Below are 144,179 nucleotides of genomic sequence, written 5' to 3' on the forward strand. Positions count from 1 at the left end.
TTAAGAATAAATCTTGCATCTATTAATTTAAGAAATTAAGATGATTGATTTCCTTTAAAATTTCTAGCATTTTGGATAAAAGTCCTTCATAAAAGGTGCATGGCTTACTTTCAAAGACTAAATTTATGTGATGTGATTTTTGTCACCTAGACAGAAAAACGGTTGTAGTTATTACTGGATAGATTTTGAAATGCTTTCCATGTGGTATTTAACAGTACAAGCATCTTAGTCATGATGAGTCAGATACTGAATTTAGAGAGAAAAAATAAAATTATTTAACTAATTCCAAATCTGTCTTTTATTATTGTGTAGGGATTCCACAGTGCAACCTCTCTTCTCCAAAAATGGTAAAATTCCATTTCTCAAAACTATGTAACTAACAAAAAATAGCTTGAGGATAGTTCAGAGTAAGCACAGATGGCCCAGCAGATTAATGATTTAATTTTTTTTAAAGGATGATGATTACAGCCATGTTAAGTAGTCAGGAACTGATCATATGGGTGAATATTTGCAATTTCGTCATTTATAATACAGCTAATGCATAATCACATCTTTTAGAATCAATAGTAGATTGGCAGACTCAGATATCTAATGCAAGATGTCGACTTGGCCCACAAATCAAAGGAAAATATTTTGAAAGGACAGAGAAACTCTATAAAAGAACAAGGTAAATGATCAGCAAAGCTTGTGGGGCAAGCACAGGGGCAGACTCTGCAGCCTGTGCTCTGTGTTGTGTAGATGTAACGTGGTGCTGTGTACACAACAAACCAAAGTGCAGCACGTCATGGGGTCATCTAAAAGAGTGGGAACTAAACAGAGCCTGAGGAGAAAGCACAGGAGCAAAGACAGCATCTCTTCTGGAAGAACAGAAGAATTGTTTGTGACACTTGGGTTTCAGAGACACATTTGGTGCTATTAGTCAGCCAGTGGTAGAACAACATTAAAGCTTCTAATGATTATTTGCTAACACAAATAATATTGACTTCACTCTCGGATAACTCTTTTAATCCCCTTATGGTGTTGCCATGGAACCAACACATGATATTGGCAAGCTCCTATTACATATGGGCAAACATAACACTTGCAACCAGTAATATAATTATTTTATCTGCTTAGTACATCAGGAACTTTCCAAAGATGAGAGGAAAAAAGTAAGAAAAACTCTAAAAATCCCCACCGAGATGGTAATGACATTTTTTTAAGGATGTATTTATTGTGGTCGACAAATCACTGCTAATGCTCCTGGCAGATAACACAAAAATGTTGGCAAATACTGGAAATAGGAGTGATAAATTACAAAGATGAGCTAATCATACAGAGCAATCTGAAATGTTTGGGAAGCAGAAAACAAAAGAGGCTTAAATGCAGTTAAAAGTCCATGAATGCACCAGGAACAAGGGGCTGAGGTCCTTTCTACAGAACCAGGGCTGTATCTGCAGGGCAGTGATTCAGAATAGAAATTACAGATTGCTGTAGGTTGGCAGGAGTGAAGTCCAGAGTTAACCACTATTTTCTATGTCAAGGAAATGATTGCTATAGCATTTGGATTAAAATGTCCCTAAAATTGGCTTGGCTCTCTATAAGGAAGTAAGTGGACATGGCAATCAAAACCACAAGGCAGCTTTTACCTACAGCCAGACCTCTGACAGCAAGAAGACAGGAGTGGATACAAATGTCTTCAACTGCACACTCCATTTACTTCTGCAAAATAATCATGCTTTTCACCTCTGAATCTGTGTGCTGTTTTCCTCTCTAATGATTAAATGATCTGTAACAAAGAGCATAAAATAAGAAGGTGATTTTACATCTCTTCATAGAATTGCTGAAACTGAGCCTAGAATACTGCTTTCCTGTGTCTGCATTTTAATAAGTAGGTTAAAAGTTTGGAGACAATTCAGGGGTGAAAAAAAAAGTTCACGGTTCAGAAAAATCTTCAAAGGGTAAATTTACTTAGAGTAAATCTTTTTAACTGACTGAGAAGGAGATTTTGAGGAGAATTGTGATGAGCAGGAATTAAATATTGAGCACACCATAAGGAGAAGTAATGAATTTTCCCTCTTTTCATCCATCTGCTCTAGTTGAACCCTGTTCAGAGGCTGATTGAGTCTAACACTAATTTCTGGGCTAAAACCAGACATAGACTGGTGAAAGGAACATTTTTTTTAAAAAAGTTGATTTAGTTCTTTGGTTTTTCTGTAATAATATTGACCCAGACAGCAGTTCCAGAATTTTACCAATAAATACCTATTTGAAGAATCAGTCCAAACAGCCATGGATACACAGCATGGAACAAATGACCCTGCCCTTGCTCATATCTACATAGCAGGTGAACTTGGACTTGCAGATGCAGCTGCATTTCCTTGAATATTACCTTACATTTATTTCTAATCAAGTTTAAGCCGCAATATGGTGTGAGTTTTGCTTTGTTTTGATTTGAGAAGTGCTTTGAATGCTCCCAGTGGGACATGAAAAACCCATTAAGGGTGAATGGAAGCAAAATGAGCTTTCAGTCACTTCATGCTGACTAGATATGGAAGAGAAACTGTTCTAGCTTCATGATGTGACTTATGCTTCCTTTACCTGACAGCACTGAACTCCTGCGGAGTTTATGCCTCTGACTGTAATAAACTGCAGGTTTTCTGACTCTAGGCTCCTATCAGTGAAGGAAACTTAAGGATTAGAAGAGGTTTTATTCATTACTAAATCCAGTTCCTTGTTATTGAAAGCAATCTCACATTTTTTTACAAGTGGACAAAGCTTTAAGTCAGAAATAGTGCAGATTTTTACTAAAATGTTAATTTTAAAAGCTTGTTCAAAATGGTAAATACTTTGATTGTGCTTTTTATTCTTTTGGGGGGAGTATATATTCATCAATACATTTATTACTATATATATATGTATGTATAAAATCCAGCACATACCTATGTGAGTCTAAACTAGTCTATAGCCTCTTTTTTCATGCCAACATTGTAATTTTTAATTTAAATTTCTTTCCCTTGGCTGTTTCAAAAAGGTAAAATATATATATTGTGCTATAATACAGCATTTAGCTGGGGTGTTATTGTTACTGAGTTGATGCAATGAAAATATGGGCTGGAAGTATGTGGAACCAAAAATACCCCTTCTTTTTTAGTTCCAAAAAAAAATGCAAATAAGTAAAAAGTATAAGTTATGAATAGAAATGAAATGTCGGTCAGCAATATTTTAAGTTGAATCCAGATCCAAGACTGATTGAGCTGGATTTCTAAAGTTATAACACAATTCTTGCTATCCTTTAGCTTACCAAATATAAGACACTGAAAAAATCACCCAATAAATAAACTTAATGTACATAATTATGATAGCATTATGTTTCTTTTATACCATGATCCAGATATTTTAACTTTTGAATCTTTCTTTTTGTCTTCCGTAATTGGCTTTTGAGTATAAATTGCTGGATTTCATCCGTGGCATGTGTGTACACAAAGTTCTCTTAAAAGTCAGTGGTCATTCTTGGAACCATACTAAAGTGGGCTTTGGGCTTCAATCTGACCAATTCTTAGGTAATATCTTGAATATAAGTATGTAAGTAGTCATATTAACTGAGAGAATAACTTCCTATTTTCTGTTTAGTTCAAGCTTCATTTGGCTGAAGGATGTTTTGAAAAGAAAGTATCACCTATTCAAGATGCTGTAAGATAAATTTAGACTTAAAGGCATGGTGCCAATTTTGCATTTACAGTTAAAGAGTGCTTTAAAATCCATTAGAAAATTCTGAGGGAACCTTCCTAGAGAAACAGTTCCAACTTTAGAAACTCCCATCTTTGACAATTCAAATGACTTCTATTAGCTTGAATATCCCAACAATTTTATCTGGAAAATCTCAGAGGTAACAGTGTGCACATAAAACCCTCCTTGGGCATTCAGGGTACCAGATACTTAATGGGTCATCCTGGAGCTGCAAAATGGTGTTAAAACTATGCTGAAAAGCAATAAACTGAGCAAAATTCCATAAATCTTCTTAACTTTTACACTGAGGGGTTAGGCACCACCAAATGTAAGTTTGAAAGAAGTCTGGTTTTTATTACTGCTTTTGTGTGTGTGTGTATCTGTCCATTGCCAGTATGAGAAAGTTTTCTATTTACATTATTTCTATTTCTAGATAGCTCACACCTAGACTAGGTCCCTTAGGGTTACTGAGGAGGTCCTAAGAATGGCTGAGGACAGTCCCTCCAGCACTTTCTCATTTTGTCTGGCATGAAAACCATCTAGAGGTCTTTCAATCACTCGCTGGTGCAAAGTACCACAGAGTTGCTTTGGTAGTTTTATATCTAGTATGCTTCAAACTATTACTTTTATACTCCCATCAGATCAATGCATGCATCTCTCAGCCTTCTCATCAGTTTGCAAGAGCTGCCTACTTCAGACTGAATTTCCTTTGGTATAAATAGATTTTGCTGTGGTGGCTACTCTGACCTTCCTTTGTGATGTAGATACCTCAGAACTGAGCAGTAATTTCTGCAAAAAAGGATCAAAGCTGTTTCTACCCCTCCCCTGCCTTTTCAGCAAATATAATTGTGTATGTTGTTTCTGATGATTCATCTGCTCAAACTGGAAGAAAGAACTTGACAGTCCACAGTATGAGACAAATTATGTACTATATCTCCTCCTTAGGTTTACTTCAAATGCAGCAGATTAAAAAGAAAACATATTGCCCAAGTAGGAGTGGAAGCTTCAGGTCTTCTAAATCTTAATTTCTATAAACTACAAAAATATAGTTATTTTTCCTTACAATCTTCCAATGTTTAGTATGTCTGCAGATAAAGTTAGAAATGCTTGAAATGCAGCTTCTTGACAGTGGGTGAGTCATTTCTCAGGTAGCTCAGGAACTAACCTTCACCTCAGGCTTGGATTGGTGGCTGAATCTCTGGTTGTTCCCGTTTTTCCTCTTTGACTGGGCCATCTGGTCTCCCTAGTTCTTGGAGTGGGTTTGCTCTGGTGACAGCATTTCTCTCTTCATTACAAATCCAGTGAAGGTCTAACACTCAGTTCCTAACAGCCTGGCTCCAATAACATTGCCATTTATTGTGTGGGTCTTTTATATAAGATGATGAAAGTTGGGATCCTCTTCTATTCCAGTATTCCTATAGGCAGCTCTAAGAGAATTTGGTTTCCCTGGGGTCAGGTTTGCACATGCCAGACAGTTATCTGTTCTTGCCAGCTGGGTTTGTTATAATAAAAGATATTTTGTCTACTTATAAACTTGCCTTCAGTTACACTGAAGTTCAGTCTGGACCAGTTCCTGAGCAGAGAACAGCACTAGCCTAGTTCTAGCCAAAATTAGAACTAGGCTTGAACTAGACGCCTAATTCTCTGTCAAATTCATCTTGGAAACTAGGGATGCTTTCATCACTTTCAGCACCTGAAGAAGAAAAGGAGATTGAGGGCAAATGGGAATAGGCGAAGAAAAAAACCCCAGACAAGTAATAATATCAGACAGAATCAAGTGCTGTGCAGAAAACAGCTGTGAAGTAGGACAGCTTTTCCCAAGAAGCAGCTCAAAGGCTGTGCTCCCTGCTCCTTCAAGTCTGCATTTAATGGTATCCTTTTCCTGCAGCCTCAGTGAACACTTAAAGTCTCCCTCCCTGAGCAGTGGGCTTCAAGAGGAGAGAGCATGGGAACACTTCTGGCCTGTCACTCCCATGGCATGATGGTGCCTGCAAATATCTTCTCTGTATCTTCACAGGTATCAAAAGAACAAGGGTGGAACTGTGGCCATACTGAAGCTGCAGGACCTTCTGCATCCATTCAGGACTACAGGAAATACATCACTCACAGATTACTTTTTCTAACTCTAAAAATTCATAAATACTTTACCATCTGATTTTAACCAAGAAAATTGGGCCAGAGGCTAGGGAATTAATATAATCGGAATTATAATTGGCATTGACAACATCTATAATGTATCAATAGTTGTAAATAAGCAGAAAATGATGATCCTTATTTTTGAAACTTCTTTAGACTAGAGATACATACTTGGTTTGAAAAGTTTCATTTGCTAAATTTGCTAAACCATAATCTATAATTTATAGTGTGTCCTAGATTAATAGTCTTCTGTGTGTATTTAGACAATTGATCTACTTGCAAACTCAGAAAAAAAGATGATTTCCCCTGCATGTAGAGGGAAGAGGGAATAATGGGGGGTTGTACCTTCTCACCACAGCATTTGGGCAAAAACCAGAGAAGGCAGAAATCACTCAATGACAAAAACCTGCTCCGGGAAATTGGAATACAAGTTATGACTGAAGTTTTAAGTACAGTCTTATAAACCGGAAATTCTGATGCATTTCCATTGCTGAGTTTGAGGAGGATCAACTGGAGCCGAACAGCCCCGGCTCCCTCCTGCCCTGACGGGTTCAGTGGCAGTGGTGGCTGTCCTGCTCCCCTGCCCACACCCGTCTAAGGGCTCCGTGGGCTGCTCATTGTGACTCTTGCAAGTGACCCCCGGGTCCAGACTGCTCTGCCCACTCCCCTCACTGGGGAGCTCCTTGTAGGGCCCCGGTTTGCAGCTCTCCCCATTCCCATCTCTGCCTCCTGCCTTGCTTTCTCTCCGGGAGCCTCCTGTCCCATCGCTCAGTGTCCCTCCTCCCACGTCCCCCAGGACACACAGGGGCTCTCTGTCCCTGCCAGTCCCCACACGGGCACAAACAGCTGGCCTGTTTCCGACAGGATGAGAGGACAGTCTTAAGGTGCGCCACGGGAAGTTCAGGTTGGACATTAGGAGGAAATTCTTCACTGAAAAGAGCGATTAGATGTTGGGATGGGCTGCCCAGGGAGGCGGGAGAGTCACCGTTCCTGGGAGTGTTTAAGGAAAGAGGACGTGGTACTTAGTGCCACGGTCTAGCTGACGCGGGGGCGCTCGGTCGTATGCTGGACTCGATGATCCCAGGGGCCTTTCCTGCCCGAAAAATTCAGTGATTCCGTGACCCCGGCGTTCCCGGTAAACCAGCCCCGCCCCTCCCCGCCCCAGCCCCGCCCCACCACGCCCCCTGTCAGCCCTGGCCCCGCCCCCTCACGGCCCCCGCCCCCTCCCGCCTTTAGCCCCGCCCCCCTCCCGCATTTAGCCCCGCCCCTGGGCGTGACCGCGCACGCCCTTCTGTTAAGGCTAAGCCACGCCCCCAGCGATCTGACCCCGCCCCCGCCGCCCCGCCGGGGTCGCTGCGCGGTGACGCAGCAGGAGGAGCTGAGGCGGCGCTTCCCGCCCTTCCTCCTCCTCCTCCTCCGCGCCCGCCGGACGGGGACAGAGCGGCGGAGCCGGGGCCCCTCAGCCGCTGCCGGGGCCCGGAGGAGCAGCCGAGCTGCCTCCGGCCATGGTGGCCCGCTCGTCGCCGGCGGGGCAGGAGCAGGCGCGGCGGCGGCGGCCGCCATTGCTCGCGGGGGCCGCGGTACTATGAAGGATGGAAGCGGACGAGGTTTCGATCCGGGAGCAGAACTTCCACAGCCAAGTGCGGGAGTACACGGTAGGTGCCGCCGTGCCCCGCGGGCCCTCGCTGACCTGTCACTGCTCGGTGCTCCAGCCCTGTCCCCGGGCACCGGCGGGCTGTCCCGCTCTGTCCCGCTGTCCTTGCCTGCCCCTCTCCCCAGTGTCCGCAGGGACTCGGGGGCCTGTCTCGGGTGGGCAGCGGGGTGAGTGCCCCTTCTCTGAGGGGCCGCGAGAGCCGGAGGATCCCAGCGCTGATCCCCTGGAGGGTTTCCATCTCCTCGTGCCTTCAGGAAAGATGGAGATGCTGTGCATGCACGCAGGACATGGGTGTGCTCCTCGGGAGTGCTCTCTCGGAACAGGTACCGGTGCAGCAGCCTCGTGGGCAGTGCTCAGATTCGATAAGAGATGACTGCGAGCGGACATCGTTTATGTGTACAAGTATCTAAAGGGGAGGTGCCAGGAGGATGGAGCAGACTCTTCTCGGTGGTGCCAACCACCAAGAGATGAGGCAATGGGCAGAAACTGATGCACAGGAAGCTCCACCTGAACATGAGGAAGAACTTCTTTACTGAGCAGGTGACCGTGCACTGGAACAGATTGCTCAGAGAAGCTGTGGATTCTCCCTTCCCGGAGATATTCAGGAACGTCTGGATTCAATCCTGTGCTTTGGGATTACCCTGTTTGAATCAGGGAGGCTGGACCAGATGACCCACTATGTTCCCTTCCAGCTGTGACCCATTCTGGGATTCTGTGAACACCTCAGCCCTCAGATGCAGCCTTGTTCCCATCCCGTGTGCATGGGCTTCATGATCTCGCTTGTCAGGCTGGGATTGTCCCGCCGTGCTGGGCTGTTTGCCGTGCTGTGTGTAACTCTGGTGTTTTCCCTGGCCCCTCATGCCCCTGCTCTCCCAGTGGAGCACACAACAGTGCATCTCTCTCAGCCCTCCCTAGGCAGGTTCAGCACTACACCTTACGTGCAGACACAGCAGCTGCAGTTTCCTCTCTGACAGCCTCGTAATTGTTCTCAGGACTATTCAAAGCTGATGGAGGTGTTTTGATGGGGCTCATGTCTCTCCTGCTTCAATTCCAGGAAGGAAGTACAGGCTGCACAAGGGAGGCACGCGGAGCTGTGTCCTGTGAATGTGCTGTCCTGGCTCAGCAAGGCAATCGTGTTTTCTTTGCTGTCCCTGTTGTCTGGGAGGAAAACCGGATTCCTTGAATTAAAATAAGATTCCATGATTTAGCTTTAAGTGTTTTTTAGCCTTGTTGGGAGACTCTAAAATACCATGGTTAACTGATTTATGTAGTGCTATGGCTAGGTCTTGATAGCAAGCTTGCTTGGAATGTGTTAATTACTCTTCTCTGGTGTATGAATCCATGTTTAGACCTTTCTTGTGAAATATTCTGTTTCTGGGATTTTTTTTTTTCTGCAGAGTGCAAAATAAGCCTGTATGACAGCTACTTTATGGGATTTTTTGGAATCTCTCTTCTTTGGGCCTGGATGTAGTGTATGTCCTGGAAGTCATGACTAGTGAAGGGCCACAAAAAGTAAAATACTTCGTTGTGAAGAAGGCTTTAAGTATTATCTTAATGACATTTGTGGTATGAAAACATGAATGTATGTACAAATCTTCTTTCTTTTCCCTCATGTCTGTTTTTCCATTTGTATTCCATTGTGTGCTAATTATCTCCTACTTACTTTTACCACAGTCTTGCTCTGATAAATTGGATGTTACATATTGTGGTTTCATTTAGTAGGAAACACGGATTTTTGAGTCTGAAGGAATGACTGTGTGCAGCCTCTCGGGGTACGGTTAGAAATAGTGAAATCTATTAAATTCTTAAAGAACTTGTTCATCTGTACTGCAGGTACTCCTTTAAAGTTAGAGGGACTTTTTCAGCCCCTCCAGAGTAATTGGTAAATATTCCAACTGGTGTAGTCATGTGAGAAATCACACAGGACATCAGTAACTCATACTTTGGGGATGCAGTGTTGTTTTGTTTGGACAGTGGACTCAGAATATTCTTGCTCTTGAGACTTGACTTTGATCTTAAAGTTGATCACAGGCCACCTTTGTTATGGTTTAATAAGTGGGAGTAATAATAACAATGTTGCCTTTTAAATCATACACTGGTACAGTTGTGATCTTGTCTTTATTTATTTTGGAACGCCACAAGATTTTATGAGTGCATAAAGTGCTGCCACCCCCAGCTGAGCTGCAGCCTCCTGTGTTTCCCACAGGGCTGCAGGAGAATATTGCAAATAGGAGTGCATTTGTGGTTAGTCTGAGCATGCTGGAGCACACAGAGTGTGTTGCTTACATGTGCAATTATGTTAACATCCTCTCCTTACCAAAGCTGCCCTTGCTGCTCATGAAATTATGTGGTGAATAGAATTTCTTAAAATATGCAAATAGTTGTGTGGGTAGTGGGTGTAATCATCAGCCCCTCAGCTGGAGCAGGGAACATATTCCACTGTGACACATGCATTAAACCTTGATTCTAGCTGCAGGTGGGCTGGGAGCAGCAGAGCACTTAAAAGAAGCATTTGACATTACAAGATGTAGTGGCTTTAAATTAGGATAGGTTTGGGTTAGCTATTGGGAAGAAATTCTCTGCTATGAGGGTGATGAGGCACTGGCACAGGTTGCCCAGAGAAGTTGTGGATGTCCATTCCCTGGCAGGGTTCCAGGCCAGTTTGGATGGGCTTTGAGGCACCTGGTCTAGTGGAAGGTGCCCATGGCTGGGGTTGGAAAGAGATGATATTTAAGGTCTCTTCCAACCAAAACCATTCTATTCCAGTTTGTTGTGGAGGAGGCCTCTCTGTGCCTGTTAGGAGCAAGAAAAATTTATGTTGTCTGTTGGAAGTGTCTTTGAAGAGCTTGTTGTGTAGCACAGTCTTTACTGGAAGCTAAAATGATCCATTCATGAGAGAAGAGAAATCAAAGTAAGCTAATGTCGTTGAAAAGAAAATCCTTTTTGCTTTTCTCTTACAAATTTTCTTGGAATACATACAGAATTCCCGTATTGTGCTTTCTGATGGAATCATAAGGGCATACTGAGTTTACACTTCAGTGTAATGCTTTACTTCTGTTTCATGTATTCTCTGAACTGGCAAGCTACAAAGTTTTCCATACAGTTGTGTAACAAAAAAAAAATCCAAGGCTTGTTATCCTTTTGCTGGTGGTGCCTGTCTCTTTCTGCAGGTGCCAACTTCTGCTAATTCAACCTTCTAGAAACAAATATTTCAATATTTCTGACACATGTTTATAGGTTGAGCAAGGGTAGTAAAAGATTATTTTTTTAAAAATATGTTCTTTCTCTGCTTTCGAGGTGACTTAGGGATTTAATGCTTAATTTAACTCAGACCTGTTTGCTCTTGACCTCATTTGGAGTGTCTGTGTGGCACCTGTTTTTTAAGAGGGTGCCTCTTTGGAACAAAATAATCTGCCTTGGATTTTGTTGCTTCATGAGGATGATCTGTGCTGTTAGAAGGTGGTTAACTCCCTAGTCAGGCATGGCTCTGATTTTGGCATGGCCCTTCAAACATGAATCTGCTCCACAGAGGATCTGTTGTTTTGAACAGTTGTTGAAAACACCAAGAGTCAGACTTGGTCTGAGTCTGAACTTTAAAATTCAGATACAGTGAAGTAAGTGTGGAGACTGAATTGGTGACCCAGAGTAAGAGATGTGGCACAGCTGGGCGTTTTCCTGGAGTCAGGGAGATCCTTGACTTCAACAAAGCCAGTCATCCTCAGTTCTGGCTGAAAGGGACATCCTTCTGAAAAGCAGCTTTAATTGGTTGCAAATACAGAAAAGGGTTTGTGTTCTGTACTTGGTCAGGATTGGTATGAAAGAGTTGTAAAGGCAGGACAATATTCTGTTAGTTTACCCTTCTTGGTCCTTTAGATTAATTTATAATTTGCTGAGCTCTTGTACATCCATGGAAAATATTTGAGCTTCTAGGGAACTGCTTTTCCCTTGGGTCCTGTTATTATACTTGTTTATAAAGTGTTCCATGTTCTGCTGGTATTGTTGTGAACTGTTTATTTCAAATGTAAATGGAGCAAGTGCAGTGGTTGAGCCTCTTTGTGGTCCTCTGGGTTTACTTTTTAGAATATTAACTTCCTTTTTTTCTAATTTGAGTCTTCCATTCTGCAGTATAAATTTGTATTTTCAAAAATACAAGCTATTTTTTGTTCTTTTTCTGCTTAAAAAATGTAGGATTTTGAGTATGTAAAAATATACATGTACACCTGGTTATGAGGGTTCCTTGACAAAATAAATATACTGTGCTTGCATTTGTAGTGTGGGGAAAAGTGTGGAAGAACACAGCACAACTACTAGGGTCTATTATTAGCACCATAGAACTATTAGTTAGCAAGCTTAAGAATAAACATAGTATATTTGGAAATAAGTTTATTATATTAAATATGTAATGAAAAAAAATCAGTCCTGGTAGAATAAGTTTAAATTTAAAAGTGCTATTATAACTTTTAAGTGTGTCATGCAAGTTCAGGCAGATACTGAAACTGCTGCAATGTGGAGTTTTATGTTAAATGTGATATACTTCCATTTGAAGGGCTAAATGTTTTCAGGGGTACAGGCTTCAGATGCTAAATATTCTGAGAAACTTAGTTTCTTCATTTCTTCTTTTAATTCAGCGTGGCTACTGCTGGCATTTGTCCTCTGTAAGGCTGTAAAATGAGGGAGCTGGTTTGAGCATTCTGTTGGTAGTGGGCTCTTGTTTGTGACCAGATGTGCATCCTTGAAATACTGACATTTTCACAGACCCTTTCTTCTGCCAGCAGTGATGATAGTCTGGTAGTGGGCCAGGAAGAAAGTGCTGATTAGAAGCGTGGGTGATTTTTAAGAACAAACTTATTACAAATAGTGAAATGTTTTTGTTTGAATGCTTATGCAAGTTTATATTTTATTAAAAAAATGATACCTTTCAATTTTTTTTACCTGCACACTGAAAACTTTAGGACTATTACTTTTTACTTAAGTGGTTTCTTATATTTCAGAAAATAACTTGGCCTAGATATCTCAGTATTGCTTTTTTTTTTCCTTAAATATTTTGGGAAATATTTAAGACTGAATAAAGGAGTGTTTCTAGCAGTAATGTGAGGCATAAAGCTGAAAGATTGGTGCACATTTAACATGATGAAATATATAAAATGTTGGCATAATTGTCATGTTAAAAGTATAGCTTTACTTGTAAACATGGGTGCTGTACTGAACTTTGAGAAGTGATGAATCATCTTCTGGCTGTTGGTCCTGGGGATCAGCCCTGTGGAGCCATCTGGAATCAATAGGCATCTCAAAATACTTGGCATAGACAGTGGACAGAGACACTTATTCCCAAAATAGAAACAGCTTTTGGAGAGTTCCACTATTTCTGTTTACGTAAAATAAGCATGAAGGGCTTATTTTATTTACATGAAGTGTAAAAATTGGCAATTAGTTACAGTTCAAAATGATTTGAGTTCCTGGTGTGTTTCTTTGGAGGAGCAGTTGACCAGAAGGGCAGCACACTTCATGGAGGGTACAGGCATATCTTTATTTTGTAATAAGGTGTAACTAGACTTGAGAAAATCTAATGAGAAAGTGAAGAACTGACAGCAAACAAAACCAGCTTTTCATAATGTCACCAAGACCAAGCAATTTGTTTGTTTGAGTGGCTGGGCACAGAGGAGAGGGACAGGTAAGATGGCAGGGTGTAACTGGGAGATGGGAGGGTTTTAATAACAGCTCAGGCTTTGCTGTGAGGAGGTTGCTGAGTGTTCCTGAGTTTATTAGCACAAGACGCTGTGGCAATAGGTGTTTTCAGGGTGGTTAAAGAGGGCTGAGATGGATGAACAGGTGACCAGAGTAGCAGAGGAGATGGTGGTAAAGTCAGAATGGAGAGAGGATCTGAAGCATGTTACCAGTGACCTTATTAAGAAATTCAGAGCTCAGTTCTGAATAGATGAAATTTTGGCTTAAGGAAGACTAAAGAAAACATTCCATTCAGTATAAGTTTACTGGTTGTATTTGAAGATTATGCAAGTGTTTTTTTCTTTTCTTTCTTCTAAACTGAAGTGCTTTCTCCTTTCCTGTCTTTCAGCCTTTCCTATTTAATTTGGTCTTTATCCTCATTTAGGAGGGCAGTGAAAAAGTCTTTAACTTCTGCATCACTCCACTCCCATGCTCTCCTCCCTACTTTGAAACCACTGACTCTTTCATGTACCCTGTGCTGGCAAAGGACTTGGGGCACTGCCTTGTTAGGAACAATCACATTGAAGAATTTATACTTCTTCTAACATAGGAAGAGGAGAGACTTTGAAAGTTGTGACTGGAGTTTGTTTTTATGGATCCAATGACAAACAGCCTTGGTGGTTGCATCACTCGGGAGGGTGAGCACAGAGCCAGGCAGAGGTGACCTGCACAAGCTGCTGCTCTAACCCTGGATTAGGCATTCATGTGACAGGTGAGATTGCTTCAGGCTTTCAGCACCTCTGACCTGTGCTCCCTGGGACCCAGCTGACTCTCAGAAAGATGCTTTCAAAAGTCATGCTGCCGTTTTAGCAGCCAGGTGTTGGATATTCAGAGATAAGTGTTGCTCCCCACACAGGGGTTTCTGGTTTTTTCATTAGCTGCATATGTTAAAAGTTGTTTCTAACTACCATCAACATGATTTCAAGAGAGAACCCTGTGCTTTCTACTGTTTTAATATTTGAACACTTGGATAATTTTTGAAATTTTTGATTAACTGGAAAATACTCTACAGAACTACCTTTCAGTTTCTCTATTTCCAAATCATGTGTGCTCCTACAGCAGGTAGTATGTGTATTGATGGCATCAAAGTCTGCCTTTGGCTGGGTTATTGTACAGAGGAGAGAAGAGGATATATGTGTGTGGTATTTTTCCCCCCTTTACCTTCTTGTGTTGTTTCCAGCATAGGCTTCACAATTGTCATCAAAACATGGTGCTTCAGTTTTACTGTTGATTTTAAGTGCCTGTTTAGGCCTTGATTATCCATTTTTTCCATTATCTATCTGTAATTTCTATTTTCAATGTATTTTTGGGAAGAATGGATGCTGATGTTGAATTTTGGTTGAATTTGACAATAGAAACAAACCTAAAATATTTGCTGAGTTTCAGACCATGTTAACTCATATCCAGTAGAGTCTCCATAATTGGTGAGAATTACAAAAACATACAACTATTGCAGCTTAAATACCTTTGTGTTTTGGGAGTGGGGATGCCACTTAAAAATCCTCCAGGATATATGCGTGAGAAGACAAGGAAGTCTATTTTTGTGTTAGGCTGAGAAAGTTTATTAGCTCTGTCTTGTAAGATCTTCATCTTGCCCTGAAAATTAATATTAGTCAAAGAAGCTGTCTTAAATAAATAGTTTACCAAGTCTGTATTAATGAGGTTTTTGAGGTTATTTTTTCAGAAATGAATTTTTAATGGTATGACTTGGGAGTTTTAATATAACCAATTATTACAGCCTGGCTTTCCAGTGTTGAATAATTCCTCATTCAGGGATAGAATGTTAGAATGATCTAGGTTGGTGCTACTGTATTAATGCTAGAGTGATCTTAAATACTGCACCTATGCTGAAAATCATTTTTGACTGAAGGGCTGTAGAAGCTGGTCTTTATCCTCAGCAGAATTTCTAGCACACAGAATATATTTTTGAGTGTTTCTTACTTTCTGTTGGATCCTGGATGTTTTTTTCTAGATGAGCACATCTAGGCACTTGCCTCTGAACCATTTATAATTTCTTCATGACTTAGGAATCAAAAAAAGTGGGTCAACTGCTTGCAGATGTTTTAAGTGAGGGAGCAGTCCTGAGAAGGGACTGTGTATAGAGGGTAATCATAGTTATGGAGGGCAGTGTTAATGAGCAAAATTAGTCTGTAGTCATAGACAGTCATAGGACATATTTGATATTTTCTCATCAGATTAAATTTAGTGTGTCATGCCAAGTGTATAAGGCTGGCTGGTTTAGAGTGAACTTAATCTAACCACAGCAGAGTTGATGTCTCATTTGAAAAAAATGAGACTTCCAGAGCAGATGATACAATGAATTCCAGGGTCAAACTGAGAGCATAGATAAAATTTTCAGTTTTCTTTAGTGTGTTTTGTTGGTTGTAGGTCACTTAACTGCTAACACATCCAAAACAGCGGAATGCCTTGTTTGCCTTTCAGATGTCAGTGGGATAATTGAGTTATTAGAAATATTCCAAGTAGAGCTGCTTGCTCCACCTCTATTTTCTTACTGTTTATTCCTGCTGTCTTTTCTATGAGTAAACAAAAGCAGTTGCCAAATGGGACAGTGGGAGGAAGCTTTTTAGTTGCCATGTGGTATTTTAATGCACATTAAAATACTTCAGCAGCATTAGAGCAGTAAGGGATGGATGTATAATGATGTGCTTGTTGTTTTCTATTACAGAAATTAAAACCAAGAAGTGCAATGCTATTATTTTCTGTAGATAGTAATCACAGGCAAAATACTGAGTGTTTAATTTTAGACACTTAAACATGTGTTTACATATGTATGTATGTGTAAATATGTATGTAAATATATACGTATGTGTAAATATACATATTCTACATGGTGATATTACCCAGTGATCTCTGCCTTTTCTCTGTGCTGTTTTTTCTGTTTAGGGAAAAGGACACATTCTGTAAAGTAACAGCTGGAAGTGGAGATGTTCTTTGTTACATCTGAAGCCTTGTTTTGTGTATCATTTGCATAGAAATGCTTGTGGATGTAATAGCAGCAGCTTTATTTTAATACTGACACAGCTGCTTTATTTTAAAGTTATTTCCTCTCTTCTCTTACTCTTTGGAGCTACTTTGTGGAGCTTCTTGATCTTTCTTTTCACACATGGCATGGTAAAAGAGTTTGCTGCTTGCCTTGCTCCTCCAGAGCAAACAGATTTTCCCTGTTCTACATGCTAGTATGCAGTCGAGTTGGAGGAAACAATCATTTGCTTTGATGCTTTTCAAGTGGGAGTGAACCTGTGTTGAATCTGTATTTCATGCTTGGAAGCGTGCTAGATTAAAGAACATTACTAAGGCGTGGGACTTCTCTCTGTGAAGGAGTTCTGTGGGGGTTCCTTGATGTTAAAAGCTGTGGTTCAGCAGCATGTCTGGCTCTTTCACAGTGGGAGGACATCCCTGACACGGTCCTGCAGGAGCCTGTGCTCACACTTAATAAACACATTCATACATGACCTGGAGAAGGGTATAAATTATGAAGTGACTAAGTTTGTAATTGCACTTATATAGTCAGGGAAGTAGAAAATAAGGCTGAGTGGACTCCAGGCTCCTGCTCAGGGAGGCTCAGCTATAGTATCAGACTACTTAGGGCTTAAAAATCTCCAGGAATGGAGCTTGTGCAGCCTTGCTGGGCAAGGTTCCACTGCTTGGCTCTCCTCATGGAAGGGATTTCTTCTTACCTCCAGTCTCATCCTCCCACTGACACCACAGTCAAGAGCTCAGCTCTGTGTTTTTAAGGACCTCCTCACAGGTACTGGCAAGCTGCTGGCAGGTCCTGCTGAAGCCTTGTTTGTGAGAGGAGAAAAAAGGGAATCTTAGACATTTTGAGCATCGTCTTTCTTAGCATGAAAGTGTAGCTCTTACAGAAGTCGATGCTTCCTCAATCTGAAGCATGAATTTCAGTGCCAGAGTTTTAAGGGTCATCCACATGGACAAATGAGTGTCAGCTGATCTTTACTAATTGTCAGTGGGATAACTACAACGTAATTTGACCTAGTTCAGACTGTTACTGCTCGTGTTTAGTGCTGTGCCCTTCAGTGCTGGCCCCTTAGAGGCACACAGTATACAGGTAATGTCCAGCTCCATTCTCACAGGAGCTGGGAGGTGCAGATCCAAAAGTATGATGTGGATCATACTTGGATGACTTTGGATGAGAGATCCAGACTGTGGAAGAGTTGATTACAAGAGACAGAAGAATGTAGTGCAGTGTGTCTCCAGAAGCAGCCTCTCCTGGCGTGTCTGGTGTGTAATCTAAGCAGGAGCAGAATTCTTTCCTGAATAAAGATTAAGGGCTTCAAGGGAAGACAGGTTGCTTTTTGCTTGTCCTATCAGAGGTTGTATTTAGTCCGTGGGAAGAGATGTAAATGAATTATATGCTTGAGGTTTGAAGATTTCTTAATGTTCCATCTATTAACAAGGAGCCCTGGGATGTGACACAGAATCCGTGTGTCATGTTTTCAGTTACTGAGTGGTGTGGAGGGGACATGCACAAAAAGACATTAAAAATTATTAAGAATTGCTTTGGTTGACTATGTGGCTATAACCATAGACAAGTCTCGTGCTCCTCGTAATTTCCTTTATATTTTGATCAACCTGGTCAAATATGGACTGAGTGTATTTCCCCTGTAAGGTCAGAATTATGTTTAGTTTTGTCTAGTTATGTTTGTGTAGTTATGTTTAAAGTAGCTTTCCAGTCTAATTATGGCAACAGATCCCCAACTACTTTGTCCCTCAAATTTGGAATGAATTTAAGGAAATAATCTTTAAAATTGAAAGGTATTATTTCTTGTGAAGTGGGAGATGTCAGAAATCCTTATTCATCTCAGTTGGGTACATTCTCTGCACAGTGTCTTGACTGTCTCCCCAAGTAAAACCTAGAAAAGCTTCGTTTGAGCTCCAATGAAAACTTACAGAGAACTTGGGGATCTGAGGAATGCAGCTTGTCCTAGATTTGCTCTATTTGCAACATCCTTTGTCAGCTGTTATTGTAGAGATGGGTGATGGCATAAATCTCTGCTTTTTGGTTGGAAACAACTTGCAATATAGTTTGGATTTAACGTTGTATTCCAGTGTTGCCTCCAATACTGACACAATAGTTTCTGAAGGAAAGATGGAATTTAGAGAATATAGGCTCTTTTAGATTTTTGTTTCTACTGAAGGTATCAGTGTACGTTTGTGTATGGTGTCCTTTTGTGAGTATTGCCCTGTTTCAGTATGACTACCTGTGCTTTTTGGTAAGTGATTAGAAATGGAATTGACAGATGATTGTATGTAGTGTGGTTAAAAAAAAAAGCAAAGACATGATAAACTTGAACCCTAAAATCAAGTTTCTGCTGAAACTTTGGAGCTCCTCTGCTGTAAGCAATTGTGGAGGACAGTGCTGATGGATCCAGTGACAGGAGGTTAATCTGAGTTACCAGCGTGGTTCTCAGGTGAATGTGGAGAGGCGTTTTCAGTGCAGCAAGAAGGGCTTAGTGCTGTTCCCTACAGCTGTCAAACCTTACCTGGAGTGCTGCATACAAGCCCAGCCTCTCATAACTGAGAAACATGAATTTAAACTACAGCAAATACAAACAAGGCTGGATGGTTTCTTTCCCTAATACAAAAATATCCTGAAACAAACAGCAGTATGAGGAATAAGAACTCAGGGTTGCAGTGTTGACAGGACAGTGGAGCCTATTCTTCAGCTATCATAGGCAACACATTCCTTTTCCCAGCTTAACTGAGTTCCACTCTAAAAATAGTTGGGATGCTGACTTGAGCTGTTTCCTTCAGAAAGCTATTCAGAATGTATGGTTAGAAACAGTTCAGGATCAGAGGTTTCACTGAGTGTGAATTGAGACTGCAGTAATATTTCTAAATTTGCTGTTTAACTTCTTTTGGTCAGTATGGAGGACTTTTAATTTGACTTATTTTTTAAGATCATAAAGCTTTCGCTTACTATTATTTATATTCCTGGCAATAATTTCAAAATTTTGTGAATTTTCAGTAATAAACAGCTTTATCAAATATTTACGAAGTTGTTCTCAAATCTGACAGAAGTAGAGGGAGAATTACAACAGGATGTAGTTACCCCTTATTGCTGGGTTGCAGAGTATCTTTTATCTAAAACCAGAAATCCAGCATGTGACAATTTGTATTACTGTATTACTGTGTTTGTATTTTGTCTGCTCTGCCCTCAAGATAACTCATGTATCTCAGTAATACCTTGTAAGTCACAAATAGAATAAAGGTCATCTGTTCTATTTGAAGGCGTAAACAAGATTGCAGTGTTTTTTATTAGTTTTAAATAAAATTAAACAAAAAATGAGCTTAAGTATATTTTTCTATTACATAGGTTCCACTGCTTTATTTGCATCCGACAGATTTTTAAAGAATTCACCTACCCTTTATATGATACCTGATTTTCAAAAGTGGGTGCCTAAAATTAGATGTCTCTAGCTGTAGCCTTGGTCTAGTTTTCAGAGGAACTGGAAGCTTAGAGAAGGATTCTCTTTCAGCACTGGCATTGCCTTTTCCAATCCTGACAGGATGAACTGTGTTAGAGTACTCTGAAAAACCAAGGCTGTTCTCAGTTTTTGTTCTTCCTGTTTCAAAAATACACCAACTTTTAAAAATTAAATCTTAATAACATTCTTTAAAATTACCTATTTAAAGGACTGAATTCTTTATCAAAACCTTTTTCTTCTTTGAGGCATCCTTAAGAAAGTTGGAGTGGTAAGCTCTGTTCAAATTAAAGATTGGAATTCAGAGGTCTAGTTATGAAATCTCATTTGCAGTGCCTGTATTTTGGGTGTTGCTGCTTTGTGTTTCCTGCACAGACAATGAGCTGGGTTGCCACTTTCAGACTTAGAGCACTGTTGTGCTTCTGGGAGGCACCAGGAAGTCACCCAAATGCCATACTCACACACTTGGTTATACTTGTTTCTTTTAAATCTAAAATGTCTGACTACACCAGAAAAATAACCCTTTCAGTTTATATTTATCAGTATTTCTTAGGAAGTCTGTCTTTCACGAATAACACATTATTCTCCACTGTGATTTGCTGATTTGGATGCAGTATTGTTATTTAGATGCAGATTTATCAGGTCTATCATCACTAGTTTAACTTTCACTTTTCCCTTTCTCTTAGGGTAGCCTTTCTACTCTTGATTAAGACAGTGAGTCTTAAAGGCAACAAATCTACAAATGATAGTTTAAAGAAATAGGTCAGCTATTGTCCAGTGAAATCAGTTTCCAAAGCAGAATGGTGTGCTTGCTTCTTGTTGCATTTCTGACTGACTCACGTTTTTAATAGGCGTAGGCACCCAGGGTTAAGGAAGCAGTGTTGAGCCACTGTGCCTCATTCAGGAGCAAATAAAATGTGTGGTTGTTTTTTTTGTTTTGTTTTGCCTTTTTTTTTGTTTTTTTTTCTTTTTTACCCTGCAGAGCCTTGGAGGGTTAAAACTTTCCTGCTGTTCCATTCCTTTCCTGTAAGATTTCCAGCATTTTTGTAGGTGTTTTGGTCTTACCATATTGCATTGTAGTTGTAGTGCTAAATCTTATGAACAGCTCGATCCAAGGCACTGTGGGCTGAAGGTGCATCTGAGCTAAATAAACCACCAACCTTATGAGCAGGGAAGTTGTGCCCTTGGCTTCTGACTGTGAGGGAAACATTGTGTGTGATGAGCTCAGGCTGGGACATTCACTGTAGACATGAGTCTCTCCTGTGTGTGTTGTCACCTGGAATTTGTTTAATTCAAGACAGGATGCAAATAGTAAACATGTTTGTTGCTCTCCACATGTGTTGACAGCATAGTCCAAAATAGATCCTCAAGAACCCATTATATAAAATACAATTACCCTTAGGGTATGTGTGAAGGGGAAAGAAAGCCTGCTAACTTTGACAAATCAAGTGGATTCAGCCTTCAAAAAACACTCCACTCACCCCTCCCTCAAACACAAAATCACACTGTGAATAAGACTTTTCTCTTAATTTTAGAGTAAAACTTGGTGACTGTATAGTTGATGCAATACCTGTTACTCTAATCAAGCTATTTTAATGGATTTAACTTTCTGTTAATAAGATATAAAGGATAACAGTCTTGAAATTTACATAAAATATGCTCCTGTTGATCTGAATTCAATTTTAAATTGTGGAGACTATATTTACTGCTTATTATAATCCAGGCATTTCTTAATGACCTAATAAATACTATTTTTTTCCAGATCTGTTTTCTCCTGTTTGCTGTTCTCTACATAGTTTCCTACTTTATAATCACAAGATACAAAAGGAAAGCAGGTAAGCATATAACTTTTAATATGTAAAAAAAGCCTAAAGTTTTTCAAATAAATAGATGATTCTTTTCCTGTCCATCTGCATGGAGAAAGTGGAAAAAACAAAATTGTTTGTTAGGCTACAGGTCTGTGGCAGCCTGGATTGACCTGACTGTGTGTGGCAGCCTGTGTTAACTGTGTTTAGAGGGAAGAAAGGGATTAATGTCAAAGTAGGTGCTTCTGCCTCCCTTGCCTTGAGATCCTGTATTCTCCTTTCACATCATCTTTTTCAGCTGTGTTTTAGCAGCAAAATCAGATTTTGAGCTTTGCTAGTAAAGCGAAAGGTTGCTAGTGCTACAGAAGAGAAGTAGCATTATTTCTTCAAAAAGTCCTGCTCTGGTTGGGTACAGTTATTACTTCAGTTGTCTTAACTTGTTTCTTATGACTTCACCACTGAAATTTAAAAAATACCTTGAGATAATACTCTGGTTTTTTTTCCTTTGGAAACACTGTGTAGTTTCCAATCTAAAACTAGTCTGTAGGAAGCCCTGTCATTTTCTTTGATATTTTTTCTAAAGACAAATAACATAAAAATTGGTATAAAAGTGCAGAATCTTTGACTCCTGACAGCTTATCTGGGACCTTGGTGCTTGATAATAGTTAGGCTGTAGAGACATTATTGTGTATGGTGATCTTGGTGCTTTGAACTTTATTGGAAACTGTTTATTGTGTGACCTGTGTTACGACAGAGCTGCTTTCATGAATGGATTCATGTTTTAAAAAGTAAACTTTTTGTGGAATTTAATTCCTTGAAAGAAAGGCACATCTCTATAAACATAGGAAGTAAGACAGGTACCATCTTCTGATCCTGATATGTATTTTGGACATTACAAAGCTGCTAGCATTTGGAGATGGAGAAGAACAGGAAGGGGAAGCTGGTTTGGCAAACACTGTTGGATGCAAAGACACTTTTATTACCTTTTGTTGGCAGTTATCTCCTCAGCTAGGAAGAGGAACTGCTCTGCATCTGTCCTGACCTTATGAAAGCTTTGTGAGCTCTTAGGCACATCGTAGTCTGCTAGGATCTTCCTGATGAGAAAAATATGAAGAGCTAACACATCTGGAACTCTTTCAGGACAAATTGTTCACTGTTTTTCCAAGAAACTTTTTAGCCAAAATGATTCATAAGAGACCTTGACTTAGTCTTTCAAAACACCATGACGTATCCATCAGAAACCAAACAGCTCCAGGTTCTTCCACAGAAGAATTTCAAAATAGCATGAGGTTATTTGCTGTATGTTTATTTCTGTGTGCGTGACTCTTAAGAACTTAAATTTATTTTAAAATTTAAGAATTAATAAAGTCAGGTGTTCTATCTCCTACAGAAAATAGGAAAAACTTTGGAACACTGAGTGTAAAATTATTTCAAATTTAGAAATTTTTATTTTAAAATGCCTACATTATTTAAAATTTAGAAATGCTTGCATTTGTGTATTGATGTGCATAGAGAAGGGTGTAAAGAATAAATGAAGGATGTGTTAATGATTCATCTAAGTTAAATGTTGATGTTATTTCACAAAGATAGTTTTAGTGAAGTATTAAATGAGAAGTGAATAAAAGTGGTCTAAAATGTGAAATATCAAAAGGAAGTAACAATATCTTAAATCCAAAACAAATAACAAGAATATAACCACCTCTCCTTCCACCCCTTCTCCAAATCCCCAGGAGCTGGGAAGAGGGATAAATAAAGGGAAGCAACTGAGTACTCGTCACTGTTGTTCTGGGTGTGCTTTCTTGTTTAAAAAAGCCATTTATACTGCAAATGATTTCCAGCAGTAGTTACTGTGGTCTGTTAGACCTTCCTGCAGCTTGCCTGCTCTGTGTGGTTTCCGAGATGCCCAAAGGGGCAGTTCCTAGCAGAAGCTGTGGCTGTAGTAGTTTGAAAGCATTTTTGCCATAGAGCCCTCTGGAAGAGGTCTCCAAGAAGTTTTGATCTGCATATTTAAGTAAAGTGAAATAACTTTGTTGTTACATTGATTGAAGAGAGTTTGACTAACAGAAAGACAGGGTGAGAGTATTCATTTTTTAAAGGAACCTTCTTAAAATATTGATGCTTGTAAATTGTATGAGTATGTCTGAATTTTAACTGTAAATCAAAATTATTCCTATCTATATACATTTTAGCCTGAAGAAAGACAAGTGAGTATTGAATATAACCTGATGTAATTTAATTTTCAGATGAGCAAGAGGATGAGGATGCCATCGTTAACAGAATATCGTATGTATAGCTCTTCTTGGCAGAACTTCTTTTCCTGAATGTATTGTTATGATAGGAATCTTCTGTGCTTCCAAAGAAATAAGAATATATTTGAAATATTTAAATGTATTCTAAATAGATTGCTAGAGGGTCAGGGAAAAAGATTTGGTCTAGTGGCACCTTGAGTTAGGTAAAGGGTTATGAAAGTTTGGTCTATGCTTTTTTTTCACCTGATTCAAAGATTTCATTGGCTGAACCATGCTCAGTGACACATTGGCTCTTTTTGTTACAGTGGTTTTGGCTCTTCCCTGGTGGTGCTGGCATTTCCATGGAAGGAGAGCTTGGAGAAAAGTGTTGTTATAAATATAAAATGTTCTTTTTTCGTTCAGCCTAAGCTTCTTTAAATGTGTGTGGTATTTTCCTAAAAGCAATAGCTCTCAAACATATGTAAATATAGATTTTTCTTCACATTGCATAATTGTTAGTACTGAAGGTGTGGAGGGATGAGAAAAGCCAGAGTGCTGTAGCACTTTGCTGTAGTTTGTTAGATTTCCCAGTTCTGGCTTAGAATGCTTAAACATCCTTAAATAAAAGAAAAAAATCTCAGAAGCCAACAACAATAACATAAGAATAATGTTAAAGTTAAAATTAGTCACTCATACCTTCCTTTTTAAGTATTGTATAAATGAAAATGGATTTGTAGACTATTTAGGAAAAGTAAGATTTCTGTAAGCAGCTTACAAATGCTTCTATTGTAGGGATGTTCTATTTATTTTGTCATGCAATTTTGAATTGAGAATTATTTCTAATTTTATTATAGCATTAGATTAGTTCTGTAAGAATGTTTTGTTGATCTTATATTTTTTAAGGACAGTTCTTTTTAGTGCCACAAGATGGCATTTTGTATAAGTCGTATTTGAGATCTAAAAAGAATAAGCTTAAATATTTGAAACATTTCTGACAATTTCTGTATATTGACTTTACATCTATGAGATGATAACTTGAATAACTCCTTTGTGGAAAAAAAACCCAATGTTTTTCCAGTTTGGTGTTCAAATATTTATGTGTAATTGTACTGTTTAGTTGTTAGAATGCTGCTCTGCTTTTAAAAATTGTACTAAGAATATAGAAATGGAATATGTGTCTGTGGGAGATTAAAACTGACAGAGGAGACTTGTGAAAAGATATTTAATGAACTCTAGTAGTTTAAATTTTGTATTACAGTGGAATCAAATGCATGCATGTGCCAAGAGAGTAATCATTGTAGTTGGTAGAAACTAATTATTTATAGTGGGTTCTGTAAACTGTTTTAAATTTGCTTTTTGAAAGCCAAATGTTTTGGAAATCCCAGTTTCTCTTGCCCATTTACAACGTAAGAATGTGTTACCTTTAGACACTGATTAACAGGTAGTTTAATTACTTTTTTCCCTGCTGTTCAGAGCATGTTGGTGGTAACAGTGGTGCATTTCTTTAAATTTCAGGCTGTTCTTGAGCACCTTCACTCTAGCAGTTTCAGCTGGTGCAGTCCTGCTTCTACCTTTCTCAATAATCAGCAATGAGATCCTGCTTTCTTTTCCACAAAACTACTATATTCAGTGGTTAAATGGCTCACTAATTCATGGTTAGTACTCAGCATAATGTAATTAAAATGGATGTCTTCATTATACGTGCACAGATACGTTCTTATTTTCAAGCTGATAACTCATTTTCATTTAATATGCTAATTGTTAATGTGCTGATGGCTAGTTGGTTTTGCTGCTGTGTGATGTATCACAAAAGGCTGTCTTAACTGTTCTGTTCTTTTTTTAAGAATTATGCAGACTTGATGGAATTAAACCAAATTCACTGCTTCAAATATTAATGTAAATAAGAGCTACTAGAAGCTAACTTGAAACGTGCTGTTCACACTTATTAATGTTAATGCAAGATTCATATGCCTTTCTCCTTATGATGTTACCTATAAATTTATTCTCAAAATAAAAACATGCTTTAAGATGCTAGCTGTGGGCAGCTTGGACTAGACAGTTTAATTCAGCTGTTAGTGATTTATGTGCAAACAAGGAAAATTGTGGAACATAAGTGTTGTGATAAAGATGTGCAATAAAGCAACTGGTGGAAACAGGACATTCTTTTCTAGGTCTGTCTGCAGAAAGTATGTTCACTATGTGAAACCATTTGTTTAATCTGGTATAAATAATTTACAGGTTAACTGTGGAGTCCTCTTTAGTGTTGTGAAGAGAGAGCAATTTGGCTTTGGAGGATTTTTCTCTGAAAAGTGCATGCTTTTTGCTAAATGTCTAATAATATTCACATGTAGAAAATTCATGAGTTTCCAGATCCCTGACTTGCAAGGATTTTTTTTTTTTTTTTGTAAAGTGAGAAGTGATGTTTGTAGCACATAAAGGAATAGTTCTTCACAGCAGAGATGGTTGAACAATAAAAAAGGTTGTCTGAAGACACTGAGAGATCTTGAAAGTTTTCCAAAAACTCCGATGGCCGAAGCCATGAGCAGCCCTGTGGCACCTGCAGTTTGTGTTTCCGAGGGCAGATAAGAATTCACAGACTCTTTCTAGTTGAGTTACTTTATGGTGTGTTTTGTGACACATCATGGGGAATTGCTAATTTGGTGTCTCTCCTACCTGGGAGGAAAAAACCCAAGCCAAATCAATTTTTCACATGGATTTAGCTGCTCAGACATTTGTATTCTTTACTCCCAAACGTGAGAAAAAAAAAATTATTGGAAGACAGTCCTTCCTTGTGTGTCTGAATTCTCTTTGGAAAAAGGGCAATAAAATCCATAAGAGCCTGAAAATTACATAATAACTGCAGAAATTTTTACTGTCACTTACAGCTTTAGAAAACTTGGCTTAGTAAGAATTCTGCTGGAATAGTTGCTATTAAATAGGAAACCCTTTGAATTTGCCAGTGACCATCTTTTGATGTGTTGATGTTTAAAAACACCACTTTATGGATACACGGTATAAATTACATTTCGTAAGGGTAACAAGGAGGGGAATTGAGCGTCCCTGTGTTTCCAGGTGATGTGTTGATGTTTGAAAATACCACTTTATGGATACACGGTATAAATTACATTTCGTAAGGCTAACAAGGAGGGGAATTGAGCGTCCCTGTGTTTCCAGGTGATGTGTTGATGTTTGAAAATACCACTTTATGGATACACGGTATAAATTACATTTCGTAAGGCTAACAAGGAGGGGAATTGAGCGTCCCTGTGTTTCCAGGTGATGTGTTGATGTTTGAAAATACCACTTTATGGATACACGGTATAAATTACATTTCGTAAGGCTAACAAGGAGGGGAATTGAGCGTCCCTGTGTTTCCAGGTGTGTGTTTAAGGTGCGATCGCGGTGGTTCAGGCGGGTTTTGGGTGCCGGAGCCGCTCCCCGGGCCGGGCGCGCCCCCGCGTGGCGCTGCCCGGGATCGCCGCTCTCGGGCGCTCCCTGCCAGCACCCGAGGTCAGACACGCTCCCGTCCCTGTGATACTCTACACTGTCCTAGTTTAGGACAAATTAGGGGAAAAAAATCTCCAAAGGAGCCCCTTAAAGGAAACAAATCTCCACAACTCCTCCCCCCCGCCCCCGCCCCACCACCGGGTTCGGGAGGAATTTCCTCGGAGGAAAAGTGGAAAAAACTTGTTTATTAAGAAATTACAATAAACACTCCCCAACACAAGAAAAACAGCCCGAGATGACAACAGACGTTTTCACCAGTCCAAGAGAGGCCGAACGGCTTGGGCAGTCGGCTGGGGAGGGTGCCAGAGCTTCTCTTAGATGCAAACTCCGGGGAAGTCCTTTGACGTTCCTGAATCAAAGTCCGAAGCAGGTCCGATGTCTTCAGGGAAGGGGAGGAAGGAAAGAAGGGGAAAAACAAAAACAGAAAAAATGGCAAAAAGCAAGCAAAAAGCAAAAAAAGCAAGAGAGCAAAGCTAGCAAAGAGAGCCTAAAGCTTAGCAGCAAGCAAGCCAGTGCAAGCAGCCGGGGGAGGGGCAGCTATAGACAAAACAAACTGGGAGCACGGGAACAGGAACACACGATTGGGATACAAAGCATGAAAATGTCCTGTCACCCCAGGACACACACAGCCCTCACCTATGGTTTGTGTACTGCTTTGCAGGGGTTGTCAAATCGGAGCACTTGTGTTGCTTTAAAACACTGTATTTTTTCTAGTTTTTTTGATTTACAGCTATAATTTGATGTACTTGAACCTGACACTCAGGGGGTTTATTTCTGTAGATTGTTGCATTACATCTGGCAAGTCAGAAAGCAGGAACTATATGCCTCAAACTTTTGAAATTAGCCAGAAAGGCTAAACCTGGATCCAGTATAAACACTCTTATCTAAATAATACATGCTGAACTAATCCAGAACTAGTTCTGACAGCGATGTTCCCTTGTGCTGGTTTTGAGTACAACCAGCAGGTGGGGGTAAAACGTAATGAAACTGCCATGAATAAGAAAAATGGGAAATTGCTCAGGGTCCAGTCTATTTGCCTAAGACTGAGAAATTTTTATTTTTTATGCTTTATTAACTTGTTTTGTGGGGGATGGTCTTAGATCACTACAAATGCAAAGGAAAAAATCTATTTGACTGCTTAAAGGTTTTCTGTATGTTGATGTCTGCAAGTGTCTTATGCAATTTTATGATGCAGTCAGTATAGTAGAAAGTAATTATTTTCTAGGTCTATTTTAATTGATTTCTGAACTATCAAATTAGGATAAGAAATAGAAAAAGGTCCTTACTTTGAAGAAAGTGCATGTGTCTGTCAGCAGCAGAACAACACTGGCCTTGCCTCCTAACTTTTGTGCATATTGCAGCTCTGTACTTTAATATTCTGTAAATGTGATTCCTTTATGCTACTAATGTGTAAATCTCTGGATTTTAACTTTTTAAAGGTCACCCTGGATGTGCACCAATCTCCCCTCCCTTAAAATGCTCAATGTACTCTGCAGCTCCTAAGCTGTTTTACATTTTAAGATACTCCTGTAACAGAGCTGCTGAAATTAGGACAAACAGGTATTCAGCTTTGCATTAGGTAACTGAATGCACTCTGTCTTCAGTTAGAGAAAACTGCTGAAATAAGACTCCTACTCCCATCAAGTTGTATTTCTGCTCTTCCTCTGGTGTCTTTTTTGGGGGGGAAAGAAAAAGAAGTGCAGACAGAGAGTTAATGTCCCCTTGTAAGGGCTGTTAATGACATTCCTGCTGATGTTGCTATGCCTGAATGTTTCTCGAATGGTAACAGGAGCTTCCTGGCAAAGCACATTCAAAAGGAAAAATCCCCCCCTTTGTTAACTGGAGTTTAGCCACCTTTAGGCAGTGTGTTTTCTTTAGCAAATGAGTGTTATATTTCACGCATCTTCTGGAATTTTCTTGTTTTGTTTTCTGTAGCCTATTTGAGTTTGGTTGCTGGTGTCCTGCTGCTGTCAATTGCTGAAGAAGTTCTCTTGCCGCCTGTCCCCCTGCTCCCCTTTAGCTTTTATTCCTCCTTCAAATTTGAGTGCTGTCATTTAAGGAAAAAAAAAGTATATGGTAGAAGCATTTTTGGCAGGATACAGGCAAAAAATCACTGCTAACTTTTTAACATTTGTATATAATTCAGAAATTTCTCTTGATAATGAATACATTTGCATCCAGTAAATGTTTTTTTCCTTCCCAATTCTGTACAAAATGGCCAGTTTCAAAGAGGAAAAGGAGAAAGCCTGTACATGGGAAGAAGGAAACAAACAAAGCTGTTAGTTCAATTTTTTTTTTTATCATGGGGGAATGTTCTTTTTTGAGTGATATTCAGGTGATAACACAGTCCTCCAGAATTTTGGAAATGTGTGTACTTTGGAGAGGGTGCGGAACAAAACCTCTTTTCCTCTACAGCCTTTTTTTTATTTTAGGATGCTGAACATGTGACAGTAGTTAGACCTGTTAGCTGCTAAATTGCAGATAAGCTTCTGCTTTTATAAAGAAGAAACACTGCATCCTGCACAACTTCTGATAGGATGATTGATGATGGATTCATGTTTAGGCACCCGAAGCTGGCTGTTCAGAAAGTGTTCAGTTTGGAAAGTTTTAATAGACCAGATACCCTAATAGAGATTAGTTATCACTTCAGGTTATTTTCTAAACCCTTTCTCTAAACCTGCAGATGTCACATGTGTCTTACAGATGTTCTTGTTGTAGTCAGTTGTTGATTTTTCACACAGATGGCAGAATGGTTGAGGTTGAGAGGACCTCTGGAAATAACCTGCTCCAAGCAGGGTCAGAGAAGGCTGCTCAAGGCACTCCCCTTTTAGGTTTGAGTGTGTTGAAGGCTGGAGATTACAAAACCCGTGGGCAATCTGCTGCACTGCTTGAGTACAGTGGCAGTGGAAAATGTTTGGGATTTTTAGTTTGTTTGGGTTTTTTCTTTCCTTTTATAAGTAAGTAGATTTTACAGTTTTTCAATTCATGTTCATTGCCTCTCAATTCAGTGGATACTATTGTGAAGATCTGACCCTGTTTCCCTTTCTTCCTCCCTCATCAGATATTTATGTACATTGATAAAATCTGAAGCCCTCCCTTCTCTGCTCTCTGTCCGTTTGTCTGGCTTGTTGGGGTTCCTCAGAGCTGCAGGACACTGCTACTCTCCATTTTGTCTCTTGAGCAGATTTGCTGGGGATGTTCTCTCCCATCACCCAGGTCACTGATGAAGGTGTTTAACCCACCATCAGCCCCCTGAGGTGTCCATGCCACTGGTGACACAGCCTGGGAGCCCAGCAGCTCAGCCAGTGCTCAGTCCCCCTCAGAGTCCACTTGCCTTCCCTCATTAATAAAGCTGTGAGGGGGTTTGTGGGAGATGATGTTGAAAGCTTTATAAAGTTGAAATAAAAATATCTGCTGCTCTCCTCTTGCCTACTGAGCCAGTCATCCCATTGGGAAGGCTGCTGTTACCATGATATCTTCTGATTTGGAGGTGATGATGGCATTTATGTACTGCTCATGTTAAAATCCATGGTTTGCTTGAAAAGCTATGGGAGAAAGGGAGTATACAGAACAGGATTTGGTGACATTCACTGAGAGCTGTAAAATATTTTTGTCCTGAGAACTTCTACAGTGGTTCTCTAAAGAACCTTCAGTGAGATTGTGGAAGTGCTACACCTGAGCTTGCAGTTTGTCTCCCAAAGCTTCAGACATTTGCTGGTGAAAGGTAAGTTGTACCCAGGTTTTGTTTGAAGAGCATTATGCTTATTTTTACAATTATACATATTTTCCAGCAATAACCTGTAAATAACTATATCCATAACCACCCCCTGGCACTTCCACATATATTATATTGTTATATGTAAGGGAAGAAAATGTTATATATTGAACTGTGACACTTACAAGGTAAACTTCTTGTTTGTTGCAGGTTTGTGGAATCTTGCCTCTCTTTTTTCAAATCTGTGTTTGTTTGTGTTGATGCCCTTTGCATTTTTCTTCCTGGAATCAGAAGGATTTGCTGGCTTAAAAAAGGTAGGAAAACACTATTAAATAGAGTAATTGCAGTGTGCATTTCATTTTGAGCCCTTGTTTCTGATGAAACTTAAATTGCAGATTGGGGAGGATTTGGTGCTGGCATATGTGTGCTTATGTGAAGGTGTATACACAGCTGCACATCTGGCACAGGCCAGGTATACAGGGGAAAAAGGACTCCTTAAAAGTCATGTGTGCTGAAATAAAGAAAATTGCCATTTTGTTTTTTTAAAATGAAATGATTCAATCAAGATTTTAATTTTGGAAAGGTGACTCTGTTGGGATGTTAAAAGGAGAGACGGTTCAAGAAATGTACTAGAAATAAAATAACAAGGAAAAGGACAGGTTTCTTTCTAATGGGAAGGGTGATTAAATGACAGATGACCCTTAGAAAACAAACTTGATTTGTGAATTTTAAAATTACAGACATCCCATAAAAGGTTGAAATATGGTCAATATTAACAATAGTATGTTAAAAAAACATGTCTTACAATATTCAACTTTGTTGAATATATTCAGGTTGAGTGGGACAAGTATTTCAGTGAAGCAGGGAATTTGGCAAAGCAATTTTTGAGCAGTAAGTTGGTAATTATTGTATAAATACATGAAGAAATACAGTAAAGATACTATAATGGGAAGCACATCAAAATTCAAATCTAAATATCAGATTAAACTGGAATGACTGTCTGGGGACCAGTTGTAGCACTTTTCCATTCATCTTTATCATCCAAATGCTTACATTTTTATTTTTAATGATACTACACTGAGGGAATTCTGCTCCCTTTGGATGACAATTGTCAGAAAGCAAAAGGTCTTGGAAAGAGATCTTGAAATCTGCAGAATTAAAATAAATTAAAGATGGGTGCAAATGATTATGGGTCATTGAAGCATGGCATGTAATGTAAAGCTACAAGGGGATAATTGTGTTTGGAAGGAAAACATCACTCCTGGTTGCATTGGCAGGAACTGGTGTGGAGGCAGTGAAGTGGCTGTTTTGGTTCTTGGTGGGGTTTTAGGGAAAACTCAATGGAAGTTCTGCATTCAAGTTGTGATTTTTGGGTTCACTTGAGAAAAAACAGAGGACAGCAAAACAAACAAAAACCCGCTTAGGAACTACTGTATGAAGGAAAACTTTAATTCAGAGAGAATAATGTGGAGAGACAGAGACTTTATTCCACAGCAGAAGGTACTGGTGGATGACAGCACAGCAGCTCTGTTAGAAAACACCCGCAGGGCCCGGCCCGGGTGGGGTGTAAATGTTGTCTGGACTCTCCTGGGCTGAGCTGATGCTGCTGCAGCCTCGCTGTGCATTGACCAAACTGCAGAAGCAGCAAGGTCACTTCAGTTTGGGTGACCAAACAAATGCATTCATCTTCCAAGGAGTTTGGTGGTGGGCTGCTGTGTTTCACTCATCCATTTGGCTGGCAAACACTCTCCATTCTTCTTCATTCACTTCAGGTATCTACAGAGCTGAGAGCTTTTAGCAACTCCGTTTGTCCTTCCAGTTTTCATGTGGAGGCCACTCCATTTTCCTTTTGACACTGAAGTATCTAGCCACTGCTAATATTTATCTTTTCTTCTAAAAAATATGTTAACTGATTTCAATGGGATTTGTGTTTCCTTCAATCCAACAAAACCAAAGATTCTCTCCATTAGCATTCTGGATAAGGTACTTCTGCTGGTAGAGTTCTGTTGGTTCCAACAGATGCTTTGTGTGTCCTAGCTACATGAAACTTGCACTTTACATGAAACTTTTAATAGTTAATGTGTATCAATAAATCCCATTCAAGATAGATCAGATCACCATTGCACGTTTATGCTGGAAAGCATTTGTGAGATGAGATGAGATGGATATGATAGAACCACAGTCTTCTGCAGATGCCAGGGAAAAGATGATTGTTTGTGCTTTGGAGTTTGCTTCTTCATGGGAACAGATGACATCAGATTTTAGTAGCAAAACCTACCTATTGGAAGGCAGGAAATTCCATGTTGAATTTTTTTTTTTTTACTTTGAGTTATGGATGTTTTTGGAACATCTCAGAAGCCAAGTGGTATTCTTGGTATGAATACTCCAGACCTTTATGCAATGTCTGTTCTACCTCACTGCTCTGTTTAAACTTATCAAAAATGGATGGAATTGTTTTGCTGGTTTGGAGTGAGCCTTAAAGCTGCTGGTCAAGATTCAGGAACTGTTGGATGCTGTAATACGAACATACCTTGTCTTTGATTACTTTTCTTGGAAAGTAAGTGGCAGATGGCACTTCTGGACTGAGGGGATAGTTAAAATTAAATGTGCTGTTCTTTCCACAGGCTGATGTAGATAAAAGATTCTACTTGTAATAATTGCTGTATATGTTTTAAAGAATTATGTCACATAATTGGGTGATTAGAAACTGGGAAAATTCATGATGTATTAGACTCACTATTACATGTAAAGTTTTCAGTTCTAGCATCTGCAAAGGAAGGGTATTTCCCATCAGTTTTTATTTTCTGTAGATTTTTGTCATGTTTCTTACCTCTTCCCAAGAAGATTTTGAGACCATGATTACTTTGTAGAATTTTGGTATTTGAACAAATTATTTTGTGTAAACTTTTTTAAAAAGTCATGCTTTGTCCTTTATCACATTAAACAAACTGACCAGAGAGATAAAACATTGTTCAAATGCTATTACTGTTCACTGGAAAAATCAGATTTTAGTGATCTCAGTTTAAAGGAACAATTTATACATTTGGCAAAACTTGTAGCATGTAAGAGAAGAATGATCTACTGTAAATGTGAAGACATTCAGTAAAGAGTTTGGCATGGATCTTTAATCTTTCAGTTGGGAGTTGGGAAAGCAGTTGGTTCTAGATACCCAGCTCAGATCAAAATTTGGTAAAAAGACTCTTCCAGTGGAAGCTTTTATGCAGGTCATTTTGTCATTGAATTACCTTCATCATAATGACTAAATAGGTCACTTGGGATATAGGTGTGTGCAGTGAAGATGTCTATTTGAAGGTCTTCATATATTAATTAGTTGTTAGACTTTATTAAAACTTCTGAAAATGCATAAATAAGAGATTCATTCCTGAAATCTAAATTATTTTTTTCATTTTTTTAATGGATGTCTTTGTTCAGATTAAATAGCAACAGTAATTTTAGTCATTGTCATGTATAGGTCTGACTCCTGAAGATTTAGCCATCTGTTTATCACAGACTGCTGTAAAAGTTGCTTTTATGTATTGACTGCAATGTGATTTTTTTTGCAAGCTCTCATATTTCAGCTCATAAATTACTGTTGTGAACTTTGTATAAGTTCTCATTCCATGTTACTGAGTGGTAGCATTGCTCCCTTAACTGTTCTGAACCAGAATGGGTTTGATTAACCATTTTCCAGTTTCCTACAGCCCTTTTCCCTGGCTGCTGATGTACTTTGCAAATGGCCCACAGCCCCTTTCAGACTCACTTGGCTTCCCCAGGGCAGCTCTTTAAAACAACCAAGGGCTTGCAAGTTGTACAGAGGAGAGAAATAGGGCCATGGAGGGATGCAGTGCTGCACTGGAATTCAGACTCATTCTCTGCTAGTTTCTCATGAAATCCACTGTGAATTCAGAAAGGGCATTTTGGGCCTGAGGGGGCTGACCATGCCCTTCTAAAGAGCGTAAATGCTGCTCTTTGCTCTTGTTCATTTCCATTGAATGGCACTTCAACAATTCTGATGTCAGGACAATAATAATAATAATAATAATCCAGCCAATAATGGAGGGTCTAATATACCTGAGTATATATATCTGTGTCTTTGTGTGTCTGCCATGTGTGTATGTATGCACACATACATACATGTGTGCACATGTGAATTGAATCTTTCAAGACTTTGAATTGTAATACATTGCAGTTTAGCCAGTGCTGTTAACTGAGCTGTTGGTGTACCTGATACCACTTCAGGCATTTGCATCAGTATTAAAAACTGTTTTACATCTTTCTCTGTTCTTACTTTCCTTTGTAGATACTGTGCATAAAGTTATGTTTCTTGTTTAGATTAATCTTCTAGTTCTTTGTCACGGATGTGCTCAGACTGTAGTTATGAAACAAAATTGTCAACAGTGTTTCCTAATGTCAGAATTAGCCTCATTCTTTATCATTCTCTCCAAAAAACTCCAAATTGTGCTATTTGCAGTTGAGTAGGTCACAGTGCTGATGTTTCCATGTGTAGTAACAGACTGCACAGAAAATTACATGTGTGCTGCTGTGTGAAGGAGGCAAACATTTTTGAGGAGATAATTGCCATACCTTTTCTTGACCTTTAAAATATGACCTTTCTCTTGATGTAACTTCAATGGAAATTTGTATTTATTTGAAGCTGACAAAGAGAAGAACGTTTTAGAGTAATTTCCATTTAAGAAAGTACAAATAGTGCAATTTACTGCTGTGAGAAACTGGAAAAACTAGGTATTGCAGAATCACAAGTGTAGAGTTTTAAAAAGGCTTTATGAAGTATATTACCTTAATACTGATCTTTGAACTTGTACTCATAGCATAAAGTTTAACATGAGCGACAGCAACATCCTGACCAATTATCCAAATTATCCAGACATCCCAAAATGTTCAGAACACAACACACAGAGTCTGTGGATTAAGAGGTTAACTCCTGGAACATCAAAAGAAGTGCATGATAATAAAAACAAATAGTACAAAAATTTGAGGTAACTTCCTTGCTTAATTAATTAGGTGGACCAGGTGGAAGCGAAGAGGCCAGAGCTGGTGCTCAGAATGTCTATAAAGCTGAGCAACATGACAGCACAATGGAGGAGGAACAAAGATTTTTTTAATATACTTCTATCCTGTGTCACAGTTTGAAATTGTCCTGGTTTATGTCCCTTTTGGCAAACTTACATAAAAGTGACCCTGTACTGTATTTTATGACCAGATGACTTTTTTCCCAGTGGCTAATTTGTATCAGGCCCCCATCTTAAAGAGACACAGAAATGAGTAGGAAGTCCAAGCCGGTTTGTCTCAATGAGCTTTCATTGCATGCTTTCATTATTTTTGCTCGTTTTTGCCACTGATCATCCATAAATTGTTGGAAATGAGTGATTAAGGAAGTGCTGCTTAGTGTTAGTGGCACATGCACATTCTTGGTATGTTTTTTGTGGGTGAGAGGAAATCGCGTACTGCACAAACAAAAAGGAAAACTCCTGCTGGGAACCTTTCAAGGAAATTTAACTTGCGTAATGTTTTGATCTTGGTGTTTATTACAGAAAATAAGAGTAATATTTCACCAGCTATTGTTGTGTCAGCTAGTCTCCCCATCTGCTTGCCTTGCTTTGATGGCTCTTCCCAAATTCTCAGTTTATTTTAATAAAGACACCACTTAAAAATGTAGCAGTTTATTCATATGCTGAAGGCAGGTGAGCGGGGCCAGTGGTCAGAACATTTATTGTGTTGTGCTTGCTACTGTATAAAGATTTGGCTGTTGTGGCTGCAAAGCCCTGTCTGTGTTAGCAGCTGCAGCTTAACCCACACAAGTAAAACACTGGGTGTAGGTTCCTCACAAAATAGTGAAATACAGGGGTTTCTGCTTTTAAAGGCAGATTTCTTCCCTTCATCACTTTTAAAAATATGTTTTGTAAGTATAAGTACTTATTTGGGGAGAGGATGAAAGTTGAAGTTTTGCAAAAGTGCTATTCTTAACAACTTTTAAATGGCTTTTTTTTTTACTGTACTCTCTTGTTAGCTTGCTGAACAACCATAGTGTGTCTTCCATCTCAATATTTTATTTGATCTACTTTATTAATAGAGATTACTTTTCCTAGTCATTGCACTATGAAATAGGACTGAACTAAGCTTAAGTTTCTCGTGTATTGTGTTGCAGTGCATTGTATCTGCAAATTCCAAGTAATTAAACACAGTAATAAATACAAGGAAAAGTGAACCTGCTGCTTTTTTATTTCTTGGTGGGTATGGAAATTCTAATTTCTGTATTTTTCCTGGTAGAAAAATCCATACTCCCAGCTTTGCTGTTTGTACCAGTAGAACTCTGGTACAACTATAGGTGTAGACTACTGTAAAAGACATTTTACAGTGTGTAATGACAATGTAGGAAGTATGTTGAAAGTTAGTTTTGAAACTAGTTTTAGTTTTAGAAACTTTTTCACTTATCTTGAGCAGATTTCCATGGAAAGAAGTTGTTCCTATGTTGCAAAATACTGGCAAATACGTGGCTTGGAAATCTTTTCCGATGTGAAATGATCTCTAATTAAGATCAGGTTTTAAAATTTGCCATGATATTTCTGTAAAATGGATTTGGAGAGTTCAAGAATCTTGAACATTGTTTGCAAACAGCAGTTGGTTGTGCTTTATGCATGCTTCTACCCCTGACTGCAATACCCACAGGCTCACCAAATAGTCTTGAGGTGCCCTGTTAACAGTGGATGTTTATTTGGCATTTAAGCTCATATTTATTTGTCTATAAAATCATTTAGCATGAACTGAGACTTTAGTGCTCTGATCTCTATGAAATGTTTACTAGTATGCAACTGGATTATTGTACATTATGTTACAACCCATTTACTCATTCCATTTGTAGTACCAGAGACAAAAGTTGTTTAATCAGTCGCATCAAAAGCAGCAGTTTGGGTTTGTATTTTTGATATAAACTAACATGTTAAGTTCAGATATGAAGTCCAGTTTTTAAACTGGAGTCCTTTAAAAGGACACCACCTAAAATTTGTTAGAGTTTGTTGTTGTTTAGAAGCAGATCCTGATGATTCTGGGATTTTGATTTGGCAAGTATCTTGATTATGGTTTTTCCTTCTTCTAATTAAAATAAAAATATATTTAGCTGACAGTTGTAGAAACCCATAACAATCTGTAGGATGTAAGGTGCAGAGTTAAAGACTGTATTTAGCTGTAAATCTTGCTTTAAGGATGGTGTCTATCCTGAACCTTTGTGTGGTTGCTGCTTCCACCAAAGTCTCAGAAACAGCTTGTACATGGCTAATTGTAGAATGTGTGTGTAATTTGTAGTGTAGAGGATAGCCCCATCTATTACTACCTATGGAAGAGCTTATAAAAGGGCTGGAAAGGGAAGATGAGAAGGTTTAATATAATTTGTTAGCATTAACATTGACAAGTGTTGCACTAAACTCTGAAATCATGTTAAAATTACAGCTTTACACTACCAAGTCCTTCACTTGCACTTCTGCAGAGGAAAAAATATTCTTACCTTACAGGTGTATATATTAACAAATTAGAGTTTGGTGAGTGTTTGGTCTGCTTTTGTGAATCTGTAACTCGGCTGTAGATGAGTATGAAATGAAAATACCTTTGTAGAAATAATATCTGTTTGCAGTGATGTCTGCTGTCCTTTCGTAGTGACTGTAAGAGCATGAAAATTACTACAGGTAAAAAAGAGGTTGGGAATCTGGTTGTATTATTATATTTTTGTATTTCAAAATCTTGACTTCAAAACACATACTTTTTTTTGGCCTAAATGTCTGTATTTGGACATTTAGGATCAAAGGCTGTGCAGGACAGGTAAATAACATCCATATATTTGTCAGCTTAAGGCCCTACTAGGTTTCACTGAGAGTGAGATAAAAAGAAATTCAAGAATCAGTGCCCAGGAGAGAGAGACTTGCCAGATGAGAAATAATGGCTTAATGTGAGTTTGGTTTTGTAGATATATAAAATATTTTATCCGGTTTTTTAAAGACTTCTTGCTAACTGGGAGGACATTTTATGCAAAAATCTTCATTTTATATTAGCATAAAGAGTTCTGTGGTTTGTTGAATCTAAGTAACAGTTCTGTATCTGAGGAGAGCTGAGGGGGAAATAAGGGAATGTTGGTTGTTGCACACATTGGATCAAGATGTGATGAGATGTGATCTGTGCTCCGTTTCATTGAAGTAGTTAAATGTCAGTTGGTTGCTTCCATAAATTAGATGCTACTTCGTTTAAAGAGGCCTCAGTGTAAGGTACACAAAGGTAGGCTAGCAGGAGATAAGCTGATGGTAAAGTTTATTGGGTACAGCTTTTCTGCACTGGCTGCCTCACTGCCACTTCCTTTTCTGAGCAGGGGTTCAGCCTTTCTGCAGCTGTGTATGGAGCTGAGGTTAGAATTAGTTTTTGTGACCAATTCTGTAATGTAGATAGAAAATCAAAATGTGTCAGGTTAGTTTGTGTTCTTGCAGTGTTTTAATGTGTTTGAGCTATTGAAATTTGTAGAGCAAAAAGATGAATCGAGTGTTAGTAATATTGGGGTAAAAATACTGCACAAAGAAAATGATGTTGTTTTGAAATGTGGTTTTCTGGCTGACTTCTCTAGCATGCTGTGAGAAACTGCATTAGGAGACACATTATGAGTAGGTAGAGGCATCTGTAAAATTACTCAATTTTGGAAGCTAGCACTGCAGCATTAGTTATTCCACCTCACCCCAGCCAGGAATGGGCTGCATTGCTGAACTTTTGTGCTTTCCCCACGCCTACATTGCCCTGAACTTGCACGTTTGTGCAGTATGTAGCGTGTTTATGCCTTGTAGAATTTCCACAGTTTCTGCTAAGAGCCTTATTTAACATGTAGCTGGAAGTCTGCAAATGGAATAACAGGAGAATCATTTTCTCTGCTGCTCTCTTAGTGGATAAATTTAGTTTTTGTTTGTTTGTGTTTTTTAAAGTTTTTTTTACAGTTTTTATTTTGTTTTAGGATAGCCTACAGAGTTCTTCATGAGCAGAAGTGTTAAAACATTTTTAAATGTGTTAAATACTTCTACTGCTTATAAAGTATGCAGATGGTACAGCTACCAATTCTAAGCTTGAATCTCATAGTTTATCACTGATGTAAACTGAAGAACTAGCTTCTAAAATATTTTTTCTTCATAAGACACTTATTTTTAGGCAGAAATAAGTAACTTTTAATTTTTGCTTGGATGGAGCATTCTTAGTGCTCTCTATAGTCCCTTCAGTTTGTGGTAGATGATAGCTGTGTATCTAAAAACTGAGATATATTTATTTATTTTTCTTTCTTTTTCTTTTCTTTTACTTGTCAGTTTATAGTCAAATTCATGTAACAATTTAATTTAAAACTGAACATTTTCCTGGAAATTTTTGCCATCCTTTGGGAAGGATGTGTACATCTTCACATGTGCAAGATTCCTGAAATGGCTGTGATTCAGATCCCCTCCTTAGTCAATGGAAATAGGCCTCTAAGAATGTGGCATATCTGAGTTAGAGGATTCAAGAGGCAATGTGAGCATCTTCCCATCTCAGTGTGTTTGGATTGATTTCAATAAATGGTCAGAAACATGAATTTGATTTGCTGTTAGTTTTATTTGGAGGGTGTGATTTGTTTTATAAAAATGGCTGGTTTATGCACGAGGAATATCTTATTAAGATTTGAATATTTAAATATTTCCACATTAGTCAGTGTCTTCATTTGAGTCTCCATTGACATCAAGTGGTGACGGTTCAGAACAAGCAAAACTTATCTCTATTTTAAGTCTATTTATGTGCTTTTGTTGCTTTATAATAAAATAGAAAAATACTTTATAGATTTACTACAATTGTAGTTTTAATTCAAAGAGAAGAAAATGTCCATAGAAATTTGTATTGATACTGGAAAGGTTTAAAATAATTGTCTTAATCATAGGAAGTCAATAAACCTTTTTCTAATGGGTTTTCATTTATTAAATGAAACTTTACTAGGCAGACACCACTTCTCATTCATTCTCTGAAAGCAGTGGAGTTTTGATACTGGTAACCATGTGGTGTTTAGATCTGTAGTCTGTATCACTTATTTAGTATTACTGGAATTACTTCACATGGATTGCTCTATATTAGGAGTCACTTATTCTGAACTGACAAGGAAGGAGCTTACACATCTGTAGTGAAAATTTGTGAGGCAGACAATTTTATTTACAAAGGAGGGGAGGAGGGAGCACCAAAGACTTTCTCCCATCCCTGTCCATTTTTTTTTGGTAGTTTTTCAAGAGTTTCCCAACTGATTAATAGGAACTTCCATCACTCTGGTGCTTTGATAAGTTCCTAGAAGTGTGCTTTCTTCTTGGGCTTATTCACCCTGTTAGGGCATTAGTAATAGACATGACTTCAGGGGATTTACTTTTGTTTTCTTTACTTGTTTTAGAACTTTAAAAGTGACCTGTGTGCTTGTACATGTCATTTGCGTTTGGTAACTGTCTTCAAGGTTTCATTCTGCCAGAAACACAATCACAAATTCCCAGTCTTTCTTTATACTTAGCATTACTTATCTTAATGATCTGCCAAGCTACAAAGAAGTTGGAAAACATCTATTTATCTTCCCATCAGGCCAGCCTAGCAGGAAAGATTCTTTCTGATCCAAAAGTAAATGATTAGAGGGAGACTCAGAGTCAGAAATCCCACAGCTCCCATGTTGTTGTTGCAGGTGGCATTGGAAAGTCTGGGAAACTTGGTAGGTGGAGGGAGTGGATCATCTGAGAGTGAGCTGGGCTAGTGAATGGAACAACAGAGCAAACCTGAGGGGGAAAGGGTAACACTGGGACAGTTTACTGTGATTTTACTGTGATTATCCTTTCATTTCTCTTCTCCCCAGAAGGTTTGGGTTGGATGTCCACAGATCTGCATCCATCCCTTTTAGGGTGAACTGAAGCAGGGTACTCGTGTGCATCTGACAGCTGTAGGCTGTAATTTATTCCAGTTAGTGTGTGCTTGCATTTTGGCTGCTATTGTCTAGCTTTTCCTCACTTTAAGAAATTGGAATGTATTCTGATACAAAATTTGTGAGGGATAATACTGCTACTGTACTGTTTCTATGTTAAATTTAAAAGATTGATGCCTGATGTGGAAGAGCCATGGGTATGCTCTTTGCTTGAGTAATTTCCATCCATGTATTTGAAACATGCTGCTAGGCAATAAATGAATCCCACCATAACATTCTCACTGGAGTCCATTTTCCATTGGATAATTAAATATAATTAAATAGATCCTAGGGTAAAAAGTGAGAAAGAACTGGTTTTTATCCTGGTCACAAGGAGTCCAGTCTGCAAGGAGTCCATCTTGGTTCTGAGGTTACTTCACTGAGTTATTTGTGTGCAGTGGTGTCAGCAGGAACATTTAGTGGGTATGGACCCCAAATTATGCTGTAACATTGTGGTTTGGATGCTCCTCTGGGACACTGAAGAGGGGAGCATAAGTTTTCTTTGGCAGAGGAGTCACCCCAGTGGCTGTACTGCATCCTGAACAAAGACATCTTTTTCTTGAGCTCTACTAGAGGGACTTCAGTCCTTCACTTCCAGCTTGGCAGGCATACCTCTAATGCTTATTGTTACATGTCTTTTGCCAGTATACAAATAAATAATTTTAGGTTTTTTCCCAACAAATCTTTCATTTTTCTGGATTTCCAGAATTTTCTGGATTTTGTTACTTATCCTGTGTGGCTGTTAAGTTTGATACAGTTCAGTGTTTTGGCTGCCTGCTCTTACTCCATTGACAGCATAGTAACAACTGTGAAAGCATTTGAGAAAAGATACTAACAGAAAAATCAGCTGAAAGTTGCTGGGAATGTTTTATGACTGACTTTTTCATGTTTGTATTGCGTGGAAAATACATATAAACTTCAAAATATACTTGTGATGAAAAGTGCTCATTTTAATCTTAAAATCCCTAAAGGCTGTGAAGATTCTGTGAGGGAAGAGGTGATGTGGGAGAAGACACATTCAATACTGGTTATAGTCTGAAGTATTTGATTCTTGTATGGGCAAGGAAATGTTGGTTTTTTTCCTACTTACTTGACTGATGCCTGAATATACTAGTTTTTGATTAAATTTTCTTAGCTTGCTTCAAGAGGGTTCTGAGTCATTAGCAGCTATGTTTTTAAAATAACTGAGTTTTCCTAAAACTACAGCATCTGTTTTTGACTTAGTAATTTGTGTAGTCTCATGAGGCAATAATCCCTTGACTAAATACCATTATGCTAAATGTACTATGTGTTTAATGTTGCTTGATGCAAAATTGTTCTCCTTTTCTTACTAAAAACTCGTTTGTGGACTGCCTTGAATAAGTCACAGCAAGGATTGCTCCAAGTCTGGTGTCAAACCGTAGAAATGAGTGAACTGCTTGACACTCATCTCTTCACTGATGCTAACAAATAGAAAAAGAGGGGATGTCACATGCTACAAATGTAATTGGGGTTAATATATAACATCCCCAACCTCATACCCAGTGTAATTCTCCCTTTTTTAGTGCCTCCACTTCTCCTGCAGATGTTATCATGTGTGTTTGTTGCCATCAGCCCCTCACTGAACAAATCTTGAGGTTACTAAGGCTCCTTTCTGTCACTGAAAACAATGGGCGTCATGTGTACTTTAAATGTGCCATGATTGCAGAAATGTTTCCCAGGCTTTCCCTGTGGGTCAGGGCACGGTGTAAAAAGTGATGTTTACCTACCTTGCAAGAGGTCAAGATGTCCAAGCAGAACTCTGTTCACATATTCAGCACCATAGAAACTCTGGTTTTGTGTGTAACATGTAATTTTTATTTCGTTGATGATAGGGCGTTTTATTATTTTTTTCTACACAGTTTGTAACCAGATTAAAATGTTGAATTAATAAAAGCCATTCCGTGTCCCGAATTGGTGATGTAGCTCCAAAAATGTCCCTTTTATATAAAATGAATAATATGTTCAGCAAAATCTCTATAGCCAGGTAATGTTCCAACAAAGAAATACTTTTTCTTAAGGTAAGGATAGGGCTGTAGTTCTTTTACTTTACTAGGCATTTTGCCTCTTGCAAAAAGAGATGATAACATACTGAAAGATTTTCTAATTATTCATCAGCATTAAAACAAAAGAACTCTTGGTAAATATTTCTACATGTATGTTAAAATCCATAGAGCATTTGACAGCATTAAAAACTATGCTTAAATTTCTGAATAATAATAATATTTGTGTTTCTCGTCACAGCTGGCAGAGGAAAAAAACAGCAACAAATGGCTCAATTGCTTTCATTTATTTAATAATATTTCCCCAAAAAATAACAAGCTGTGATTTTCTGGCCCAGGGTTGTGCCACTGCTTGGAAGATAACAGTATCTTCCACAGTGTTTTTCCTGAAATATGATGCATGTCTCACCTTAGCCTTGCTAGAGTGGCAGCTGTCAGAGATTTCCTTTTAAACTTCCCAGAGTTTCCCTGCAGCTCTCGGTGGAGAGAGGAGCAGGCAAGAGACTCCTTGCCTGTGCACTGTCCTTGTGAGTGAGGAGAGATCCCTGTGCCAGCTGCTGGTTGTGTGAGAGGCTGAAACCTGGTGGACAACCTGTGTGCAGAGCAAGGTCTGCACTTGTTACTGGTGCCAGATAATTGGCAAAGCATTTTGTGTCGTTACATTTGTATAATTCAAAGTAGTTACAGAATTTTAAATGGAGAAAAAACCCCAAATCTTCTGTCTCCATTATCAAGAAATCTTCCTTTTGCATATTGAAAATCTGTGAGGACCTATCACCACGTTACCTTCTAAAGTAAAACCAGCCTCTAGGTGTTACATGTGAACATACGTACCAGGAAGAGTCTTAATGGCTTCTAAGTGTCATAATAATCATCCCTCAATACAAATGTACTGCAGTGGAGAGGTGGTTTCCTTGGTAATTATGCTGAGTTGCTTGTATGACATCTGTTATCCCTTCAGGACTGTTGTTGCCATTTGGACTTCATTGGGTTTTTCAGATGAAGAATTACCTTTTTTGGCCATGTGCTCTTTTTTAATATCTTTTGGCTATTTGTCATCTGGGATGACTTATCTGTGTTAATCATAATAGAAAAGAAACATGGTAAGATTTTGATGATGCCTTCCAGAGTAGCAATTAAAAATTTGTCAGAACACTTTTAAAATAATTAAAACCTTTCCTGCTAAAATTAGGCTTTTCTGGAAACTTGAACCCTTAGGCCTGGTGCTCCAGGCAGCATAAGTAGCTCAGGATTAAGCTATAAAAACTTCTGAATGTCTTGACAATTGAATTTTAAAGAATTAGAAGTCTGAGTGAGAGTCAGATATCTCTAAGGCTGTACAAACCACAAGATCCTTAGAATGTGTTTGTAGGACAGCTTTTATTTGTAGGCAGGCCTTGAGAGCTTCAAATGCTCTTTTTTTTTTCTACTTCCCCCATTAGTGCAGAGAGAAGATGACAGGTATTATTGGGCTTCTGGCAAGTTGCAGTCTGCTGGGATTGATGTGTTAAATATCTTTCCTTTAATAAAATACTTCACTTGGTTAAGTGCTTATGTTAAAGAGCTAGGTGGATTTTGAAAATATGCTGTGAGTGAAAGTGTAGGTGAGCTGGGGACCTACAAGCTGTGAAACTTTGAAGTTTAAAAAAAGTGGTGGGGGGTTTGGGGTATAATCTGTCAGTTCTTTCCCCCAGTTTTCTTGATAAACAGTTAAATTACTGTTGGATAGTAATTGAAGTTAAGTTTCTATTGGATTACAGCAATTTGCCTCCAAAATTTTTTATCTTTTTTTTTTTTCCATCTTCCACAAGAGACCCCTTTAATGTCTCAGCCTGTAAGATGTCAGGCTTCTGCTTAGGGACAGTAGGGAACCACACAGGGCATTGACTTTCAGGAGTGGCTTTTGCTTTATGGATAACCTGAAACTCAGCTGGAAGAACTTGTAAGGTGTTGGGTGTGTTTTGTGTTCCTGTTCAGCTGTTACCAGAGATGTTATTATGGGCTTGTAGTGCAATGACAGTTGATGTTTTATTCTAGATACCTTCATGGAAAAATACTTTAAAGTGGGGAGCTACTAAAACCAAAATCACTGCTGAGAAAGAGAAGTACTACCTTCCTTCAAACTGTCAGGTGTTCATGCTTCCTAAACACTGAGCCTGAATCCATTTTGGGAACATGTCCCTCTCATTTACTGACATACAGGGAAGTTTAGGTATGAACTGAAGGCCAAAGATCAGACTCTTTCCAATACTTCTGCTTTTCTTTTTAGCTTACATTAGTTTTATATTTTACTCTTTGTGCTCCAGTTCATCTATTTCTCCTTCTTGGTGTGCACAGCCTTCCCTCTTCTCTACATGTCCCTGGAGAATAGGAGTAACCCCTGTGTGTACAGAAGTGAGGATGCTTTCTGAGACCCTTGGTTGTTTTTTTTGGTTTGGTTTTTTGTGTTTTCTTGTGGTGGTGTTTTTTGTTGGTTTTTTTTTTTTTTTTTCCCCTGGTGTCTTCAGGGAGTGTTTGAAGAACCAGCCGTGCTTTATATTGCTTCATCTGTTTCCTTGGATGAAAATGTGTCCTGGTTACAGATTCAAATTTTCTGACCTTTGTGTGGCAAATAGTCTTTCTAGTCGTAGGCTTTGTGTTAGACAAGACTTTTTAAAAAGGAATATATTTTTCCAGCTCTTCCTACTTCCCTTATTTCTTTCCTGCCCCTTTCTCCTTATGCACAGAAATATAACCTGAAGTCACAGCAATACTCTAAGTGTATAGCAGTGAGTGTATGAAAGCCCACCACCTTAATATGCATTTCAATTGTACACTTAGTTTTATAATGTCAAGCTTAATTACATTTTGTGTATTTTGTGACTTTTTTTTTTTTTACTCCTCCAACCTAATCAGGATCCCAGCATTATTTGGCCAATGAAAAGTAAATGTCAAATGAAAATTTGGCTACCTTAAAATAGAAGTGGTCTGGGGGCAGCTTGTCTGACTGAAAATGAATCCAGAGGTTGTCCAGAGAGGTTTTAGAGTCTCCAAGCTTGGAGATACTCAGAAGATTCCTGGACAACCAGCTCTAGATGTGCCTGCTTGAGCAGGGGTGGACCAGGTGACCTCTGGAGGTCCTTGCCAGCCTCAGTCATTCCCTGATTCTTCAGAGGTTTTCTCCATGTGCATGGGGGGAAAATTCTCTACCTTTCATTCCTTTCGAATAGCAGCTATTTGGCAGGTACTCTAATGTATATAGGTATGAACTAATGTGCCTGGAACATTAATGTTTTCATAGGGCACAGTCTTATGGGTGCCTAATTGAGATTAAGTATTTACCTATGTGCTTTAAGTGTCGATATTTCTTTTTTAATCCTGGACCATTACCAAGTATTCATTAGTGTCTATGACAGAATATTTCTTTCTATCACTTCACCAAACTTCTTAAAAATATGATTATTTCACTGTATTTAAATGAGTGTGAATCCTAGTCTGTGTGTATTATAAAAACTTCTCTGGCCTGAGCAGAATGGAGTGAGTTGTCAGTGGTAATCTTGCTGTCCTGCAGAGGAGAGGAACTGGGGTGCTACAGGAGATCAGGGCTCGTGGTTCAGATGCCTGGGGCCCTTGTTCATGCTTGGATGCCATGATTATGTAGAGAGCATTATTTTCAGGGTAAATGTCATATAAAGATTACCCTTAAGTAGCCCCCTAGTTAAGTAGTGAGGGAGGATGTGATAAAAATAGAAAAAATAATAATCAATTTTTCTGCTTTTAACTGTGAAGTAGTCTTTGCAATGAAATATCCCCAAGCTGGGGTGAATCTGTGTGAGAAACAAGTTGGATTTGCTTGTGGAGATGTATACTCACAAACAAAGAAAAATAAAAGTAAAATTGTTATTTAAATATCAGTCTGATGGTTCCTTAATAGCCTGGATGCCTGAAGAAAGCAATCCCAATCACTCCGTTCATCAAAATTAGCTACATTAGTGACACCAGTAAAAAGTAAATCTGATTTTTTTTTGGTGTTATTTGGTGTATATATATTTGCGAGTGTAGCACTGAGCTGTTGGGAGCGTTGTTCCGTGCTCAGACCGGAGCACACGCCGCGCTCCTGCCCTTGCGGAGGAGCGCTGGGAGTCCGAGCCGTGCCCCGAGCCGTGCCCCGAGCGGTGCCCGAGCGGTGCCCCGATCCGTGCCCAAGGTGTGCCCGATCCGTGCCCGGGCTGTGCCCCGAGCGGTGCCCGGGCTGTGCCCCAGCGGTGCCCGGGCTGTGCCCCGAGCGGTGCCCGAGCGGGGTGCCCGGGCTGTGCCCCGATCCGTGCCCAAGGTGTGCCCGAGCGGTGCCCGAGCCGTGCCCCGAGCGGTGCCCGAGCCGTGGCCCGAGCGGTGCCCGAGCCGTGGCCCGAGCGGTGCCCGAGCCGTGCCCCGAGCGGTGCCCCGGGCCGTGCCCCGAGCCGTGCCCCGAGCGGTGCCCCGGGCCGTGCCCCGAGCCGTGCCCCGGGCCGTGCCCCGGGCCGTGCTCGAGCTGTGCCCGAGCCGTGGCCCGAGCCGTGCCCGAGCCGTGCCCGGGCTGTGCCCCAGCGGTGCCCGATCCATGCCCCGAGCCGTGCCCGAGCCGTGCCCGGGCCGTGCCCAGCGGCAGCAGCAGTCCCGCAGCCGAGCGCTGGAGGGCTCCGCAGACTGACGGCTGCCGCGGGCTTTGAAGGGAATTGCTGCATTGTACCTGCGCAGCGTTTAATGCTTGCCGGGCCATTTGGCTATTTGCCATAATTGGCTTTCCATTCCCTTGATTGGAATCATAGATAAAAATTTGCTAATCCACTTTCTTTGCTGAAAGTATTAGAAAAGTAATCCATCTTTTAAAAATGCTCGAACAAAATCGTGTGGTATAAAGAGTACTTTATGGAATAATGAGATTAATGAGAACTGTAAGGCATATGCAATTGAAAACGTTTTTCTATGGGTTTAAGGGGAAAAATGCAATCTGGGCACTGTAAAGCCATAAGTACTTCCTTTTTTTTGTGCACTACCTTTTAAATGTGCATTACAGCTTATGCTTTTGTCTACATGATAAAATGTGAGTATATATTTAGGAAGAAGGATCTGCTATTTATGTGTAATTTTAAAAACGTTTAAAAATACCTGATTGAAACTTCTTGGCTGTGTTTTTTCCCTCCCTCTCCCCTCTTCTGCCCATAGGGCATCAGAGCACGGATTTTGGAAACCCTTGTAATGCTCATTCTTCTTGCACTGCTTATCCTTGGAATCGTATGGGTGGCTTCAGCACTCATAGACAATGATGCTGCCAGTATGGAGTCTTTATATGGTATGGAATGCAAAAGAGCCTTCACTCAGTTTCATTGTAAATGCAGAAATGCAGGTTTCCAGTTAAATGTGCATAGTACATGCTATGCACAAGTTGTGAAGAAGGTGTCTTAATGCAGTCAGCACCATTGTGATGTTAAATTCTGTGACATAAGTAGCCTCTTGGTAATAAGCTAAAGCTGTGCTCAATGTTTTCTTTACAGACCTCTGGGAATTCTACCTCCCGTATTTATATTCCTGTATATCACTCATGGGATGTTTGTTACTTCTGTGTAAGTATTTTCCTCATTATTCCAAAAGATGAATGATATTATGGTGGGGGATTATTTTGTGTATTGTGTTCAGGGTTTTTTTTAAGGTTAAAGGAAACTTTTTGATTGTGAAAGTTGTGTGGGATTTTCTTTTTCTGAATAAATTTAAATTTAGGTGTGAATTTGTTAGGTTTGAGTTCTGAAGTTTAAATAAATGGTACTTTACATTTTCAATTTTTGATAAACTTTACACCTCACCCAAAACAGTTTTGACCTCTAACTTGTTAAAGCAGGTAGTTGAAAAATAGGGACTGCATTCTGCAGAGAAAAGCACAATTTTCAAATGAAATGTCTGCAGGAGGCCGGTAGTATGGTGAGAAAATGATTTTGGAACATTTTGTCCTATATTCAGTAAACTACCATTCTTCCTTTTGTAACTGAAAATGTTGGAAGACAGTGCAGCTTTCATAATCACACAGCTGGTCTCTGGCCAGTCTGCAGGTCAGTTATACAATTGCATTTGAAACAAATGCAGTAAAAACCCTACCTTACACAACTGCTTCTAAGCAGAGTTCCATGCTTAGAGGAATAAGAAACATGATGGAAGGCTCCGAATCCACTTACAATCTCAGCTCCCTCCTTGAATTTCTAGACAATTGCTGAGAGGGACAGAACATCTCCCTTTCTAGATTAGGGCTTTCATCTCTCCTCCAAGCTTGACGGGTTCAAAGCTTCCATGGGGCTGTCACTGGGGAGAAAGAGTGGGGAATGATAATTTGTGATGTCCTTTAAAAAGATCTTTGAAAGAGACCTCGGTGAGTCTCCTTAGGTTCTCTGTATGTGCAGATTTTCAGGTCCACTTTGGAGGAAGGTGAGAAGATTAAAGAATGTGCTTCTCAACATCTTGTGCAGGCTGTTCCAGAGTGGCATTTATTGAAGTGTTGAATAATGGGAAGTTGGTGTACAAAACTTCAAATCTGCCCTGCAGTTTGCTTCAGCAGAGCTGAAAACTCAGCTCCTGTTCTGGGGCTGTTGTAAACTAGTTCACTGAAATTACTGCAACTAAATGCCAGGTTTTGGAAATGCATATTTTAAGCAAATCACTGAGGTAAGGGCCCTCCAAGCTGTTAGACCTGTGTAGCTGAAAGGTCAGTATAGAGCAGTGGGGCAGCTGCTGGGGTAGAGCTTTAGATCCTCAGCTGGTTTAATTGCTGAAGCAGTGTTTGAGTAAAGCCTATTGCAGTGGTGATATGGAGCATCACTGCATTTTTCTTTTCTCCTTTTCCTGCAGGATTATTCTGCATGAAAGGTAGACTGTCTTAAGTTAGATTTTTGTATACTCGTGTATTTTTCCTAATACGCAGTAACTACAGTGAAACACTAATTAATAAAAATAAATGCAATCCTCACAATAAAATTTTGTCTCCTTTTTTTGGGCAGCAATGTCTTATTATAATGGAAACTATAGATGTACATGCTCATCTGTGTTGTTATAAATTCCATCATCTCTGACACATTCCAGTATTGGAAGGCTAAATTGTTTTCCTTTTCCCTAAACTGTTGCTTTCTACTAATAATTTTCTATTATCATGGTTGAGCCTTTCTCCCAAGAAACGCATACATGCATCATTCCTGAAAACCATCACAGGCTAGGATCAGAAAGGGCCTGCTGTTATTTCATAGAAAATAACCTAAAATCTGGTAGCTGAGACTCCTATCAGTGGAAGTTGAAGGATAACTTTCAGAGCAAAGTAGCTTTAGGATCTCTTGGCCTTGAAGCTACACCTGCACTAAAAGATGAAACGTGCCCAAGATGTTCCCCAGTGCTGTGGTCAGCCAGTGTCACTCCATCCAGGATATTGCAGTTGGCAGGTGCCTGTGCAGTTTTGGCTCATGACAGGGTCCCTGGGCTGCCTGAACTCCAGAACTGCACTGAGAATCATTTAGGAAATTGTTAACTGGCCCAGGGCAAATCATGCCAGGAACAGTTCTAACAATTTACTGGTATAGGCAATCCAATCTTAAAACCCAGGAATGCATCCTGGCACTGCTGAATTTACTAGTGAAGATAAAGCCTCTAGTGCCACATACTTTGAATAAATAATTAGTTGAGCAAGTTTAAGATCTCTGATTATATGGTGTTCCTTGTTGACAAAAAAAAATAAATCACAGTTAAGAGCTTGGAAGGGAGAGATACTTGTCTCGTTCAACATTTATGTGATTGCAATGTGCTTGAAGGTTCATATTGGAGCTTTAAGATCTTGCAGTTCTTTGCAAAACCAAAAAATAATTCTATGTGGAATAGCACACTAAGCATCCAAATAAAGAACTGGTCTTGGACTTACAAATGCTCCTCCTTCCCCTGCAGTGTGCACGCCAGTGGGGCTCTCGCGGATGTTTACAGTGATGGGGCAGTTGCTGGTGAAGCCAACAGTAAGTGCTGCACAGTTCTGTCCTCCTGTGCTACCTGTGAGAAGGTGGAATGGTGTTTGGGTGCTTTCTTCTAGAATGCTTACACTTCTGTAGAACTCTCCAGTTCATCAGAGTTTCTATAACCACTATGGATGTACTTTTTCATGTTTTTGATATAGCACAAAAGCTTGGTTTTTTCCCAAAGTTTTTTCTTATAATAATACAGACTTCCTCTGATTTTTCAATCTATGTCAACACTGCTAATATTATTTGTTACCAGTATTTCCTGCTGTGTTTTACCAGTGCCTGAAAAGTGTGGGCATTACTGAGTTCAGGAGCAAAGAATACAAGAGCAAAGAAAGTCTGGATAACAAGAAGGGTACCTGGGGGTACATACAGATAGGTGAAATGTGGATAGTTGTCATCTTTAAGAGCTTGTGACACAGAGATGCTCTTTGGTTCATGTTCTGAATGCTGTGAGAAGGGAGAAGAACATACAAGTGCTCTAGTGGCTTCAGTGTCACATGTCCTAGTTTGTATTTAGTAAAATTGGGGTGCATTTAGATCTTACATTCCTTTTCATGAGTCAGTTTAACCCTGGAAATACAAAGAAAATTCCTACTGTTTTTATCTGTTGTCTCAAAGCACCTGGTACCTGAGGCAGACTGATTTCATTTATTTGGTTTTAGCTTCCAATAGCAATTTATATTTGCGTGAAATATTGGCTTATGTGAAAAGTTGCTTTTAAATACAATTTTTAAAAATCTTTAGTTATTTTTGTTTAAATTGGGTGTGAAGGTTGATATGGTTTGAATGTAGGTCAGACGTACTGTTCTGTCTCTTTAGATTGAAACTGAACATAAAAGCCTTAACTTGAAATAAAAACTTTAAAGTAACTTTGCTTACAGTAAAGATACAACTGTATAACACAATGGAATAATCTTCTGTGAAGTTTTTATTTGTGTCACTATTGTAAAGTTGTAGACTGTATATTTAAAGTACAGGTTACAAAAGCAAAGTGAATCTGATTATATAAGTGCAGTCAGGACAACAAGTATCTCTGAGCCTCAGTTCATGTTTCTGTTTCCAAATACAGATCCTGGAAGACTTAGATGAGCAGATGTATATCATCACTTTGGAGGAAGAAGCAATTCAGAGGAAGCTTAATGGTATGTGTGCTATACCTGTAATGGTACTGCTTCACATACAGCATTTAGAGTGGTTCTGGTCAGTATTAGTCTCACTGTTGTGCAGTCTTTTCCTTCAAAACAGAAAATTCCAACATCTTAGCAGGTGTACATTTCCTCACTGGCTTTTTCCACTGGCTCTTGTGTATGTATGCTCTGCTTTGGTTTTGTTCTTGGATTTTTTGTCGGCTCTCTAATGTGGGAATGGTCTGAGCCTGAGCACAACTGAGCAGTTGTCCAGACCCACCACCCTTACTGCAAAATCGCTTGGATTGCTAATTGACTCTATTTCAGCCTTGTTTGAGGACAATGAACTGATATTAGCAAGAGGTTTGACAAAATAAGAGTTTTGTTTTTAATTTGGAGGATTTTTTGTGTTTCAGTTGATTTTTATTTAAAATCTTAGGTAGTAATCCATTAAAAATCAGAGCACTCCTTTATATTCTAGGAGTTATTTGGTGAATTTAGTAATTAAAACAGTTATATTAATAAGTAATGAAAATGAATAATTACAAAAATGTTTTTAGACTTACTGTATTTAGCCTTACAATTTTGCATTTCTTGATAAGGTGTTTGTTATGAAGCATTTAAAAACAGTATGAAGCTTTGGCTTAGAATAGAAAGGAGCATTGCAACATGGCAGGAACCAATTATGGAAATGTATCGGTTCTATAAACCTGGAAATCTTGTACAAATCTTCTGACTTGCTTTTAACTGCATGGGTAAGCCATCCATCCATAATTTGTACAATCACTGCAGTTTCAAAAACCAAGGAATTTTTATGTAAGGCAGCACAATAACATATGTGTCATGATAACTTATTTTAGCCTTAATTTTTTTAATCTCCCGCTTTTCCTCTCCTGCTTTTCAGTCTTCTGTTATATATCTCAATCTTTCCTTCTCTGAAGTCTCAGTCTCCTTTCGAAGTTGTTCAGTCAGGGGAAGTACCTTCCATAGCAGAGAGATCATGGTGGTCATCTTTATTCCAGTGCTTAAAATTTTTGGAGGAATAGTGATCTCTTTGTGCTGAAATCAGCCATCACTTCGGTTTAAAAGTAATGTTCACCTTTTCAGGTGTTTATAGTGACACACGTGTGTATGTGCATTCACACACAGGCACACAGAAAGGTGCATGCAGTGAGTGTCTTTGAAGCTGTGATGGGGCAATGATAATAATTCTATGTGTTTGATGTTAGCTGGGAACTGTAAAATATTTGGTACTGAATATTTTATGTTGTCATGGTGATTCTGCTTGTGTACAACACAGAGCAAGAACCCAGTAGTTATTCAGGAATCTATTGGAAGTGGTGCAGAGAGGGATCTGCTATTCAGAGGGGGAGTGTGATTATTTAGGTGATGCTTGGCTGCTCTTTTTCTTGCAGAAGTCTCTCAACAATTGCTTATATTGCAGCTTAATTACACTTGTGGGGTAGACCTAGGCTGTTTGTAGGTGTCTACTAACTGGATGTGGGTTTAGATGTGTGCTGGCAGCTCCCCTAACACCAGCCAAGAGACTGGATTCACTTTCAGCCCAGGGCTGGGTATTCAGTGAAAAGTGGAGCTGCAGCCCACCCATATTCCATGGAGCACTCACCAGCCTGCTCGTGAGCAGTGAAAGATATGGGGCTTAAATGTCCTGAGACAGGAGAGGAGCTTCATGAATTCCCTCTGTTTCCAATGCTGAGGGAATGGCATTGCATTTTAGAATGCATATATAAATGGGGATGGTGCAAATTGCATCAGTAAATGTCATGCTGGGATGTTAGAGGCCATAATCTGTGTTTTAGCACACAGATTGTGTCTCTCTGTTGCTGTATCACAGCAGATATATTCAGCTACATAATTCTTCTGCTGTGGCTGTTGCAACTCTTCCACAGTGTAGATGGTGGAAATCCATGGTGCTTAAGTAACCCTGCAGGGCAGGTTTGCAGTAAAGTGCTCTGAAATATATACTTCATTTATATGTGTAACTAAAGAGTTGAATTTTTATTAAAATGAAGAGGACCAGAGCAGAGGCTTAAGTGATACTTGATGATTATAAAGCTTTTCATATTTGAAAATAAATCTATCTGTGAAACTGTAGATCTTCTTTGTGGGAACTAATTTTCTTCCTCCTCAGGTGTTTGCAATGTCTAACTGAAAATTGGAGGAGGAGGGAGGGGAAAGTTTGATTGTGTTATCTACCCTAGTATTTTTATCTATTGAAGAGATACTGGGCTTTGGGAAAATGTTTGTTTCCAGTGTATTATATTTCAGTACCCACATCAGTCCTACAATCGAAGAATAAAGCTGGGACTTTTTTATATTAAAAGAAAAAAGTTGCCTTCAGCTATTAGTTTTCCTGAATCCAGAGACGGGTGGGGTAGGATCAAAAATACTTACTTGATCAAAGTTATTGGCTCTGAAGGTATCCTTACCTATGTAAGAAAGATGAAAGGTGTTGTTTTTATTGCACACTAGTAACAGTGTAATTTTGAACTAATTGGTGGTGAACTGCCAATCACCTTGGGGGAATGCAAATAGATACTCTTACAATTTCCTTTGAGGTACTGAAATCTTATGTCGGGGCTGGAAGAAAAACAGAATAATACCGTTAAATTGACCTTAAATGAGCTGCTTTGTGGCTTTCTTGGAGAATCCCTTCTAACTTTTCATTGCTAGTCCAAACAAGTCTCGTCTACCAATTTGATTTATTGGCTAGACAGCGCTGACATTGAACTTTGTGCGTGTTTGAAATAAAGCTAATGTTAGAAAGCTTTTAAGAATTTAGCTGCATCCTTTTCAAATACTCTTTTGACTGATCTGAAACTTTGCCTCTCTCATAAAATATCCTTTTGTATAGCAACCTGTTGTTTGCAGCTGTTTTTAAGGAGGAACTACAACAGCACTTAGATATGATTCAGAATTTCTACTGACCTGTGTCTTAGGGACCTACTGTGATGACGCTGATTTGTTGGATAGACTCCCATGAAATCACTGTTTTGAGCTCTGGATTTTTATATTGAGGGAAGAAAAAAACCACATATATATTGAACTGAGCTTTTCCTCAGAGACTCCTAAATCAGTTACAGAAAAGAAGAAAACGTCAGATGCTGACTTGAGTTTTCCTTCTTGTTTGACTGCTTCCATGAAAGTTCTTTTCCCAGTGAACTCTATAGTTATCCTTTTTCCCACCTAACAGTAATTAGTCATTCCATAAAACAGATGTTTTAGACTTTTTGGGGGGAATGCATCATCACAAAAGTTTATATTTATAGTGATAATTAGCTTGGACTTTTTAAAAGACTTTTTCTGAAAAAGTGTGTATTATGATTAATTTTTTAAAAAACACTGAGAAATGAAACTGACATTTGTATTTCAGGCGCTTCAAGTGATAAGATGTTGTAATTGAACAGTGTCTGTAGGTCTTACTGCATAGTCCTGGGATTAGAAATATTTATATATTTGCAGCCCTGTAAATATTACCCCATACTCATTATGTCACTGATATCCAAGATAAATGTTTACACATAGCACAGAAGTTACATGTTATATGCAAAAATGTATGTGGAAGAAACATTCAGTTAATTTGATTAAACATTTAAAATTTTAAGCAGTTGGATGTTTCATTGTTATTTGACTGCATTGAACAAATCAGTATTTAATAGTCTGAAATAAAAAAAGTCACCTTTTTTCTTGTATTGAAGTTGCTGGATGGACGAGGAGACAACAGAAAATAAGGAAATAATGAGACTGGACTACGAAGTAGTGTTGCTGTGCCAGCAGCCTAAGTGCTGTTTAGATTTTGTAGGCAGGTTATCAAGATACGAGATAAAAGCCTGGACAAGAATATTAATCTCATATAAATTTATTAGAGACTGTTCAAAAAAGTAGATGGAGCGTGGTGCTCTTACAGGTTAGCCCACAGCCAAAGGTGGGCCCGAGGGTAGGGAAAGGCCAGCAGGTGAAGGGTGTGAATGTAAATCAGCAAAACAGCAAGAGAAAGGACTTTGGGTTGAAGACCTTGAACTATCATTGCCATGGTGTGTTATTGCAGAGTAAAATTGGCCTGGAATAGACAGGGAAAATATGAGCCCTTAACTTATTTTCAGGTGAGATTGCCCTACTTTCATCCCTTTTATTTCTGAACAAAGGTGAACGGAGAATGTTTCTAACTTATCCCAGGCAGAATATTTCCAGGTTGTGAGTGCAGAGAGTGAAAGCTAAAGCAGAAATAATGGGATGGGAACTGAAACAGCAGATCTGTAGTCAGCATTGCAGAGCTGTGTCCGTGCTTGAACACTGTGCAGGGTTTGTAAAGGAACTGGCATCAAGGAGGGAAACCTTTCTCTTTCACAGGAGTGATTGGAAGAGAAAAAGGATGGAGAGAGAAAATGGACTGGGTTTCCTCAAGGCTGTGTAGGGATAGGAAGAAAAGTTGATGAGCAGCTTTTAGGTAGAGATTTAGTAGGATGAAAGTGATTAAAATTATGGTTGTGAGGGCTAAGCTGATGTACAGGAGAAGGTGTGAGGAGTTGCACAACAGTGATGTGTATGTTGTAAACTGGAAAGTGGAAGAGGTTGGTCTCGTGTGGCTGTGGGAATATCTGATTGTGGCACAGAGGGTCAGAACAGGAAAACTGGCAGGAACAGAAGATCCATCAGCAGCCAGGTCAGCAGTATGGAAACTGAGCTTGCTGAGAAAAGGGAGGGAGGGAGGGGGCAGAAGCTGAATCTGGAGCTCCAGCCACTTTAAAGAAAAAGGTTCACTTTTGCGAAATAACAACACTCCTGAAGGATATCCAGGGATTCTTAATATCTTGATACAAGAATCATATAGGGATTTAAGAATGAGGCATTTGAGACATCTGGTCTGTCACACTTTGACTGGTCAGTGGACCTGTGTTAAAGTTCAGCATCAGCAGAAGAGGCTGGGTTCACAGGAGATGACGCTGAAACCTCTGTGCTGAGCTCTTCTGGGTAGAGTCTGCTGTTTCTGAAAAGTATTTGGAGAGTCTCAAAGAAACACCTGCACTTTAAAGTCACAAGTACTAATGTGATACTTCCTAAATCCAGACTGTCACTCTGTGCTTTGCAGTCACATCCAAAAGAAAATCGTGTCTTTTGTTTTAAAAGGTGTATCTTCCACAGTGGAATACCAGACAGTAGAGTTGGAACGTGAGCTTGAAAAAGTGAAAAGCAAGAAAACAAATCTAGGTAATGAACTTTCTAGTGTTTCATGTAGATTGTAGTTTACTAAATGACCTTAAGGTGCTGTGTTTAGTTTGGAGAGGTTGCTTGGTTGATTCCAGTTTGTTCTTAACCAAATTTGTGCATTTACAATCACATTACATGAAATCATTGCACCCCTCCAACAAAAAAATTCAAGTAAGGAGTCTGGTTTGGATCTTATTTTTAACATTATTTTAGAGAAATTGTAACACTTCTTTGCATAGAGCTTTTCATGTATAATATGCTTATGAGTATTTGGGCTACTCTAGGACATTACTTTCCTTCTTGTATTTGAATTATTTGTGTAAAATTCAGTGTTTTCTTTTCTTTTTTTGCACGTGCTAATGGTGTGCAGTGAAGTTAGTTCTACCTTTCCTACTTTACAAGAGGAAAATGCTATTTAAATATCTGGAATTCTGTTCTGTCTCTCTAGGTCATGCTAAAATATATACGTAAAGTGTATTTGTAAATTCAGCAGATTTTAAACCTTGTGGAACTGCTGTGTGCTAGGGGAAGAAAAAAGTTGGGGGAAACATGTCTCTAAGAAAAATCTGCTTGTCTCTGTCTCCCCAGCCTTTCTCTAGAGAAGTTTTGTATTTTTGCCATTGCTTTGTACAGCTGTACATGGTGGATGTCCTTACGAACTGGTTGATGTTTGTTCCAGATCGGGATGCTGTTGTTACTTGTATTTATAGGGAGTTTATAGATAGCTGAATGATTCTTACTTGTTTTATTCGAAGGTGATCTGTGGTATTAGGCTTATTGTTTTTTCTCTTCTGAACAGAACGGAGGAAAAAAGCTTCTGCTTGGGAAAGGAATTTAGTTTATCCAGCTGTCATGATATTGCTCCTGATTCAGACAGTAAGAATTTTCTTTTTTTTTCCCCTGCAAAATGTGTAAAGAGTTCTTTGGTTATTTGAGGGAATAGTTTTAAATTTTTTGAGTAATGAGTGTTTAAGCAACAATCTTGATATTCTTTTCTTGACATTTTAAAAAAAGCTTGATATTATGGAGTCTGGCGAGGATAAATGTGTAGATTCAAAAATGTGGAATACTTTTCAATAACAAGAATTTTTCTGCTTTTTTATAGCTTTTTTCAGTTCTTTTAGTCGCTTTCAACATTCTGTACCTGTTGGTCGACGAGACTGCAATGCCAAAGGGATCAGGGGTAAAGTAATCTTCTTTTACAATTTTTATGATTTTAGTAAAGCTTTGGAGGACTTGCAGAAATGCATGTGAGAGCTTTTGCTTTAATAACATGGAAACTAATGAGCCTTGATGTTGCCTTTGCTTCTAGGTGCCCACACAAAGGTTTATTACATGTCATGTTGTAGTGAGTTCTTACTAAAAATAGCACAGAAGCTTTATGTAGATACAGTGATGCAGTAAAGCAGATCAGTAATCTGGGGTTTGCAGTTCTGTCTTTGCAATACATTTCACTGCAATTTGAAAGCTGCTGCTGCTGCCATTGCATGGGGTGGGGTGACTTGGGGGGTGGGACATCAGAACACCCCTGAAACACTGAATTGAAAAAAGGCTGTTTCATGTAAGATGGTACATGTTTTGTTCGTGGTAGAAATTAACTTTATGAACTGTTGCATGTTTATCGTTTAATTATACAAAGTATCTTTTTCCTTGTAGGGACCTGGAATAGGAAATGCCTCCTTATCCACCTTTGGCTTTGTGGGAGCAGCACTTGAAATCATTTTGATTTTGTATCCTTTCTGAAAGAATTCTGTCTGTTAACAAGTATTCTGTCTAGTTTTCTGGGACACTGGTAATACACTAAGACACTAGCCTGGAAAGAAGAAAGATGGGTCAGTCCTTCTCAAACACTTGAAGTGTTTTTGTTTTTCTCTTTAGTTCTTAAGACTTCTAGGAGACTGCTGAGAACTTGAGTGAAACTTGCATTCCTTAGAGGTTCCTTTTTTCCTTGATTCTCACAGCTATCTAATGGTATCTTCTGTCGTCGGCTTCTACAGTCTTCGTTTTTTTGAGAATTTCACTCCCAGGAAGGATGACACAACTATGACAAAGGTAAGGGACAGTCTGGGATGGGGATGGCCCCTCCTGTCTTTCTTGCCACCCAAGACAAACTGACTCTCTTAATAATTGCCCTGAATGGCTCATTTGCAGTGATCAGTATTTGTTTGTAAGCTTCGTAAACACAAACTGGAAGGTTGTCAAAATGCTGAATGAGTGGGAAAAAGGATGTGCTCTGTTTAGTTTGGATGGCATCCATTCACTTGTAAAAAGCCAGGAATGGCAGAGCTTGTTAACTGGCCATAGAAAAGCAAGTGAAAGAACTTCCTTCAAAGGGAACTTATTGCTAATGAGTAACTTTGATTGTGTTAACTGTACTTCAAGGAGCTTGTTTGAGATCTGAACAACATGGTTGCCAGAAGTAAGACAAAGTAATTCAAATTTGAATAATGAAACTAAGACTGAGGACGGCTATTCAGCAACATTTTGCAATCTGAAGCTAATTTGACTTTCTATAATTTAGCACTGGCTTTAGAATAACCAATGCTGTTACCTAATTTGGAAGAACATGCCTAGGTTTGTAGCAAAATATAACCACAGCTGACAGGGGGAAGTGATCAATAACCAAGGAACAGATGTTGATTTTAATTGCTTTTTTTCAGTATGTTTCATTGTTTCAATATTTTTTTAAGTAATGGATTAAGATAGTTTTACTACAAATTGTTGGAAGTGAGAAATTAGGTATGCACACAGAATGATTAGAGTACTAAGTAATAGCTGGAATGTTCTTAATATTTCCTATTGGTTGTTTACAGTACACCAGGAATGGTGTGGAAATTCATAGCAAATATACAAATGTCTACCTACTTTCAAGTTTTCTTTTTTTTTTTTCCCTTTTGGCTTCTGATAGAACTAGACCTGAAGAAAATGATCCCTTGTGAAAGAAAGTTTCAATTACTTTTTAAAAAGGCTTTACAAGAGCAAGAGTAAAATCTAACAGCTGTGAATCTTTTTCGTATTATTTAAAGTAGACAACAGGCATTGAATTGAAAGGAAGCTCTTTGTTGTAATTTTTTAAATAGTGCTAATCCTGCAAGCAGTTACATCCAAGGCTTAAGCTGATATATCAGTCCTCCATTCTAAGCCCATGGAATTGTTCTTTTATAAAACATTCATAGGAAGTAAGTAAACAGTTGATGCTTTGCAACATGGTTGTTTTGAATAATTTTGAATCTGATCATATATAACACTTTGATTAAAAGCATGTGAATACATATTTTATTTTTTTCTTGGGTCATCTTTGTCTTAACACTGTGTGGAGAGGAGTGACAGAAGTCAGCAAGACTAACAATATATTACTGTAAATTGCTTTAGGTTCAATTTGAAGAATGTGCCTTTTAAGAATTCTTCTTTTTCATCTTGACCACTGTTTTTCTTTGTGTTCCTTTCAGCAATCTCATTTATCATTTAAATGCTGTTTGTCATTTTCAAACAGATAATTGGAAACTGTGTCTCAATCTTGGTGCTGAGCTCCGCTTTGCCAGTGATGTCAAGGACACTGGGTAAGTGAAATGGAAGGAACATCATAATAAATGATATTTAATTAAATTAAAAAAAAACCAAGAAGGAAGAAGAGCCTGTGGCTGTATTTCCCATAGTATGTATGTAATTTGCCATCACTTTCAGTGGAAAGAGCATGTACCTGTGGCCTTCATTTCTACATGAACTGTTGAACATACATCAGTGTACAGGAACTGCAGAACATACTTTCTAAAAGGAAAAAGATGCTAAGCATTTTTAAGAGAATGTATTATTTTAAGAAGGTCAGATTTGAAACTTTTTAAAACAGGAGATTGTGAGGTGAAAAGATAGGAAAACTGATTGTCCAGAGCAGTATGAAGTAGTTTCATGTTCACTGTGAAATTAGTGCTTAGTTCCTGTCAAAAAATACATTTAAGATATAGTGTCTGAAATGTGAGGTAATACTGAGTGCTAACGGCTTTTTAAAAACAGTTAATGACTCTTTATTTATTAAGTTTTTTAATCAGCAGTGAAACCAGGCTACTTTAATTTTGCCTACAATAATATGCTTGTATTTTTTGTTAATTTCATTTTTCAAAGTTAACAATTCGGAGTCTACCATAGCAGAACTGAAGAAGTCCCGATTTTAATGCTAAGGATTGGCAGTAGCATTTGAAATAGTTGAGCTGTTTTAACCAGTTGGAAAGATGTGTTATATCTTCACTTTAATTAAGTAATCTTCAGCTTGAATTCCTGAAGTTAAATTGCAAGTCTGTTACATGTTTTAAGTAGTGCAGAATCCTTGTAACTAATGTGAATTTCATTGGGAACATTAAATAGAACAAAACAAAAATCTTCACCTCGGGCTGTACAAGTCTTAAGTACAAGCTTAGAAGTTTGAGCTGAGACCCACAGACCAGCAGTGTGTGCTCAGTAGTTCTGTAGCTGGTTTTCTTTTCAGGGAGAATACTCTTGAATCAAGAGGAGTTCATGGTTTTCCAGTAAATTATACTGTATATTCTCATTTATATCTACAGATGAGGCATTTTAATAAATTATAAATCATCCTATAGCAAATGAAAAACCGTCTGTAATACATTTTGGATTGTTGAATCTTAAAATAGGCATTCTAGAACTTACTTAAAAAAAATCTGTAGTAAAACTCTACAGAAATGCAGAAGAGTATTTCAAGTACTTAAAGCAGTGCAGTTTTAAAATATAACCAGAATGATAAAGGTCTAAGAAGCAAAATGGTTCTAGCATGTGAAGCCAGATGTTACATAGAAAAATCACTGTTTTAGAATACAATTGTAACAGAAGTTTGTATCCACTAAATTACTGCATTCAAGACTTGTTTAAAAGAAAATAAAATTAATTGTTAATGATCCATGAGATTACCAGTTGATAATAACCAGATTCTGTGGCAGTCAGTGTACACGCTGGGTCCATTGTTGTCTCATAGGAAACAGATTAATGGTAAAACTCACTTAAAAACCAGACTAACAAGTGAAATTCCTGAATAGTTTGCCATAGAGATAAATAAAAGAAGAAAAAAGATGGAACAATTAACACACAGCTAACAAATGCACAGTCACAGCTGTCCAAACAGGATTAATAGAGTGTATTAGAGTACAGTGAGTCATGTGGTGCTTTGCAGAAATATCAATGCGTGTTGCGCTACATGCCACCACCCTGTGGCACTGAATAGATGAAAAGAAATAAATATGTTAAGCAGATTCATAGTCTTTTCACTTTATTAAAAAAGCGAGATTCTAGACTATACAGAAAAGACTAGACTTTATCCTTATGGGAAAGGTGAAAAAGCAAAAGTTATCTAATACACACACTGACCTTTTTCAACTTATAAAAATGGAAATAGTTTCTTACATGTTTCATAGCATTCTAATTAGATATGTAGGTGGTGAGTATGTCTAATCTGTCATTCTTCTAGAATTCCAGCAAAGTTTTAATCTAAAATAAGTTGTTTTACTTAAATAAGTTAACTCATATTTTCCCAGAACTTTTCAGCCTTTTAGTAGCCTTTTAGAAATGTTTCCCACCAGCACCATATTGCTAATTACACAGAAAAAAATTGTGAACAAGGCACTTAAGAGTCAAGAATACAAAAACAAAGAATTCCAGAGAAAATTGAACTTTCTAGTATATGGAAGTTTTCCTAGAATTCTGCACTTGATTATTACGTGCAAGTAAATGAGGATTTTAAATTTATTTGTGTGTGCTGTCTAAAACCTACTATTTGTTTTAAACCTGAAGAATTCTCCAATAGTTTATTTGGTAAAATTTCATCAGCTTTTGTGTGTATATATTTGTGCCACTAGATATGCAAGTTTTTATTCAATTACTGAAGAGTTACTAAAAGTCTTAATTTTTTTCTTTGTGGGCTGAGTAGATACTGCTTCTGCAAGAAAGTCATCAAAACATTTTTAACCCTTTTCTTCCATGCGTTTACAGACTGTTACTGTGTCACTTTTCTGATGAGCAGTGACCTTTTCTGTTTGTAAGAAGAAATTGAGTATAATTTATGGACAATAATTTTCCCAGCTACTTTAACAGAAGTGTCAAGGTTCATTTCTGTTTGTCCTTGTAACCCTGCTCCATGGCTCACTGTTCTTCTGGACCTCTGTGTGTCAAGGAATGTTATTCCTTTTCCAGAGAATTCCAGTGCTCTGCCTGCTTTGTTCATTTTCCTTTAAGGTGTTTTTTACATTCAAACCTGACTTAACTTTGTTCATTTTCATGTGGCTCCAGAGTCTGACTAAAACACTGCTGCTTTGGAAATGTTAAGGATGCTGTTTTCCTTCAAGTGGGAAAGCAGCTCTGTGTTTATTGTCTTTCATCTCTTTACCAGTTAATTCAGACAGCCGGTTTCTTCTTCTGTGCTTTTTTAGTATTTCTCCCCGCCTCTTTTGCTGTTTTGATCAGTGATTGTTTTGTTTAATCCTTTGAAACATCTTGTTTTCATTTCAGTATTTTTTCCTTAGATACCAAATTCAATTCCCATGTTTTAATTTAAATGACTGATGCTGCATTAAAAAGTGTGTGTATCTTTTAGCATTGTGATAGCTGGCACAAGTCTTGGGTATCCACCTACAGTGAGATTCCTAAGTGTCAGGTTTATCCTTGGGAGAAGTCCAACTGACCCTTAATTCTGTCTCTTCATTTATTATCAAATTTGAAGTCAATTTTTAAGAGCCCCATACACTTTCAAAATAAGATGACAGAAAATCAGGAGCTTTCAGGAGTTACAGAGCCAGGGCTACTTTGTGGTTGCCTCATTTGCTGTTGCCATTTTAGTCTGGGACAGGGTCAGCCTCCTGCTTTTGCACTGGTGTTTTTTGAGAATACAACAGCTTTTGAATCCTAGACACTGATCATGTGGCTGTCATCTCAGTGTTCTGCCATGTGTTCAGTGCAGTACTCCATGACACCTGACAAAGGAACAACCTGTGCTTCTTCCTCTTCTGCCTTCTGCAGTGGGCCCTACAGCTTGTAGATGTTTCCATGTTTCAGAAAAATGTTGTTCACTTAATTAGTGATTGACAGGCCTTTGATCAGCACAAAGCCCAAGTGTCACTGCTGGAGGTGCCCTGTGGAGAAGACCTGTCAGCACCATCTTTCAGCCTCTTTTCCTTCTGTGCAAATGCTCCATGGCTGTAGTGGTGGGTGTATCCAGGAGAAAAACTGCAGTTGGAAAGATGTCTTTAAACTTTGGTTTCAAAAGCAGTGCTCTGGAAGAACACTTGAAAGGCTTAGTGTTTATCATAAGATGTTGTGGCTTTCATAGAAAGGCTGTTTGCTAACTGTATTTTTTAAAAAAAAGCTCAAGGTGCACTTCATTCTTTTCTGGAATTGTTAAGGATTTTATAGAAACTAAGGTTTCAAGCAGTTTTCATACTAAAGCTGACTTTTACCTAGTTACATTTACTGGAATTATAAGAAGAGTTCTTAGCTAGACTAGGCAATTCATTCCAACTCCCACTATTCAAGAATTTTACTATGAAATTTAAAAATCCATTTTGATAAAGGTGTCTTACACTTGTTTAGTGAGCAACAAACACTGTCTTGTGTGTTTAACCATGTGTCTTCTGGTGTGCTGTCTGTAAGAATTTTGCATCCAAATGTAAATGAAATGCAATAGAAAGAAATTTTTGCATTTCCTAAAAAAATATGAATGCTTTGATCTAAATCTTGCATGCAATTTTACAGGAATCACCAGATTTGATCTCCTTGGAGACTTTGGAAGGTTCAACTGGCTGGGAAACTTCTATATTGTGTTATCTTACAACTTGCTCTTTGCTATCATGACAACGTTGTGTCTGGTCAGAAAGTTCACTTCTGCTGTGCGAGAGGAACTCCTGAAGGCATTAGGTAACACAGCCCTGAGAATTCACTGTGTGCTTCACCATTCCCTTTCTCCACCACTGACACGTTGATGTGCTGCTGGTAGAGTTCTGTCACAGCTCACAGAATACTTTTTTTTGGGTGGAGATTTCTCTAAGTTAACGTGTGAGGATGAATAATGTTGTGTTGCTTTTTGAGGAGTCCAGAGCTAAGGTACAATGTTGATTTTAATGATGTACCCGTGGTACTTCCTCATCTCCAGTTGGGTTTTCAGTCTTTGGAGAGCACAGAAACATTCTCATTGCTATGAGCTATTATTCCAAATTAAAACTTCAGCTTGTGATTGGCTTCTTTGTTGAAAACAACTTACTAGTTCCCTAAAAATAGTTAGCAGAGATCTTAACTGCTTTGTTGTCATACTTTTTTTTTAATATCTATTCAGAAAATCTTTGTACGAAATGTACAGAACCTTAGTAACTGGCTGAGTAAAACTTGTGCCTGATACAATCAAAAACTTGATGAAATTTTGCATTGATATTTCTTGACTATAGAAGAAAGACTTGAAACACATTTGATACTGAAAGGATAAAATGTTTTTTGTTATTTTATTGTTGTTGGCTCATCTTATCTTTACTAATTAACAAAGCTCCTCTCTCTTTAAATCCCTAGAGTAGTATTTGTTTAAATTGAGAGGATTGATGGTGCAACTTTAGTGTTTCTTTGTAACTGAGGATTCAGTTTGCATCATCTAGAGGTTACTCATGTTAGTTTTCACTGCTTTCAGAGTTGTAGTGCTGAAACAAAATCCAAGCACTTCCCAGGGTGCTGGTGGAAAATTAGTTTAAAACTGTTGTAAAATAATTAGAAATGAAGTGTTTAATAAAAATTACAGATGTTGAAGGCAGATTAATAAACATAAAAATGCAGGCATAGTAGGATAATGGTCACTGGATTTGACTCAAGTAGGGAGTCACAAACCCTGAAATGTGCAGATTCCTGACACAAACTGGGTTTGTTTTGAGTGCTGTGAAACATCACACACACATCACAAACAATGTCTGTTAAAAACTGTCCCATGGAGTTCAAAGAATGAGAACCAAAATTTGCCTATGACCAAAAAATTCACATGTTAGGACTACAAATAAGACAACATGAATGTGATTTTGGTTTTTTGGTAGTGCAGTCAATTTTGGAATTCCAATTCCAACTATGTGAGAAATTTAACTTGGTACATCATGGCACTTCAGTAAAACATTCAGTGTAGTCTACACAAAATGAATAAGAAACTCTTTCCAAGTCTGATCCTTAATTTTAGAGACTTGATATGAAATGTCAGAGAGAAACTGTAGCAAGCAAGGAAGGAGTGACACCATGCCTCTTTTGAATAAAATATGGCTAAATTTGCCATTTTTCCTCATCTCTCCCTGCCCTGCCAAAAACAAACAAAATTTAACTGCTTGCCTGGGGCAGGATGAGAGACTTGAATTAGCACTCATGATAGAGAATTGTGCAATAAGAACAAATGTCTGGAAACAGACATAAATCAATAATGGTGTAGTCCTAAAAATGTAATTAGACATATAAATAGTTTAGAGAAGTGATCTGGTCATCACCAATGACATTAAGATTAGCAGTGAATGATCTACAAAAAGATGTTATAGTTTAAAGTTAATATTTGAGGTAATTATTTAGGTCTTTGTGGGCAAAGGGGTAAATTATTGCAAGACTTTCTTGGTTCTTCACATCCATGAGTCTGTTATTTAAGCAGTGGAAAGTTAGGATTCTCTGTCTTCCATGCTTGTCCACTGTAATGGATTTTCTCACTCAAACAACACTGAGGAATTTCCCCAGAAGCAATTCTTACAGGAGGTAGAACATCAGTTCTGGTCTTCAGCAAATGTGAAGTGCACAATCACAAAGTAGAATTTGGATTGTCTGTGTTCTTTTGAATACCTGTGTGCATGAAGCAAGGGGGAGTCTTAGTTTTTCCTTATTCTGTGATGTTTTGCAGGATTAGATAAACTTCATCTATCAAACAATCCAAGAGACTCGGAGACAAAGCCTTCTGCAAATGGCCATCAGAAAACACTGTGAGAACAATCACCTGCAATCAACAGAGCTGAAAACATCAACCTCATGGCATTCCTGTCATCTCATCAGCATTTTTATACTGCTTTTAGTTGTTAGTTTTGTTTGAGCCTTGTCTCATTTTGATGCTATGTGCTTCTGAGGAAGTTAGGTCTGTCAGATTCTTCTCTTTCCAGTGAAGTTTTGGTCTGCTTGTTTATTTCCCAGTAAGTTAATGCAGGAGGTGCCTTGAAGACTGGAAGCTGAAGAGAAAAATGCATTCCTTTTTATTTGTTGAAAGTCTCACATCTTTATTTTTAAACTTGCTACCATTTGAATGCACAGTACCTCCTGTGTTATACAAACACAGCTATAAAGAATAACTTTGGGACTTGATTAAAAAAAAAAAGAAGAAAACATACACTTGAAGGCCAATATGACCCTTGCTGGAAATGTAAAGTACCTGGAGTAGGTATTACAGAGCTTTCTCAAAGGCCAGTGTTTTCAGCTCTCTGTCCTTAGCTCTCAATGCCAGCTTGCTTTACTGGTGGTCAAACAATGTCTTACAGGAGTCCAAGATGAAGATTAACTTCAGTGTTAAATCTGAGCCTAGTATGCTTTGTAAAAAGCTGTGTACACCCCTTGGCACAGCTCTCACAGCTCTGTGAGCTGTTGTGCCGTGGAGGTCCCTTCCCCTCCTCAGTACCCCCTGTGAAATTGTTGATGAACTACTGTGTGTAAGCAGAACCTGGAATCAATGCAAGGAGCACAGGCCTAGAAGGCTGCAGTTGCAGTTTTCTACAATCTTTAATTTGAAGTAAATTTCTCTGAATTTATACTTCAGTTATCAGGATTTCTGTTCGGTGGCATAATCCAGTTATCTGTCACTAGCCTGTTTTTTATTGTACACATGAACATGTATATAGGCCTATATGTGTAGATATGGTAAATTAAATTCTAAGGTTATAGAGATGACAATAGGTGGTTTGGTAAGTGAAACTTGTGTGTTCAGTCTCGGTAGTTTGAATTTCTGAAGTGTTACAATTTAACTGCTCAGAGGCCTTAGATTCGAGAAGGCATCAGTGGGTGATAATGTCCTTTTTTGTAGCATTTCCTTGCAGCCTTAGGAGTTAAGCAGTTTATAGTAAAGAAAATACCAAGTAAGTATTCAAAATCTGGTTGCACTTTTGGCTTGCTTGGCCACAAGTAATCTTCAAACAGACTGGAATGGGGACGCCTTCAGTGAGTGTCCATCATGTAGAGAGCCAGAAAATTTTCCTGTTCATTTCCCATTTCTGTAAAACAAACCTGCCTGTCTGTAGTTTGAGGTCTTATATTAGTTGGTGACAGCTGGGTTTCCAGTGTGGTTCCAAAATAAGGTAAACCTTGTGTCAGAAACTCTTCAGCTCTTCTACTGAGATGTCTGCTCTGGGCTGTAGACATTACTGCTGTGTGTGTGAATGACTGCTTGTTTTTTCCCCCTGAAGTGCTTCAAAAATCAAGCTCCAGTACACATGAGGATTCATCTTTTTTGCAGCTGCCTTTTCTGACTTGAACTGGGGCATAATGTAAATATTTCTGTAGTAAATATGATGCTAGAAAACTACTTCTTTTTGATGTGTGTGATTAGTATAAATTCAAGGTTTATTGAACTGACTATTGATGTGTTGTATCAAGTCTTGGAAGAAGAAGTAAAATTACTTGATTTCACTAAGATTTACAAGTATCTTTTCTCTTAATGCTTTTCTCTTTAATGCTGACACTTTAGCGAGAAATCTTTATCGGAGTCAAAGTTCTGCAACCAATAACAGAGAGCTATAATTAAAGTTGTTCTAAAATGAGTTTATATTTAAAATATTGGGAGATATATTATTAGGGGCATCAGTCAGGTATTGTCAGAGCTTGTAGCCTTATGTGTTGGCATTATAGTTAAAAACCGAAATATGTCCACTTTTTCATGCAAGTCATTGTATGACCAAAATTGTCCTCATGTCTTAATGGGGCTGCTGAATTGTGGTGTGTGAGGCCAGTTAGCTTTACAGAAATATTTCTGTTACAATGCTAAGACAGTTAATACACTCTGAAGAAATTAATATTAGGAATAAACCTAGGAGTATTAACCAGCATAGCTGTTGCTCTTCGTGCCTTTGGAGAGATGTTTATTGTGGCATCAGTGACCCAAGAACACAGAAAAAGGTGGATTATAATGTGTGTGTGGCTTCTGCAAGTGAGTTGGGCAATAACGTCAACTGAGCAGGGGCAGTTCCTGCCAAGAAGCACCCAAGCTTCAGGCAAGGCTTCAAAACTCTTTTTCAAAACAAATGTTAGAGCGTCGACTGTCCCCACCCCTTCTGCTGGATTCTGCAGGCAGATGTGTGGATTAAGGCCATGTTAGGGAAGACTTTACACTGGATTCTGTGGGATGGTTGAAGTGCTGTGTGATTTCCAGGAAGGGTGAGAAATTCAGAACCACCCCATGCAACTACTGACAGTGTTTTGTTTTAAAATCAACTGCTGTTGTTGTGACACTGTCTACATTAAAATACGCCTTTGGCCTTGAAAATGACATGCTTATGCAAAGCTTTGTCACTGCATGCAAGATACAGGTCACTGTATACTTTTCACAGAAGCATATGGTCACTTAAGTACAAGCAACTGGTAATTCATTAATGGATATTGACAATACATTCCTAGTATTTTGACTCATGTAGAGTCAGGTGGTCTATACCTTCAAGGTATATACAGCTGATCTTAGTAACATTAACATCTGCCTCACTTCTTACGAGGCAAAAAGCACATCAATGCTTCCATCTTCAACTAGATACCACACAAGACCAAAAAATAGATGTAAACTGAGTGTTTTAAGTTAGCTGTTTTTTGGCTTTTTTTCCGTGTTGGTAGCACAATATTAAATGCAATTGCAGAATTGTATTATATGTCAGGTTTTTAAGCATAAAGCACACATGCTTATCACTTTAAGCTGAAAAATAATAGTATTGGTTACTGTACAGGTTACAGTTTTGCATTCATAGGGAGCTTTGTTTACTGTCTGTAATGTGCTGTTTATCTTTGCCCCTGTTCTTCCAATACCTTTGACCCTGTTGGCTGTTTCAGTGTCGTAGAAATTAAAAGATTTGACAAGTTGTTTTCCTTGTCTGGTTCCCAAGTACCACCTGGAGCACCAATGGAGGGAGAGCTGGGCTGTCCATGCAGACAGGAGATCCTGCAGCAGGTGCTTGGCAGGATGGGCATGGGAGCAGATCCTGGGGACGTGTCCTCCCGTGTGTCACCAGGAGTGGCACATCCTCCCCTGTGTCACCAGGAGTGACAGGTGCCAATGGGCTGCAGCCCCTGTCCATCCCCCTACATCTCTGCCACTCACCCTTGAGTCTGTGCAGCAGCTGATGCTACTGGAAATGCTCACGTGTGCCCAGTGCTGTGTAGTGAAGACATGATGGCTCTTTTCTTAAAGAATTTACAGTCTAAATTAGAAAGGAATAAGATAGAAACAGAAAGTGGTTGGCCTCTTCCTGCGTGTGGCTTTCCTTGAGTTCTTGAAGCATGCTCTAGGTTATTTCCCACCTCTTCTTCCTCTTCCAGAAGTGGGGTGGTGGTGTATGTACCATCCCAGGTAGTCTTACCCTTAGTGCACTGGGGTCTAAAATTTTGAAATGACAAATACAGGAAAACAGCTAAATCCTGTTCTGTGTATTTTCTGATCTTGAAAATAGCACTTCTTTAAATCAAGGTGAAATAATCTAGAGATGGGACATTAAGGCCACATAAATAACCTCTTCAAAAAGAAATGTGCTTAGTTTTGTGTAAGAAAAGTGTTGATGTGAACTGTGAAGCTTTAATGGCTTTAATGAAATAAGATTCCCTACCTCCTAGTACTGGGATTTTTGTTGTTGTTTTAGTGCTGAGTTGAGACAATGTTACCTATAGTGACTTCCCTGCCCAACCCATGAACACTGAATTTGCTATTGGTAAACTGGCAGGTTATTTCAGTCACATTGTCAGGATTTGAACTTTACAAAAATGCTATTTTTGAATTCATCCCATTCAGCAGGCGCATACTAAGGCCACAGCCACCAGCCACATGGTGATACAACTTCTGCCCCCTTTTCTACATTGCCCCCTTGAGATAGACAAAACATGAAATAGCAGAAGAATCCACATAGATTTGATTTATGCACTGAAAGAAAACATACCAAAAGGCAACTTTATAATGGAAGGCTTTTGAAATATTTCACAACTGAAGCACCTAAAACTCTTCTTTCAATGAGAAAGAAGATATGTGTATCATTAGTATACAAATGTCAATTGCTGTTCTCAAAATAAGCCAGTAATTCACTGACACTGAAAAAAAAATTCATCACATCTTAAAATCTCTCTTGTGATTCACAGTGAAACAGTATCTTGGACTTTTACAGAAGCCTGTGAGCTTCTGAAGGTATCTCTGTCTTGGCAACAGAAACCTGAGGATGCTTGTTAGTTTTGTGTTAATTATAATATTTTATCTGTAACTTCTTAGTTTCATTTATTGCTCATAATTTTTTATTATACATAACATTAAATGTTTTAACAAATATAGAAGGTGACTCCAAACAGTCAAAGAGATGGTATGAGAAATATCCTATAAATGCTGATATTCTTGACATACTGAATTCCAAGCTATTTAGAAACTCTATCTGTATGAAGGCCTTACATCAACGTAGAAATCAGGAAATCCTAATTCTTAAAGGCTTTTAGGTATCTGAGTGTTGATATGTACCCACTTGAGCACTTTGGAATGCTGCTTCTAGATGTTTGTTGATCACTAACCCCACGGGTTGCTGTTGCTTTTCTCCCCACCCCCATTACTTTAAGTTTTATAGTCAGCATCACTGGATGAAGCTCCTTTCCTGAACAGGGCTTTATTTTGCATTCCTCATCTATTCCCTGCTTCCATAGATACCAGCTATTGAAGTGTTGGGCACATGCTTTGATTTTAATGTGTCTCTTTTCCCTCGTAGCCTGTACAGAGGCATTCCCTAGTTAGAACTGTTCTTCCACTACAAAAATATTCACTTTATTCATTTTTTTTTTACCACTAGACTCCATTGAAGTAAGACTGTCACTAGAGGGTCCTCTAACAAATTACCAAGAGCTCAAATCAGTTTGAGTCATGAGTGAGAGGGTTTAGTCATTGCATATATTTGTGCTTTTAGCTTTCAGTGGGATAAGGATACAGCCCCACTTCTCAGTCAGGGGAGTGAGCTGCTCGGGCCACTGGGAGCCCCTGGGGTGGCTGTCACTGCAGGGTGGCTCCTGCTGTGGAACTGCTCTGCACCTCATCTGCTGGGGGATGTACAGAGAGACCTCAGCTCTCACTGCCTTCCTCAGTGGGAGGAGGACACTCTGTGTCAGCTCTCATGTTCTCATCAGGGTCAGGCTCTGTGAGGTGCTGAGGTGAGGCTCTTCACCTGTTCTCTGGATTTTTGTGATATTTTGGGCCTTCTCTCCCCATGTGAATTGATCCTTCAGAGTAGTGGCATGATGGTGATACCTGTGCAGTGGATTTAAATGGGTGTGTTTAAATGCTTAAGAAAATTAGCTGGTGCATGATTTCCCTTTTCCCCCTAACCATGAGTTTTTTCCAGTCTGGACCAAAATTCTTAAGAGTCACAAAATCTCTGTGAGTACTTTCTCCGCCTCAGCTTTATATAACAAAAAAATTTAGTCACTTTTACTTTCTTAAAGGTAGGTTTCAAAGTATTTTTGTCTTATTGGTGTGATTTCTGTTGCTTTAAAGAGGATAGAAAAAGAAGATACATTTGGGTCATGGGATTTGAAATCTTGGTGTGTGTACCAAGATTTTGTGTACACACACCAAAGAAGGGGTGTGCATTTCATTTCTCCCTTTTCTGTGGTGTTTGGGACCCAACCCCACATTACCTGAATAGAAATCACGTGTTGCTCTCGTCTCCACTAAATTTTGTCTTTAAAATTCCCTGTGAGGAGACTGAGGATGTTCTCAGGGTGCTGCAGGAACCCTGATCCCTGTCATGTAAAATTGGCTTTGTGTGCTTGGGTGGCATGAGCATAAAACCACAATTCTGAGCTGGGCTGTGATGATGGCAGCAGGTACCTTCACTGTGCACATTCAGGTTTGTCACTGCAGTGTTACTGGTTAATATCACAGTTTACAAAAAAATAAAAAAAGAAAAAAAAAATTACGCACAATCTCTAAACTGTGTGAGGCTGGGAGGTGCTGGATGGAACTGGTGGTCCCCTCATGGTCTGGTTTGTGCTTTAGGTTTTGTAAACTCCACAGTCTTGAGCAGCTGACTTTTCTTTCACATGGATGTATCTGACCAAGGTATAACACAGCTGAAAAATTGTGCTTTGAGTATTACTTTAATCACAACAGTTTTCAGTGTAGATACCTTCTCCCCACCAAACCCTTCCTGGTTCATTTGAGGTCGTCCAGAATTATGATTTATAATGTTCTCTGTTGTGAGTATTTTGTTGTGTTACAAAAAAAAACAAAAAAGGAGAAAATATCTGCTGCCTTAGCTAGGCTGATTTTTTTGTTTTGTTTTGTGGAAAGTAGTGGTAATATGGTTTTTTTCCTTTGTTTGAAACACTGAATGTTTTGTAGGAAATTTTTTTTTACTGTGTTTTCAATAAAGGTAAAGTGTGATTTATAGCAGAGTTTTGTGCCTTTTTTTTTTTTTTGTTATAAGCAATGAAAAAAATAAGAATCTGTATAATTCTAAATTCTCCTGTCAGTAATTGGTATGGATAGCTGTGTTCCTCTCTCTTCTTCTTCCTCTTCCCAATTTAACTTGCTTTGGAGATTCTCAGACATAGCAGAGGTAGGGAATGTGATGGAGATTCCTCTACATTCAGAGGCATCACAGCTCTGTTTTTAGACAGGTGTGCAATTAATTTGAACCCTCTGCTTTAGGCCACTGGGGACTGTTTATGGCAAAGTATGCTCATTATGTAATTTGTAAGTAATTTTCAATCGCTTAATAGTTTGACTGAAGGGCAATTTTTACATCTTAACCCCCTGACCACCATGCTTCCTAAACTGTCTGTAACTAAAACAGCTTCAGAGTTTAAATTCCATTTCACAGAAGAGTTTAGGCTGTTTTTAAAGTTCAAGAATCATGTGGCTGCAAGGGACCTGGAGATGTTTAATCCATCCAGCTGCACAGGATCAAACATAGCTGCCTTATTCCTGGTATTTAACCAGCCTGGCAGGAGCTGTCTGTGATGGGATTGCTGTGCTGTCTCTAGGCAGTTTATTCCAGTGTTTAATTGTCCAAGATTTCATAAATGTCAAATGTGAAGGGCCCTTGCCATGCTTTAAGCTTTAATTTTGTTCTCAAACATCCATAGTAAAACAAACCTTTCTGCTTGCACCAGCTTTTTCCACACCTGAAAGGTTACATTTCCTTTTATTTACTGTGTGAGAAGTGACCCCCAATTCCCTCTTATCCTTTTTGCTGTCTGTGGGGATGCTTATGTATTTTTGGAAATGCAGAGCTCAAGTGGACACACAAACCTCCAATCCTGAGCTCTGGCACTACATCATGTCTTCAGTTCTTTCTTTGTATTTTTTTGGGGTTGGTTGGTTTGGGTTGGTTTTTTTTGACAGACACTGGGAGAAGAGACATCTCAGGTGTTGTCCTCAGTATAGATTTTTATGCCTTTTTACTACCTTGAGTATGTTTCTGGATATTGCATATAGGCCTGGGCAATCTCATCTTCATATCTGAAGATGCTCCCACAGGAACTCAACAAAATAAATACCTAAAAGGATTGCTTTTCTTGAGTTTAATCATCTTGAATGCAATCCCAGCTCACTGTGGCCACTTGCTCCTGATGTACCCCTGTATCTGAAAGCTCTGCTGGGACACACACAAGTCTCAGACTTGTCTGTGTCTCTCTGCCCCTAAATGTGTGCAGCAGTTTTAAGGGACATTTTGACACCTGTAGCATGACCAGGCAATGTGAGCCTTTCTCTCCATGAATTTCCTGTGAGAGAAAACCTGCTAGGAACAGAATGAGCCATTTTTTCAGGGACTGTGGGTTGGGAAACGGGAGGTGAGGTGGCAGAAGGGCTGAGCTCAAGATCAGACAGCCTCATGGCACCTGAACACTCTCCCATTGTTTCATTTCACCTTTTCTTCTTTTGGTAGCTTTTCACTACCAGGCCATCTGCTCTCTTCCAACTGCAAAAGTGACCCTTCATAGCACATATCAGAGTATTTAAAATGAACTTTTCTAGACCCAAAGAAATTAAGAGCTCAAATTGCACAAAAATCCCTCAGAAATGATGTTGAAAACTCACTAAGAATTTATATAAACTTTGAATTTCCTAAATTTTCTGCTAACATGATCTCATATTGTTTTTATTCTGTGGTCTGATTCACTGCTAACTGAGGACTGTTATGACTTTACTGTGTTCCCAAATGATCCTTAACACAACAGGATATTGAAAGGATGTATCCATTTCTCAGTAGGAATTGGATTTGTTTCCTTGTTAGTAAATGCTGATTTAGCAATACAACATGAAAGAAGTTCCCTGAGAGCCTTTGTAATGTGGATGTATTTAAATCCCAAAGTGAGGAGAAAAGCAGCAGCCCCTCCTGTACTCTGTGAGAGAATTCTGTGTAGCAAAGAGCAGGAGGGGAACCTGGTGCTTCCCCTAATGACTGCTCAGTGTCAAGAAAGAAACGTCCTGCTCTCTCCCACACAGACGTTCACACTGACCTTCAGTGGTATGTGTAAAACAAAAACCAAATAAACAACAGTCCCACCACAGGCCTCCTCCAATATTTACACTTTGTGGTCTCCAAACAATCCTGATCAGTGACACCGTGTGCTCTCTGCTCGTGAAATGCTGCTTGTATCTTTAATATTTTGATGTGATTATGTATTTAATCAATAACAACCCTGGTAAGTTGTACCTGTTATTAGCTGGGTTCTAGAACTGAAGCTCTGCATTGCAATTTTAGCTGCCCTCACTGATTTCATATTGGAATCTGGCTTCAGGAAGAACAAGGTAAGGTTATACCCAACTCTTACATAACTTGGGGTTTCTGTTCACCAGGCTGATCAATTTGAAAACACTTCTGGCCCTGAGTTCTGCTTGGTCTTCATTTATAGTGGTATCAGACTTGACCAGACCTGACCTGGTTTTGTAAGCAAGTGAGCGTACTTGAGCTGGAACTGTAAAAAAAAAAAAAAAAAGAGGAAACTCTTTTCCTGCATGAGACAGGGATCTGTGAAGTTCCTCTGCTGCTAAGATACTATCTTCTTTGAACTGCTCCTGGGTTTTTTGTAGTATGACCTGACCCAACTCATACCCATCAATCAGTAAATAAAGTCTAAGGTTGGGAAGAAAAAGAAGTGTAACTGAAATATTAAACCAGAATTTTTGCTAACTGGTAAATCAGCATGAACTATCAATGTGAACAGAAAGGAAATGAGCATTTTGAATAATGTGTTATTGTCAGGTTGTAGGATGTAAAAATGAAATTCTGTTCTGTTTTATTGCATAATACCGAATAACTTTTTTTTAAAATCCTAGAATAACTGAAACAGAGCGATTGAATTTATCTCTGAAAACACCATATCCTGTACATTTTATGTCTGAGACTTGCTAAAGCTTGGACAGAGTGGCAGAAAATGACTGTGAAATCCCCCATGGGTATGCAAAGCTGCATCAGTCATCGGTACAGCAGCACAGGACTATGATAAAATGAAACCATGAAACAAAGCGCCGAGGTGAACTTTGTCCACGAGGAAGCCTTTTTAAGTGATCCCGTGTCAGCAAATTGCTTACTAATGTGTTGACTTATGGCAGCCTTCAAAAGTAAAATGAAAAGGCTGGAATTTACAGCGTATCAATGAATCAGTTGATAAGCTTTTACTGGTTTAATATCCTCCTAGTTTTGCTGCTTGGAGCCACTTCAGGTTAGCAACAGAATGTTTACCATCTCTGTGTGATAAAGGAAGTCAAAGGACTAAACAAATTCCAGGACCATTATGCTGTTTGGTGAGATTTAAATTAAAATCGTGGGGAGAAATCACGTGGAGGGGGGAGGAAGAAACTAAACTGCATCATCTCACAGTGACTTACCTCGCTTCCTAAACAATGGCAGGGTTTTTAGCAGAGCTGGAGATAATGTAATGCATTAGAAAAGATTTAATTGCACCAATAAAAGGCTATACCACAATTAAATGACATACAGAGTGACATTTATAGGTAGGATCAAAGAAACTCACTACCTAACATGCTGAAGCAACACCCTGCTCTCTGTGTATAGGAGTGCTAAAAATTAGCCTACTTTGGTTTCAGTGACCTTTCTTATCTCCTTTGATCTAGATTATTAAAAATTTTAATGCCAGGTGTAATAAGGGCTACTGTAGCACCCTGAAACAAGCAATATGTGTCCTTCCTGGTACTAATATTTCAGACCTTGTTTTTTATTTTGTGGTATTTATTTAAGCATATGAAACTTGACATTTAACCTTTGTGATCCTTCCGGAGGCAGCAGGGTTATTAAAAAAATAGTTGGGTGGGTTTTTTTGCTATTGTGATGCCATTTGATTATGCTAATGTTTAGGGAGTGACATTTTAAAAGCACAGTTCAATATTGAGAAGCAAATTTGATTTTAGAAAAGCTTTTTAGTGTCTGGAAATGGATAGCTCCTTGTGAAAACTTTCTTTAATGTTTTCATTAACCAACACTTAAAAGTGTAAGAGCGAACAGCAGGAAAACTCATCTACGCTTAGTGGCTTTCCCACTTGAAAGCCACTAAGAAAAATAAATGCAGGTCCTTTAATCATGGCTTGCACTGAATTTATTCAAACCTGGCTAATCCTTACGAGAAGGCTTTATAAATTTATTCTTAATAGAAGGTGGAAAAGCAGTGCTGGTTTTGTTCCCTGTAAAATCCCAAAGTGTTACAGGGGAGAATGAGTTCTCACTGCTGAGGCCTCCCTGTGTTGGATGAAGACCTTCCCATGGGTTTTACAGCTCTGGGCTGAAATGTGGGCAGCCAGCTACCAAAGGCAACACCCTAAAGCTGGGGAGGGAACTTGGAGGGTGGCTGCTGTGGCCATCTGAATTTTAGTGAAATTTTGACCAATGACATTCAGCTGAATCTTGCAGCATATTTAGGAGCCTTCTTCAACTTTCTGTCACTGAGACCTTGTTTCATGGCTTAGTGTGCTATTGTGGGCCCATGGGAAACTGGCAGCATTGGGGGAGAGGCTACATCTGCCTGCCCAGACTCTCAGAGAGCAGGGAAATCAAAGTGTGGCTGTTGTCTCCTCCAGTCACGCTTCTTGAGGACAGTCACAGTCTGCTGCCAGGTTAATTCATTCCAAACTTAAGGGCTTGGGCACTTTTGAGTGTAACATCAGCATCCTTCAGTCACCTTCACGTTCTTTTTCTCTGCTACAGGGAAGGATTTTGCATTTATTCTATAGAGGATGGAATGAACAGACTGACAGAACAACTGAGTGGCTCCAGTGCTGCCTGTTCAGTATGAATGAGAAGGAATAAGTGAAAAGGGAAGGAGCTGATATTCAGGAGTGCTGGTTTAAGGAATTAGAATCGCCCCAGGAAACAGATCAGGGAAGCAAATACAACATAACTTTTTGTCAAATAATTGCTTTCATAATTTTTTATCTTTAGGAGGCACAGCTTCTCTCAAGTCTTTATGCTCTTTTCTGACAATATATCCCCTCCAGGAAGCTTGAAAGCTTGAATTCTCTAAGACACAGTTCTGCTCAAGAAGAGGAAACTCGAATTTATATGATTTCATTATTTGTATGAAACAATGAATTAATGTATTTTTTTCAACTTTAACTTTTGTAGTGCATTTATTCTGTCTAGTTTCTTATTAAAATTGTAATGCATTTGGAACATTATTCAGAAATAAATATTGCTTGGTGACACACCTGTAGCAGAAGTAAGGCTTACCTAATTCATTCAATTTAACTAAGCATGCCCCATCATGTATTGCTCTGGTTTGATACTGCTCTTTTCTACACATAGAACAACTTTTTACCTGTAAATTTTTCAAAGGTTTTCAAGCATGACTGAAAAAATAACTATAATTACAATTACTTACAATATATTTCATCTTGTTGGTAGAGATGAAACAGGCTAGATTACAGAATGTAAAAACAGTTAATTAATCAATCCGTGAACACTCCACAACATGCATATTTTAAAAATTAAAGTGTTAAGGGAATTTTGTAAGTCTCCACATATTCACATGAAATTTCATGGATTAAATTATTCCAGGTTAGTATACTCCTGTATAACTCGGTTACAAACTATGTTTTCCCAGATGTTCTTAAAAAAGGTTATAAAAAAGAATAAAGTGCTTCATCATAAAGTAGCTTTAAATTATATTTCTTACCATAAAAATCTGGAATCAAAATTACTTTTCAAGATGATTACATTTAATTCATTAAGGTATTCACTTAGGTAGTTTAATTAAAAGACTCATGTATTATGTGCTTGAATAGTTATATAAAAATGTACTCCCTTAATGGACTGCATGAGAACATGAATGCAGCACCTGTTTTTTCAAAGGAAAAAAAACAACCCCACAACCAAACCTGACTTTAAAGCATTCTAACAGCTGAAAAGGGGAAAAAAAATGCTGACAAGAAAAATTCTGAAAGGTCATCAGTTTCGTTCTGTGATTACTGCAATCTTTTGAGTGAAAATAAAACTAGTTTGTGAAATTGTGAATTTTGTGTTACCAACACATGTGGTGGCAGAAAGCAAGAAATGGCAAGTGCTCCTGCCTGGAGGAAAACATTATAAACCAAATATTTAAAATGAAATCTGATTAATTTTTGTCCCCTTTCCCAACAGAGACTTTACATTTCAAGGGAGGATACACATCAAATGCAGCGTTTCTTACATACAATGAAAGAAAAGAGAAAGTAAATTGACAGGCTACAAGAAAACTTCACCTTTATCTGACCTAAATTCCCACCAAATGCTGATGATCTCCACCCTGACAAAAGATATAGATTTGGACAAAAAAAAGTTGGCTCTTAGAGCCAGGAGAAACTGGGGAAGGAGTGAAGCCCAGGACAAGCAGTGAGCACTCTTGAGCTGGCAAACACAAGAGGATTAATGGCCAGCAGCCAGCTGCAGGGAGAGCTTTCAGATACAGTGGCTTTTTCCCTGGAGGGAGGAAAGCTAAGGAAACACCGAGGACAAAGAGAATTCCAGAGGCATTTGCCTTTTTGTGCCAAATCTGAAGTAACCTTTTTAATGAGTGCTGTCTTTTGCTCTCTCTTGTGAAGTTTCAGCCTTTCAGGGTAGCCAAAAACTGGCAGATCTTTCCAGACCTCTCCCACCTGTCTGTGGACAGTTGTTCACCTCCAGCTAATGTTGGTGCAAAAAGCAAAAGCCCTGTATCTAAGGTTATTCAAAGGCTTTGATTCACAACACAGACTTGGCTGTGAAAAGTCTTCTAAAAAAATTTAAAATGGGAACAGGCAGAAAAACGACCCTAAAATGCACTGTGGAAAGAAACTTGTGAGCAGCTGGGATAATTCTTCTAATTGCCATCCTCACCTCTCCGAAGCAGCTCTCCATCCCATCAGTCACTTGTCTCTTTTGCTTAATATTTGCAAGATGATGGATTAGAGAATGTAATAAAGCAGGATGTATTTATGCCCATGCCACACATGTGCATTGAGCAAGACATCAGGGTAAAATGCAGGCATTTCAGCAGATAACCTGAGGAAGTGACTGTCTGGCATTGGGTGTACACCTACTTGGTTTTCCAGATAGAAATAATTGTTGTACTAAAATGAAATTAACAGAACTTTTGAGAAGATAAAAAAATATCTTGCATTGTACAAACAGCAAATGTTTACCTGATGAAGGAAGGCCAGAATCATATTTAAATCAATCTATTTGAAGCAGAAAATATTCTATTCCTGCTTTGCAAAAACAGATAAAAAGGCTTCTCTATAGTCATAACTTCAGAAGTGCACAGATACTACCAGTCTTCCTCTACCCTGTCATGTTCAAAATAATATCAGAGTTGGCCACTGAGTTGGTGCACTTATTCAAAGCTAAATGGTGTCTAAAAGTAGAATCTTCACTCATTTCTTCCTTCAGCCGATGATTTTCAGCAGTACCTCAGGAAAATAAAAGAAGTGAGTCCAGTTGTTCAGTTGTATTTGTACCTTAGGTTGAATTGCAAATTCTTTCCTAAATATTGCACAATGTTGCATGGATTTTCCATGCTGTGTGGATCCCTTTCTGTTTACCCATTCTTCAGCAGGAAGTGACAAGGAAGGGTGCTCAGCTACTCCTGATTTCTGAGCAGCAGTAACAACAAAGCACTGAATAAACCCCACTGGCCTTTATAGACAATGGATTTTCTTCATATGAAATTCATTAATAATGCATTTCCTTAGAAATACTTTATACAGATACTTCATATAAATCCATCATCAGACAATGTATTTCTTACTATTAAGTAGCTAAAGGGGCTGCAAGAGAGCTGGGGAGGGGCTTCTGACAAGGGCATGGAGAGATAAGACAAGGGGGAATGGCTTCAAACTCTAAGAGGGTAGGTTTGGATTGGATATTGGGAAGAAATTCTTCCCTGGGAGGGTGCTGAGGCCCTGGCACAGGTTGCTCAGAGAAGTTATAGATGCTCCATCCCTAGAAATGTCCAAGGCCAGGCTGAATGGGCCTCTGAGCAACCTGGGATAGAGGAAGGTGTTCCTGCCCATTTCAGAGAGCTGGAACTGGATGATCTTTAAGGTCCCTTCCAACCTAAACCATTAATGGATTAGCTATTCAGTAATTATCAGAACCTCTTTTACATGCAGGATTTACATAAGATTTTTTAATGTACATTTTTATTTGCTGTGTAATTTCAATTTATTTTGATATTTTTCAGAGCCTTTAAATAGGATTAACTAAAGAATGTAACAACAATATAATTTCAAATAATTAGTATAAAAAAATCTCAGAATTGTGAAGTTTTCCTCAGCATTGCATTTATGCATTCATAAAAATAAAAATTAATCAAGTAGTATAATAAAGAACTGTGGCTGCTGCTGCAAAATTCTGAACTTTAATGAAGCTGTGACATAAGAAAGAGAAATAAAGAGCATGAAGAGACAGAGATGGTCACAAGAGGCCAGTGATACTGTCACTGTTACAGCTGAGCTTGTCCATCTGCAGCAATGAATGGGAGGTGCCTTGCTGCCTGTGAAATCTCTGCTTCCTTAAAGAAGGAATCAGTGAAAATATTTACAGTATTCCTGCCTGCCCCCACAAGAGCTAGATAAACTCCAGGGTCAGCACCTCAGCAGTAAAACCATATGCTGGCAGAATATAAATGTTTATCATCCTTGAAGACCAGAAGAAGCTGCTTGTGTTGATTGACCAGAATCCATGGAGAAATGTCCAAGGTTTGTGTAACAAGCCAGTAACTCCAGTCCATGGTGAGGCCTTAATGGGATTTGACAAAACAAGAAAGGAAGGGTAACATAGAATAATTACAATAATTACAATGCAAGATGATGATACCTAGATGAGAGTTCCAGTCCTAGATGGGGAGGAAAGGGTAAACTCTTTCATTCATACCAGAATCTTTGCATAAATCTGACATTACTTTGCAGTGCATATTTATTCTGTGTAAGTTTTCAAAACCCCCATCAGGCAGCTTGTGCATCCAAACCCATTTCTCATTTGCTAGGAACCCTAGCAAATCATGGGGCTTTGGTGATCCCCTTGCTCAAGTATTTCATTATTCTAGGGCAGGATTTGTTAATTTTTGAGGCAAAAATTCTCATTCTGAGCTCATCCATCTACAGATGTATATCGTCAATCATCTAGAATTTGTACAAACTGCCTTTGATCTTTTAAAGGAACTTTTGAGAGGTACTAAAGGATCTATCATGAATACTGTCTTCCCTTTAGTTGAACTATCTGCCTAACCTACTTCCTTGTGAGGTCATGACATTCCTCAAACATAAATCAATTTGGATCCATGTTTTAGAGCAACAGCTTTGAGGTTTCAGCTGGGTCAGTTTATGTTTTTGGAGCAATGTGGGGAGTGATTTCCCTGCATGTGGTTTGGTTCACCTGGACCCCACCTTGTTATTTTTGTTATCCTATTTTGATAGCCCAATATATTGAGTGGTGGCCTCTGTGATGAGAAAATCTGGGTACAGGGGGAGTGAACAAGAAAGCAAAGCAGTGACAGCATGAAAGACACTATCACAACCTAAAAAATGCCTGCTCTTGGTTTCCTTCCAGGCACTGTGGTCAGGGACTGTTTTAAGGAAGAAAATGTGATGGCTTTGTGGAAAGCCTTCTGTATACCCCCAGGATAAGAAAAAATGCTCATTTAAAGCCTTCACAAATGGATTTTTTAAACTGCCAGAGAGGAAGAGACTGGCAGCAAAGCTGAACTTCTAAATAATGCAAACCAGATGAGACACTTGTGAGAGGAAGTTGTACAGGTGTTTAGAAGGAAAACTTTTGTAGAACAGAGTTTCTGGAGGAAAACTGGCAGCAGGACACACAAGGAGGGATGTGGTCAAAGCAAAAGGCTCTGTGGAGATATTCTCAAAGCAACACCTTGAAAACAACAAAACCTACATTTATCACAGCTCAGGACATCTGAGAATTTCCATCTTTATGCATCAAGTTTAAAAGCCCAACCCATTTACTGACACACCCATTTACAACCAAGTAATCTATCCTAAAATGAACCTTATCGAAGTATTTACATACATTAACCTTTAAACTATCACTGCTGGATTTTAGGAATAAAACAAAACAAACAAACAAACAAACAAACAAACAACCCCCAAACCAAACAAAAACCCCAAACAAACAAAACAAACAAACAAAAACCCCTGAAAATTTTGAATGGAAAATCGAAAGAAATGAACGACACAGACCTGTGAAACTTTGATTGTCCATAAACTCAAGAGGAAATTGTTGCATTAAATGACATTTTCAAAGTTATTTTCCAGTTTTAATGTTTAAACCACATTTGTTAAGGAAGAGAAAGTTTGACGGATGCATTTTGAAACAATATGAAAATACTGGGGAAAACACTACAAAGTAAAACCCAGGAAATTTCGAAAAATACTTCAGCAGTCTTTTGAATTTCTTGCACAAACACTTGTGTGGGAAAATGCAGTCAGTGCTGTGATTTAAAGAGAAAATACTTAGTCTTTCTAATAATGGCAGAAAACATGCTCACACCTGGGCTGCATTTTTTCACCTCAGCCTTTAGCTTCCATAATCACTCATTATTGATGTTCATTTTAACCCCAATACCTCTTTTCTATTTTTCCACCTGCTATCCTCTCCTCAAAATGAACCAAAGAAAAAACCCTCCCACCTTTAGAACTATAAGCAAGTAAATATAGTGCTAATTACCTCATCTTATTACCTTTGTCCTGTCACTGGTTACACTCAATTGTTGTGTCTGAAGTTTCCCTCCCTGATGGAGCATCTCTGGTTTGATGGGTTCTCTCTTGGACTGCTGTGACAGCTCCTGTGGCAAAGCCAACCTGATCTCCAGGGAGACCAAAGGGAGTTTCCATGAAAAAGGAAAAATAAAACAGTTATTAACAATGATGAAAGTTTATTATGCTCAAAACTTCAAATTTTGGAGCCAAATTTTAAGTAGTGCCTAATCAAGACAACAGAAAGGATGGACACAAGAAGATGTTCATGGCAAAAATACTGTTGAAATCTTTAGAAAAGGGAAATACAGGGCTGAAACTGAGAGGCAAGAAGCACATTTGGTCTCCTGGTCTGTTAAGATGCTCCCTGGTTTTGTTTTTCTAATCAATATTGTCTGTCACTGCTCCACCACTGTATTATTGTAATACTATTTAAAAGTGAGTTTTCTCACCAGGCATCATTCCAAGCCCTCACATCTGTGACTTTTATCTTGCTGCATGTTTGCTTCTAAATTTGAAAAAGGTATTTAGCTACAGGTGTTAATTCCTCCCTGGTTTAGCCCCAGGACCATTGTAAAAACAAACCTTTTTAACTTTGAGCAAAGATGGGTATATATTAACAAAGAATACATTTCATGCAGCATTATTAAATGTCTTTTTACAGAATAAGGAATAAACCAAACCATTTCAAATAGACTTAAAGAAAAAATCTTAATGTTAGAACCTTCCCCCAACTAAATACAGTAAAAAAATCACTGATGTTTTCTTGAGAATAAAATGTGAAGAAAGTTATGACATTCAATAAATATTAAAAGTACTTATTGCTTCTAATGAAGAATATGTCTTCATGAAGCTGCACTAGTTTCACCTTTTTACCTTCATTGTCACAAGAATAATGCTTTAAATGCTTTTCAGATATGAAAAGACACACGTAAGCCACTGGTGGCAAACCCATTTTTTACCTAATGGCTTAAACTGATGAATTTTGATAAATTTTAAAACAAGACACCATGCTGTTTAACATTAAATCATCTTCTGAACTGAAAGCTTAGCTTCCTGTTTATTTATTGAAAATAAACATTTTAGTTTATTTTAAATAAAAACAAAGATTGGAAATCAGAATGGTTTATCTCATATCAGCTGTGGAGCACTGGGGTCAGGAAGATTTTCCTTTTCTGCATCTTCCTTGCTTTTGTGCTCTCTTTTCTTAATCCAGTATCTACTATTATTCTGCCTGTTTCTTATATTCATGGGATTTGTAACAATTCATGGTATTCCTTGCCATTGACTCAGAAGAATCTGTTAATAAAAGATCCTGCAGCTGATGATTGTGTATTACATGATCCTGCAGAAACTGCTCTTGTCTCTTGTTTGGAGGAGCAACCCTAAAAAGCAAAAAATCCCCCAACCAATCTTGAATTATTATTATTATAAATGATTTTAAACCATACATATTATATAGTAAATGAAAAGAAACCCTGCACTTAGCCAATATTTTTGAATTGTTAAACGCTTTTATACACGTACAACTCCAGTAGTTGAAGCCTAACATGCAATTACTGTAATATGAAATTTAAGATTGATGTTTCTGACACATCCTAGTTTTAACTTATAAAAAGTCAAATGAAATCTTTGATTTATCATTTATATTAAATAAAGTAACAGTAATTTTAAAGTTTTAATTACTGAGCTCATAATTATTATATTCAATAAACTCATTGTGAACTATAAAAGTTTGGCATGCCCAAACACACTTTAATTTTATATAATTAAAAACAATCCCAAAGGCTAATTTTGCCTTCCAGAACACTGAATATAAACAAGAATGTATTATTTTTATACAGGGTTATCTACCTGTTCCTCCATTTCTCCCCACGCTTATACTTTACTTTAGGAGATGTGAAATGGTACCATGTAAAATCAGGATCTTGCATTGATAATCTTTAGCTGATTTGACAAGAACAGAATTCCTTTACAAACAGACATGCACAAGGACTTCACTAATGTTTCTCAGGAGAAAACCTCATCAACAGCAGAGAAGAAACCTGCAATTTCTGGTGTTTTCTCCTCAGGATCCCGTGGAAAAGAGCTTAACATCTGTTCCAGCTGCAGAAGTTAACTTTGGATCCATAAATCACCAAGTCTGTTCCTCTGCTTCAACCTCATTTCCCCCTCAGTGGGCTGCCTGCAATGCACAGGGAATGGGTTCAAAACAAGTGACAGGAATCACAAATTCCAGGCTGAGCTGAGGAGAGGATGTGGCAACAAACCCCACAGAAGTGTTCTGCAGGATTAGCTTGCTGCAGACAGGGAAGCCTGTGCTGCAGGGAGCAGGGATGGTGTGGGCAGCTCCTGTGGGGCTGAAGCTGCTCTGCTGCCATCCCAACATCCCCCCTGGTACAGCAGGAGGATGGGACTTGGTGCCAGCGTGGAGGCTGCAGGGGATGCAGTGACACCCCTCAGCTGTGACAGACAGGAGCCACTGCTCACAGGGCTGCTCTGACTCACACTCACTGCAAGGTTGAGGCTGCAAGGGGTCTTAAAGATCACCTTGTTCTACCCCGTGCCATGGCTGGGGGCACTTTCCACTACACCAGGTTGCTCCCAGCCCCATCCAACCTGGCCTTGGACACTTCCAGGGATGGGGCACCCACAGCTTCTCTCAGCAACCTGTGCCAGGGCCTCACCACCCTCTCAGTAAAGAATTTCTTCCTAATATCTAGATGAAATCTACCCTTTTCCAGCTTAAAGGTTTCCATTCCTCCTTGTCCTATCACTCTGTTCCCTCTCCTGCTGTCTCTTGAGGCACTTGAAGCTGCTCTAAGGTCTCCCTGGAGCCTTCCCTTCTCCAGGCTGAACAGCTCCAGCTCAGCCAGTCTCCACAGCAGAGATCATCTCCTGATGATCCATCAACCATCTCCACAGCTCCTGATCATCTCTGTGGCATCCTCTGGCCTGGCTCCCCCAGGTCCATGCCCCTCTCACTCCTGGATCCCAGATCTGGATGTTTCAGGGCTGTTTCAGGGCGTGGTTGCTCCCACAGCACAGCCAGCCCTGCTCCCCTGCGCTCACAGCTCAGGATGGGGTGACAGAGGGGCTGTGTCTGTGCTGCAAGGACCTGTGCATGTGGCACTTGGGGACATGATTTCGTGGTGGACCCAGCAGTGGTTAATGCCTAATGGCTGGGCTCGTTGCTCTTACAGGTCTTTTCCAGCCATGTTGATTCTTTTTAACCTCGTGTCCCTTTTCCCCGCACAGCCCCAGCCCCGCACAGGCTCTGAGGGAAGGGTGGCAGTGGGAGGTGTTTCTCCCTTCTCCTCAGAGGGTGGAACAGAGCCTCTCCTGGCTCGATACCAGTCACTACCTTCACTGTAGGGAAGCCCCTGGGAGTGATTGCTTTCTGATTTTCCCTGTCACTTCCTGAATCCCACTGTTCCTAGGCAGTGTTTTCCCCTTTAGCTCCGTCTCTGTGTGGTACTGCGGGGGTTAGTGAGCATTAGTTGTGTCCTTCTGTGTGCATTTGGATTTGAAGAACTTTTTGCTGTGTTTTTCAATTTTTATTGTGTATTTTTAACCTGACAGGTGTAAGATGGGAGGCAGGCTCTGTGATTATCATAGATTTGTAGAATCATTTAGGTTTGAAATGACTTGAAAAGTTCAGCCATTAGCCCAGGACTGCCAATCCAGCACTGAACTGTGTCTCTGACTGCCACATCCACACATTTTTTAAACACTTCCAGGGATGATGATCCCACCACTTCCCTGGGCAGCCTGTTCCAGTGCTTGACAACCCTTTCAGTGAAGACATTTCTCCTGATTTCCTATCTAAACCTCCCTTGAACCAGCTTGAGGCCATTTTCTTTCATCCATACTGCTTGTTACCTGGAAGAAGAGCCTGACTCTTACCTGGCTGCACCCTCCTTTCAGGTACTTATGGAGAGCAATAAGGTTCCCCCTGAACCCCCTCTTCTCCAGGCTCTCCATCCCCAGCTCCCTCAGCTGCTCCTCACAGGACCTGTGCTCCAGAGCCCTCACCAGCTTCCTCACTGCCATTCTGGGTGACCTGAGCCTTTGGCAAATCCATAATAGGGTCACCACAAAAAGAAAATCTCTATAAAGAGGACAGATGAACACTATCCATATGGATCAAGCAAAGATCTTTGCCCCCTAGTGTCCCATTTTTGTCCAAGGCAAGAAAGAAAATGGCTCAGGGAAGTGGTAAGAATGTGCTTAGTACAGCACCAGCTTCTTCAGGGACTTCCCACATTTTAAAGTGTGGTTTCCTGAGCCAGAAGAACTGCCCATGTCTTTGATGAGCACTGATGTGTTTCTTTCAGATCCAGAATTGTGCAAAAGTCCTTCTAGTAGGAGTGTAGGCTTCCTCTGGCCATTTCCCTGGTTATTCTCACTTGGAGGCCTTTTATTTTTCACAAGGAGGACAGGCACAGATGGTACTTCAAATCCAGGTGTGCAATTTCTTTGATTTTTTGGGTTTAAATACTTGTCAGAGTCCTTCTCAGCTGCTGCTGACTTGAGAGATTTGTTTTCCTGTGGAAGTGACATTTTCTGAGCAAAAGCAGTGAGGCTGTCCTGAGAGTAATCCTTTGAGCAGCATATAAATGGAGTGATTAATCCACTGGATGCACTTCTCTGTAATTACAAGTAATTACCTTAAAGTCAAATCTGCAAATTAGAATACCTCTCTGTACGGTAGGGGAAGATGTAAAAAGCAGCTCAAGTGGCTATCTTTAAAATGACATTAAATCACTGATTGTTTCCAAAGGCAGGAATAAAAAGATAAAATAACAGTTTTTAAAGCGAACTTGCAGGTTATCCTGACACCAAATATGATGAAGGGGTATTTTACAATATAAACTTCTAAAGATTTTCAGTAATAAATTTTAATTAGGAAATAAAGTAGAAAACTCGATTTTCTGCTGTCTAAAATTTAAATGAAAGGGTAAATGCTGAAATATTTTCAAAACCCAATCCACTGATATGTAGAAAAATCACTAACATGTATCAATATGGATATAAAGATACTGAAAATTACCTCTCTTGTGCCTATTTCAGTTTCAGTTTTATGCTTGAACATGATTCATCATTCTTGTGTCTTTTTAGTATTGCATTCCATTTTCTTTTAGAGTCCATGACTGACTTTCCTAAAGTTGCTAATAAGCCTCTTTTCAAATAATGCTTGCCATCTCTTCTATTTCTGTCATACCTCATTAAGGTGATCCTATACACATGTATGCTTAATTAAGGCTTTTCGTTAAAATAAGCCTTTAATCCAGAGGTGCTGGGCCTTAATTGAATCTCAGAGAAGATTAGTGTCGTCTCTTATTTTGGTTTTCACTTTTACTGTACTTCCTACTGGTTCTAAACTAAAATGCCTGTGTTAGCCTTAGCTGATAACATGGCCAGGAAGAAATTAAAATTCATACTGCAGTCTTCTGGAGAGTAACATGCCTTAGTAATTGCAATTTCTTATTAAGTGCCACCTTTTACCAAAAGCCTCCACTTCAAATGCAAAAGGTTGCTTTAAACACTCCAAGGACATTAACACAATGAGCACGCTGCCTGTTTTGAAGGTAACTAATAAGTGACTAATGGTACCTGGTTTTATCCATGCATATAATTTTTAAATGTTAATTGTGTGTTCAAATAGTGCTGAAATCTTGTATCTGTCCTGAATGATTGACTTTTACAGAATCCTTTTTAAGAAAACTTAGGAAAAATGAGGATTTTTAGCCACAGGTTAGCTGCACTCAGCTGAGGTACTGTAAGACTGTAAGTTGCAGCAAATTTTAAAACCTTTTTGGAGGAATAAGACGCAGATTCAACAGCTTCAGGTCTTCTAGGAGGAAATGCATCAGCCAAAGAGACAAAATCTCTATTTTCTTCTTGCAGAGCTGCAACTGGGCATGGTACTGCTAATTAGCAGAGGCAGGTGGCCTGCTGTCATCAATGGCAAGAGAGCAACTTTTCAGGAAGAGCTATTAAATTGTGTGGGCTGAATAAATCTGATACAGAAACAGCAATGCTGGGCCAAAGGTTGGAATCAAACTTTTTAGTATAGGAACTGTAGTGAGCTTCACTGGTACTGTGTCTTTACATCACGGAACTTTCTGCCTGTAATGTGTTTTAACACATGTAAAGAAATCATGTTAAAAAATTGTGATAAAAATATGAATGTAAGTGAAAAGAAAGCAGTACTATTGTGCAGGTTGGCTCCAACTGAATGGTGGTTTCTAAAAGGAAGTGTTACAAAAGTGTGTAGTGACCCAATAAGTAAAGCCTGTGTGGAGGGCAGTGGGCGTGGGGAGGGCTCTACCTGTCCTGAGTTTATCTCTGAAAGGGTTGCTAGCTAGGATTGTCCCTGTGTCACTGCCTCCCAACCAGGCTCCAGGATGTAGACATTGAGTGGGATGGGTAAACCTTTGCATGTGTAAGCACACAGATTTTTTCTCCCTCTGGAAATGAGGACATTTATGCCACTGGAAGCCTAGGAGCCAGTATTCCTTCTGAGAGCCAAGTGTGCTGCTGTCATCAACGAGAGAGCAGAGTCTGAGTGCATTAAAGAGGAATTCCAGCCTGAAATACTGAAATATTGAAATACTGAAATACTGAAATACTCAGCTGGCTGAGGAGGGCAGCTTTTGGCAAATCTGCACACAAAGCCCTGCCTTTGACTCAGCAAGGAGCACCATGTCACAGACCTTTGTAGTTGCCCTGTTAAAGGTTGTGTTAAGAGAACTGAGTCAGACAGCCTTAATTACAAAAATACGTGTGCCTTTTCTTGTCAGGAATTTGAAAATGTTTTGCCTCATTTGCTCTTTGTTCACTTATATTAAATGCATATCTCTTTGTATCATGTGTTTGCCATTGTTGTGTTATTTGCTTATTGTTTGCATTTTCTGTGAATTTTCTGTTAATTTTCAGGCATGTGCTTCCAACTCAGTAGGAAAGCTGGGCAATTTTAGTTTGTAAGGGTATTAGAGATGTTATTAGGTTTCATTTAAAGCCCTTACAAGTCAGTGAAAGGGTTGTCACTTGTTTGTAGTTGAATTAAAATCTGTTCTGTTAAGTAAATATTACTTCCTGCTCAGGGAGAAAAAGTTTATTTAAGGGTAAATTTGTATATATACATTATTATATCAAATTAGATTCCAACCAAAATCTGATTTCACATATGACCGTTGATTTTTGTTGAGCATATGTCTTAGTGAAAATCTTGTTACTCCAATAGTGCACTTTTAGTAAGGATTTATAGATCTAGTGTGCTTTATATTTGTGAGAACATTAAAATATTTTATAAGAATGCTTTGGCAATTGCATAGATAATGCTGCTGTAAAAAAACCCCAAAACGTCTTCTTTGCAATATTTCTGATGCCATGTGTGGTACGAGGCTGTGTGATGTGGTAGACATAGGAATGTTTAGTTTTGGATCTGTTTATGAAGTGCTGAGAATGTTCTGATCTGTAATTTTTGGTCAGATTAATATTTGCTTAATGGAGACATTTTTCACTTTGTGGGAAATCCTTTTAATTGTGTAAAGGATGAATTTTCTGCAAATGTGTCCTATAGAGTGCAAGCCTCGAGTTCATACCATTGTCAGCATTTAATGCACTGATATTGTTTCTTCCTTTCTGTTTGTCTTTGGAGAGGTCCTCATTCCTTGGGGATGAAGTAAAGCTCTGGTTCCATCACTGCAGCCTTCAGAATTAGCACTGAAAACACAAGATTCTTTCCCTGGGTTGATGAAAGTAATTTCGTGTTTGCTGTGTCAAACAAAGCATGCTATTTGTCACATTGTGGTTTGTGTATCTTTTAAGAAGCTTTCAACTTTGATCTGAGCCAAGGTACACTCAGTAGCACAGATGACAGAAGTAACAAACCAGTGATGTGCATTGTCATTCATACAAACTCTTTAAGTCAACAAATACTGAGACTTAGATGTAGAAAACCATACTGCTTTTGAGGGGGCTTGTGCATTCTTGTGAGAAAATGAAGACCTTTGCTTTTCTTGTTTCAGACAAAGGTGTGGAACAATTTATTAGTTAAGGATTCAGTTCAGTGTCTGCAATCAAAAGGTGCCTCATCCAGTCCAGATTCTGGCCCTTGCTGATATTTTCTAGGTAAACAGTTGCATTTAAAAGACATTGTGGAGATGGGCTCAGTAGCACATAAAAGCTGCTTTCTTCCAACTGTCATCACAGAGGTTTTCAGAGCATGCTTTTAATACTTCCAGAGCTGCTGTTTGTGTCTTTTTCTCCCTCTTCCCCCTCGTCTCTTTATGTTAAATGCTATTTGAAACAGGAGTGTTTTTTTAAATACAACTTTCACCTGCTTTTCACCTGATATGTCTGTAGGGAAATTAACCTTTTGTGTAACAAGGCTGAGGGCTAGAAAACTGTTTCACAAATGCAGCATTTTAAGAAAATTAAAAAAGAAGAAGATAATTATAAAAACCCCAGTAGTTGTGAATGGTTGTGTGGTTCTGGAAGCTGTCACATGTTAAAACTTTCAGGTTTGAGGCACTGTTTGATCACCCACTTTGGCCTTCTAAGATTGTGCAAGGAATTTTATGCAGTTGTTTAGAACTTAAACCACTCTTTTAAATAATGTATTTCAGAAACCCATCCAGTTTGCATCCAAGAATTTCATAACTTGGAGGAGGTTGTTTGTTGAAGTGATTAATCATCGTGACTGTTACTCTTTATTATATCTCATTTGAATTTGTCTGGCATCAGCTTCTCACCATTTGCTCTTTTTATGCCTCTCTCATCTAGGCTGAAGAGCTCTTTATTAACTGGTATTATTTTCTCCTTGAAAAGATACATTAACGATGTCATCAAGTCATCCCTCAATTTCTGTTGTTAATCTGAATAGATTGGGTTTGTCAGATCACTCTCGAGACATTTGCCCAGGCCTAGAATATTTTCCTGTCTTTTTTGCACCCTGTGCATTACACAAATTTTCAATTAAAAAAAAAAAGATAGTTGAAAAATATAGTATTCTGTTCTTTGTTTCATCAACTTATACAAAGCAAAAATATTTCTTATTCTCACTTAGTGTTACACCCTTCCTCATAGAACAAAAGTGTATGCAGCAAAAAAAAATCTTTACAAGAAAGGGTAATTTCCTATAATTTTGCTTTTCTCCTCTCATATTTGCAGATGAAAATGTTCCATTTCTTAAAGGCTGCTCAGACCTCTCATCTTTGCAAAATACAACCAAGAACAGAAGACAAGATAACTGCATCTGTGCTGCAGCAAGGGGGAAAAGACACCTCTAAAGAGGAACATTTCAGTAAAAAAATAAAACTTGCAAATGCTGATATAAGGAGCTTAAAGGAAACTCTGAGTAGAGCTTAATGTCTGGCATCAAGATAATGTAGGTATAATTTATCACTTGTGAAATATGGTGATAAGTTAAAAAATCAATGAGGTACAATAATTCATTTCTCTATGCTGTGTAGGAAAGAGATTGGGATGTGGGAGTGGGAGGTTGTTCTATAAATCCCATAGGGTTTTTTTAGACAAGAAAAGTGAAGAGTTCATAGGACCAGGAGAAAATACCTGGGCTAAATCCTACCTTGATGAGGTTATGAGTGACAGTAAAGAGCCCAAAGCAAAGACTGTTTTCTTCTCTGGCAGAGTTTTAAGGCAAATATGGGTAAAGCTAGACGACAGAATCGGTGTGTATTGTTAAAAAATAGGGGCTTATTATTATTTTGAAGCCATTTGCTTGTAATACAAGTGTAGTTAACCTCAAATGCTTTAGAGGAAATGTGAAGAGCGTTTTTAGTGATAACGTGCTGAAAATACATGAGGAGCCACCAAGGCACAGAGGGAACACACTGAGAAGACAAAGAGCTTATGCAGAAACAAAGTGTTTTAGTGGTTTAGAACTTCAGCAGAGCACATCATGAGGAACCACTTGCCTTAGTATTTGCCATTTACAAAGAGCAAGTGTTGCCCAAAGCAGTGATTTACATAGAGGGTTTGCACAACCCAGGGAATTAAATGACAGTGAAAGTCAGAACATGTGGCATTCGTCCAAGGAATCTGAAGGAGCTAAAGTATTGCTAACTGAATTCCTATTAAAACTTAGGTAATTAATCAGGAAAATGTGATACAATAGAGGAAAACTGGAGGTAGCCAGCTTCATACAAAACTATGTTGGGATAAGTGGTTCTGAGAACGCTTCCAGGAATTACAATGGTAAAGTTCTTTGGTGTCAGGAAACTTAATTGATAAAGTCATTAAAGACAAAAGACCCAAATCTACAAAGAGCTTGGATAGAGTATAATTCTAAGGAAAAATAACCCTGATTGTTGCAGCAGTATATCTTGCTGCTTCAGCCTTATAGTATATTTCAAAGATTAACAATTTAATGGAGAAGTTTACAAGTACATATGTAGTTTTATCAAAAAGACCTGAGTTCTACAAAAAATAGTTGACAAAGTTTTTCTAGAGAAGCTAGTAGCACAGCTCAGCATAAAAAAACTCCTTAATATTTAAGGTGAGACAAATAAGGCCAAGGAGGGGGAAAACTAGGTTGGTGATAGAAAACAAAAGATTTCCTTAGAAAAATAGATCAGTGGGCTGTCCAAGGATCATTGTAGATGTGGTTAAGCTGCCCCAGAGACAGAGCACACGCCACCTCTTTTTCTGACACAGCAGGGCTTACTCCCTGAGCTGCACTGTGTCCCCTCCTGCACCTTCCCAAACCATGGAGGTGACACAGACCTTCCTGTGCTGCACCCTATTGTGAACCTGATTTTGGAGGAGAGGCTGGAAGTGGTGACTAACAACATCCCAATTTGCTGATGAAACCAAACAAAGCATTTTCTCACCATGCTTCTAGGATAGAAACCCAGCCTCAAACACAGGAAGGGTCAAGGGGGAAAATGGAAATGATTAGAGGCATATGGGGAGCTTCTTTACAAGTAAATGAGCACGAATGGTCCAGATCTGCAGCTGATGAAAACTGGCACAGGTCCATGAGAATCAGGGCACTTTGCCAGTTTACACCAGTGGAGAACCTACCCCAATAAGTTTTTTATATGAAAACCAGGGCGATTATAGCAGAGACCTAGAGCAAAAGATTGACATAAATATGAAAGCAAGGCTGGGCAGAGACTAGAGGGTGTGTATTTAGAGATGTGGGGTTTTCTTAGTGCTGGTTAGAATCAGTTTTTACAGTCAGTGCAAAGTTGCTTTCTAGTTTTTGCTGTAGGATGCAGATTTCTTCTGTCACATCCCAGTCTGCTCCAGTCCAGTCCTTTCTCCTACCTTTTCCCAGTTCCAGTTCTGGCATCTGGGAGGGTTTTTAACTGTTCTACTTAGGCACACAGAGCAAAAGGGGAGCCCTGAGAGTGCAGTAGGCAGTTCAAAAGTCCATACAGCTGTCAGGGTGTTTCTGCTCCTCTGCTATCTGTCCAAATTAGCTGCAATGTGTGGAATTTGCCTTCTGCCTCTAACTCTCTGCATCACACAGATGTGGTGGGGGCTAAAAAATCTTTCTGGAAAACCAAGTTAATACTTGTGTGGGTGACCCACACTGAGCTCAAGGCAGGTTTGATGATGTGGATGAACTGCCCAGGTTCACCAGGCTGTGGATCCACAGATCTCAAGCTGTGTAAAAGCCACTTTTTCTGATCTAGGTGTCTGTGTTTTCCTACACTGGTACAGAAAACATCCTGTGTAGATTACTGGGACAAGAATAGAGGCTGGTCACCTTCTGGTGGTAAAATATGGTGAAAGTGGTTCCATTTTCAGAGCTCTGGGAAGATGGAACATATTAGCCAAGACAGAGGCTTTAAATCTGCCAACTCCAACAAGACTCCCTTGAGCACATGTAGAAGGACACGCTCCAACTTTATCTCTTTTTTTGCAATTACTGCACCAGCAATATCTGAGAAAGGCGTGTCTTGAATGTAGACAAAACAGTTTTTCCACTCACATAGAAGACTTTCACAGAAATTTTCCAGAGAAGTTTCTTCCCGAGACAGAAACCTGGCATGGAAAACAACTCAAGTTTGGCAAGGTTGTGAGCAACTGAAAGTATGTAATAAAGTGATGTTAAACCACTTAATTATAAACACAGTTACCAGCTAAATAATTTGTGAAGATGTGCTTGATGCAGCTAATTGCACTTCCTGATACTACCTGAAATAAAAGGTGAATTAATGAGAGGGAAACACAAAGTTAATGAGAGTTAATGAGGCAAAAACCTGTGCAAGTAGTTACATCCACATGGGGGAGAGAGAGAGGGAATCCCCATGGCTTCTCTAGGGAAAGCCACTGTGTGGAAAGCCACTACCTTCTATAATTCAGGGATAGGAGTTGCTGAAGAACAATTTTGGATGACATAATTAATATCCAAAATTATTTTTTCCAAGTCATAGTGACTAGAGTTGCCATACAACTTCAGATAACCCCAAATTTTTCTCCTAACACTGTATTGCACAATAACAGGTCTTTAAAGGGACTATCTCTTCTTCTAAACCAGTAGTCACATACAATATTTTAGATATTGGTCACCGGGCTATTTGTGCATGTTGATGCCCTAGTATTTCTTATTTAAAATTAATTTTTCTCCCCATTTTTTTTTATTTTAAATGCCTGTTTAAATATGTATTTATTTTTTAGTTATTTTTTTTATTAACAGAGAGTAGAATTTCTAATAACCCTCATATTTCTAATTAAATTTTATCTCAAAGGTGAAAGAACCAGCATAATATTTTTTGACTAGGGGAGACAAATGCTGTTGCTAATGTGATGTAGCCATTGTGCCTCTGTGAGGCTTATGTGCCTGAGAGAAAATAAATATTTATTCCAAGTATATCTGTTAATTTGACAAATATTATTGAATGTCTTTACATATATCAACTCTCCTAAGTAGAGCTTTGCATATTTTTTTCTAAAATTATACTTTGGATTTGGAAGAATGAGTAAAATCAGACATTCTGTCAAAAATATGCTAACTTTTATTGTAGTCCATACAATTAAAAAAGTAAATTGCCATTCAGGTTTAGCGTTGTCAATACTGATGGAAAGGTTGCTGAGTACTTCTTGTTGAATGAGATTTTCTCTAATGTTTAAGCCACCAATAAAACCTTCAGTTAAGCCCTTCATAGGAAACTTAAGAATTGACTGATGGGAGTCACATGGTTAAATCAGTGCTTGTTATTCATAATTTATTCAATGGTTGATGGAAAAAAATTGTCCAATTATTTGACAAATACTGCTTGGCAAGATGATTTACAGAGAATAATGCAAGTATTTGTTGAAGAATTTAAAGTGACAAAAACTGCTAAAATTACGGCCTTTATTCTCAATGCAGTGATTAGAGCTGATTGAATGATATTCAGACAGTTTGACTAATTTTGAATAGTCCTTACACAGGCAATATTCCCATTGACTTCAGCTGGAATTTTGCCAGAGTAAGGACTGCAGGATTGGACCTTTGAGTGTAATGTCTTGAAAGGGTCCCTTTATAAAAGCAGCAGCTTAAATTCTGAACTGCAATGAAAACCCATTTTCCCTTTCCTCTGTTACGTTGCCTGCTCTGTGGAATTGCTCTGTATGAATGTTAATCCCATTCCCTCTTTATCAGCAGAGGGTGCTATGGGAGTTTTGTGCTCTCCAGTAGCCTTTTGTTTATGCACAGTTCAATCTAATTTAAGTTGAACTGACCATTTCAATGGGAGTCAAGTGTGTATTTAAATGGTGTGTGGGAGAGCCATAGTTTAATGGCAAACCATTTCCCTAATTGATCCAAGTTAAAGAAGGGAGACATTTTAAAGTGGATATTTTCAGATTCCTGGCCTCTACCCCCATACCCTCCTAAATGGGTCACTGAACATGGTCTTACACCTTTGCTTGATAAATGATAGCATTTGCATGTGTTTCTGAAAGGCAGGTTCAGTATTCCAAATTACTAGAAATGTATAATAAACTAATATTTTTGAATATAATCTTCTGTGGCTTTTTAAAGTTCCTAATTTTTCTAAATGTTAGTAGGACTTCAATACAAAAAACCCCAATGTTTACAAAGCCCTGATATGGAAATGCCAAAAAATAGGAAAATGGTTTTTGGTAAGTCAGTATATCATATGATTTGTTACAAGAGAGTTAAGGTTGTAAAGTCAAGTGTAGAGAAAACAGAAAATACATAGACAATCTCAATTCTGGTTATTTTTTCAATCGTTCACCATCATCTTGACAGGAATATTAAATTACAAGATTGCATAGCTACTTTTTCTATGCCTTTAGCCTATACAAAAGAGATCACTGAACAGGAGCTTTATGAAATGTTTCTTTTTATCTGAATTGCTCAGTGTATGTCACTGGGTTATTTGCTGCACACCATTCTGTATAGCATTTAATGCATGATTATCAACTTCCTCAAGTATCTTTCTTTGTAGTGCTACCATAAGAGGGTAATCCTTTGGTTAATCACTGTTTAAATGTAATTTTGCAATTTAATGCATGGGGAAAGAAAAAATGGTGAAATGCAAGGTAAAAGTGATGAGTTTTATAAATTTGAGATGCCTTAAACCTGTTACATTTCAGCATACTTTACTCTTCTTGTAAGGAAAGCAGGTCTGTGACCAGCTACTGCGGTTCTGGATTCTCAGCTCTTTCCTAGGTCAGAACTGTGATTTCAGCAATCTGGATTTTTAGAAAGTCAGGGCCAGACAGTCAGAGCTCAGCAGTGCAAAGTTCGGGGTGATCTTCTCAGTGTCATACAGACTGTGGCCAAAACTGAGCTGACTGCAATACTTGAGGATTATATTCTTTAATTTTCTGACCACATTTTAAACTTTCCTCATTCACTTCCCATCTTTCAGCTCCTGCTGTAAGTGTGAGAGGGTCTTAGAGATGGCATTCTCATTTCCTGTGCAATTCCAGCTGTGAGGGGTTCCCAGCCTGCTGGCCTCTTGGTGCACAGAATGCAATGGCTTAAATGTCTAAAGGTCCAAAACTACTGAGGTGCTGCAGCAAAGCTATGGAGGCATTCGAGGTTTCTTCCAGGTTTTTTATTTTTCATAATGCCATCCTGTGGAAGGAAGTGAGACTTCAAATTTGTTGGGAAGGTGACAGTAAAGCTGCACACGCTGATTGGAAAAGACAAAATCCTTGGATGCACTGCACAATCTGCTGCCATTTGTTGTTCTCCATTGTGTGGCCCAGTTTCCACTCTGAACTTTGTAACTCAGCTTCTTTATCCAAACATGCTTAAACTTTTTTGCCTGCTTCTCATTCCACTGGGATAATTTGTAGTATTCCTTTCTAACCATGACTGAGGAGGGGGCAGATAGCAATAGGCAGAGGCAATAAAAGGCACAAAAAGGAGAAAATGTACAGTTTTCATTGCTAGTGGGCTCACCAAGCCCTGCAAGGGGATGGACCTGTGACTCAGGAGGATGAGGTACACACACTCTGCCCCAACAGGCTTCAGTGGGTCCAGCTGTGCCTCTTGTTTTCTCTAAAGTCAAGTTTTCCACTTTGTGGGCAGATGTGCAGACACAGAACTTGGCTGAATTTGTGGACATTTTCACAAGAACAACAGAATATTGATGCTATGGCAACTGCTGTGCCGTGTTTCCAAATCCTGATCTGAGTCATGGAGGGAGCAGTAGCATCTCCACCAGGCAGCTGTAGAAGGTATTTTTTTACTTAAAATGTAAAGAGGAGAGAATAGGGAAATAAATGTATTCATCCTCCCCACCCTCAGAAAGAGCAGAATACTTTTAGGTCAACATTTCCCAAAAATGTCAAATTTAGCAATTTTCAGCCTTCTCAGCCCAAATCATTACAGTCTGGGGAAGATGTGAAGTCCTGTGAAGATTGTATTTTAGTGGGAAGTCTGAGATGGCCTTGTCTAAGAGCCCTGCCTGCTGTAGCCAGCATCCTCTCTGCCATAAACCATAGTCCTCTGCTGGTGAGACAGTTTTGTTCATTGCATTTGGAGTGCCTCCTAACCACCTTGGAAATACCTACTTTGATTAACTGCAGTCCTTGCACAGCTAAATTCTGTTTCCTCTGGCATCATCAAAAACATTTTTTGCTTTGTTTTTCTTTTTTGTTTTAAATAGCACTTTGAAATCCAAAGGTGATGCCTTTATTGTCTGAGGCTATTGCCAGAACAGGTGTGAGATGATTAGTTCCCTGAAAATGGTTGTAATAATACAAACAAACATTGGATTTCTAAACTGAAGACTGCCCATTTTTCTTTTGTTCTTGTTTGGCATTAGAACTTACCAACGTGCTTCACTTCCAAATGTGTTTATTTGGAAATTTTGCTTATTCTTCATTTTCACAGTTGTGCTCTTAGCACTTCCAGTTGTAGAATTTTCTTGTAGGTCAAATTAATGTTGTTCTTCCTTACTGATCTCTAGAAGGTGGTCTTGCTCTCTAACTGCTCAGGAATAAGGATGCTGTTGTTAAGGATATTTTTACTGTGGTATGTCTCTTAAATAAAAAAAAATGATTTTTTTTGTATTTAGGTGACTATTTAAGAAAAATGATATAATACTCTTCTTAAACCTATTGCTAGTGGGAAATATTTGACTCGCTGTTTGTTTGCTTCTATTCAGTTACTGAAAGAGTATTTTAAGGAGTGATCTGTACTAGAACAAAACAGATTCAGAAAAGGTTTTTCTTATGCCCACTGAGAAGGTTAATTGTAGCTGGAGATTTTTCTTTGTATGTAAATATTAGGATGTGTATGTGTTTTTAGTACTGCTCTAACTCTCTTAAAGAGAATATTGCTGAGCACTGAGACCTAAGCAGCCAGGAGAGACTAAACAGATGAAACTACACTTGGTCTACAGAAGGAGCTTTCTTGCCAAGTTTTCCAGCACATAATGTGTTTTGTGTCATTAATTTTTACTGTTCTGAAAGTCTCTTTAATCTGCTTTTATGTTTGTACAGATCACTTGTAAAATTATCGGTGCCAAACTTAGTATGGCTCCATCTTTTCTTCATTTTAATTACTGCTAAGCTCTTCTGCCATGCTGTGTGCTCTTGTTTTGTGTTACATCCAGTTTGAGTGAAACTGTTTTTGTGTTGATCCTTGTGGTGACCTGCCAGCCACTTCACTTTGCCTACACTTCTCCATATGCAGGGGCCTTCCTTCTTTGATATCCTCCCTGTCCAATCAACAGCTCTTCCCAGGTCCTGGGATGTTTAACTTTTAGATTAGGCTATCAAAAGGCCTTAAATCTCAGTCAAATTACATGCAAGTGTGTTTAGTACAGATGTTTATCAATTCCACACTGGTTTCTTTCATTCTATTTCTCAATTATTTCTGGTTGCATCCCACTGATTTTGTTCCTTCTTCAGCCCAGCAGCGAAGGAGATCCCCTATTTTCAAGGATTTTCATTATTTTTATATTGTATTCTTGTGTTGAAAACATTTGAGCATTCTTTCCAAGAGGGATGGAAAAACGTGGCATTACAGAAGGAAAGATTTACATGGATGAAAGAATTGGAAGAATGAAAGAAGAAAAGAGAAAGCAGAGAACTCTATTGATCTCCCACAGAAATATCATAACTAGAAGTAAGAACTCCATGTGGGAGGAGTGTTTAGTCCTTCATTACATAGTAAATGCAATGTAATATCCTTTTTTCCAGGGCAGGGTACTATATCTATACTTATGAAGAATTTATCAGGTGTAATGCATTTGGATTCAGGCTTAAGCACCAAAGTGAACTAGACTATTTTGTTCAGGATGATCCAAAACTTGCAGGAGGGTAAATCTTCCCAGTCTGAGTCACTTAGATAACACAAAAAAATCAAAAGCCTTGGGTGTTCAGAGGGCAGAGCATCTATAGTGTGAACTGGAACAGTGCAAAAGTGAACTTTCCCCTTCTGATAAATCTTTATGAAGAAACACTTTGCAAATAAAACAAAACAAATTGGAAAAATATTTTGGAGAAAAACAAATTGGACAAACTTCTTATGTTTCTTCATATGGTTTAGTGTGTTTATCAAGTTACCTTGCCGTGTTCTGTCAGGAGGAACCAGGAGACATAAGCAAGTGTGATTGTTCCTTATTTGCAATAAAGCCCTATAAGAACCAGGACTTCAAATCCCAAATCTCACTGAGCTGCTGTTCCTATGATGTTAAAGGCAGACTGGTTGGGAACTACTAAAATATGCTCCATTCAGTAAACAGGGCAGGAAATTGAGCTTCTCCTAGTTATGGAAGCTTAGTCTTAGTCTAAAGACCACCTGAGGTCCTTAGCTATTGCATTATCTCAGTGCCTTTATCCAGGGAATCTCAGGAAGTCATTTATCTCATGGTACAATGGCCTTTGGTCAACAGCTTGTACCCTTTGTGCCAAAAGTAGATAATGGCCAGTACTAATGATATTATCCTGGGAGTATGGGCTGTAAATCCCTTCCAGGAAGTCTGGCAAGTACTTGGGTATTTGGCATGAAGAGTATCTGAGCAAACTTCATTCAGGACAGGTTGTGGATGGCTTTGTGCATGGCAGTGACTGTGTGCAGATACTGTGGCAATGCATGTTATTTTGGGCAGCAAACTGCATTAGTTTGCCACCATAAACTCCACTCATTTTGGTTACTGACCATGTTTCTCTGGTGTGCAGAAGTATGGTGGGGAAGGTTTTCCATGGTATATTAGCAATTCCATTACTATTCTTGAATGGTAATCAAGGACAGCTGACACCTTGTCATTTTGTCAATAGTATTTCATAATGCTGGTGTTATCTGGTGGCTATTTAATTCCTCATGTTTCATCTTCAGCCTTATCCTACTGCTGGCAGAATAAATACACACCCTTCTTTAGGAAGTTGTTTTGGAGCAGTCAAAGAATTTTCTTATTTTCCGTTGTTCTTTCCCCACTATCATTCTTTAAAGAACCTGTTGATGTCAAGCCTGTATCATCCATGTAAGTGAAAGAACACAGCTAAGATTGGAAGCTCAAAAGTATAAAGTGTTTTGTTGCTCACTTGTTGCTCACTTTTCCTTCTTCTTATTGTATCTAAACCCCCAAACCAGTTCAGTTGCTGTTACTTTTTATTTATGCTTGTAGACCCATTGGGAATTACTTTCCTGGAGGTGTCAGCCTCTGCAGAAGGAGTTGAGGAGGAAAATGCTGCGTGTTGCATTGCACCATCCCTTCCCTCTTCCTTCAGGGCTTTATGTAAAACAAGCCCTGGAGAGATGTAGTATGGATCTGGACATGGAGACCCTTAATTCACACAGTCCAATCTCCACTTATTTGATGATTTTTGTTACCTGAGGTTCCTTGAAAGCCCAAAGGCAACATACAGCATTTCAACTTCAGATGGAGCTTGGGCTGTAAGGATCTGGACCACGAGATCTTAGGAGCAGAAGAATGACCCCCAGAGTGTTTCCTAGAGGTGTTGGTGTGAATAGTCAGGAGTAGAGAAGCTGGTTTTTTTGTTAATAACTTGAGGCATGTAAAATACTTGAATAGTAAGATAGTAACAGCACTTGACATCATCTTGTGACTCACTTTAGATTGGAATGGCCACCTCAGAAGAAAAGCTCGGTATTCCTTCAGACTTGGGGATGTTACAGGTATATCCTACTAACACAGTCTGCTCTTTATCAATCTTTGCCACTATGTTCCTGTTTATCTGCTGTAATCAAAAACTTAAATGAATTGAGTGAACTGGAAGCCACCTCTGAATAACATACCAATTTTTCTTGAGTATCCAAATCTAAGATTCCACTGGTGGGAAAATGCTTTTTTTATGTTGCCATTAGGAAGTGGTAAAAATCTGTGCAGTAAAAGAACTTGGTTACAGTGTTTCATGGTAGTTACATTCTTTAATGAAATTTAAAAAAATTAAAAAAAAAAGAAAAAAAAAAGAAAAAAAAAGATGTCTATCTGCTCAGCACCTTTAGATGGATGTTTATCAGGTAGTGAATATTTTCTACATCCAACCTTTAAGCAATGACATGATGTTACATAATGTTGCATTTTATTGGCAGCCCTAAAACTTTTCTTTTCTGGGAAGAAACTTCCCAGACCATATTCCCACAAGAAGTGAGTTTTAATATGTATCTCCCTGATCCTTTTTTTTTCTTCTGTTCAAAGAAAATGTCATCTCTCTTTACAATTGGCCAGGAAGCATTTGCAAGAGGTTAAGTGATAGTACAAATATTCCTTAATTGAGTTTAGATGCATTCCATGCATTTTTACACCAGCATCAAAGAAAACATCTTTCCAAAGATAAGCAGCTTCTTCTCATATTTCAAAAAATCATCGTGCATTTTCATCAGGCTTTCAGGAATGAAAGCTGCTGGACTGCAGTGTTGTCATAATAAAAAAGAAAGGTGCACACAGAGGCTCTGTGATCCAGAGGTGACAAGTGCTGAGCAAACAGCGCGTGAAGACGCTTCCCACCCGTGCCCATCAAATGCTGCTCTTGTACAGGCTCAGAAATGTTTGATCAACTTTCAGATGATTATCCTGGCAGCAGCAGGTGAAAGCAGTGGTGATACTTTGATTCAGAGTAAAGTACAAGGCAGCCTGAAGGAACCTTTCATTAGCAGTTGATGCCCTGTTGACAGTGAGACTCAGATGGGGAAGTGGGGATGAGAACATTTCCCTCCTTTATGAGAGGTTTGGTTGGGGTAGTATGTGTAAGGAATTTCTGCTCTCTGATTTATAGATTAACATATCTGGTATTCAGATTTATCACTGCAAGATATGAGTCTGGTTTTTCTGCACCTGATATTTCCAATTAAGTGACAGGGTTATTCTTTCACTTGGGTTTGGTTTTTAAAAAGCTGCTTTGAAAGACACCCATTCCTCTGGCAGAACCGATGCAATTCTCTGTGAGAAATTTGAAATCACTCAAATTTGAAGCAGCTCAAACTGAAACCTGGCCTGAACTTGTCCAATAAGGATTTGATTATATTTGTAGCATATTTGTACTTTGGGATTGGTTACTTGATGATGGTTTTGCTCTCTGAATAGACGACACTGAATTGTTGATGCACATCCAGGGTGTTCACATCAAGAATGACTTTTGGAAATATTCTCCATTCATGCAACTGAAAATGAGTTCAAGTAAATATGCATGAATGAAGAATAAAGAATTAGAAATCTAGTCTGTCTCAATGATTTTGGAATGTAAATACTATTTTTTCCCCCTTTTCTTTTGTTTACTGTATTTAACCAGTTCTAGTGTTAAATTATTTAATTTTATTGAAGAATAAAATTTAAATTCTTGTCAGCACTGAAGCAGATGAAGTCATGCTAGCGAGTCCAGTGGGGTTATGGATTTTTAATTTTCTTTCATTCAAAGTCACATTAAACAAACAGAGAGACATAAAGACTCCATAATACAAATGAGAATCAGGCCAGTGGTGTATTTTCATATTCCTAATATCTGTGCCTCTTTTTGGCATTCTTCTTGTGCCTCACATCCAACCATTTTTGTCTTTTAATCTGGGTCTATCTCTTCATCACCTCTGATACTTTATAACATTATTTGACCCTAAACTTTGAGTGCCACAACATGGCTTAATCAGACATTAATTAAACATTAGCTACTAATGTTATCTGCTGACAGTTGCTATCCTGTACACCTTCCATAAAAGAAATGTCTTTTGGATTAGAGGGTTTTGCATCTCACTTTAGTGTTTTATCAAATACTCATATTTTGTCACTGATATTATCTATTAAAATTCTCTCTTCTGCTACAAGGAACTGTGATTTTAAAAACCAAAAAGATGCTGATGCAGACTTTAGTGATTGCAGTCTTTGCATTTCTTCCCCACAGTTTTGTCAATGAGACAAATTGTCCAGTTAATCTTAATCTTCCCTGAGCCATGAATTGTCAAGGGTGAGGTGAGATGGAACCATGGTGGTGCAGCAGGAGAGGTGAAGGCTGATTGGAGAAACTGAGCTGTGAGAAAGAGAAGGAAGGGTACAAATGGCAACCAAAGCCATTGAATGGATTTTTTTCCTGTGCCAGATTTACAGAGTTGCATCAAAGTCAGATTAGCTCCTCACATGAATAAAAGATAATGAGATAATGAAGTAAGATTCTGCATGGCTAGATTCTACAGGTGCTCTTCTGCATTTCTATAATAAAACCAGGAAGTCACATGAATATTTTACCTTTTCTGCAATACATTCTCAGTTCTTACTGCAATTGAACAAAACTTACCATAAATCAATGTTTAATTACTTATGAAATTGTGAAAGAATTCCATATCTTATTCTGGATGCCTTGGCATCACATTCTTCAATAGGAATGTGAAAGTGGAGTTCTCTCTGGCATCAATGGATAGTTACAGTGAGCACAATTAACTAGGAGGTGCTCCTGCACACAACACCTTCAACCATTCCTTTAGAGACAGAATCAGGAGCTGAAAGGCCTCAGTATCCCTGTGACAGTTCTGGGCTTGCACACCCAGGTTCATGGTGAATGTCTGACTGTGAGTCCTGATACCTTCAAAGTTTATTTTCTTTGTAATCCATTTTTATGGTCTTTGTTCAGAGCACTTGCAAATACCCCCCCCATGTCCTGACAGACTCCCTTAGCAAAAAGAGAAGTGTACAAGAAAAAGTCTTAGGTATTTTTTCTTTTATTTGCTGTAATAAAAAAGCTGCATTTTTGACTTTCCATGGTTTTTCAGTGAAGAAACTTTGTTCTTACATTGTCTGGTTGTACTGTGATGCTCAGGCCAGCTGCTGAAAATTAAGCATTAATCTCATAGAGGATACCTGGTTCATGATGCAAATGGCGTGAAAAAATGAGTAATCTTTGTCCTAGCTCTTGATACTGATAATTTCTGACTACACCAGCAATGATTTTGAAAGTAATGAAAAGCTTCTTGAAAAAAAAGAATAATTTGTGGGACACATTTTGTGTGGATATTTTAAATGTGAAATGGATTTAGACACAAGAAGGTATGCACTGAAAGTGGAAATTTTCAAATTCCAACCCAGACAATTACACCAAATGCCTAATACTTTTTACATGTCACAGGGTTGGGCAATTTAAGTTTTTCTTACATGGACACATTAGAGAGAAATTGAGAGTGTGTGGTCCATAAATTGTCCATATTCGCTCTCAATGCTAAATAAAGAAATAATATAAAATCCAAAGGCAATGAAAAATGCATCCATAAAACTTCCAGGTGCTGTAACAACTGAAGATGGGTGTTCTTAAAGAAGCAGAATTTTTCCTTCCCACAACAGATTTATTGCCTGTCTTGTAGGTTGTATCACTTCAGATGAAACTGAAGCATCACAGATTTGGGGACCCTGACTGTAAGGGGGTTTTCCTTATGGTGACATCCCTTGCCATGCAGAAACCTGCCCAATTTCAGCTGATTTTGGGTAATGATGAGATATTACAGTGACAGTGTGGGCGTAGAAGATTCTTGCTCTAAAAATTTGTAGCAAAAGGCTGTTTTCTTTCACCTGCACTTGCTTCTGGCATATTCTTTTGCCTGCACAACTGAAGTGATCATTCTTAATTAAAACCCAATAAAACATGTGCCATTTCTCAGTGTGACATCCAGTGCTTCACTGGCTTTGGGAGACGTCATGTTTGGAAAATGCCTGGTTGCTCCCATGCCTTTGGGATAGTTACAAACTGTAGAATTTTTCATGTTTAACTTCATTTTTAAATTTTATTATGTCTATTTTCCTTAACTGAGTTTGCATCCAAGGAGCTTTTTTGGCCTTCCTCTGAAAAAGGAGGACACCCAAGGCTTTTCTTACTGTTTATATGCATGAGAGTGTGAAGAGGGATAAGGCAGAAAATTTAAATGCCACCACTTAAAACTGTAAATCTCCACAAAGTAAGGTTAATTAAAGTCCCTGTCTTCACCAACAGACTGTTCATACTCTGTCTTACTCCAAAAATGCCATGTACATGGGGGATTAGTGAGTGTCTGCCTTATCAGATATCTGGCATCAAGTAACCAAGCAAGGTGTCCAAACTGCTGTGATTTCCTGGAGCTGTTTATATTTTTCCAGCTGGAGTAGGCATTCATCAGCTCTGGGAAAGCAGGGAGGGAAGAACACCACACCTCCAAATCCCGTTTACTTTCTCCATTCCCAGAGGAGAGAATCACTTTGTTGAGAGACAAGGTGGTTAGAAGTTAATTGCAATTTAATTACCCCCTGTGTATACTTTTGCAGCTAAAGAGAAAGACAACCTCTCAGTTAGTATCTGCATGCTTTCAAAAATAGCCCAGTGAGGCTTTCAAATGAGGTCTGTAAAGCTGATTTTACACCCATAGCACATTTTACACCCATAGCCAAGTGGATCCCTCAGTCCTGCTCTCATAAATGCCTTCAGGCAGCAGGTTCTAGTTTGTTTTTTAAGGATGTTGTATCTCTGATTAAAATGGTAAGATTTCTGAGACCAAGCTAGAAGTGTCCATCAATCAATGAGCACAATATTAATGAAAATATTGCCAGGATTTTTTTTCATTATTTCCAGGATTTTGACAGATAGGATACAGTGCTATATAAACATGGAAAAAAAAGACAGCTTTCCTCCAAAACCACTTAAAATCTTAAGTAATAATTTAAGGGGAAATTTCAGACAAACCTCTGAAAATCAAACCTATTCTGTGGCCATGGTCTTTTTAAAATGTAGCATAGTTGTTTGGCTGATAAAGACTTCCTTCTAGCAGCTCTTTGTTTTACCATTAATGTGAAAATACAATTTTTGTCATATGGTTTTTATTATTGTTATCAACAATTGTTTTTATAGGATGGGGTGTAATTGGGTTTTATAGAAGCCTCCACAGTGAAATTCAAATATTTGTCTGATTCAAAAGCATCCATGTTGATATAAAATTGCAGTTTACTCGGCATATCTGACATAGAGGCAGAGTGAAAATTCGTGTAACAAAGCAAATGTTAAATCCAACATTTTCTGGAGAAGATTAATGTGTAGTGGATATGGCAGAGGGCTGAGCTTCAGAAATCAAGTGCTGCTTTTTTGTTGTTGTTTTCTTTTTAAAATGCTTTAAATTCTTGTGTGAAAAGGCCTATGTAAATGCTTAGTATTGGCTTGTTCCCATTTCTTCCATGAGCTCCTTGTTTAACCAGGACTAATAATCACTTAGCTTTTGTATGGCTGTGTTTACTCATGAATGTAGGCACTATGAGTATTTTGACAGAGGTGTCTTCACGTTACATTCCTTTTTGAATCTGAAGATAAAAGGCTTTATTTTAATGACTGACTAATTCCTGAAGCAACACTGGCCTAAAGTATTAAGTAAAACTGTACACAATTTTTATACTGCCTTCTTTAAAAATGCTAAGCCCTGAATGCATTTTACAAATACATATTTTCTCCTTCATATTCAAAGAAGAGGAAAAATGGATGCTGCTAGAATTTTTGAAACATAAGGAGAGCTGATGGTAACATGGTACATCTACAGTGTTCTGCAAGGCTCTGAACTCTGTGAACTAATAATTTTAAATGCAAAGAACAAAATTTAATCTTTGGAACCTTACAGGATAGTTTGACACCACCTGAACAAAGATCTCAGGCACAGTGACAAGAATATTACTTTGTATTTGCAATACCTTTTTGCTGGAATTGTTCTTAGTGCATTTTGCAAATGGAGAAATTGAAATGCAGAGGAAAGGCAAGGCTTCAATGCAAAGAGACAATAAAGTGCATCTTTATGATGAATGATTTTTTTTAAATATATGCCCACATGTTATGCTGGCTTGGGGCTGAAGTGTTTATTTGAGGTGGTACAGCAGACAGTCCCAGAATTGAGACTATTGGAATCAAGATTCTCATTACTCTTTTTTTTTTCCACTGAATTGTGATTAACATCAACAGCAAAGACAAGAAAATGCAATCAGAAAAAGGATAAACCTGACCAGCAGGTGGTTAACACTTTTACAGAAAATGACATTTTCCATCTTTATTAGCATTAAACAACCAAGTGACACCAGTGGTGATGGAAGAGAAGACACTAGAAAAAAGGCATTCCATATGCAGTTCAAGCCTATGTGCACTGAAAAAGGACCACTGGACTCTCCTGAGCAGTTTTTAGAAATAGGGTGACATTGAGAGGTGTTGTGGTGGTTATGCTCTTTGACATCAATCCTCATGGATGCTAACTAAAGTTTTGTGCATGTAACTCTGTGAAATAAATGTGCTTTCTATGTGTATTTTCCATAGAATTCCTTTTTCTTTTTTCACAAAAAAAGCATATAGTGTTCAACAGACACTTTAAAAATAACATGTTTTTCCTGCTTTTGTAAAGAAGATTTAAATTGTTCATTGTGTTTGTACAGCTAAGGTATTTTATTGATATCACATTCCACAAGGTCCAGCTTTGGGCTTTGGAAGGCCCAAATGGTTTCTGAAGGTTTGTTTTGGTTTATTTTTTTTGGACAAGATTAAAGAATGTAAAAAACTATTTGTATTAAACAGATTAAGCTGTTAGTAAACATGTCCCCTTTAAATTAAGTGGTGGTGAAGACAAAGAAAGTGCTTTGTTGTTGTCAGATGGATTTGTCTTAAGTCAAATGGGCAAACAAGTTAAACATCAGTCCTCTTTAAATCCCTAATGGCTGTGCAGATTAAATCTCAAAAGGTCCGTAAAATGAGTAAAAAAATTAAATTGCTTTACTTCTTCCTGTCATTTACTTTGGCTAAAGCATTTTTTTCTTCTTCCTTTTCTTTTTTCCTCCCTTTTTTCTTCTATCCAGCTTTTGAGAACTTTGTTTTCAAACTGCATTAGCATACAGACACATATTAAACAAGAATTTCACTTCTCTGCAGCCTTGTCACTTGTGATGAATACATCCTTGCTCGGTAAGTGCTGGTGACACATCATTGTGGCAGCTTCTGCCTCTCAACAGAAGTATAATTAATCTTGCTATCAACACCCCTAAACAGGGGTAGCTGGTTCAAAGTTTTTATTCCCTACATCTGCTTTGTGTGGGGTGGGATTCCTTTGGTTGAAATGGCTGCCTGTGAATTGTGGCTTTTTTGTGATTAGCTTTTCTTTAATGCTGGGGGTGTTGATCTGTGTGGGAACAATAAAATGAGCAGGTTTTTTTGCAGTTCTGACCTGGCACTTCTATGCTTTAACGAAGTGGGAGGGTGCAGGATATGATTCAGAAAATCTACCAAGTCCCAAGGTGGCCTTACAGGAGAGTGAAAGAGAATTCAAGGTATCCTTCTACAGATTCCTCTTCCGACTTCAGTGGGAATTTGGGTGGTTGGGATTCTGCCATGAAGACATCCAAAGCACGTTGCTGATACACCCCAGATATGAGTGTGAAAATATTTTCTGTGCACGTCCAACAGCTGTCAAGCATCAGAAGTATTGGAGAGGGCACAGAATGCTAGCTTGCTGTGCATTTAAAACTGACTGTTCACCGATATTCCCCCCAAGAATTTCATCATCCCAGCAGCTCTGTAATGATGAAAATCAACCAACAGAGTATTTGCTCCAATTGGATTTTCATTCAGTTTATTAATGATAAAGAAACTCAACTTCATGCATATTAAAAGAGTGTTGATTGAAGGTCACAGAGGTGTTAGCTGTGGTGTCCTGGCTAAATTCCAGTTGGCTAATTACAATCTGCCTTCCTAAAACTCCCTTGTAGTTTCATTATTTAGATCATTATCTTTTTATATTTAGTTCCAAACTCTGGTAGCACGGCTGTATTTTTGTTAAAGGGCTCTCACTCTTGAGCATGTTGGGTCCTGGGAATGGTCAATTCAACTTTCTGCCTCCTGGAGTGCAGTACTGGTGATATGGAGATGGGATTTAAACAGGAATATGTCTAGCTCCAGTACAAAGGAGCTGAGGCACGTTTTACACTATCATGTCCCACTCTGTGACTGTAAATTGTTGTTCTAGAATCAGAGGGCACCCATATGGAAAGGTGTATCTTTTAGCTATAGACTTCTAGTTACCCAAACTCATAATTTGATGTGATTTCTCCCTCCTTTAATTTTATTTTACTATTTACTCTTTAATTTTTGAATTGTGTGCTACTCACTCCTGCTTACCTGACATTTTCTACCTTTCTAGAAGGCAGCCTTTATTTTTCTGCAAAGGTTTGTTGAACCAAGCAGATCAGATGGACAATCTCTTCTTTTTTATGTTATGTTAGTTGCTTTTTCCCAAGACATATGAGCTGTCTGTGACCCTTCTAAAGGGCTCGTGGTGGGGAACACAGGAATATATTTTCTGTTTTGTGCTGCAGAACACGACTGTCCTCCACTCCAGACAAGCTCCTGTTTGGTCAGGCCTCCCAAAGCTGTCTGTAGGAAAGAGAGAGGTTCTGTGCTCTGTTACCCCCTTGGTTCTGTACTCGAGGAACCATGTTGCAGCTCCATAGATCCATAGGGTTAGGGGCTCATTTGGTTTCAGCAGTATTGTTTTCACATTTAACAGGGGTCACACATCAATGCTGCTGTCTAGCTGAGGTCAAATTTGGCCGTGGTCTCTGCTGGCTTTACCACTACTCTCCATTCGTGGTCTTTGATTGTTGAAGGTCCACTGTGAACACTGAGGAGAAGCAGTGAAGCAGCTATTTAGAAATGAGCTCAAATGTAGTAGAAATAATTTGCTCTAGAGATTAGGCCCATGCTCTTAATTGAAAAAGGGAAGGAAAATGATTTATCAATTATTCAGTATGTTTTCTTTGTACGAAACACTGAGGGTTTTTGTAAGTATGTGTGTCTCAATATAGTGTTTTTATTGAACTATTAAATGTAATTAGAAACCAAAGGTAAATGGTGTCTCAGTGAGTCAAGAAAGCCACAGAGGAGCTGAGTGGTGTCTGTAGCTTTCTGAGCATTGTCAGTTCCCCAGGAAGCCTACCTAAGGGTGATTAGCTCTTTACCCAGCCTTACTTCAGCTTGTTTCTAACTAATGATGATTTACCATTTAGCTAAATGCTAAGCAGCATTTGTTTGACAAAAGTGCAAAGTGAGGGCTCAGAGAAAGGCAGGTAAAGATTCACTACAAAGGGCCTGTCAAAATACTTCCAACATAGACTGTCACAGCATTAAACAATTTATTAATAAGCCTATTAATACCCAAGGATTTTTTTTGTGTGTGTGTCTTGAGGTTCTGTTAAAAACATCAGTGTTTAAGATGCTATCCACACAGGCTTAATGCCAGAGAAAGCAATCCCATTAAATTGGACCTCATAAATATTTCATGAGGTCCAATTTAAAATTAATCTTGGCATGAAGCCAAACCAGGCAGTATATTTGTTACTGTATTAAAAAGAAGCAGCAGATGAGGTACTTTTTCACAATAGTAATCTGACTGGATTTTTTGCAGCATCCTATCAATATTTTTAATAATACAGCTGTTAGTTTTGGCAGGAATAAATGCATTTCTTTCATCACCCGTTCACGCAGGGATCATACTGCAACTAGTGTATTTTAATGTTGTCCTTCTAGAAAATGATTTTATTTTCCTGGTGATTAAACCTCTGTTTTTTGAAAAAAATGTCATCTTGTTACGTGAAAGAAAATAAAAAGTCAGATCTGTAAATTAACAGGGAGAGTGTGGGTTTCTTTGGAAAAGGCTGTGAAGCAATTGGTTTCCAAAAGGGATTTAGGCAGGTAGGAGGTTTTCAATGTGATTTGAATCTGAAGTACCTCAGTCATCTGGGAAATGAAGTTTAGGTGCTTAAAGTAATTTTGATTGTGAAATTTGCCTCTTAGTAGGCAAATTGGAAGAAATTTGACAGCAGTTGAGACTCAGTAAAAATACATCCCAAGGTATGCTAGAAATCTTCTAGGGAAGCCTTTGTATGTTTTTTTGAGACAATGTGTCCAGATTTTAATGCCTCTTTGAGTCATTCAGGACATGGAATCTGAACACACAAGACACAGGCAGAGAAAAGGGAACTCATTTACTTTGCTCATTTAAGAGATCAAATGGTTCTGGGGGACTGACTGATGGGAAAGGAATTCAGGCTGCAACAAAATTACTGCAGAAAGAAAAAGTCTCCTACTCTTGGCAATAGGCATCAGATGAGGTCTCTAAATATTTACCAATTTTTGACAAGAATATTAGAGACTTTCTTTTCTGTCTTTCATATATTGCTTGTTTTCCTACTCTTTGTCCAAATTCCAGTCTCGAGAATTTCCTTTATATATTTGCAAAACACTTATAAATGTGTGTGTGAGGAAAGGGAATAAATAATAAATACAATGACAATATAAAAGCTGGAGTAACAGTTTGTGTTTTATGGCTTTAAAGCTGGTTTGAGGATGAAGAAGAGAGCCTTTTATGCTGGAATAATTTCTGGGAGACACTGGTAAGAAACAAGATTACAGGGTGTTTAGAGATGTGCGTTTCAATAAGGAGCAATCACCATTCATATGCATACATTTCATTTAAATGCATTATATACACTAGCAGATTGGGAGGCAATCCTGAAACATTGAACATAATTTATTTGGATTTGAAGAAAGCCTTTGCTTTTGTGCCTTACAATGGATTTGATTTACTAAGTCGGGAGACAAAGTGGAAGCAAATTCAAATGGACTTGCATTTGGCTGAGGAGAGGGGAATAGTGGTTACATGGATGTGAAAATGGACAAGGGTGGTGTGGAGGGAGTGCCATGGGGTTCACACTCCTGACTTGCTGCCTGAAATTGTTGTTTAGGTGTAACAGAGTGAAGGGGGAAGGGGACACTTCCTCAGTGTGTGACTGTGCCTCCTGTCTTAGAGATGAATTGAATCCTCTTGTGAAGTCCTGCTCTGCCCCATTTACCACAGATGGAGCCTACAGACCTGTCTTGGGCCAGATACCTCATGTGAAACTAGAGGAGGTGAACACCAAATTGGTTCTTTCCTATAGGTGTGACTTGTCTCTTTGCTGGACTGCAATGAGTGAGAGACTGAAGTGGCCATTTAATTTATCTGGACTTTTCTCCAGTGGGCTCTGTGGAAAGGAAGAAAATGAAATGCTTCCTGTGAAGGAAAGGTGACTTTGATCAAACACCACTTAGGGTGGCAATACTGGGTGGGTTATGCAGGGCAGGAGCACACAGCTCTGGAAACCAGAGGGGATTCACTGAGGAAGGGTCACCTCCAAGCTGACAGTGGAGCTAACCCAGCTCAGGAGTGGGGTGCATGGGCCAGTGCTGCAGTTACGTGTAATATTCTCTCAGATCTACATTTCAGAGCCTGTGACATAAAAGAGCACTTAAGAAACAAGATGGGTTTGATCCTTCCGAAGACAGGTTTTTCAAGATGGGGAAGTAAATGATGCAAGCTTTTGAGAAGTAGGGATTTCACTACTTTAAGGAACTCTGACCATGAGGTTTCTATTGTGTTGCAAAATTTGGCCAAAATTTAGTCCTGGTTGTAGCTTTCAATTTACTTTCCCAGTTTTAGAGGATCAGAGAATGACTGATGTTGGAAGGCACCTCTGGAATTTGTCCAGTCCAGCCCCTCCTGCTCAAAGCAGGGTCAGCCGCAGAAAGTTACTCAGGCCATGTCAAGTTGGGTTTTGAATATATCCAAGGATGGAAACTCCACACCCTCTCTGGGCAACCTATTGCAGTGTTCAGTCACCCCTACAAGGTAAAAGCTTTTTCTTATGTATAAATGTAATTCCTTGCTTGTATTCCTTGTTTTCTTGGACACCACTGAGAAGAGTCTGGAACTGCCTCGTGTGTACCATCTCAGCCACAGTGCATGCAAGGCCACAGTAATCCCAATTTTGAGTCTCATCATTGCTTTAGGCATTCTTTCCTGCCCAATCAACATGCAGTTCACAGTACCTTTCTCCAGATACCAGATTTAAGTCCCCAAATACAAGAATTAGGTTGTCTGTCAGAAGATAATCAGCTTTTTCCATATGCTTTTTCCTGCTTCTCTCTTTCTCATATCCTCTCAGCAGAAAGAAATCCTGTTTCCATTTTGGTCCAGGATGTAAATTCTGAACTAATAATGAACTTCTTCAGTTATGTCAAAGAATGGAGGGCTTCTAGTGATTAAGAGTGAAGGTGAAAAAGAAAGGATATACTGGATTGTGATATAGATATCTTAGTTGGGGATATAAGAAGGAAGAGAAAACAATGAAATAAAACATCATGATATGAAAGCATTTAATAAAAAGACAAATTGCTATAATCTGGAAGCTCACCCACACAAAATGACCAAGAGGATAGTAAGCCTGGAGTCTGGTAGCTAACAACAGGGTGACTGTGATTCACCCAAGTGACTGCAGAAAAGGCAAATAGAAAGTTTCAGACACAGAGTTTCCAATAGTGATAAAGAATATTGGTAACATCCCCAAAAGCACTGATAAAGCCTAGGGTTGTTTAGCCTAGCAAACACTGTGGTGTAAGTGGATATGTCACCTCTGTACACCCAGCAAGGGAGGGAAAACTCAGATGCTGGTGAAGCTGGAAGATGTTGGTATTAAAGCAAATGGGCTTAACCATCCATGACTAAGGCTGGCAACATGAAAATTATTTGTATCAGAAGGAGCAGGTAAAGTTCTGGAGCCACCTCCCATTAGAAACTGTGAGGAAATAAGAGTGGAGTGTACTCAATCTATAAAAGAGTGTAATGCAGTAGATTATACCAGATCACAGTGTCCCAAGTGAATTCTTCTAGACATCATACTGCTTAAATCATGAGGGGACATTCAGTTGCCCAGCCATAGGTATCCACTGCCTTTTGGGACACCTTAGGATGTCCTGGCTGTCCTTCAGGTGCCACTCCTGTGTCACTTCTGATGGGTGTCAGGTGGATGCTGCAGCATCTCTGAAATATCTCAGATAGCTTTAGATCCTTGTGTCTGGGCAGCTGAGTGGAGCCCTGGCAGTCAATAGAGAAGTCAGGAAAGTTAAACTCAGCTCTGCTGATCTCTGGTTTGGGGCTGGTGAAACATGAGCACACGATGCTGATACATTGTGCTCCTCCATCATCAGCTTTGATATGTGTTTAAGGGATTTTTTATGAACTCGTTAGAAATGAAGGCATTAAAACTACATGAAGCATAGTTTTTGAGTTATGAAAGAAATATTTATTGCTACTGACTACTAAACCATGTTGTAGAAGACAATTTAGGAGCAGCTGACAGATGATTCTATTGAACACAAACATTTTTATCACTGTCTGGATTCTATGTTGCCCCTTTGTCTTCTGCAACTCTTTCTTCAGTAACCAGTGTTCTCCCAAATTTTAAATTGATGAGTAAACACTGACATCTCCAATCTAAGTTAGAAGTGTCAGCTTCCTGAGATGTCATTATTCATCATTTGTAGCAGTAACTATTTAGGACACAAGCCTATTTTAGATCTTTGGTACCAGTGAATTTGCCTAAAAGTAAATAAAATACGTGATGACTCCAAAGCCTACTGAATGAACAAAATTAGTTGAATAATATATTGTTTTGCTAAGACTTAGAAAAAGCTATGCATATGAAAATAGAATTAATAGATTTCTGTTGACTGCAACGTAACCAGAGCAAATTCTCCAAGGAGAGGTAGAGATGCTCTTAGAAGTGGGACTGGCTGATATTTAGTGAAACTGTGGAGCTGATAGTAGATGAGTTTGGCACTCTATGAAAGGAGATCAGCATTCCATTCACATTGTCATACTCCTCGTTCAAAAGTAGACTTTTATCTTCTGCCATCAGAAGGAAAGCCTGTGATTTTTGCAACCAGGTGTATCTGACCATATGCCAATATTATTAATATCAACACATTATTAATATTACTATGAGATTATCTGCCATGCACATGGAGCTACATAACATTTACAATTTGGTATGGTAATGAGTGCTTGGAATTAGCTGGAAGTTGAAGTAGATTTGTATCTACAATTGTGAACAGTATCCTGACAACATGGCACTGTTTCTCCATTATATGGGTTAAGATTTATACCAGACTACCAGCACGCAGGGTTGCAAGCATTATCTTTGGCTATGTATTTTATAGAGGATTTTTGTTGAATAGAAGGAAGTTGCTTGATTCTAGATAAGATTTTCTGTGGAAATTGTGGTGCCACAACTCAGGTAATTCCATTTGTTAGCCACACCTGGAAAAGGAGAAAGATTTGACTGGATGGCATGATGATGTCTACCCATGAGATTTCAAGAATGTGTTTGAGATACAGATGATGTACCCTATAGTATCAGAACTTTGGTTTTTGGAAGAGATTTGGTGTCAGTTCTGGCAATGTTTTACTGTTGCTTTGATTCATTTTGTGGAGTTTCAGGGATGGGGCCATTGTAGAACTGCAGGGTTTATGGCTTTGCTTATCTTGGTCTACACTAGTGATCTACATCTTTAATCCACTCATGAACTAAAGATATTTTCTATTTTTCATGGCACATTCATATTCAGCTAACCTTTTTTTTTTTTTTTTTTTTGACTGACTTTATGGTGTGGAATTTTCTGTGCCTTTGAAATCTGTTTCATTCCCCTTCTCTTTCCCCACTTTGAAATACAACAATAAACCACATTGGCTTTAGTCTTATTTCCTCTGCAGATATGTTTTAGGATGGAGTGGTGTTACCCTATTATTCCTTTACTTGCAGTCCCCTTTGTTTCATTTTGTAGTTAGAGCCTTCCAATGTGTTTTGATATATTTACATTTTTACATGCTCTTTTTCCTTTCTTAGAATTAATATTGAGATGTGTCTTAAGAGACAAAGATTGTAATTCAAGTACTTACCTTCTAGAATCCATTATTGATTTAATTAAAAAAAATAGAAGTTCTCTTGTACAGAACTCCACAGTTTAGTCTGGGCTGAGTAATCAGGAAATGTTAAAGCATAACAGTAGGAAAAGCCAATTTAGACCCATATTTTGCAGAGAGATTGAACCTACAATGTGATTACAATTAGGATTAGCAGAAAACAAAACATTGCTTGCATAGACAGGCTTAGGTTACAGCAGAGGAGCTGTTTCTTACCCTAATTTTATGGAGTTTATGTACTAGAGATAAATAAATATTCTTAAGTGGAGTGAAAGATCTTTTGAACTCTCTCTGGAATCTTAGAATTAAAATTACATTGTTCTTCTGCTGTTGATGGGTATAGACAGGTAATCCAAGGCCAGGTGAATTGTATCAAGGAGGCATTTTTATTAATTTGGCATACTTACAAAATGCTTTTAATCTGGATGGCAATCAAAGCCCTGAGATCTGAACCAATGTCAAACCCTTAGGACAACCTTTGGTATTACCACATATCATGATGTTTGCAGAAAGGTAAAAAAATCTAGCAAGTACTGTGTGTTCAATGAGTTTGGCATGCCAGAAACATTTTTTTGGATCCCCAAGAGTAAATTTCTGGGGAGAATTAGATGTCCATTTTTACTAATATGAGTTGGTACCATGCTTGGCTGTGATAAAGGATTATCTATGGAAGCCAATTTTAAATGTATCTTTACAAAATTTTAAATGTTGCAGGGACTATGAGGGACTCCATTCATGTTCTTAGAGGTAGGATTGATCGCTTCTTAGATATGGTTTTGTTATGAAGATCAAGATTTCTTGAAACAGGACTTTGTGATTTACCTTCTTTAAGGTCACACCAGCCATAGATACTTTCCCAAACATCAATTGCATGTTATAAAATGTGATGTCCATGAATTTATGCACTCATGCCAACCCAAGTGGCTTATGTATCTAGTGAAGGTGAAATTTTTATTCCACAGATGAGGAAGGAGAGGGAGAGAATTTGATAAATAATTGAGTTTGTTCCAAACAAATTGGGTGGTGCAAAGTAAGGAATATACTTGAAAGGTGGAGAAGGGGATGGGTTTGCCAGAGCTAAGGAGTGTAGGAGGAGATGAAAGTAGAGATGTGGCTTTGAAAGAAAGCTTTGAAAGAAAGAAGAAACATGGATGTGGGAGATTGGAGGAGATAGACTGAGAGAGAGGGGCTATAGAGAGCTGAGTTTCAACTGCAGCTGAGCTGGAAGGGAGAGTGAGAACGTGCTATGGAAAAGAGAAAATTGAGTCTTAGCAGTGAGAATGACAACAGAGGACACATATGGGAAGTAGAAAGTGGAGAAACTTCAAGGTCTGGGTATGAGGGCTCTGCAAGGGAAAATGATGGAGATTTCATCAACAAAAAGGCTGGTGTCATCAAATAAATAATAAGGAAAATAAATATGCTATTATTCATATTGGGTCATATTTTCTGTGAGCTAAATGGACTTCACCAGAGAGAGTTTACTTACCAGGTGTACTATGAAATGATCCTGAGGATTAATGATATAATAAAAATATAGACATTTTAGGATTAGAATTTAAAACTACAGGATCTGTAGAAGGTGGGGAGACAAATTTTCAGGGTATGGCAGAGGAGGTCACCTAAGAGACTGAGAGAGGTAGAGTGGAGGAAATTTTCTGGGAGAAAAATCAAATTAAAAGCTTCAGAATGCAACCTGAGAAATGTCACTGTTTTTTATCAGTTCTGCTTCTCCTAAAGATTTATAAAAGACATTTATTGCACCAAGCAGTTGCTGCTGGTGGAACACAATACAGGAACAGAAAGACTGGTGTTTAGAACAAGGGAAATTGCTTCTCGAGAAAAATGACTGATAGTCTGCACTTTTCATTTAGTTTTAAAAAATGGATTAAATCAATTTGCATCTTCCATTAAAGCAGAAACAAGATGAATCCTAATCTCATTTTATCAACACTTTGGGATCTTGGGAACACCCCCCCCGATTTTGCCTCAACTCTATTGTGAACCAGCACACACTTTTAGAAACCCTCATAGATAGGCAGACAGGGCTGCATTTTTGTTTTGTTTCACAAAGTGTGTGTTTATTTGTGGTAGATTTGTTCAATTAGTCTTTTAAACCACCACATTTCAGGAAGTGATCTAGTGTAAAGCCCATAATTTCTATTCTTCTCTGTATTTTATGAATATGAAATCACTGACTGTGATTTCTTGTCAAAATAATGTATTTATTTCTTAAAAGTAGCTAGAGAGTTAAGATTCTTAAAGAAGGGTTGGTATCTGGTATCTTTTGAGATTCTTGGGGTGTCCTGCACACAGCCAAGAGTTGGGCTCAATGATCCTGGGGAGTCTCTTCTAACTCAGTATAGTCTATAATTCTTTGATTCTAACTCACAGAGTAGAACCTGTGAGTTTTATGCCTCTCTCACAGGTTTCATCTACATTTTTCTTTCTCAGGATTAAAAAAAGTGTTGGGAGAAAGCTGATGACTTTTTGAGGACTTCACTGTATTGCCTGCCTGCCATAATTACATTACTTAAATCAACAGATTTACTCCCCTCTGAAACTAAGTAAGCCTTACTCAGTCTTATCACACATATTTATCAACATAATTCTGTTTTGAAAAGTTATTTGCTGTAGCAATTACAGTCTTCATAATTTATGATATTATAATATAAGCTCTTTTTTGCCTGGGGCACGAGAATTTATTTGTGTTTTTATTTACATAACATATTTATTACTTATGGAAGAGGCTCCAGTGGTAATGCAGAAGAGTAACACATGGAATGCACGAGCAGATGAGCAGTTTTAAGGCATGTGCCATCTTCTTTGAGGTCCCCTTGTGAAGCTAGCAGTTCCCAGTGGCATCCAGAAATGATTCATTCCTTTCTTCTTTTCCAGTGTATTCCCATTTCAGTGAACTCCTACATGAACAGCATCTTTCCAGCATGCTTTCTCTGTGTGTATGTAGCATTTGGACTTCTGAGGACACCAAGAGAACTCTATGGCTCAACTCCAGTGCATGCACCCAGAAATACTCACCCCAAAAAAATGGAGCCATGTAGGAGTGTCTGGTGTTTGTGAATAGACTCTCTTTCTGTTTGCTGCTTTATAAACATTCCAAGGCTGAGTATTTGAGCTGTAAATCCTGAAAATCAAACCAATGATTGTTAATTCATTGCTTAATGAATCAACATGTCTGTCTCCAGGCTGCTGATTTGATGATGTGGATGTGATCAAGTGTCCCTTCTTGCTTAACCTTTCTGTGTTATGAGACCCTTGCTGTCATGTCTGGAATCTGTAAGCTGTTGCTGCTCCATGGAATTTATCCTCTGTTAGCCAACTAGACCAACATTAAATACCAAAGAGGAAAACAAAGGTTCTGGTCCTGCTCTGTGGAATTTAACTGCTATAAAGGTGAAAGCTTGTAACTGAATTTAGTAAAATGGCTCCCAGAAAAGTAGCTGGTTTCTGCAGGCTTGCAATATAAGACTGTTTGTGATGTGAAACTTATGCAAGTCTATTCCCAGTTTTTAGGATCTTCTCCTTGGATGTAGGAGTACTTTCCATGTGTATGTGTGATCCCAGAGTAAACAGCAGGAACACTAAATGGTTCTCAGGCTGAGACTCTTCTTATAGTAAGAGAAGTGGGTGGATCCCAGTGCAAACAAAAGCATGACAGAGTGTGACTTCCATGGACACATCATCATAATAAAAATCTTACGCCTCCTCTCTATCTTAAATTCTAATGGAATATCAAGAGTTCTCAAAACATGATCAATAAGGTTGCCTTGAAATATGACATATTGAAATTCAAGAGAGTGTCTTCCTTTGTAAAATGAGTGGGATCAATACATTTTGTTTAGATGTCCACAGTCACAGAATTGATTAATCTTTAATTCTGAGAGGAAAGTGGAAGTGGCTGAGATGTTTAATATAATAATACATTAAGACATTCACTGTAAATGCTCTGAGCCCCATGCCCCACAGATGCCAGGAAGGAACGTGGTTTCCATAGGCAATGCCTCTTGCTGTGGATGCAGTGTTTGCTCTGCAGGTCACACATCCAGCAGGACACGTTAGAGGCACTGGGTGTCTTTTTAGTGTCACATGGTACTCGCATGTGATTTTGGGAAGGTGGTGTGTTGTGGGCTCCCACAGCCATGTGTGACTTGCAGATAAACAGCAGTTATTGAAGTTCAGAGTGGAAGGATTGGCATCTTGTTTGGGCACTAAAACTTTACATGGTTCCTTGCTTAAACTATGGTGGCTGCATAGGAAAGTTCTGCTAAGAATATTTCAAAAAATAGCAGGCTTGACTTGAGAAGTCTGTTCAGAGGCAGTTTAACCAACTCTGTGCCCATCAATAGAAGAGTTGAACAGCTTTTAGCAGGATTTTTTTTTTATTATTTCTTTTTTTTTTGCCAGTCAGCTATTAGGAGACCCAAGACCAACTCTGTCAGTGTCTACTGATATGGACATGAAATTCTGTGTCACATGAGTGATGCCCTGTAAAATATTTCACTCATCCTACTTACATGATGGAAGAAGATGGTCCCTTTCCCAAGCAAACTTCCCCTGGCTGTAAACGTTTCTGGAACACTTTTTGTGTTGAAAACTTGAAGGGAGTGTTCTGTCTTCAGCTGTAGGTGGTACAAAATGATTTGTACCCCTCTGAAGCTTAGCTGGTTAAAACCAACCAGCTAACCTTAGTAATAAATGTGATGTCCCAGCAAAGTATGTCTCTAATATAACCTTAATAATCCTTCCATTGCCTTCTAAACAATATACTTGTTTTAAAAATGTAATTTTGAATGACTCAGAGCAATTTGTGAATATGGGTTAGAGTGAATAAGTTTTCCTGAAGAAACTATCATGAAAAAGAATCATGCTTCATTGTAATTAGGCATCCATGCCTTATACAATTTATAGTACCCATGCCAAGATTTGAGAGCTTATTTGCTAATTGCAGATGAATATGCCAGTTAATTAATTAGGAACTATACACCCTCAATTGTATGTATCTATCATATTGATATAATTTATAGTGATACATTTGTCTGGATAATTTATTGTCCATGGAGGGAGGTAACCTATGCTGTTTATTTAAGATATCTAATTTAGGTGTGACTTAGCACATCAAAAGTTAAGAAATTCAGTTTCCATGCTAGGGAGGAGGAGAGGTACCTCTGAGGGCAATTCAAATCAAGCCCATCTGGACACATGAATGTGCTTCTGGTGAGCAGCAATGAAATGAGAGTTTATCTTATGAGACAGGATGAGCACTACTCACTAAGCAGTCTCATGAGTTTCCAGGGCCTTGGATACAATTCCTCCTCATCCTAGGTTTTTTATTTGTTCATGGAGTACCTCAACTCATTCTTTATTTCTGCTTCCAGCTTGTATTAGTGAAGTGACTGTCCTCTGTCCTACGAGGTGACAGTCATCTGTATTTTGAAAATCTCATTCTTGTTCACTGAAACTCGATTGTCATTTTGTACTTCTTGGGATAGTGATTAGTTTGCTTATTTTCTCCCTGTATCATTACCTACACACCACAGGAGAACATGAATCACCTGTACTTTAGCAATGACTAAACTGGAACACAACAATGGATTGGTAATATGTGTGTATGTATCTGTATGTACATAGTTGATCATCTAGGTAGAAACTTAAATATATGGTCCAGGACACTGCAAAGGCAAAGGGATGTACATAGTGTCACTGGTTTTAATACAAGGCTTTTAAGAGCAATTTATGAAGCAAGCAGGCAGGATCTTAACTTTTTTTCCTATGACATGTCTATGACTTAATCAAGATTTTTAAATTAGATTTTTTGCTAAGCTTTGGAGGAGATTCTCACTTACACAGTATTGCCCCAAACAAAACTGTAAGTAGGCAAACAATAGGTGCTTATAAAGAAAAAGTGTATATCCTGTTCTATAACTCTGTTCAAAGCTCACTAGGAATGCTTGTGGTGTGCTTGTCAAAATATATTGCTGCCCAATGACATATAAATAAATAACAAATCATGTCAATACATTTGAGAGATCTTAATAATGTTAAATAATTGATTATGAAATACATAATTTGATGGTTTTAATTAATAATATGCTGTAGTGTGGAGCTCTGTCACGGTGACCCCAAGGTCAAGACCTGTAGTTTATGGACTATTAATTAGCCATTAAGTAATTCACTCATCTGACCTGCAAATCTATCAGATTGATGGATAGCAGAGACCTTTATGTTCCTAATAGGTATTCTATTTAACTTTCAAAATTTTCAAGCAAAGTTTGATGCCTGAGTAAAATGAAGTGAGAAGAGAGCTTAACAATTTTTAAAGGCTATTTCATCACCTTTCACTTGAAAGCAGATATTAACTTGAAGAATGCCATTGCTGTCTTCACTGTTCTCCCAGGACTACTGACTGAAAGGTACAACTAGTACCTTAATTTTGCTCCTTTAAAAAGAGGAAATCAAAATGATTTTTACAGATCTCTTGAATGTGTAATATCAAGCATAAATTTTAATTGCACTTCATTTACTAAGTGGTGCATTACCTCATCCTTTGGTTTTAACAATGGATTTTCTATAAATCTTCATATGGTTAAACATGATAAACTGCTCAACATATCATGGAACATGGCAGTGCTTATTAGCACTTGAGAAGTTATCGATTGCTTATCTTGATTAATCTTTTATGGGTCTCTGTAGTATTAATTCCACAGAAAAGGCTTTGGAAGTTCTGTAGCATTAGTCTCCTCATTCATACATTCACTTTCAATTACATGGATTTCTTTGACTGCTCTTGCTAGATTAATTACAACCTCTTTGTCACCAGATCTTGATTTCAGTTTATCAAGAATTAGAATTTTAATGAAAAACACATATTTAAAGGATTCCAAGAAAGAGTGGCACTAATGAGATGAGATGGTTCCTGCAATTTGGTAAAAGGAAGGAATTCTTATGTTTCTGACATATAAGGAAGAGAAGTGAATATCAATTTTAGAGGCACAGTCTATGACACATGGGTTTTGCCAGATATTCAGCTTCTTCATTTCAGATACAGTCTGGGAAGCTTTCTCTCATTTTTAACTTTATGACAAAGCTTTTCTATAACAAGCAGTATCAGCTTTATGATAAAGCAGAGACAGACTGCCTTTTGCTCACCAGTTTTATCTTCGGGAAGGCACATTACTATGTCCCAGAGAAGTGCCTGCTCTGCTCAGCTTTAAGCTATTAAATGGAAATCTTGGTATGTTTGCATCTTCTTTCTGTTGAAGACTGAAAATATATTCTGGGATTCAAAATTTCATAGTGTCTTTGGTCTTGGACAATCCTAAAATCAAAGAGCATAACTATACAAAATTCACTGGTAGGTAAAAGGACCTGACAAACTAACAAAAACTTGTCAATCTAACAAAAAACATCCTAAGAAACAGCTTCAACCACAAGATCTGAGAACTGAGTATTTCAGGTCTAATTTGATAGGATGTCATCATTTCATGGTCAACTACTGTTGGATACTTGGGCCTTGTGGCTTTGCCATCACCATCCCAGTATATTCTGGGTCTCACTTTCTGCCCTCCTTATACCCCAGTTTTTCATTCACTCAAAACAAACATTAAATGAACACTGGGATTAATGGAGGAGGAGAATACAAGGCTTTGAAACTGCTAAGTGTTGAGCCTGGACTGCTGTGTGGCAGAATTTGGGACTTTGGCACCTTTCGTGTGAAGACAGGAAAGAAATTTACGTTCATCATATGTGTGTATCAAACCCCTAAAGGACTGCACAGTGATGGAGGTGTCCTTATCTGATGCTGTAAAACAGCAACAGGAGGGTGTGGAGGTTCCCAGTGATTTACAGTGGTGTTGATCCTGCTCCAGTTCAGAGGAATGGAAAAGCTGTCACTGTCTGGAATGGACAGGGGTCAAACCTGTGTCACTGCAGCAGCACCAGTAATGATCTCACTTTCTTACCAATCTAAACCACTGGCAAAAGCAACAGAGTGCTGAAGTAAACAAACAAAACCCCCATAGCAATAAAAGCCTGGCTTTATTCTGAGTTAACATCATATTGAAGGAGTAATGAGTCATCTGCCTTATTAATAATAGGCAGATTTTCAATACCAGAGTATTTTATTGTTATCAATCTCTGTTGCATGTGTAGGAGCTGGAGTACAGCCAAAAGGAGAGGAGGAGTAGAAAGATCCCTTGGTTTCATAGGTTAAAAGAAAAAAATAAGAAAGCAGATGAGCTCAATTGCTGTTTCTATTTAAGTTGAAATAAAAACATCTTTTGACCTTGAAAAGGCCAATATTCCACCCTGCATGAGGACTTTTCCCTTTTCTATAATGTGCTTTTTTATATGCAGTGCTAGTCCCTGAGAGCTCTGCCATCCTCACAGATGCTGTGGGAGAGGCTTAACTAATCCTGGTCAAGGTCTTCACATGGCAGGTGCCATAAGAATGCAAATCATAGACAATACTGATGACTGAGTATGCATGGACATCTGTGAAGGAATTTAGACATAAATGGTATTTAGACATCCACTGCATTCCGAGGAACATTTTGTATTTTGTTAGTTCTGAAAGATGTTGAGTGTTAGCTATTGAATATTAAATTTACAAGGTTGCTCCAAAGGCAAACCAGGTCACTTCTCCAGAGACATTGAGCAAAGAATTGGACCTGTGGTGTCTTCCTGTCCCTAGCAGTTTTGTCAATCACATCACGAGGACAAAGAATTCACCACACAAATCCCTTGGATTTCATGTAGTGTCAGAAAGGGCTTAAACGCAGATATTTTATTGTATGGGAATGTGCAGGATATTCAGAGAGAAAACAACCTGCTATGAAATTATCAGTAAGCTGGCATAAAATAGGATTTATATTTGGGTTGTAAATTAAATGGATACATTAACCACAAGATCCCTATAGGGAAAGGAAGTGGGCCACAACTCTAGTGTAGCCTGAGGGTCGTGGCAGCAGCTGCAGAGCAATTGTTCTTTATGTCATGCAAAATGTTCATCTTGTCTTGTTTCCACATGGGTCTCTACAGAGGGAGAAAAATTTTATTTTCTAATAATATTGAGGAATTTATATCAGTAATTTTCAAAGGGTAAACACATGATGTTTCATATTAGGATATACTGTCAATGAAAAAAAAAGTGCTCTGAAAGAATCCTCAAGTTGGTTTAACTTTATTTTGAAATAGTAGATCAGAGAAATGCCTTCTAAAATCAGGATGGTCCTGTTATGTCTCTAAATTAGTCTCAGTATCAAGGCTAAATGAAAAGAGCTCTATTTTTCAAGTTGGCTTTCTGAACTTAGTAAGCAAATTTGATAAATAGGTAACTTAAGTGAATTGCTGCAAACACGTGGCATGACCATGTGAAAAATGTGGAATTTGCCCAGGGAAGTGTTTAAGTTTGGAGAGTTGGCCTAAAGTTTTGCTCTTTATCTCTATGATATTTTGAGTTAAGAGCCTTCATCTCCTACTTTGACTCATACAAAAATATTCATGTGCAACACCAGTATATTTCTTTTGGTGGACATCACTTGTGCTTTCTCACAGCCCTTTACCATCTGCATGCTCAGAACAACTTCAGCTTATTCCACTTTACATCCTCTACCTTGTGGTGCTTTTTAAGTGTCCCCTTAAAATCAGCTAGGGAAGTCATGTGAAATACCTTGCAATATTTGCTGCTTGAGTTACATGGTTTTACTATGTTGCACTGTGCTTTTTTCTTTATTGAAAGGTGCTTTTACTTGAAAAACAATTATTTTCCTGGGAAGCTTTTTTGCCTCAAAAACATGCTACACAACATCAGAAATGAACATGTTAAAAATTAATTTTCACTTACAATCTCTTCACTTAAAGGGTAACCCATAATTCTCATAATACTCACTTGAACTTAATGTTTTCCTGTCTTCTAATGGACAGTAATTGAGAGGGATCCATCATCTAAATTATACTCCAGTGCAGAGAATCACTTAGAAAAATGGTGCTATAAACTGGAATCTCTACAGTAAAAATCAATCCATGGAAGCTGGTTAGTTTTAAGGGAAGATATTACCTGTCTGTTAGACTTATATGTAGCTTTATTATGTTTATATTAAATTTGCATATGAAGTGTAAGTCCATTATTTTTCTAATATGAATTACAGTGATAGGTCTTGTACAAAATTATTTCTTTGGTTTCCACATGCTTCCATGGAAATCTGTTTCTTCTTCACTGGCATAACTGGATATCGTTGGAAAGATTTTAAGGATGTCCTCACAATATTGCTTGCACTTTTTTCCTGCTTTCTGGATTTCAAGAAAGGGTCTTTCTTATTCCCATTGAGTCTGTAATGTGTTCTAGTTGACTACATTTACTAAAATGAAAATCTTAGGAAGTAAATCCTGAGATAAGAGCACTACTGCTCTTCCCTGCTGCACAAGGGGATCCTCTCCAGCCTGGATTCATCTGTTTTTAGCAGGGTTTGATCCCTTTCTAGTGAGAGATCACCAAAATGACTGTGGGAAAAGCCTGCAGGATACCTGGTGGAAGCCCCTAACTCATGGGTTGTCAGATGTTTGAGAGGATGTTTTTGGAAAGGGATCATTTTGTACCAGCCCTGTCCTTAATCCTCCTCTTAATTCCTACTCAGGACCTGATTCCAAGGATATATGGATATCACCAACCTGCCTATTCCATACTTCTAATTTAATGAGAGACAGAGGGAGATGCATGCCCAGGGCACTGCTTCCCCAAATTCAGCCTCCAAACTCTCCTTTTCCCGATATTTGGTGTGTTCCTTCCAGCTTTGTTGGGTGTCCATGTCCAGAAGCTTTGTTTCTCAACTGGCTGAGAGCAGCCCTAGGAAATCTGTGGGAAGACCCAGGGGTAAATGCAGTACTGAATCCCAGTCCAATAATTTAACTGGAAAATATCTATGTTTTGTCTTCCTAGTTTCTAGCAAATTCCAAGGGCCAGTAGGACTAGAAAATCTAGCAATAGGTACTGGATACCGTATTTGAAAATTATTAAGAAATTAATCATAAAAGACAGAAATGAGTCTCTTCTGACCAGCTCTGACCTTGAAATATCCTTCTCCCCTGACACATCAGTTTTTCCTTTCAATATCTGTGAAGCACCTTTCTCAGAGAAACTGTGGCTATTCTTTTTGTCAGTTTGTAAGCAAGACACAAAGCAATTTTAAAAGCTGTCAGCTTTTAATGACTTCTTCAGGTTAAAAAATACCCTTTGTTTTTCCAGTAACCACTAATATTTCAAAGCACTTTCATAAAAATCTTCTGCACTTCGGGGAAAGGGCTAGTTTTATATATCCTTATTGGAAAAAAAAAAAAAAAAACCAAAACAAACCCAACAACAAAAATCCCCAAATCCAGGAGCCTTGATATATAAGAGATTTTCTTTTTCCTTTAAAGAAACTAGTACTACAACCCCTATTTTTACTTTTTTTCTCCTCCTAGCTCCTCAGAAGCATCCTGATGGTGTCTGGTGCTATTCTTCTCCTTGCCACTTATGTATGCCTGCTCACAGACTATGATATCACAGCTCATTAATCAGGCAGCAGGTTGGCTGAGAGTGAGATCAGAGCATGGGCCAATGCCAGTGCTCCTTTCCCCTGATTCATCAGGTGATTTTTTTTTTTTCTTCTTAGTTTGGTCACGGAAGTGTATAAATAGGAACAGTATTCAATATTTTATCCTCAGACTAAACTCAAACGTTTCACTGAGATGAGGTGTATAACAGGCTGAGCATCTAAAGCAAGGTTCATCGAGCAGATAAATAAGGTGACAGTGCTAAAATGCTGTTTAGCTAGAGAGATTTTGTTTAAGAGCATGATAAGGGAGTCTATGCTAACTTTTATAAAGGAATGTGTAAAGAAATAAGGAGTCTTCACTTTACATTCTCGTGCAGGGGCCAACCTATTTTCTCTGTTTTTTTTTTATGAACTACAGCAAGCAGGTCGCTAACCAATGTCCAGATCTGCTAGCAGGGTTACCTGACTGCAGAGAGAAAAGCCAAATAGTTCCAAAGTCAGGCAAGAATTACCCTGGACAGATTATTTAGGACCCTCTGTGTTTTTTCTTTAACACTACTCATGTTACTATTTTCTATATTTGGGAGCATAATCCTAAGGATAACTGTTGGTGCATAAAGAAAATAAATTGTCACTAAAGGATGGCAAAGAAGTTCTGGGAAAGTAATGCTACTGCTTTAACCTTTAATCTTTGGGTGCCCTTGCAAGTGGGGAGAAGAAGCCAGGCAGGTGACTGGATTCATGCCCCTTTTCCAAAAGCTTGTTCATCTCATTTCAGGTGGAGCATCTTGGCTAAATGAGCATTCAGCCTCTTCTGGGGGTGATTGGTCTGTTCCAACATGACAGCAGTGCTAGGACATTCCTTCAGCTTTCCAGGCATTCACTTTAATTTTACCTTCCTCTGGGCAAGTTCTGAACTGTAGGGAAGGACAGACAGTGGTAAAGGATTGAACTGCAGCTCCTTTGCAGAGCAGAGGCTCTGGAGGCAGATAAGGAACAGAGCAAGAGGAGCCAAGGAGTAAGAACTCGACAGCCTACAGATGACAACCTGCAAGCAGCAGTGTTTGGGATAGCACAGAGAAGAACACTGCAGGTTTTATTCACTTTTCTAATGACAGCACAATTTGCAGTGGGACTACTGTGTCACTGCCAGCAAGAGCTAAGATGATGCCCCACAAAGCACAGAAAAAATGTTCATAGTTTTAAATTAAAAATGTTTGCTCTCCAGGAATATCTGGCTGGTCCTGGCTACTATTTTCACAGAGCAAAAGACTATTAAGAGTGAGTGACTCCTGACTCCTGAATGAACTTTTTGTTTTCACTTTGGTGGCAATTGCATGGCAGTAGCTGAGTTGCAGAGGAGTTATATAAGAGGGAACCCAAATGTTATCCAGTGGCACAGAGGGTTCAGGAATTGTGCATTTAAGGATAAATTGTTATAAAATCATCTAGCAACCCAGTTCTTAAAATAAACCCCTTTTATTCCTGCATCTTGATTACTGTGAGCTTTTCTGTTTGCTTTTCTACTTATTATGAGTGTTCTGCTTTATTCTTGTGCATCCTGCTTCTTTGTTGCAGCCGCTGTAAAAACCTTCCTTGCTTATCTTTCCAGCTTTTTTATTCTTCAAAAAGCTCATTCTTTCCTGCTTCAAAAAACATTCAGGCTTTTCATTCAACCTTTTCACACCTCTGTCAGGACCAGTCTGCCTATTCTTGCCTATGATTTCTTCAGTTTCTTTTGAAGCCAGCCAAGTCCATTTCCCTATGTGTCCATATTTTTATTTTCTCTTCTCTGATACAAAGAATTCTGGTCTGTATCTCTCTGTTCTTTGTGACTTAATCTCTTTTTTAATATCTATTTCTGATGTACATCTTTCAGGGAGCTAGCTCAGAAGCTTTAAGGAAAAGGTTATAGATGCATAGCAGTGTTTATGTTAGCATAAAAAATAATTAGGTAGACTGGCCAGTCTTGCCAGTTCAAGCCTTTGATTGTGCCTTATATTACTTCCTTTCACTCCATACTTGGTTTGCATGCTGTCTCAGATGCTAAGCACTTTAGGCAATCTAATTAAAAATATTTGTATGGCACCTTACCCCAAATGCCACACAAGGTCAGCCTGGACAGTCAGCAGTACCAGCAGATATTTCATGTCTCCAGAATTGGAACTTCGCTTCCTTTCCCCAGTATGTCAGATTTAGCTGGTCTGTGTCTATAATGATTTAAATCAAAGTTAAATTTGGCCCAAATTTTAGTAAAACATTCTTCCGAAAGTATTGCAGAGTAGTCAATACTCTTATTGTTTCCTGCTGTGTCTTTATTTGCATGTTAATGGCAGATTATTGTTGTCTTTTCCAGTGTACTTCCCCAGAGACTCTATGCATGTTTTTATTGATTAGTTCCTCTTCATTTAACATTTAAATGGATATTTTCAAATTGGTGCAAAATTATAATAGTGTGTTTGCTCAAGGCAGTTCACTGTGGTGTTAGCAGAACCATCCAAGTCTGCTGATTATGCATGTTCCATACAAAAGAGTTTGCAATTAGGTCTGAGTTACACAGGCAAAAGAATCCCAGGCCAAAAGCACCCATCATCTCATTTATCTTCCCCAAATGTTAGTACAGGTGGAGTATGAAAGCAGAAAGTACACGTTATTGTAACAAGAGCACAAATCTGAATTTGTAGCCTTCCAAAAAGTTCCTGTTACTATTTCAGTTTATCTGACTGTTGTATGCCAATCTTATCTATTATCTATCTCTTCCTGTTACAGAAAATTCAAGGTTTTATTAGGTGATCATGCATGCACTTACTCCATGCAGTAGTGAAAATTTTTGCTGTGTGAACATGCACTGTAATGTTTGCATCTTTAGGAGTATGGGCTGCAATCTCACCAAATTACACAGAATTCATCTGGCCTCATTGATATCTAGGTAGAAGAAGCATAAATGCAATAGAATTAAAAAAAATCTATCTAACATTAAGGGGGCAATGTAGAAGCATTTATGGAGTATACTGGCCTTGCAAATTTGATTTCTTCCTTGTTTCTACAATTCTGTTTCCCTGTTGGGTTTGAGGCCTGAGGCTATGTTCATCTTTGCTTTTTGCCTCCTGAGTTAATCTTATTTCTAGCCAGGGATCTTAAATAATCTCAGGTTGGCATTGGGAGCCTTTTTGCAGATCCCAGCTGACAGTTACAACCTGTTGAAAACATGTGACACCACAGACATTTTCACAACAGACAAACCCAGCTTTTCTGAGTGAATTGATTTTCATCAACTAGAAACATAGAACCATTTGGGTAGGAAAATTGACTCCAAACATGTCAGACATTAGAGTCCCCTGTGGTCTTATTTTCTTCTTACTTGTCTTCCTTTCCCTCTGTTTAGGTGAAATAAATATTACTGTTCTGTTCTGCAGAGCACCAACTGTTCTGTTGGTGTGTTTCTTCCCTCACAGGCAGTTTTGCCTTTCCTGTTTAAGCAGGTTGTAGATCTGAAACTCAAAGGTTATGGACAATCCTAAAGTCATGACAGAGCAGGTTATTTGTTCACTTGATGTGAGGGAGTTAAATGGCAAAGCTCTGAGTGATCTCTGTGTGATGAACTGTGTATGAATAGTCTACACAGATAATTTTCTCTTGGGACAAAATGGAGAGTTTCACCCCATTCTGTGGAATTGGTGGAACTTACACTGGAAAGAGTTTTGTACAAAGCAAACCACTTCATATTTCAAATAGAATTCGAATATATTTGCCAAAACTGGCATATTCCTCAAATGTCTAATCAAATGTTCTTTAATGCTGACATTCCAAGGCATTGTGATAATTTCAAGAGTTCCATTTCTGTTTATTGGGACACTTAAAAGACTGAATCTCAGTCTTTCTTTGGTGGCTATAAGGAAAAGTATCCAGAGTCCTTCCTTTGCTCAGGAACCTGCAGCAGGAGGAGGGCAAGAGCTCCCAGAACCTTGTGCAGGAAGGAGGCAAACACTGTTGGAGGTCTCTGTGGTTCAAGAGGACACTGGATAAAATTCCTTTATGCTTTAAAAAAGAGTTGCTGAAGATAGTTTAACACTGTTAAACACAGCCTAGAAAACTGGGGCACTCTAATCAGGCTCTAGCTGGGTACTGTGGCACAAAATCACGTGTTGCTTACAGGATCTGAAATTACGTAAGGATCGGTTAAAAGTTGAGTTTTTGCCTTTTAGCTCTGCATTTCCTGGCTGTTGTCATCTTAAAGCAAGGCCTAATGTTATTTTAATGTAGTTTGGTGTGTGGAATGCATCAAAGTAGGTTATATATTGATTGCTCAGACCTCAAAGCTCTGGAGGTAAATCTCTACTGAGAAGTGTCAGAACTTCAGTTAATACACGAATTGATAGGCATAAGATGTCAGTATTGTGTTTACTGCAGAGATAACATTTCTGTTGAAATTTTAATGCCCATTATGTTTAGCCCTTCTAGATTATGGTGAGCTAATCAAAGAAATTTCTTTGGTATATAAATCACTGCACACTACTGAAAATTGTAGATAAGATAAATCAAGATTTTTGATCAATTCAGTCTTCAATCTTTTTTTTTTGAGCAGCACAGAAGAGAAAGTCCATGTTGTACTCACAGTTTGGTAGCAAGGAGGTGTTTAACATCAAGGCTGGAGATTAATGGTGACAAGTTATATTGTGGAGAATGTGAAATGATGTTTAGGCTGAAATATTAATTTCTAGATTGATGTAGAACTTCATAATTGAGGCCATAAATCAGTGCTAAAATCAACTGGATTATGCATCATCTCAGCTAATGCTCTAGGTCAACACATTCAAAAACTAGTCCACAGATTTAAAATCTGGAAATTACTGTGGGAAGGTGAATCTGTTTTTGCACAATGGATGATATTCTTGAACCCTGGTAGTATTCACTGCAACAGCAGAAAATTTTTTTCTACTCTTCATTTTCACAGATTGTTTCTCTTTTTTAAAAGACTTATCAACTGTCTTATTAAAAGATCTGTATCCAATCAATAAAGGAGGTGGTTTATTTGTAATGAACACCTTATTGTACTCTTCAGTCTCTTTTGCTGTTTGTGAGTTATCTGCACGTTGTTTTTGACCTTCAAAATTTGTTCATTTTATGGCAAGATTTATTTGAATATGTTCCAGCCTATGGACTGCAGTTACCTTGAAATCAGAGTTTATCATTGCTGCTGTTTATCCGCATGATTGGCCAACAAAGGCATGTGGTTGAGGCTTTTTTCTTCCAGTTTCTGGGTTGAAAACCACAGAAAGCTTTTAAGCTGCAGCCATTCTGCCTGAGAACTTAGGTCCACAGTGGATAATGAAGTACAGAATAATTGTTACTAATTAAGTTGAATAATAATATATAAATAATCTAATGTTAAAGCTGCAGCCTTCTCTGGCATCTACAATGGAGATGTGTCCAAAGCAGGCATTTTCAGTGATACCCAGAAAAGAAAAGTGTATTTTTTAAATAAAAGTTTTTACAAAGGAATTTATTGCACTTTTGCTGCATTGGCAAACTGTCCCACATTTAGGGTCTTGTCAATGGGAAGTGTGTAGTGGTCAGAACTACATTTCCAAAAATGCAATTAATAAAAACCCAACAAACTCCACATCTCCAAAACAAACAAAAAACCTTCTCCTGTCATGAGCTGTGAAGGTGCATGCTGGGATCTGTGGTATTGGCTGTCAAAGCAGCTCTGCATCAACCTAAGGGTGCCTTTACAGACTGATTTATCAATTGTGATTGCTTTGGGTTATCTTGTGAAAGACTTTTGGCCAACTAATCTCTGTATGAAGTCAATGGGACAAAAACCTGTGAATTCAGAGATAGTGAGTGAATAATTTCCCTTCATGTTACAGGTGGTTTTCCAAAACTGATGAAGTCAAAGTGTTGCTTGTCCTGGGTGGACAACTAAGAAAATGCCTCATGGTTTTGGCATGACATATTTTGGGCAGATTAGAAAATACTCTGCTAATTAGGGGAATTCCAGACGTGTACAGGAAGCATATTTCAGTAACCCATGATTATGCTGGGTTTCTTGTAAAGCTATTTGCTTGTCTGCCAAAGTGTTTTGTGGTGTGGTGCCAACTGTAATATATTCAGAACACAAGCTAAAAAAAACCCCTCCAAACTTTGATGCTGCATGAGTTCATAGGATGGGAATACAAAGAACCTTGAAAACCTCAACATGAATAATTAAGGTAAATAGACAGACTTTGTACTGTGATTAAAACATAAGGAACTTTTGGGCATCTCAGAGCTATCTAGAAATTCAAAACTTCTTAAAACAAAAGCATATGCTGTAGTATCTCTATTACCTAACTATTACACGACATTTTATTGTGAGCTGACTTGCCTCTCTGTGGAAGGAATATACTGCCATTCCATCATTATTTCCAGCCTCAGAGAATTACTGTCATCCTTTGAAAATACATTGAAACAAAAGTCACTGGCAAGTTAATGTGTTCAAGAAAATCCTTAATAGTTATAATGGAGATTAGATAGAGATGGAGCAAATGATACAAGAAGTTATATTTTTGAGAATATTATATGCACTTAGGAGTCTATAGCAGAGTTTTGCGAGAATCATAAGCTGTAACTTCATAGTTGAAGTGATATGAGGAGCATCCAGAGTATCCAAAGCTCTTGGGAGGAGTGAGATTTTGAAATGTTGAAGGAGGGGAGGGAGAAATAAATAAACAGCAATGAACCTGTGACTCCCAGAAACAGAACTGCAGGTGATGGGTGAAGACTGGCCAGAGCCCCAGTTCGGGCATCACTATGTAAAATCCTGGCTTTAAATCACTTAAAAACAATTTGGGGCAAAATCCCAGGGCTGGCTCTGATTGCTATCACTGCCTGAGAGAAACTTCTTGTTTGGGTGCACCTGGGTGATCGGAGACTTTCTGAGTCCCCTGCCAGGAGCTGCTCCCACCCCACTCCAGAGGGTTCTGGGGAAATGTTGTCAGCCCACAAACCCCAAGACTGAGGTGCAAAGAGGCAACAGAGCGGTGGAAAACCCATGAATTCCCCTGCACTTTGGTTTTGGAGGGTGGGACAGAGGTGACTGCCAGGTCAGCATGTGTCAGGGCTTCATCTCCTGACCTTTCCCAGGGCTGGATGAAACATCCTCAGCCCTGGGATGGGAGCAATTCCCTGCACAAGTCAGCCAGAGCAGCACTCCAGGCTGTGCCAGAAATAAGAGAGCAACAGCATCTGCAGCCCCTCTTTCCCCCGAGCCCAGCATAATGAGCATGGCCAGGGAAGGAGGGTGTGGTGTCAGCCAGCTGCCGAATTAATTAATTGGAAGCTGGAAATACACGGATTGACTCAAGGGCTGCTTTGGGGTGGGCACTGGGGGATGGATTTGACACTGACCAGAGCCAAGGAGCCATAGGCTGGGCTGATAGCAGCTGCTGTGACCTTCTGAGATGCCACTGAGGGTCTGGCTCCCAAAATAGTTTTAATAGGTTGCAAATTTTTGTCATTGTTAATTGCTTTGTTTATAATCCAAATCTGCAGGGTCGTTTTGTTTTAATGAATCCATTGTTGAACGGCAGCTAAAACATTAGTCTGGTGTCAGGTTTCATTGCCTTTTCCTGGGTTATGGTGTAAAAATGCAAATAGCTATTTCCTTTCTCCAGCCAAGGAGCAGCAGGATCTGTGGAGCACAGGACTGTAGAACAAGAGCATAGAACAAGAGCAATCTTAGGTCTAAAAGCCAGGAGCTGTGTCTCCCTCTTGCCTCCATCATAAACTTCTTGTTTAGTCTTAGTGAGACCATTTGAGCCCTGCATAGCTCACCTCCAGGATTACAAACCACGGAGGGGCAATAAGGTGTATCCTCTTGCTGTCAAGCCCTCCAAGACAAGGTGCTATGGGAAATGAAAGAGATTGTTTTTATTTTATGGTGTCATTCAGCACCTAGAATTGGAAAAATCCTACTACTGCTGTTTTGCTCTCTGCAGAGGTTGAATCCCTGGCACAAGGATGAAACAAATTCCTAGATAGATGCATAATCTTGCAGAGATGGGATTCACTGTAGATAGAATGCATGTTTGTTGTTTAACCTGCAGAGCTGTGCTGGTTCACCCAGAGGACTGGAGCTGGGTCTTGTGCTGCTCGAGCAGGGTCATCTGCATTGCAGTGTCCTCAAAGATGGTGAGCAGAAGAGGATGGATAGGGAGATGTGATCTGCTTGCTCTGCATCTGAGCACTAGGAATGGTGTGTTGGCTCTCCCTCTTAAATGTGTGGTTTTTGGTCTAGTGTGTTCTGGAGGTAGTGTGTTAGATGGGAGCAGTGGCTCTGCTGGCCCAGAGTGCAAGAACATGTAGGACCTTCCATCCACTGACTGTTCCTCCCTGAGGAACAGAGGGTGGGAGGAGAGACCCAGGCCTTCAGGTCTTCCTCCAAAAACTCCACAACTAGAAAGTCCCCGGTTCCTGCTGCCACTCTTTTCCTCTTGTGAAGATCCCTCTCCTTGGATGGAGGCTGGGGAAGATGCCCTTGTGCCAGCTCCTCTGGAGCTGCTGGGGGTCAGGTGTGGTGTTCCAGGGATTTCAGCTGAAGTGGATGTGCTGGGGTGGGACAGTGGCACTCCCTGGTCTGCAGCACTGCAGTCTGTCAGTGCCAGAGGAGTCCTGTGGGCAGCCCAGACTGTGCTGCTGCCAGAGTCCAAGACTGAAAACCTGTGCAGAATTCCCAAGTACAAAAAAACCCTGCCTTATCCAGGGCAATAGGGTGAAGAGAGGAAGAGAGGTGATGTGATAACCCAGATAAAGATGTAAGATAGATAATGCAAACCCTTCATAAATTAGGGCATGAGGACAAGTTTAGTACTTCTGCAGAGACAAAAACCCACTTCTTTTTAGAGAATAAGAACAGTGCTGAGTGGAATAGTACAAGTTGTGCCAAAGTTGACAAACGTGGAAAATTGCTTCATCCTTTTATTTATTCCTGAACCTTGACAGCATTTCAGTTTCTATGGAAGTGCTTTCTAAGGGATTAAACCCTTCTCATCTCAGGAGGGTCATCTAAGGCAGGCTTGAGAGGAGAAGAGGAGAGGTGGCTGATGAGGTCCCTGAGGCCAAATAGTTCCATGAGCCACAAGAAGGCTGTGGGTTGGCCCCAAGCTGGAGAGGACCTGGCAGTCTTGTCTGTGATCTGCTCGATGACAGAGCCTGTGCTTGGCTGGGTGGAGGTGGGTGAGGAGTGCAGGCTTCTCTTGCCACAGCTCCAGCCACTGCCTGCACATCTGGGCAGCTGCCAGGAGCATGTGCACACTGCTGGGCCACTCGAGTCTGAAGCTGTAGCACTAAACTTCCTAGAACATCCTGCCTGTTTGTGTACCTGCAATAGCCACTTACCATCCCTTTATAATCCAGGCGTGCTCCTCAGCCTGCAGATGAAAAGGGAATTTCAGCCCAAGACGGGGTTTGCCACGGTGTTGCAATAATTGTTCTTTTTTTTTGCAATAATTTGTTCTTTTCTCATCACTTCTGCGAGGCTCTGTCAGTCAAGGAGCTCAATGTCTTCATTACTCTGTAGGTGCATGTCACGCTGGAGGGGAGCACCAGCAGGCTCAGTGTTGGGACTTGCCCCGAAACAGCTCCAGAGGGAGCTTCCCTGACACTCGACAGAAGCTGATCTGTGCTACAGGCCTCCTCTGGAACGTCAAAGTAACATCCCGAGTTCAGAAACCCTTAATGAACACACCAAATTCTGCTTCAGAATATGCATGTGCGGCTCCCATTGAAGTAAATGAGCGCCCTGCCTGCCTCTGAGATAAGGATCTGGCTTGTAGCAAGGCTTAAAGGGGCATACACTGGGTTTTAATGGACTGTTGCCTACAACAGAATTGATTTTTAAGCTATTTTCAGTTATTTCTAGTGTTGTAACAGGTTATCTTTTTTTGTTTTGCTGTTACATCTTCTGCATACTGGTTTAATAAGGCACAGAAATGTAAATAAAGCAATCCAACCAGAGAGTTTATTGTGGTTTCTTTAAGGCAATGTCAGGATATTTTACAAGCTTGCAAAATTACATTTATTACACTCCAATCATCTGGCGGACCATAAACACTCTGGAATATTTTAGTTGGAGGAATGGCAATTTTTAAAAAAACCTAGGTAGGGAATATGAGTTTGTTTGAAGAATGAGTGAACTTACCTAACATCTTTTCATTTTCCTTTAATTTGGCCTGTTTGGCCTTTAAAAGCTGTGCCTCTGACATCTGTTTTTTCTTTGCTCACACCATTCAGGCAAGTAATCAAGGAGAAGTCTGCCACTGCTTTTGCTGCACTAAAATGTGTGTGTGTTTGGAAATTTCAAACCTTTTCCAAAGAGGAAAACGGTGGGAAAGAAATGATGAAACGGGATTAACAATGTAACAAATAAAATGAATTCTAAAGGTAATCCATCAAAATAATGGATGTTAACACAAGGGAAAAATACAAAAGAATTACAAATGTTATAAAAAAGAAATATATATAAAGAAGCAATAGTAAGCTCAGAGGTGTGATTCCATTTTCTTTCACAAAATGTAAACAGAGGACAATTTGGGACACCATATCTCTGTTCAAAGTGTGATGTAGGTGAAAACTGAGTGTGGAGCCCAGCCACTGGTACAGTGATGCTGCATCCTTCCTTTAATGGTTTTACTTCACAGGATGCCAATCTTTCTCATACAGCAGAGGATTGGCAATTCTGACCCAGGACTGATGTCCCAGATTTCTGCTCAGCAGTGAAATGTTCAATTCACAGGCAAAGGGTCTGAAAAATATGAACACTCACATATCTTGAGAAAGTTGAGATAATGCAGACTTTCCTATGCTTATATTTGGTGCAGCCTCTGACATGAGTAAATATCAAATGAGCTCTTCCCTAAGAGGGAACTCATAGTGGGGATTCTTAAATTCGGAGTTCAAGACCTTAATATGAATGGGATCGGGTTTAATGCCACTGCCAGTCTGTGAATGTGCCAAGTGTAGATTGGGTATTTCCTCAGGATTTATGGTAAATTGTGCCTTTCTGTACACAGTGTTAGGTCTATATGATATATCTATCTATACGATAGACCAAAAAGAGAAAGAGAGATATCTCAACTCAAAAAAGACATATTCATGTATTATTTTGGATCTTTATAATTTATAAATACACCATGCCTATTACTCTGACTTGTTAGAAATACTGTTTCTCTCAGTAAAGTTATAAATCCTGTTCTACTGCAAAAAACCAAAGTGTAAAATCTCCGAGGTGGATCAAGAAAGGGGCACTTCAGTTCTCATTGCCTGCATATGCTTGGAGAACACATCTCCACAATATTCCAGAAAAGACTGTGCCAATCACATATAATTGGGCTAATGAGGAGCCAATGTTGGGAAAGAAGTCATTCCATCAACAGTAGAATTTATAAGGTCTAATCAATGTTATTTTTTTATCTTGTACAATGAACAGTCCCATGTCTCAGCTCACTCAAGCAAAACTGGAGCTTTTTCTTCACTGGGGCATTTAAAATACCTCCCTTTTTGGGTTTTCCACCAGTATAATTCTGCTGAATCCTTTCTCACAGTGAGAGCTGAAGATTCATTCAAGTACCTGTCCTTGGGGTGACTGCTCACTTTCATGAAGGCATTTATGAACCTGGCCTTGCTGAAGCTCTGCTGCTCTTTCAGAAAAGATTGAAATTTTCCAGGAGCTTTAGTGGTCATTAGGAACTGGATAAACATTGTTTCTTTCATACACTGGAGTACAGTAAAAGAAGAAGAAAAACCCAAGCCACAGGAACAGAAATTTTTGAGCCAAAAAAAGATGCGAGTGGAGCATCTTTATGAAATGATAGAGAAAGGAAAAATGCATCACATGCAAGGCTTCTTCAAGGGAAACAAACATATCCTCCAAAGTGCTGAGAAATAATACCAATGAACGCCCTAAAACAGCAGGTGAATGTTATACATGCTGGAGTCTATACATCACCGTTTTCAGATGTGTTTGTTTCAAACAAACACAAAGCATCCCAAATCGTGTATTATTTTGGTAACTCTGCTTTTTTCAAAGGCAGACTGAGAGCACCCCGTGCCTGTTTTGAGATGAGATGGAGACTGGTGAGCTGTGATTGCAGAAGCTGTGGGCAGTGGGTCTGTA

The 144,179-nt window shown here is 38.8% G+C and overlaps 1 protein-coding gene across 2 annotated transcripts; it reads left to right on the forward strand.

The window, feature by feature from the left end:
• Positions 1 to 7,184: 7,184 nt before the first annotated feature.
• LMBR1 (limb development membrane protein 1) lies at positions 7,185 to 74,942 on the forward strand. 2 transcript variants are annotated; one of them, XM_063415829.1, is made up of 17 exons: positions 7,185 to 7,499; positions 21,449 to 21,521; positions 23,735 to 23,774; positions 25,235 to 25,374; positions 31,152 to 31,255; positions 49,134 to 49,260; positions 49,463 to 49,531; positions 51,879 to 51,943; positions 53,019 to 53,091; positions 58,225 to 58,305; positions 59,105 to 59,181; positions 59,411 to 59,488; positions 59,962 to 60,035; positions 60,267 to 60,357; positions 61,799 to 61,865; positions 66,052 to 66,213; positions 68,198 to 74,942. In XM_063415829.1, exons 1-17 carry the CDS (start codon positions 7,437 to 7,439, stop codon positions 68,278 to 68,280), a joined length of 1,467 nt encoding a protein of 488 aa, XP_063271899.1. In that variant the 5' UTR covers positions 7,185 to 7,436; the 3' UTR covers positions 68,281 to 74,942. The 2 variants fall into 2 exon arrangements, with proteins under 2 accessions (XP_063271899.1, XP_063271907.1); XM_063415837.1 differs by lacking the exons at positions 7,185 to 7,499; positions 21,449 to 21,521; positions 25,235 to 25,374 and having other exon boundaries at positions 23,748 to 23,774.
• Positions 74,943 to 144,179: the final 69,237 nt, after the last annotated feature.

The sequence above is a fragment of the Prinia subflava genome, chromosome 1, assembly GCF_021018805.1.
Source record: "Prinia subflava isolate CZ2003 ecotype Zambia chromosome 1, Cam_Psub_1.2, whole genome shotgun sequence".
Classification (NCBI taxonomy): Eukaryota; Metazoa; Chordata; class Aves; order Passeriformes; family Cisticolidae; genus Prinia; species Prinia subflava.

Coding starts and splice junctions, on each gene's coding strand:
- LMBR1 (XM_063415829.1), top strand. CDS start 7,437: ATGGAAGCGGACGAGGTTTCGATCCGGGAGCAGAACTTCCACAGCCAA. Junction 31,256..49,133: donor GATTTGCTGGCTTAAAAAAG/GTAGGAAAACAC, acceptor TTCTGCCCATAG/GGCATCAGAGCACGGATTTT. Junction 58,306..59,104: donor AAGCAAGAAAACAAATCTAG/GTAATGAACTTT, acceptor TCTTCTGAACAG/AACGGAGGAAAAAAGCTTCT.